General features: G+C 38.1%; 6 protein-coding genes across 9 annotated transcripts in view; 3 read left to right on the top strand and 3 right to left on the bottom strand.

Moving 5' to 3' along the window:
• Positions 1-4,596, bottom strand: part of LOC117399411 (cyclin-dependent kinase 5-like) — a 15,362-nt gene extending 10,766 nt beyond the window's left edge. The window contains exons 1-4 of the mRNA XM_033998538.3: positions 4,420-4,596; positions 2,393-2,481; positions 1,177-1,244; positions 474-534 (exon numbers count right to left, since the gene is read on the bottom strand). Coding sequence (XP_033854429.1) covers positions 474-534; positions 1,177-1,244; positions 2,393-2,481; positions 4,420-4,456 — 255 coding nt within the window. The 5' untranslated portion in view covers positions 4,457-4,596. The remainder of the gene's footprint in view (positions 1-473; positions 535-1,176; positions 1,245-2,392; positions 2,482-4,419) is intronic.
• A 3,609-nt stretch (positions 4,597-8,205) lies between these two features.
• On the top strand, positions 8,206-45,140 carry LOC117400696 (autophagy-related protein 9A-like). Its single transcript, XM_059022989.1, has 15 exons — positions 8,206-8,440; positions 13,071-13,214; positions 16,151-16,196; positions 17,366-17,428; positions 18,202-18,372; positions 30,983-31,124; positions 31,711-32,459; positions 33,426-33,579; positions 34,190-34,369; positions 36,636-36,881; positions 37,276-37,508; positions 38,078-38,171; positions 38,612-38,696; positions 39,723-39,873; positions 40,176-45,140. Exons 2-14 carry the CDS (start codon positions 13,106-13,108, stop codon positions 39,851-39,853), a joined length of 2,403 nt encoding a protein of 800 aa, XP_058878972.1. The 5' UTR covers positions 8,206-8,440; positions 13,071-13,105; the 3' UTR covers positions 39,854-39,873; positions 40,176-45,140.
• Positions 45,141-55,119: 9,979 nt separating this feature from the next.
• On the bottom strand, positions 55,120-58,308 carry LOC117399363 (cathelicidin-2-like). The gene is made up of 4 exons (XM_033998465.3): positions 58,076-58,308; positions 56,184-56,306; positions 55,729-55,833; positions 55,120-55,626 (listed from the first exon to the last, which is right to left on the bottom strand). The coding sequence occupies exons 1-4, from the start codon at positions 58,253-58,255 to the stop codon at positions 55,582-55,584; spliced, it is 453 nt and encodes a 150-aa protein (XP_033854356.1). The 5' UTR covers positions 58,256-58,308; the 3' UTR covers positions 55,120-55,581.
• A 2,481-nt stretch (positions 58,309-60,789) lies between these two features.
• Positions 60,790-63,940, top strand: LOC117399367 (cathelicidin-2-like). The gene is made up of 4 exons (XM_033998469.3): positions 60,790-61,022; positions 62,792-62,914; positions 63,227-63,331; positions 63,434-63,940. The coding sequence occupies exons 1-4, from the start codon at positions 60,843-60,845 to the stop codon at positions 63,476-63,478; spliced, it is 453 nt and encodes a 150-aa protein (XP_033854360.1). The 5' UTR covers positions 60,790-60,842; the 3' UTR covers positions 63,479-63,940.
• A 10,981-nt stretch (positions 63,941-74,921) lies between these two features.
• jmjd4 (jumonji domain containing 4) lies at positions 74,922-83,843 on the bottom strand. 2 transcript variants are annotated; one of them, XM_033999429.3, is made up of 7 exons: positions 83,241-83,842; positions 82,776-82,848; positions 82,234-82,399; positions 82,009-82,134; positions 77,564-77,831; positions 75,914-76,060; positions 74,922-75,391 (listed from the first exon to the last, which is right to left on the bottom strand). In XM_033999429.3, the coding sequence occupies exons 1-7, from the start codon at positions 83,352-83,354 to the stop codon at positions 75,080-75,082; spliced, it is 1,206 nt and encodes a 401-aa protein (XP_033855320.3). In that variant the 5' UTR covers positions 83,355-83,842; the 3' UTR covers positions 74,922-75,079. The 2 variants fall into 2 exon arrangements, with proteins under 2 accessions (XP_033855320.3, XP_033855319.2); XM_033999428.3 differs by having other exon boundaries at positions 82,776-83,843.
• Positions 83,844-84,058: 215 nt separating this feature from the next.
• Positions 84,059-118,596, top strand: snap47 (synaptosome associated protein 47). 3 transcript variants are annotated; one of them, XM_033999081.3, is made up of 6 exons: positions 84,059-84,346; positions 84,883-84,924; positions 85,582-86,133; positions 86,681-87,207; positions 89,371-89,486; positions 113,338-118,596. In XM_033999081.3, the coding sequence occupies exons 3-6, from the start codon at positions 85,634-85,636 to the stop codon at positions 113,482-113,484; spliced, it is 1,290 nt and encodes a 429-aa protein (XP_033854972.3). In that variant the 5' UTR covers positions 84,059-84,346; positions 84,883-84,924; positions 85,582-85,633; the 3' UTR covers positions 113,485-118,596. The 3 variants fall into 3 exon arrangements, with proteins under 3 accessions (XP_033854972.3, XP_033854971.3, XP_033854970.3); XM_033999080.3 differs by having other exon boundaries at positions 84,862-84,924; XM_033999079.3 differs by lacking the exon at positions 84,883-84,924.
• The last annotated feature ends 25,583 nt before the right edge of the window (positions 118,597-144,179 follow it).

The raw sequence follows: 144,179 nt of genomic DNA, 5'->3' as shown, positions 1-144,179 counted from the left end.
TTCTATACTATTATATACTGCTGATATGTGCAGCCAAAACATGGTTCTACTTAAAATGGTGGGTAAACAGGTTTTTTTTACATGGAAACATGCCCCACAGCCGTACCTTATGTTCATGAGACTTCAGCAGTGATGATCTTGTTTGTGACGTAACCTGTCGCAACTTTGTACTATAACTAAAGGTTGTGTACAGCAATTCTTTATTAACAACAGAGATCTGATGGAAGTAGCCCTGGCAAGCTTCTTTGTCCAAATAGGAAAAAAATAAGCATACAGTATGAAGGGTTTAGAGACCTCTTCATTCATTTTTTTTTTAATGCGACACCATTTATTCAATGTTTCAAATTATTGCCATTTGACTTGCCAAGATAACTAGGGTTAAGATATGCCAGATGCACAGACGTGCTATGAAGACCAGCAGCATCCACCTAGTGTATACATTTCAAATGTGAAAAATCTTGTATGGGGCTTACCTGATCACAGTATTCAAACACTAAGGTTAACTTCTTTTCACTGTGGAGTACATCATGCAATCTAGATAGGAAAAATAGATAGGTAGGTTTGAGTCACTATAAAAACAGAAACATAGTTTGATCATACCAAAGGCAGCTTCTTTTAGGTACAAACATCTCTGTTTAATTTATTACTAGCGGTTTAGAAAATCTATAAACTATAGACAAACACTGAGCTGCTGACAAGTCTGAGTGATAGTACATCTGCAGTGCAGAATTGTTTAAAGTAAAAGGAGACAGTTGTGTGTGCAAAATATTTAAACATGATAAATGGTTTAGTCTGGTAATTCTTATGTTACTTAGCATGAGTTGACCATGACTAATGCTGTTCAGGTATATTGCAAGTACTTTTCACTTTTACAAAAAAGTCACAAATGGAGATCAGGGGTCACAAATGGAGATTAGATAAAGGGGCATTCAGAACAGAAAATAGGAGACACTTTTTTACACAGCTGACATCCTGTTGAAGCTGACACCCTGGGATCCTTCAAGAAGCTGCTTGATGAGATTCTGGGATCAATGAGCTACTAACAACCAAAGATGGGCAAGATGGGCTGAATGGCCTCCTCTCATTTGTAAACTTTCTTATGTTATATCTTTGAATACAACAAATTAACTGAACAAACAAATAAATAAATACATCCAGGAATAAATAAACACCTACCTAACTATATTTTTATGTTTTAGTTCTTTCAAAAGACAGATTTCTCGCAGTGCAGAGCTTGGTACTCCCTAGGAAACAAGAAAGATGAATTTCTTGATTACCTCTCTTTCAGAGAATTGAATGCACACTGTACCAGACTAAATGATTGTTTAGGTTCAATAAACTGCATTGTGTGATTCCTGAAAGAATATCAGACAACCTGTTTCATTGAACAATTCCTAAAATGCATAAATTATGTAAGGCTCCGGCATAATACTATAATCTCACGTGCTGTAATTGTGTTCATTTCATTTTTCCTTTTGCTCATACATTGAACTTCACATGATATGACCTTTGATCTAGGATTTTTACCCTCAATTAAAATATATTTTGAAAACAGTTTCATACAGGGAAGGCTGAAAGGACAACAAAATCAAAAACTTGGTAAATAAGGTAAAATTAAATGTCAATGGACAGCACTTTCCAATGCATCCAGCCAACAACATTGTGCAAAACATTGGTCAGGGCTCGGCTACCCTGTTTCATCCTGGTATTGTATTATTTAAGTACTATTTAAGTAGAGATGATCCAAATCAAACACCATAATCCTTTAATGCAAATTCCACTTTCAATATGGACATCCTTTTTCTTGCAACACACTCATCTGGGCAGTATGTTCCTCCTCATAATTATGCAATCACATGTGAAAGTGTGTGTTAGGATAAGAGATGCATCTCCACCCATACATTTCTCAAATTATGAGGTACAACTAAACTGCCCTGGTGAGGCAAAATGTTCCTATGTACAGTAGGTATCTACAGTATGTATCTAAGTATTTAGGTAAGCGTGAGAGTACCCATTGAGACATTAGCAGACAAACTACCTAATACAACAAATATTCAGTACAGCTTATGGTGAAGCAATTAAAATAATCCACAATTTTTGTGCAAAACCATTTATCCGATAATGCCTCCATTACAAACATTTGTCAACTTCAGTTTCATTTTTATCATATACGGTACCTCATAAATCATTTACATTTATGAATGAACTAAAATTATAAAGTAACGGTTGGTGTGTAAACCACTTATCCAACAAGTAAATCTTTAGACAGGTTTGTGTAGATTGCTCGGTTTACCCTGTTTCATTGAATTCAGAATATCATATTAGCTATACTGGTCTAGTCTAGACCACTAAAGAACCATACCGTACTCTACGTAAAAACAGTAGCTGATACCTCATCATCATCGTCTAGACGAACTCTTTTGAGGGCTACAATTTCATGGGTCTCTCTGTTTTTGGCTTTGAAGACTGTTCCGTAGGTACCTGTGAACAGAGAGACAAACAGCTGGTTAACTAAAGGCTAGACAATCAGAAATATATTATTATACATAAAAAAAAAGAAAGATTTACACCAAGGCGCCAGCAGCATATCCTCCTAATTTAACCTTGTGGAAATATGGAGAACCATATGATTTTTGTTATTCAAAATGAAGGCTTAATTATTTATTATGAATGTTTAAATGTTTAACTTATTAATATTTGTTACAGTAAGGTGGAAACAATTATTCAAGAACACATCTCAGCATGATAACATTGGTAGAGCTTTAGATACCAGCATACTCCAGCCCCTTAACTTGAGCATACAGTAGTGTCGTGGGGAGGCCCGTTGAGAGAAATTTGGGTCCCTGGTACATGATTTATGTTGGCTGGGGGCCACTACCACATCACACCCCCTCCACCCCCGTCACCATCGCCCAATGGTTATATTAAATGATTATATTGATTATATTACAATAACATCACAATTCAAATAAAAAAGTGAAACGTGTAGGAGTCATTTTAAATGGGTAATGTTTTGTTAACATATCAAAATATGATTAAATGCTTATGTTAAAGTTAATTGATTTGTAATAAGTGCAACACTATAAATATTTTTGCTAATATGTATTTGGAGGTTACAGAGACACAAGAGTTCAATTGTTACTTTTTTTCCCTCCTCGATTTGTTAGACATTACAAAGTTTATGCATATTGAACTGAAGTCTACATATATTTATCATTATTTATTCTAAGATTTAAAAAATATATATTATAAAACAAGTCAAATATGAAATGTTGACCCGTTTGACATCTTTCCGTTTACTTAATACTCATTTATGTATTATAATTTATATTTATATATATATATATATATATATATATATATATATATATATATATATATATATATATATATAAACAGAGCACTGGAAACCTATACAAAATATTGCAGTACAGAACAATTTGACAGTCTCATACCTACATACTATATGTTACTGGTCTGTACATACAGTGGATGTCTCATTCTTATGATTGCCATTAAAAATATATATTTAAAATATTTAAAATGAAGGCATGAAAGCAAGGTTTTAATAAAATAAATAAATAAATAACAAGCCCAAGATTGTTATGTTGTTTGGTTTATAATAGTAATTTAGTAAAAAGCAGTTTGTTTGAGTCGTCATCTTCGCCTAAGCTTTGACACATACAGACAACAACATGGTATAGATAGCCTACAACAATTCGAACAGAAATTAAGGTACATAACATAAGCATAGCCGTGCACAGATCATGTGGATCAAATAAACAGACCACATTTATCCTGAACTGTACCCTTTACAATCGACGAAAAGGTACCTGTTGTCAATACAGCTAACCTAACCCAACCTTTGTTTTCAGAGATCACAGGGGCATACTGATTTAATAATGCATGACGATCATGCACAAATAAATAACACATGGAAGATTTAAGCTATTTTAAATGATAGTTTTAACTCGAGGAAATTCAGATTTCGTTTTTGCTTAAAAGCACACACATCATAAACTGCACGCTCATGCAAAGAGTAAAATATAGGCGAATTCAAATCGAATCGCTGATCACATAAATAAATACCAAAATGAAGTGCTAACACTTCATGCAAGTGAACGATAAAGAAGAGCCACAATTAAACCCATTCAGTGGCGTCGTGGTATTTATTAACATCAGTATTGCCACACAATATAAAACCCCGTTAATTCATTCACATAAATAAATAAGCTTCGTAGCACCATCTCCGCCCAATAGAGTTTTCCAAGCCAGAACCCGCAGTAACTCGAGAACCGAGGCTACATGGGAAGAGTAGGCCGCGGCAGTATAAAGTCAGTGAATGAAATGCATTCCATGTTGTGATACAGCTAGAACAAACATAAAAAGGTAATCAGTCAAATAACTTATTGCATTTACCTTCACCGATCTTCTCCAGTTTCTCATATTTCTGCATTTTTTTTTATTGAAAATAATATATTACGGTTTTTTTCTCTGGATTAATTTTAAGGGAGGTTCTCCAACAAATTCTGAACACCACTGTATCACAGATTGAGACATCTAGTGGCAGAAAAATGAACTGCAGTTTGTCGCCACCCTCGGGTAAATCTCAGTTCATATTTATAAATCGCTACATAGTGTATGAATGATGTGGTGGGAATATAGGCAGATGCTACTACCAATAGGATTTTACTGGCACTAAGGTATCCAATTTTGCTGCTGCCAGAAGCTGCAAAAATCACACTATTAATTGAACTACCCATTTATATTTCTATAAACAAGTCTAATAAATATAAATATGTATCTTTCTTCTGTCCTGGTGTTAATATTGGCAGCAGTGTATTTGGAGTTTATTACTGGCAGTATAATTTGTACTGGTCCAGTACTGTCCTATAAAGGTGAATATATTTATATTGGAAGCCAGAACAGTCTCAATTAACCGTTTTAAACAGTGTCACTAAGATTTGCTCTTTCAGAGTTGATGGCAAATAGACATGCACAGTGGTAAGAAGACTTCAGGGAGACAAGTTATGTGTTAAGTTAAGTTATGTGTGCCTGCAACTGAAACTACCTTTTGATTCTGAAGGCTTGGTTTCTGATGAAACAGAGTGCAGTACTCTCAAGAATCTACCGCTTTCTTTTTTATTGTAAAATTGAACATGATTGTGGGACACAGCAACCGTAAGATTTTTTTTTTTTAATCACTTTGGAATGAAACATTCTTAGCTGCACGATTAACTCATCATTTCCTATTCACACTACCTAACAATGTGTTATCATAAAAAAAAACAAAAAAAACATTTGAGTTCAAATGTAGTGTGGATAGGTCTTTGTTACATTTACATATTCAAGTTACACTTATTAGGGGAATGATTGCTCAAATTCTGGCACCTGTTCATTTCAATACTATGCCTGAACAAGGGGAGCAGTGAAACCTGGGACTGGGTTCATGACTCACGTGAGTTTCAAATACTCAACATCCAGCACATAAACACCATAGTGTTTTAGGAGTGCTTGCTGTGTGGCACGTTATCTGGCATTGGCAACAAAGATAACTCACATCAGGCAAATGTCTTAAATGTAACCATTTTAATGTTTTGTTTTATTTAAAGTATTTTAATACATACAACTTCTAATAAAACACACCCAAGTGTTCCAAAATTAATTGCATGAGATACATAGTACTGATCAACATCTGCAACAGCTACAACTGCATTAAATGATGATGTGAATTCGCTGCAGACGGTATTATAATAATGCTTACAGACTGGTATACAGAACAGGTTAAAGAAGGGCTGGACAAGGGACATAGTGTGTCAAATATCAAAGTGGATATGAGAATGGCAGTGATGAAGCCAATTTACTTGAAAACATTAAAAGTAGACTGGACATTTCCATCAAAGGATTTAAAAAATCTGGAATTGATCTGATGAGATCAGAAACCCAGAGGCAGTGTAAACTACGCCTGCTACTGTAGTAGGACTTTCTTTTTATGTTAAGCATTTTTTTTTTTACAAGGTTTTAATTAAGTAACATCCAAAAAACAAAAAAATGTCACCTAATTTGGCACAAACTAATAGTGCATTTGTCTGTGCTTTTTTGAAGCCCAAGACTGAGAAGAAGGGTGGTTCTTTCGGTCAGGATTATTGAGGTGCCCTGGCAGTGTATTTGACTGTAACCATGCTGTTGTTCAAATTCAAAAGCACAAGAAGAACAAGTACATGTCTGATATGAACTACCTGGTTAATGAATTCAGTGACATTCCTTCTGAGCCAGGACGGGTCCAGTGTCCGAATGTCATGTCCGTCCAGAGTGACAACACCACAGCATGGGTCATAAAACCGCTCAAGCAGGGCTGCTACTGTGGATTTACCTGAAGAGAGAGGGGACAATGGGGGAAAGATTTTTTTTTTTATTTCCCTCCAAGTACCATGGTCACTCGCAGCCAGGTTAAAAAAAAATATTAGTAAAAATATATATGTCTATCCAAACTATAATGTGGAATAAACTGATATCTTATATACTGTATGTAAACCATTCCTAAACTTTTGTATTTTGACAACTTTGTCATTTGCCTACAGGACAAACAATTGTAAATTGGGGACAGAGGGTAGGAGACACGTTTTTTCAGTGGCGAGTGTATGAAATGGGTTACCAAGCCATGTTACTGATCTGTTTAAGACCCAACTCAACATAGTTTTGGGATCAATCATCTACTAGGCACTGATGAGATGAATGGTCTCCACTCGTTTGTAAATGTTCTTATGTTTTTTTATAATGGCTGGTTTGCCTACTGTGGTTAATTCACTTCTGTAATTCTGTGCATGAAAATAACAATTTAAATCAACATAATTACTGTTCTACTGTGGAATCCCTGTTACAACCATCAGTAGTACAACATGGTCTTAAGAAAGAGTTGATTCATACTGTACCTGAAGGAGATGTCTTTGAACTGGACATGGCCAATCACCAACTGGTAGGGGATCTTGCCTCCCCCTTTCAGTGGAATGGTAGATTCCAGGGTCATGTACTCGAATATTGGTGAAAATACCATTTTTGTGATAACTTTCGATACTGTATGGAATTACTGAACTAGGAATGTTTTTAAAAAAAAAAGTAGATGAAAGTTTAAAGACTGTATGGGGGAAAAAAAGCATTTTGGGGGGATCTGTAGTTTTAAATGTGTGTATAACATTTTCAGTTTGTTTGTTTTTATTGTTTTAATCAACTGTCAACATGGAAATGTCAAAATGAGCCTACATTATATAAGAGACCAACAAAAAAACTATTAATTGACAATTCATTCATTTGTACCAGTGTAAGTATAGTAAAAACAATTGAATATGAGGTGCCTTAACGCCACCATTATTTACATCACTGAATATCACTAAAAACAACTGCATACAGAGTAAAGAGAGCAGCGTTAAAATCCCAGTGTAAATAACCACCTAACAACACAGACGTTAGTAAGATTAATTGAATAGGGTCCAATGTGTGCACCTTTTTATAGGAAATATCAGATATATGAAGTGATACTAGTGGTATTAAGATTTACTGGAAATGTTTTGTTAGCTATGTGTACTTTCAGTTTTTTTTGTTTTTGTTTTTTTTTTTACATTTTGTATTAACACAAATAAAAACTCAAACTCCCAGGGTGCATTATTATATTATCCTACCTGCTGCAATTCCAATAACCTCTTGTTTTATTAAATCGATAATATATTACACGCAAAGTGGAAACTCCTCTGGCTTTCAAATGACTGCTTAACAAATAATAAAACATGTTTAAACTAATTAATTCGTTTACATTGTAAATAAAATGCAAAACATATCTGTCTCATAAAACTATTCAAAACAGCAAAGACGCGGCCATTTTGCTTTTCACCCACAATCCCACTTTACGGAGATGGACTATTATTGTTATTAATATTTAAATTCCAATTTTATTATTGCTATTGTAACATTTTAAAACCTTCATATTCAAATGTAAGTTTAATTTTGCTTCTAATTCACAATAAACACATTATTTGACAACAAAATATATTGTGGAGGTCATATAATATATTAGCATTTTGCGATTTTATATATATATATATATATATATATATATATATATATATATATATATATATATATATATAAGAACCACTAAAAAAATATTCAAATGAGATGCAGACGCAGTCGGTTCAAAGTTAGTCAGGTGACGTTTTGTGACGTCAGTCAGTGTTTTGTTGACACTTGTGTTGCAGCAGAAAGTGACATACAGTAATCAAGCAGCTGTGTGTACAAAGACAAAATAGAGCACCGCTCATCGCAAGGACTGCACTTTAATATTCTCATCGTGTAATAGCACTTCACAACACAGCCTTTACGAATGGAGTGAGAAAGGAATAAAAAAAAGACCTATACAACACAGGGGAGGGCAATATCTGGAGAAGAGGTAAGAACAAACCCTTGCTATTAATTATTATGTGCACCTACCGTGCTGCAAATAATGTAGGTGTATTTATTGAGACAAAGTCTGTGTACCACAGCTGTTCCACAACTGTACTATCAATATTACGTCTTAAATGCATTAGACAGAAGATAGCCCGTGATTACAAACCACATACATTATTACAGTACCATGGGTAGTGCTGTCATTATTTATTTTGATAATGTATTATGCAAAAAAATAAATCGCTTCACATACCGTACAGCAGTACCTAACTTAGGACAAAGCAAAGAGAAGAAGCGTGTGGATTGTACAGACACGAGGCTTTCTTTGTGAAATTGTGGAAAGAAACAGGGGTACAACATAGACAGTAACGGAAAAATGAAAGCACAATCGATAGGGGAAAGTAACAACAGGGGACTCTAATAATAATAATAATAATAATAATAATAATAATAATAATAATAATAATAATAGTCGTAGTCGTAGTAATTGAGGTATTCGTTTTTTATCGAATATTAGAATGCGAGCAATATTAAGACACGATGAGTGGGTGGTAAAGAAAAGATAGCTTAGTGGTAGTACGGTACATAGCTGAGTGAAAAGAGTGAATTCTCGGTCAAAGCAAAACCAGGCGGCACATTGCGTAGTGCAAACACGACGAGGACAAACTACACTGTCAGCGAGTGTTCACGTGATAAAATAAACCCGTTAACCAGCATAGGTCACGGAATTGTAACAAAGTAACCCGAGGCGTATGAGGACGTTTTTTTTTTTTTCTTTTTCTGTGCTTCTTCGCATTATGCTCTTAAAACAATTCTCCTTTCAGTTTAAAATAATCCTCTATATGGTTCTACAGTACTGTAAGTGAAATGTTTTAATTACTGTAACACATGTGCTTTTTCTATATGCTCATACTAGGGCATGGAAGCCAAATAATAATATGATACTTTATAAACATAATGTTCAATGTTGCAACACATATTTGGGAACATACAAACATCACCTGACTGGTTGGTAACCACATCAGTTGGGTTTAGGGGCAGAGTCATTCTGACACTAGAACACCACATTATTACAAATGACATGATGCTGTCTGTGTCAATGGGCTAAGGTGCCTTCTTCTTAGAAGCGGTTGCACCTGGACCAGCTCCATCATTCTGGTTTTGAATCGCTGCCCAACAGTTGGTCACACTCTGCTAGCAATTCAGTGTTTAACATGGCTGTAGATTTGCTATAATAGATTGCACTAATACAGTGGGATCTACCAAGGGAACGGAACAAAATGGTCTTAACGGTATAAATGTGGTCCTAATATTGTTAATGAACCCACTTAAATGACCTTGTTTCAGTTCTGCTACAGTGACATTCAGAAAATGATTGTGGATTACTGTGTTCTAGCAATGAACCCGCTTGGTTGTGACTTGGATCTTAACTGTTTCTGTTGTCATTTATTTATTGTAAACCTGTTTCTGCTGTGCAACTGCTTCCCTGGGGCAGGTCTGAAAGCTAGGTGTCAGGGGATACAGTAGGAAAAACATAGTCATTCCCTCAGTACAGAGAAGATACTCCACAAACGTTTATACAGTACGCTGTTAATTTACAAAAGTAAGTGGCTGAACAAGACCCCGAAGGCCACCAACAAAGTGTACTGTGTTTATTTGCACTCGTGAACAGTCGTGGAGTATTCTTTTTATGCCATAGGTTTGTATTTTTTACTTGTTTAGTTTCAAATTAATTTTCCGTATACATTTTTGCTGTTGACAGTTGGGACTTGTTGTTTGATGCTTAGAGGAGGTGCAGTAATATGCTGTGATGTCACAGTGAGGCGCCTCAGTGAATTCTTCGCAGTTACTGTAGTTCTCAAGTTACTTAGTCACATGTGTGGTGTAAAAAGAAACCTGTTTCTTTATCCAAATTCAACATCTAATGACTATTATCCTGATTCCTGAGATTTGGGACAGACTGTCTCCAACTTTCACCCTCACTGTCAGGAACAGAACTTGGAATCCAGGTACTACAGTACTGTACCCCAAACGACTTACTCCGATTGGATAGAAGAGTCCTTGAAGACAAATTACAAGACAGAATCTCTAACTGTGCATTACACTTGTCTAGATCTACAGTGCCTTGCAAAAGTATTCAGACCCCTGACCAATTCTCTGATATTACTGAATTACAAATGGTACATTGAAATTTCGTTCTGTTTGATATTTTATTTTAAAACACTGAAACTCAAAATCAATTATTGTAAGGTGACATTGGTTTTATGTTGGGAAATATTTTTAAGAAAAATAAAAAACTGAAATATCTTGCTTGCATAAGTATTCAACCCCCACACATTAATATTTGGTAGAGCCACCTTTCGCTGCAATAACAGCTTTAAGTCTTTTGGGGTAAGTATGTACCAGCTTTGCACACAGTGTCAGAGTGATTTTGGCCCATTCTTCTTGGCAGATTTGCTCCAGGTTGTTCAGGTTGGTTGGACGATGCTTGTGGACTGCAATTTTCAAATAGTGCCACAGATTCTCAATGGGATTGAGATCAGGACTTTGACTGGGCCACTGTAGGACAGTCACCTTTTTGTTCTTGAGCCACTCCAATGCTGCTTTGGCCTTGTGCTTGGGATCATTGTCTTGCTGAAAGGTGAATTTCCTCCCAAGCTTCAGTTTTTTAGCGGATTGAAGCAGGTTCTCTTGCAGTATTTCCCTGTATTTTGCTCCATCCATTCTTCCTTCAATTTTAACAAGATGCCCAGTCCCTGCTGATGAGAAGCATCCCCACAGCATGATGCTGCCACCACCATACTTCACTGTAGGGATGGTGTGTCTTGAGGCATGGGCAGTGTTAGGTTTGCGCCACACATAGCGCTTTGAGTTTTGGCCAAAAAGCTCTATCTTGGTCTCATCTGACCACAAAACCTTTTCCCACATCGCAGCAGGGTCACTCTCATGCTTTCTGGCAAACTCCAGACGTGCTTTCAGATGGTACTTTTTGAGTAACGGCTTCTTTCTTGCCACCCTCCCATACAGGCCAGTGTTATGCAGAGCTCTTGATATGGTTGACTGGTGCACCATTACTCCACTCCCAGCCACTGAACTCTGTAGCTCCTTCAAAGTGATTGTTGGCCTCTCTGGGGCTTCTCTCACAAGTCTCCTTCTTGTTTGAGCGCTGAGTTTTGAGGGATGGCCTTTTCTTGGCAGTGCCTGGGTGGTGTGATGCAGCTTCCACTTCCTGATTATTGATCCAACTGTGCTCACTGGGATATCCAAACACTTGGATATTATTTTGTACCCTTTCCCTAATCTATGCATTTGTATTACTTTATCTCTAACTTCTGTAGAATGCTCTTTGGTCTTCATTTTCCTTCAGATTCACAGCCTGACCAATGATCCTTCAACAGTGGGGTTTTTATCCAGAAAATGTGACAGTAACTTTAATGGTTCACAGGTGGAGGCCAATGGTAAGGTAATTGTGTCCTCGTTAGGGCAATTTCTTTCATCAGTGTAAACTGGGAGCTTTCACAGTACAGGAGTTGAATACTTATGCAAGCAAGATATTTCAGTTTTATATTTTTCTTAAAAATATTTCCCAGCATAAAACCAATGTCACCTTACAATAATTGATTTTGAGTTTCAGTGTTTTAAAATAAAATATCAAACAGAATTAAATTTCAATGTACCATTTGTAATTCAGTAATATGAGAGAATTGGTCAGGGGTCTGAATACTTTTGCAAGGCACTGCATTTCTTATAAACATTTAGCTTTAAGGTACATTGTAAAAAAATATATTGCCCTATGGCAGGGGTGGGAAACTCAAGTAATCAGGTAGCATGTTTCACCTTGAAAAATCTCACAATGTAGGAAGCTGCATATATTGGAAGCTCACATTAATCATTGGCACAAGGTTCCTGCTATATTACTGTTTAATGAATCAAGATATTAAAATGGTGCTGCTGAAATTTGTATCAATATACTGTACTGACCTCTGTGACTAAATTATTTAGTGTGCCAGACTAGACTGAGCCTAAAACTAAAGTCGTTCTCGACCTCTCCTTTCCGTGTTTCTGCAGTAAGTCTGTGTAATGTTTGTACTATCCACAATGGAGATGGTTGTAGGAGTATTTTTTTCTGTATTGTCATTAGTTATCAGCACGCAAATGTGTTAATAAATAATCAAAACCTATTGACATGTTAAAAAAGAAAAACAGCACTAGGTAGGGAACACATGAAGCAACGACATAGTAATATTGTCCAAACTTTACTACCTGTATCTGGTGTCCATTAATGAAATACTGAGTCTTTCATTCTAACCCTCATTCATTCTTTCAGGTGAAAGAACGAATGAGGGTTAGAATGTAATTTAGTGCACAGGCAGAACTGTATTCTTTTCACTAACTAGAAGACACCCTATCAATAGTTTTTACTTTTTTATAGAAAATAACTTGGTTCTTTTTAGTATTTAATACAGGCTTTACTGTATTTTCTTATCAATATAGCCTAATCAATCCCAATCTGTTTTAACAGAGCAGAATTAGTGGTGCCCAAGATGGTGGCACCGCAGTTAACCTGTGACAGGGTCCATTGACTGTTATCTTCCTCTTACAGTATGTTGCTTTTTGCTTTTCTTTACTAGTCTGGGAGGGAGTACTAGAGAGAATGTGAAGCACAATGGCGGATTTTGAAACATATCAGGAGTACCAGCGGATAGAGGACTTTGAGGAAGATTCCCCCCCCGGAGAAGAGGACCTACTAGTGCATGTCCCTGAAGGCTTGAAAGGTAAGCTACGTGTATCACTATAGCTTCCAAAGATATGGGTGTAGAACACTACCCTTTCAAGGAGTGATTTTAATATCTATTATTCTTACCTATTATTGGGCCTTAATTGCAAAGCTTCAAGGACTGTTTTGTTAAAGACAGTTTTTTACTAAACCAAGCTTTCAGTTGCTTATGAGAGGGAGCATTTTTCAAAGCATCGTTCAACCATATACTTTAACTTCAATGAAAAACTCTCATGTAAACATCACTTGAAGCTTTGTTGATAGGCCCCATTAGCTCCACTGTAACAATATCCTTACTCAGGGTTCTAAATTGGCAAAAAAAAGGGCAAGGCCAAAATGGCCTTTAGTTCAATACATTTGTAGAGGGCTTCAAGGCCACTAAACTTAAGTCAAGGCCAAAGTGTAGGATGTTGTTTAATTTTGCTTAGGATTCATATATAAAGGTAATTCTTAGCAACAGAAAGAAACAACACAGTTTAACTTAATAATATTTTGCTGACAGCTATAAGAAAACTATGTTAGAATTCATGTAGGTTGTGACTTACAGTATGATACACTTGATTAACTGCAGTCAGGTATACCGCACACCTTGTACATACGTGTCGTGCATACTGTGTGTAGCGTGCCGTAAGAATATTCTAACATTTGTATAAGGGTGCACGTTATATTCTTAAATATTATGGCAATACACCAGCTGGAATTCATTTAGTGGTTTTGCAGGTGTAAATCTGAATTTCAGAACTATTTATTGGATTCAGCCTTAGAAAATAAGCTTGATCAAATACAGTATGCAACAAACTAAACCACGGCACTACTGCAGCTGTTGGAGTACAAATCAATGTTGCAGTCAAGCCTGAGGTATTAGCAGTCAGCTGATGTTGTCAGAACCTGAGACACAATTGGAAATGGATGATTTTAATACCGTAAAACTTCAAATAATTGCCAGGTCTCAAATAATCGCCTGTCTCTAATACGCACTGGGTCTGCTGGCAAATATTGTAAGTAAACGCCGGGTATCTGCCATTGGAGGAGCTTGAGCGTAATGAAGTGACAGCGATGAAAGTGACTCTCAGGATTAATAAATAATAATCACAGAAAATGAAATTTAAGGTAGGCCTACATGTAATGCATATTTGTTTAATGCAGTTATTAAAAGTTTTGATAATTTTATGCTTGCTGCAAGTAGGCCAGATACAGGCCTCTTGGTGTATTTTAATGTGTTTTGTTGTATTAACAATGTACAAGTTTGACATTAAACAATAAATTATTTTTGATAATGATACTTATTGCTTTTATTGTTCATTTTTAAAAACATTTTAGAAGTTATTATTATTATTATTATTATTATTATTATTATTATTATTATTATTATTATTATTATTTATTGTTGTTGTTGTGCTGCAAACATAGCCTACACACCTGTGTTCTGATATCTACAAGGCTGCCTTTTAGTGGATTTAACTGTTGTTGTTATTATTATTATTATTATTATTATTATTATTATTATCAATGGTAGATCTAATTCCATTTTTAAATACAAATTCATACTTCTGCTTGTTCATTTTCCAACATTTTGCATACCGTATCCTTGTTAACCAGTGTATATAAAAATACCATAATAATACTTTCGCTTTATACTTGAGGGTGTACAATACAGTGTAATTTTGTTATAAAACAAAAGTGTTAGTTCCCACTGACACACAACCTTTTAGCAAAGTTGTTGGAATGTTTAAATTGAGTTACGATGTTGCTACAAGACTGTGTGTTAGCTGTTTCTCAATGAACGCATGAAACATGTACAAATATTATAAATAAACGCCAGAGAGTGATTATATTCAAATATTCTTTTTTGCACAATAAAACAGTCCTATAAAAGAAGATTTAACGTCAAACTAAGGCTGCAACTGTTTCCATTTGCAGTCTGCAACAGTACATAGACCAGTAGATCGTCCATACGTACTGTAGGCAGATATATATTGCTCCTCTTGAAATAGTCTGATTACCATTTACTTGCTACATAAGACTTTTCTTGTATTGTTTTTGTCTTTTTTTCTGGTACGGGCTTGTATGCGTCATTTTACGATTTTTGCTGGTTCCCCCTTTCTCCATTAAAGCAGTTCCGACAGACTAGAGTCACATAAGAACATAAGAAAGTTTACAAACGAGAGGAGGCCATTCAGCACATCTTGCTCGTTTGGTTGGTAGTAGCTTATTGATCCCAGAATCTCATCAAGCAGTTTCTTGAAAGATCCCAGGGTGTCAGCTTCAACAACATTACTGGGGAGTTGGTTCCAGACCAATTTAAACTGGTTTGATCTTGTTCAGTAGAAAACAAGGCAAGTTTGTTATTATTTATATTCATATTCACACTGCCTTGTGAGTATATACACCATAGTCCTTCCCTAGAGAGACCTCAGTTACCATTACCATCATATACTCTAATATTGAGACAGCCTGCAATGGCTCCTAGCCCTTAATCTTTATTTGATTGTAATTACTATTCAGTTGATCTTAACTGTGGTGGATCTAAACACAGCCTTCATTAGAAGGGGACTTTGCAAAAACCAATATACAGTACAGTAAAATAGTGTTTGTAAGTCTGTTTAGAGTATTTTAGTCTTTAAAGGTAAGAGCAATGCCAGGATTAAATCCTATTTTTGATATGTATACTGTGGCTGTATTAAGAGCCAACACTTTTTAGATCAATTGAATAGACCCCAGGACTGTACGTGTTTGCAAACACTAGCCACTAGAGCGGCTTAATTTAGTTCTAACATTGAAATAATGGTGCAACAGCAGTCAGTGTATTAAAACAACTAAAAATGATAAAAAACTGATACATTTAAATGGATATGATGTTTCAGTTTTTACAGCACAGGAGCCAGAAATGATTACTTAAAAAGTAAACTCAAACATTGTTATGTTTTTTCACAGATTCATGGCATCATATCAAGAACCTGGATAATTTCTTCACAAGAATATCCTTTCACTCCAAATCAAATCGCTCATGCACTGGGTTCTTTTTGGCAGCGCATGGTGTCTTCATACTATATTACAAAGTGACTTTTTCTGGGTAGGGGAGGGCTTGCAATAGCCATACCTAATCAGGTTTTCCAGACCAGCAGTGCCTTCTTAAATGGTAAAAATATAGTATAGTCAAGCAAAGTTCAGTTTTAAATGTACTGTGTGCTTTCATGTGACTGCTGCATGGGGGGTCACTGCAATTACTGTGTGACATTCGACAGTAGGTTTTGAAGTGAAAAAAGGCCTTTTTGATGAATTAATAATCACAATTGTTTTATTCTTGTGCCAGTCTTGGCTCATAACTGACGTATCAGGACACTGCTGTCTGTTTTTAAATTGAATTAAGAATCAGATAATCAGGCTGATACTCTGCAGTGGATGTCAAAGAAGCTCTTTTATCTTAGTAAGATGTAAATATACCCAGGTAAATGGACCTGCATCTGATATACGGTGCAATGCAGTCTCTACATTTATTGCTGAAGGCACCTGTGGCAGGATGACTTGTGCAGTGACGTCAGACCAGGAAGTAAAAGCACTCAGGCACTGGATCACGGGGTTAAACTGAGCCGCTGCTGCACTCAGTGTTTATTCACAAATAATAATACTTTTAAATAACAACACACAAAACAAAAGAAAGAGCACAATGGCCAAACAAACAAACAAACAACCAAATTTCCTAACTGTATCGTGCACTGGTTACAGCTCCCAGCACACATAGCCTTTACTGTGGATTCATTTAGTCTAGAGTTGTCTTTGGAGTTTTATTTAGACAGTTTTATGGAAGGGAGGAAATTAACACTAAGGGGTTAATTTGATCAACTAAAGCTGGATTTGTAGAGCATTTTATAGCACTTGGGAATCCCTGATGATTGCATCACCCACCTACTTGTAGTTATCCTAAGATTACCCCTTAAATGAGTGATGCAATCCAGGTGAATTTCCTGCTACTTTTAACTTCAAAATCAGCTTTGGTATATCCTGGCAGGGTTTGGTAGATCAAATCAACCCCATGTACCAATAACTACACATTAACCACATGCTTGTATCAACAGTGTGCTGTGAGAATGGTGCAGTGTTCCGTGACACTAAAAACAATTAAGTTTTCTTTAACCTTCCTCTCCACATTTATCATTTTCACCAGAAGAATGGCTTTGCCTGCATGATGCTGTCAGAGTTCTTTGAACTGGTGTAAGTATTTTTGAAAATATAAGAATTACATGATCCAGATAGCTAAAAGGTTTAAGTAACAAGGGTAAGTAATGTGAGTTTAGGTATCAAAAGTCTGAATATAAAGACACATATAAAGACACATTTTGTCCAAACCTGTACAATGAAGCAGTGGTTTTACGGCAGTGTAAATCCATAATACAAGTTAAGTGAGAACACTGCGTGGATTATAAAATTCAACAGCGTAATACATACTGTATGTGGTGGAGTGAAGACACTGCAGACTACTTTAAATCATTATTGATGCCATACAAAGCCACAAAGCGAACCTCGATAATTAAAACAATTAAATAAAATAATAATAAAAAAAGGTTTAATTTATTTAAAGAGTTGTATTTTTTCTAAAGAATAATGTGTGTAAATTAAGTTAAAACGATTGTTTTTTACCCTTATTACTAGTCAAGCCATCTAGCAGACTGACTTATTTACAATACTGTGATCCTACAGTTATCGCGTGAATATCTTTTGCTACGGTATTAATACCGTGTGGTATACCGTCATACCGTGACATCCCTAATTTCAGTACAGCTGCCTGGACCAACATGGAGGGGCTGCTCTATGATGTTACACCTTCAAAGTACGCTGAAAGTGAGCATGCATTTTGAAAGGAGGTATAGACGCTGAAGAAAGCCACATCAGAAAGGAGCATATAATTTAATTTCAAATTCTCTCCAATGGAGACTGTTTTGTTCAGGTGGTGCCATCACCCACTGTATTCTTTTTTAACATTGCAGACAATTCCTGTTCGTTGTCACCTTTACCACTTTCCTTTGCAATTGTGTGGAGTATGACGTTCTCTTTGCCAACAAGGCAGTGAATCACACCACCCACAGCGGATCCTCCCTGGAGAGGAACAAGGTCACCCTGACTGACGCCATCCTGCCCAGCCAGAAATGCACTGAGAGGTGAGTCCAGAGACAAGGGAGAATATGTACACTGACTGTTGGCTTACCACACTGCAGTTCCCCCTACTGGCCAGGTGCCCAGTAAGCAACCTGCAGGGCTGCCTTTGTCAGGGGACAAGGGATCACTTGGGTACCTTTACAATTCTTTACTGTAAAGCAATTGCATTAGAGAACCAGATATGAAACCACCATGGGATTGTTGTTTGAAATCATTTTAATTCTAAGATTGCATCAACAAGCCTAAGGCAGTGCTCAAAGGGAAATATTACAGAAAACAAAGTTAGAGTTGCTGTGGGGAATTGCAGTGGTGGGGGAAATTCATGGGAGACAAAAACAGGGTTTTTTGCAAAACTCCAAAAATGCTAATTCAGACGTATTCATGCCCTCTGATGCTATGATAGTATTGTCTATAAGGAGCTAGAAATTTCAATATGATAATGCATAACCTAATTCTAGAAAAGTCTAGAAAATACTGGATTGTAGGTGAACATTCTTAGAGAGTATAAAAGGGTTAGTACTATCACAACACTACCTCGGTCTGGAAGAAAGAGGGTTCTTTCACCAAGAACAAGTAGAAGAATTGTGATGAAGGTTAATAACAATCCGAGATTGACTGCCAAAGGTATTCAATGTGAATTGGCTGCAAGTTGGACTGGGGTTTCCATTTCAACCATAGGTCGAGTATTGCATGGTGAAGATCTCAATGGCCGCAGGTGAAGGAAAAAGCCACTCTTAGGAAAACATCACAAGGACAATCGCTTAAAGTTTCCAAAAAACATTTGAATGATGGATAGGGGTTCTGGTCTAAGGTTTTGTGGAGTGATGAAACAAAAATCGAGCTACTTGGTCACGCTGATAGTCATTACATTTGATGAAAATCTAGTGGGGCGTACAAAGAAAAGAACACCATACCTACCATCAAGCATGGAGGTGGTAATATCCTTCTATGGGGCTGTTTTTCCTCTAATGGCACAGGAAATGTAGTTCCAATACATTGTAAAATTGATTCCCTAGCATGCCAAAAGATATTGGCCAATCATCTGAAACCCTCTGCTACAAAACTTGGTTTAAAGCGCAACTGGACGTTCCAACACAACAACGATCCAAAGCACACATCAAAACCTACTTCAGAATGGTTAAAGAAGAATAAAATCAAGGTTCTAGAATGGCCTAGTCAAAGTCCCGAACTAAATCCTATTGAGAATCATTCGTATGAGTTGCACAAGAGAAATCCTCTGAATTTGAATGAACTGGAACAATTTTGCGTTAAAGAATGGTCAAAAATCACTAGAATCATGCCAAAAGCTCATTGACAATATCCTAATCGTTTTAAAGAGGTTATTATTGCTAAAGATGCCTCAATTAGCTATTAATTTAATTTTTCCTTGTCAGGGTATGAATACTTTTGAATTAGTATTTTTGGAGTTTTGCAAAAAAAAATTGCTGAAATGAATAATTGTAGACATCTATTTCTTGTAACTTTTTTTCCTCAAAAACTTTTGCTACAAAAGATGTTACCTGTAATTTTTTGTTTTCGAGAAATGTCTAGAAATTATAAATTTCCATTGGGGTATGTCAGTCCCACTCCTTTTCAAAGGAACGCCCTTCTCCTGCACTCCTCACAACAAGAGAAAATGACTAAATGTGAAAAAACTGCTGAATAGCAATTCTGTGACTTTACAGAAAATTAATTACAAAACATACTACAAAAGAAAGATACTCCAAACAGTAAAATGGTGATTAAATCATTACTGTCACTGTTTTCTGACTTTCTGAAATTCAAACAAATTCAACTCGACGATGTGAACAAATATGACGGCTGGGATATAAACTGAATTATGCAGCAGTCAGCAAACCAGACGGATAGCTGTACACCCAAAAAACTTGCTGATAACTATGCGGTATGAACTTCAAAAAACAATTTCTGTTATTTACTTACGTTATTTATTTATTTACTTATGCTGTATCAGCTATATTTAAACAAAATATCTAAGTCAGTGTTTATTTTCATTCATTTCATTTTCTTGACTGATTCATATTAAATATGTACTGCAGACTCAGCTCATAGTGGAAAATTAAATGCCCCTCAGGAAGACTATTGTCAGACTGCGGCTTCGGGCATTATATCCCCCTGTCGGTAACAGTAGTCTTCCCTCGGGCCAATCATTTTCCACTATAGCCCTCCTCGCCAGTCCATATTTAGTATCTATATATATTTTACACCCCTATTTTTCTCTCCCATGATGTAACCGCTGTAATTCCTCACAGCAACTCCTTTGTTTTCTGTAATATTCCTGTAAAATGATTTTAAACAATGTGTGTGTGTATATATGTATATATATATATATATATATATATATATATATATATATATATATTAGGGCTGTCACTCCATTACAATTTGATCAGTTAATTTTTGGGCATTAGTTGATTAATCGGTAGATTCATCCGTGCGCATTTTTAATAAAGGTAACGGTCTTATAGTGGCTGTCCTGCATATTAATTTGGAATTTGGTCATTTTAAAAGTGTTTTTATTTCAGTAAATCAATCAATCAATGAATCTTTATTTTATATAGCACCTCTCATAGTGGACCACTATAACAAAGCGCTTTACAAGATGAAGTAACACCAAAATCGATAATACTTTAAATACAGAGAAGTGTATACAGTAAAAAAACAATGCCTAATACAATACAGTGAAAAATGCATAATACATGAAATAGTTACAACAACACAGCAGCTAATAGCAGATATCAGGTTTAAAGAGCATGGAAAGCAAGACAGAACAAGTGGGTCTTGAGAGTTGATTTAAAGCGAGCGAAGGTGGAAACATCACGCACCAAAGCTGGGAGAGAGTTCCAAAGAGTCAGAGCCATGAAGCTAAACGAGCGTTCTCCAAGTGTGGTGCACTTTTGCTTGGGGATAACAAGCAGGCCAGAGTCAGAGGACCTCAGCTTGCGGGCAGGGACATAGTGGGTCAGCAGGTTGAGGAGGTACTCAGGACCTGTGTGATGAAGGGCATTGTAGGTGAGCAGGAGAGTTTTGAAAGTAATCCTGAACTTTACAGGTAGCCAGTGCAGCTGGGCAAGACGGGGGGGTGATGCGATCACGTTTTTTACATCTGGTAAGGATCCTGGCTTCTGCAGTCGGTTTATGGTACGTGCCGGTAGACCACCATATAGAGAGTTGCAGTGGTCGAGTCGAGAGGAGACAAATGCATGACAAAGTATCTCTGCATCCGGTAGTGAAAGCTAGGGACGGACTTTGGAGATGTTTCGAAGATGGTAAAAGGAAGATTTGACCACGGAGGAGATGTGGGCATCAAAGGAGAGGTTGCTGTCAAGAAGTACACCAAGGCTTCATACAGTGGGGGAAGGCAGCAGCAGACAGTTTCCGATGTTCAGGGTAGCTATATTGAGATTCTTAAGTTGAGTTTTAGATCCTACTAGAAGGAGTTCAGATTTGCTAGTGTTCAGCTGAAGAAAAATGGCAGACATCCAGGTCTCGATGTCTTGAAGACAAGCCGAGAGCCGGACCATGGCAGAAGGGCTTCCAGGGTCAAGTTTTAAGTAGAGCATAGGAGTGAAACATAAGGCTGTGTTGGCGGATGAGGTGAACCAAGGGAAGCATGTAGATATTGAAGAGAAGGGGCCCAAGAACAGATCCTTGGGGGACATCACAAGTGACTGGGTTTGCGACACCACTGCATCCAGCATAGACAACAGACTGCATGCGTCTGGATAGATAAGAGGACATCCAGGAGAGACTGGTTCCAGAGATCCCAGCATATTTCTGAAGGTGGTCAAGAAGAATGCCATGATCGATGGTGTCAAAAGCAGCTGTTAGGTCAAGGCTGTTTTAAATATAACACATTTTCACAGAACAACATCAATCCATGAAAGAGTTTAATAGCAAAATATAATGCACAAGAACTGGTGATGGATTTTTTTTTGTCTTTGATGCAAACATACCATATATAACACTCATGGTTCCTTATGAACAATCTTTATTTATTTTTTACATTATATTTAGGGCGTCTAGATTTTCGGCATTAAAAAATCAACAAAAAACAAATTCAGGACCATGAAACAGGTAAACATCGGTTAAAACAACTCTCCTACCCATGTTCCACAATATAAACTAGTAAAAATCGGTATACATAAATAATTTAAACAGTAATGTAATATTAACAGTACTAACATCAATAAAACAAAACGTTATAGCCACAGCTTGTAACACTAGTAAAAGACATTTACTCGCTGAAACCATGCCAGGCCAAATGAATCATGAAAGATAAATGCTGCACTGCACAGTCAACTCTGTTGAAATTAACTTTGTACATCCATCTTAAACTTAAAAACTCCCTTTTCACCAACACAGTTTTAAAATGAATAAAGTCTGCTTTGATTGTAGTAAATGCAGATGTATTTTTCCAAGCTGGCAGCAGACATTGAGGATCGCTCTGGACGTTGTAGAAAATGTAAGAGGTGTGTATGTGTAGCAACAACAAACAAGATACGAACTGATGAGGGAAGCCTTCTTGCGCGCATTCTTTCTCAGCAGGGGATGTTGGGAAATAGAGTTCAAAATGCCCAGCCAAAACCTGCCCGATCAAAATGTAAAAAAAATTAATCTGCGATCAACTATTTAGTTGATTAATCAGTCCGATTAATCTGTTAATTGGAGCAGCCCTTTTATATTTATATATACAGTACTGTGCAAAAGTTTTAGGCAGGTGTGAAAAAATGCCGTAAAGTAAGAATGCTTTAAAAAATAGACATGTTAATAGATTATATTTATCAATTAACTAAATGCAAAGTGAGTGAACAGAAGAAAAATCTAAATCAAATCCATATTTGGTGTGACCACCCTTTGCCTTCAAAACAGCATCAATTCTTCTAGGTACACTTGCACAAAGTCAGGGATTTTGTAGGCATATAGTCAGGTGTATGATTAAACAATTATACCAAAACAGGTGCTAATGATCATCAATTCAATATGTAGGTTGAAACACAATCATTAACTGAAACAGAAACAGCTGTGTAGGAGGAATAAAACTGGGTGAGGAACAGCCAAACTCAGCTAACAAGGTGAGGTTGCTGAAGACAGTTTACTGTCAAAAGTCATACACCATGGCAAGACTGAGCACAGCAACAAGACACAAGGTAGTTATACTGCATCAGCAAGGTCTCTCCCAGGCAGAAATTTCAAGGCAGACAGGGGTTTCCAGATGTGCTGTCCAAGCTCTTTTGAAGAAGCACAAAGAAACGGGCAACGTTGAGGACCGTAGACGCAATGGTCGGACAAGGAAACTTACTGCAGCAGATGAAAGACACATCATGCTTACTTCCCTTCGCAATCGGAAGATGTCCAGCAGTGCCATCAGCCCAGAATTGGCAGAAAACAGTGGGACCCTGGTACACCCATCTACTGTCCAGAGAAGTCTGGTCAGAAGTGGCCTTCATGGAAGACTTGTGGCCAAAAAGCCATACCTCCGACGTGGAAACAAGGCCAAGCGACTCAACTATGCACGAAAACACAGGAACTGGGGTGCAGAAAAATGGCTGATGAGTTAAAATTTGAAATATTTGGCTGTAGCAGAAGGCAGTTTGTTCGCCGAAGGGCTGGAGAGCGGTACACGAATGAGTGTCTGCTGGCAACAGTGAAGCATGGTGGAGGTTCCTTGCAAGTTTGGGGCTGCATTTCTGCAAATGGAGTTGGGGATTTGGTCAGAATTAATGGTCTCCTCAATGCTGAGAAGTACAGGCAGATACTTATCCATCATGCAATACCATCAGGGATGCATCTGATTGGCCCCAAATTTATTCTGCAGCATGACAACGACCCCAAACATACAGCGAAAGTCATTAAGAACTATCTTCAGCGTAAAGAAGAACAAGGAGTCCTGGAAGTGATGGTATAGCCCCCACAGAGCCCTGATCTCAACATCATCGAGTCTGTCTGGGATTACATGAAGAGAGAGAAGCAACTGAGGCTGCCTAAATCCACAGAAGAACTGTGGTTAGTTCTCCAAGATGTTTGGGCCAACCTACCTGCCGAGTTCCTTCAAAAACTGTGTGCAAGTGTACCTAGAAGAATTGATGCTGTTTTGAAGGGAAAGGGTGGTCACACCAAATATTGATTTGATGTAGATTTTTCTTCTGTTCACTCACTTTGCATTTTGTTAATTGATAAATATAAACTATTAACATGTCTATTTTTGAAAGCATTCTTACTTTACAGCATTTTTTCACACCTGCCTAAAACTTTTGCACAGTACTGTATATATTTGTGTGTATATATATATATATATATATATATATATATATATATATATATATATATATATATATATATATATATATGTATGTGTATGTGTATGTGCAAATGAGGAAGTACTTCTAGGTAAACAAGGATGGTATCCTCAAAATATCAAGTGAAGTCAGACAGTGTTTATTATTGACCAGTACTTCATGTGTCAGTAATAAAGCGTTTTAGTCATTCCTATAGAAAAGCCAGTTTAACCACTGTGTAGTGTTTATCATGCAGAGCTCACTGTAGCATAAAATATCAAGAAAGGTGCTGTGAAGCAAAAGATAATAGAACATTAATTTAATGCTAAAGCATTACTGTATATTAAGAGTGGGCAGATGTATATTGTAATTAGGAGAGAGCAGCTCAGACCTGTTTAAGGTGTGGAGGTTTAACAAAACTGAGCTTTAATATTCACAGATTTACTTTTCGTTAGTGCAACCCTCATCAGCAAAATGTAAACATAGAATTTGTAATATTATGTGTAGGGTAATCAAGTTGTCTGTGTATTCTGTCTGTTTGAATTAGTGGTTTATACTTGTACAAATAAACTGTATATAAATAAAAAATGGTGTTTTAGAAATCAAGAAAAAGAAGTTGGCCGACATGCATAGTAACCTCAGCTACTATAGACTTTATAGTTAACTTCTGCCAGTGTACAGCATCACAATACAGAAGTACATGCAGTAGACTGCTGAGAGGCTGGCTGGGAGATTGACTAGCCACCTTGCCATAGTCATTACTTGTGCTCTGTGCAGAATCCAGGTATAAAGGTAAACTATTAAACATGAATAATTAACTCTTCCTATATTTATGTAGGCGAAAGAAAATATTTACAGAAATACATTGCATCACAAATGTGACTCATAATATTATTGAAAAATGCTAAATTATAAAATACAAAGCATGTGCTTTCACCTCAGTTATAGTACAGTTCTGTGGACGTTGAACTTCATTGAACTTCATCACACAGACACTACGAGAATAGAAACTGACACTGAAACATGAAATAAGAATCTGTCCCTTGCTGAAAGTGGAAAGTTACTGATGCTTAAAATGTTTATGATTGCTGTCCAAACCCTGTAAACCTCACTTGCACCATATGGCACTTGTTTTTACTACACTCTGTCTAAATCCTCTCTGTCTTTAAGTAGCTGGGATTGTGCAATCAGTGGCTGTTGGCAGCTGCTTCTTGAGACATGTCAGAACATTGTGGATAGGGAACGGAGAACCTGGGCAAGAGTCCCAGCTCTGCTACTGGGTTATTGTTCAACCCTCATGAGATACATTATATATCAGTCCCATGTCTCATGATCTAGTCAAACTGTGTACAAGACAAAACCAAGATGCTGCTTAGAGGATCGATTTCTTGGTGTTACAGCAGGCTAAAATTGTACCACAAATAAGTAGATACCCACTATACAGCTGGGAGGTTCAAAGTGATTTCAGACATAACAGCATCTGTAACCATGCCAGTGTTCAGCCTTCTGGTTAGGTCTCAAGTAAATTAAAAGTTCATGAGGTCTGTTTTAAAGGGTTGAGTAACTTCAAATTACTATAGTTTTTTATTTAGTTTTTTAAATTTGTGTTCAGGTCTTTTGACGGGAGTTTCTCTTAGTTATCGATGCCTGTCATAGACATAAGTAGTGTAGGCTAGATCAGCCAAAGAGTTTTATACCTACCCCAACACCATCTAGTGCACCTAAGTGTATTGCTTAGTACTGGATCTTACTTCTATAAAGACACTGGCTGATTTAACTTAATCCAAGAGCAGCGATTGAACTCAAGTGAGCACCTTAACACAGACATTAAAAAAACAGAATTTCAGGAATTGCAATAATGATCATAAAAATGTAAGAGGGCATTAAAAAAAAAAAAAAGAAAAAAAAAGAAAATGAAATGAAATTTGAGCCTAGAAAGCATCTTGGTGTGGTCATCATCCCATTGTATTTTTTTGTGCTTTTTGATGCTACTGTAATAAAGTTGTCAATACATCACTCTGGCTAGGGAGAAAGCACCAACAGGATTAAGGAGAGGGAAAACAAAGTTTATACATGCTATAAAACTAGCAAGAAACAACTGGCTAAGGCATATGATGCAAAATTCATTTTGTGTCTTGTTTCGTGCTAGTTTTATAACATTTCTGATTGTCTATTAATCCTATGTACTGCATTTTGCATGAATGCTGCACTGTAGGAAAGGCCCAACACTAGAGGCTTGACCTTTCTATTGAAGAGTCTTCTGAGAACTGCCCATTATAAACACAGCAACCCTGAGTGACTTCTGAGGAGTACAGGGTCTCAGTTTTTCCATGTACCGGTATTGCCGTGGTTCCTATGATTTGAAACCCAATAATGAGTTGTTTATGTAGAAGTCTGACTGAAAGTTACAAAGAATATATCTGCTGTAAACATAAAGTCAAGTATCAGGCTATGTGGATGCTTGAAGTGCAGATGGCCGGCCATTATTTATACTGATACCTGCATTATATATAGACACATAGGCAGATGAACACCAGGCCTGACTATAGCACAAAAGTTCTTATATTTACCTAGCATAATCTGACCTGTATACTTTTGACACTGGTCAAACATTGAGGCTAAATTGATAACATTTTTTTAAATGTGGGTAATGTTTCAATGTATTATCTACTAGAAGCATTTTCTTGTTTATAAGCAGCTTGTTGATCATGTGCGTAATTAGTGAACCTTAATTAAACAATTAATATAAGACCCAAAGGATGCAATTCAGTCTGGATTAACATATTTAAATATGGGTTACAAGACTGGTCTCTGCTTCCATATGGTACCTAATGCAACTATGGTAGGTTAATTAATAATACTATACTAAATAACACTAAAGGTATTGGATAGAGTGGCTTGACATGCTGTTTTATTTGATATGACCATATGGCTCCGTTCACCGGAAAAATCCAGTGTGTGTGTGTAAGCGATAAGGCACGACAGGGTGTGGGATATACTCTAATATCACCACACCCCGGGTGCGTTCTAAGCAGGGATCCTAGTTTTCCGCAATAAAAAAAAAAAGAAATTCTCTGATAAAAAAGAGAAAAATGTGCGTTTTTCCCACAAGTAAAATAAAAGGGCTAAAATTAGTTGTCCCTGCCACATTATAAGACACACAAACAGTACTATTGGGTAACAGTTAACACAGGAAGTATTTATTGTTGTTCTTGTTACACTTGTTGTGTCTCTTTGTGTTGTATTTTAGTTTATAACTTTAATTATTCTTGAACTGTAACCTTGTATTACAGTGTGTCGTGTGTAAGTCGCTTGGATAAATGTGTCTGCAAAATAAATAAATAAAACAAAAATGGTTACACTTTCAAATTCTAAACAAGTTGCAAGCTTACCAGCACCATTAATCAATAAAACAAACAAACAAACAAACATACTTTTTTATTTTTTTACTTCAAATAAAATAGTTCCCTGTGTTGTAATAAAAAAAAAAAAAAAAATATTCATGTTAGTTCAACTGCTGTTTCGGCATTGTCTGGTTTACGTTTCCTTTCATATAATTTATGTTTAGCGTTTCCATGTGTTCTACAATGGTCTGCCTACGAGTGTAATCTACAGCCTTCCTGCATGAAGTACAAAAGAAGCACATTACCATCGCCTTTTCCAAACTCATTGATCTGATCTTAGGGGTGATTTTTTTTTTTATTGTTTTCGACATCTTTGAACAGCTCTGAATACTGAAGTAAACTGAACTTGAATACCGGAAGCAGTTTTATTTGATAGGTATGTTTACGTAAATTTAAAGCAAAGTTGCCTGTGGTAATGTTTATATATTATACATGTTTTGATTTGGTTATTATCAAACAAACAAAAAAAGACTTGCATGTTTTTTGCCCCTTCCCCAAGTGTAAAACTAAAAAATCTCAGGAAATGTACAAAATCCGTGTTTTTCCGTGTTGTCATAGAAAGTCCATGTTTTTCTGTGTTATTCCGCAGCAAACAGATTCCTAGGATCCCTGGTTATGTCACGAGGCAACCGCCCGGGGCGTGGTGATATTCCAGTATATTCCACACCCTGAAGTGCTTTATTGCGCTTATAAAATTGGTTAACTAACTAAATAGAAAAAACTTGGGGCACAGGCTTCAGGGATTTTACTAATGTATTTTTTCAAACTTATTACGGGGCAGAGTGGATTTCCGGGGGTGGAGTAAATGAAACCTCTGAGTTTTTCTTTAATTGATTCATTATAATTCTTGTGATTCTTGGTTTGTTCATTACATTTTAAAGTGAAATATTCCTGGCTGTTTTCATCATGGCAAAGCACAAACGAGTCTGCTTTTAAATCACGCAGGCCTTCTTTGCCATGTCTGGCCATATTTAGTTGCACATCAAACCAAACCTTTCTCACAAGACCTGCGGCAGTGTCAGGTGACAGTGCTGGGGAGATTTTAAATTTGTTCTAAATCGTCCTTTGTGATCCGTGGTTAGTGACAGGAGGTAGCCATGCCAGATTTGCAGTACCACTTCACAGTTTGCATTTTGAAATACTTGGTCACTTATCAAATTCACTTTGTGGTTCATCGCTGGACTGTTTAAAAACTGGTTAAGACAGGCTCATAGGGTCATATAGCCTGAGATTGAATACTTCTGTCCCTATGAGCTAAGGACAGTGGCATAAAACTGTAGCCAATTATTTAGATCAGGCAGTGGAAATTAATATTTAACGATTTTTGTTTTAACCAGTCAAATAGGACACCTGATGCCAAGGCAGTGGTCTTCTGTATATTGTTTTCTTCCTTTTATTTTTCTTGTCCAGAAGCTGCACTACAGTAAGTTCAAGATGCCTAGTAGTAGTACTTTTTTTTTCTTTTTTTTTTCCCACTACTTGAATTAGCGTTGGTGTCCAATCTCTAGAGTTTGGTTTCTCAACATTTTTTTATGTTCAACAATTCTGTATTAATTGTGGTTAGTTTAAATATCGCCCCTTTTTGAAAAGAAGTTCCAACCCATGGAGATATGCTGTAATAGTCACACCCCCAGGTGACCTGTTTTGACCAGTCAGGATAGAGTATTTAAAAGACCCATTTTATAATTGTGTTTATTATACTCTGTGTGTACAGTACGTGTGATATGTGCCCCCCCCCCCCCCTTACAGACCGACGTCATAGCGCATTCATAAATATTGACATATGCTTTTAAAGCGAGAGGCAGCATTTTTGTATTACAGGCGCCTAACCCCGAAAAAAAACTGTTTACAGTTATTTATTTATTTTGTCGCATTTGCAACCATTTTAGTCCCAGTCTAGAGCCCTGCAAATTCGATCCTTACACATTGTACACACAGTGTGACTCTTATAGAACACAAGGCGAGTCCACTCTGGATTTTAAACCGCCCAGAGCAGGTCGAATCTCACCCTGATGAGATTATCAACATTAATAACCCGCCTCCGCTCAGCTTCCGTTTCGCTCAGCTGCTGGCGGATTTGACAAAAAAAAACTTCAACACAGTGAATGGTAGGTGAGGCTGCTAGAGTACATGGCAATAAATAATATTCTCTAAATTATCACTGTAGACACTAATTAAAGCATGCTCAAGTTTATTTAAGCAGACAACATTTTACTGGGGGGGGGGGGGGGGGGTCAACAGTGTATCGATAATCGTGTCATCAAGAAAAATATCACGGTTCACCACGGGAATCGATGAATCGGCATACCCCTACTTTTAAGTAGGCCTATTTTCTTTTCAGAATGTCTGGAATGGTTTGCCTTGTGATCTTGAACTCTTACCTTTTTTTGTGGTGGTTTTGGTAAATGTTGAGCTTTTTTGAGAAGCGCACATTTTCTTTCAAGAGATGACTCGTTGTGTGGACATTTAGACGTCTGATTTGCTGTTCAACAGTTACACAATTCACTATTCCAGCCGGTGGGACTTGTGAGTATATACACAGTATCTTGCTTATGTTTTTGTTTAGTTTTTTTTTATACTAGTTTTAAACTTAGAAAAGAAAAATTGCATGATCCAGTGCCGGATTGCACAGACAGATTTACATTGATATTAGACAGAAGAGACTTAAAAATCAAGAATAGACAGGTTCTGGATTGTAGAGTGTATCACACCATTCATTTCAATAGGGATTTGGTCAGGACCCAAAAATTGTGCCAAATTATTCAGAATGCAGGTCTGTAGAGGGTGTGGATTAGACAGGTTTTACTGTATTACTGAATACATGTCAGGGATTCAATTTCCATAACCAGTCATATGAGGGACAGCTGATCTACACTTTTTTTATACAATACAATATTATTTATTTATTTCAGAATCCAAGGAAATGGTTGGATCATCTTCCTTCTTATTATGGCTGCTATATTCTGGGTCTATCGACTGGTCAAAGTGTTCTGCAACATCCTGAGCTACTGGGAGATCCGACAATTTTATATCAAAGCACTGAAAATAACCATGGTAAGGTTCCTGCATCCACCATCTACTACTAGGCATCATGAACTTACTGAAACACATGTATAGATAACCATCTGTCTATAGTGGGCACTATGATATATATATATATATATATATATATATATATATATATATATATATATATATATATATATATATATATATATATATATATATATTATGTTTAACTGTAATGTCTAATGGGGAATGGCTGCATCCTGTCCTTTTACTAATTCGTTGAGCTTCGGATTATTCATCATCAATATGTTTAGATGTATCACCATGGTTTAGTGTTTATTGTAAGATGAAATGACAAAAAGTCAAAAACAAAACTTGGCAACAGTACTGCACCACACTGTCCCTCTACTAAGTACAAATTGTTCCCCTTATAGCTGCATGAGCAATCCTAATTGCAAACCTACAAATTCCAATTCAGGCTATTCATGATGTGATAAGTGTATTCCGATCAAATTTTAGCAGGGGCTCGGTTATCAAATTCCTGGAACCTGTTCATTTAAATATTATAATAAGCAAGCAGATTAGAGGCTTGAGTTTTTAACCCTGTGTAATATTTCATGCTTCTTTCCAGGACGAGCTTTGCAACTACACGTGGCAGGAGGTCCAGGGCCGGCTGACCAACCTGCAGCGGGAGCAGCAGATGTGTATCCACAAGAAGGAGCTGACTGAGCTGGACATCTACCACCGCATCCTGCGCTTCAAGAACTACATGGTGGCCATGGTCAATAAGTCCCTGCTGCCCGTCCAGCTGCACCTGCCCCTGCTGGGCGACGTGGTCTTCCTCACGCAGGGCCTCAAGTACAACTTTGAGCTCATCTTCTTTTGGGGGCCTGGCTCCCTTTTCCAGAACAAATGGAACCTCCACCCCAAGTACAAACGGGCCGGCAATCGTCTAGAGCTGGCCACCCAGCTGAGCCGCGTCATTCTGCTGGCGGGCCTGGCCAACTTGCTGCTGTGCCCCTTCATCCTGGTCTGGCAGGTGCTCTACGCTTTCTTCAGCTACACAGAGACCATCAAGCGGGAGCCCGGAAGCCTTGGTGCTCGCCGCTGGTCACTATATGGCCGTCTCTACCTGCGGCACTTCAACGAGCTGGATCACGAGCTGCACGGGCGCCTGGGACGCGGATACAAGCCCGTCTCCAAGTACATGAACTCCTTCACCTCACCGCTGTTCACGGTCATCGCCAAGAACGTGGCCTTCTTCTCGGGCTCCATTCTGGCCGTGCTGATCGCGCTAACTGTCTACGATGAGGACGTTCTCACCGTCCAGCACATCTTGACCGCCATCACCATGCTGGGCGTGGTCGTAACCGTCACAAGGTCAGTGGGTGAAATTTCGGGTGTCTCTGTGTCTGTTAATCCAGCCATCTGTATGTCACAACTACATTTTTGTATTAATCTGGAAAATTGCTTATCTAATTGTTATTTAAACATTTAATTGCTAATTCTTACTCTAATATTCTGTACATACTGTTGAGACATATCATGGTCATCAACTTTTTCATCATACTGATAGCTCTAGTTCTGAATTTACAGCTACAGTGTGGTGGGGGATGTACTGTATGCTACTGACATGTTTGGAACATTAACGGTGAAAGTCTGTGCTTGTGTCTATTAGCATGGCCCCTAGCAGGACACTCAACATCACACTTATTTTTTGTCAAATGTGTGTAAAGAGCCAGCAATTTGTCATGAGTGCTACATTAGGTAATATTAAGTAAGGAAGTGGGAGGTCTATGAGTGATGGCTAAATCCATAAATAGAATAAAGAAATACTTTAAAAAGTGAAAGCCTTGCTTTATCTTGCTTCAGATCTGCAAGCTGTTCCCTGTTTATGTACTAGGCTGCCATCTAATGGTGTGTACTGTACATAAAATGAAAGCATAGGCACTGTAATAACTTTTCAAATAGTTTCTGAATGCATCTTTGTTGAAAATGTTATGCCTCCTGAGTTATACAAGAACTTGAAGAAATAAAGTTTATTTCATAACTCCTTACTGCTATAATAGCGTATTTCAACTGAGTTGGGATATATGTATTCTGATAATGAGTCGTGCACAGAAAATTTAACCATAAAGGTGCTAAACAGACACAAATATAATATTACTGTGTAATTGAACATGATTGTAGGTCACTGCAACTTTAAAAAAAGGAAGAGGGGATTCTAATTCTCATTAACATTGGTGGTGACTGGTGATGTACTTGCTAGTTCTTATGCATTCTTAGGGGGGTTGTGCCATAGCTAAACTGCATGTAAGAATCCATCCCCCCCTTGTGTGTTCACAGGTCTTTCATCCCAGATGAGCACATGGTCTGGTGTCCAGAGCAGCTCCTGCAGTGTGTGCTGGCCCACATTCACTACATGCCTGATCACTGGAAGGGAAATGCCAACAAATCTGAGACCAGGGATGAAATGGCACAGCTCTTTCAGTACAAAGCGGTAAGTGGGCGAAAGCTGCTAATAACAAAGAAAAGCTGCAACAAACTTAAATGTAACACATAAAGCGTACTGCATACTGCTTTGCAGACTTGTCTACATTTCATTTCAGAATGTTTTTTTTTTTGTAATTGAAACAATAATGACATGGACAAATTACCACTTACTTTTTTTAACTGTATATCATGTATTATGCATTTGTCTGTTTTTAAAGTATTATGGATTTTCTTGTTACTGCATCTTGTAAAGCGCTTTGTGATGGTGGTCCACTATGACAGGCGCTATATAAAATAAAGATTGATTGATTGATTGATTGATAATAACCCAGCCTCTTCCATGAGTGTTCTGTCCCTGTACTGTTTTAAAGGTTAAAGTCCAGATTTTAAAGGGTTCAGTGCTGGTTATTCAGTTATACACATTTTTCAGTTTTTCCACACTGGCCTCCCCAATTAGCGACAAAAATTCTTAAGTCTTACTGTATTGGTAATACAAGTGCAGGGGTTGGTAGAGGGATATTGTTATTGGTGTGGGAGTTGTTATTAGGACCATTATGTAACTGATCTCTTCTGTGAAATCAAGCAGTCAATAACATGAGTCATTTTTAACCCTTCAGGTATTTATTCTGGAGGAGCTGCTCAGCCCCATCGTCACTCCGTTTATTTTAATTTTCTTCTTGAGGCACAAGTCCCTGGAGATCATCGACTTCTTTCGCAACTTCACGGTGGAGGTGGTTGGGGTCGGGGACATCTGTTCCTTTGCCCAGATGGACATCCGCAAACACGGGAACCCACAGGTAACTAGCACTGCTGCTTTCCCATCAGGTTTAAGTGTGATGCCAAAATGAATCTCTCTCTCTCTAGAGCTACAACTTAATATGGAAATTCTTCAGACCCTGTTATAGACATTACAAGAGTGTTGGGGTATATGGAGGCATCTGGCTGTCTGCCATTTTAACATAGTCATGCAGTGGATGTAGGTCATTCAGATTTTTTCGTGTTACCGATGGCTCTAATTTTGTGTTTACATCTGTGGCAGGGGATGAATGCAACTGACATTTTTTTTTATTTTTTTTTATAAGAAACAGCATTTTGCAAATGGCAGATGCAGGAAGTACTAGTGTGTCAGGATAAGAGAAGGTCACTATGATGCTGATGATGCAGATACAAAGATATAATCATATTGCATCACCATATCAGCTTTATTTTCTGTCATAACTGATGTGTTGGCTTTCATAACCACATCATGACAGCATTTAAAAAATAAATAAAAATAAGTAAATACCCTGTCATGTAAGGCAGGGGTTCCCAAATTGTGGTCCGTGGCCCAAAGGTGGGCCGCGACACAGTCCCGGGTGGGCCGCGGGAGCAATGACATTCTATGTATTTTTTTTTCTATTAATAGAGAAAAGCAGGCACTGGCGGCAGCTGTAACTGTAGAAAAATAAAGTGTAGCAAGGGAGTATTGGCGGACTGTCAATCAAAGCAGAAATTCAGAAATCAGAGCTAACAGATGGCCTACCTGTAGGTAGGATGTAAACCAAGAGCTCTGACAATAGGGCAGTGTTAAGGTTATGTGATCGCCCTACTGGCAGATGTAAACAGTGTGTGTTCAGTATTTTATAAAATTACAATATGTCGAATCCACTACCAAAGAATAAGTTTTGCAAAGTATAAAGAACAATAGGAGTTTGAATGCATTTGTACCATGAGCTCAGTTTTGAGGTGCTGGAATGGGTTTTTTCTTTTGTAGAAACGTTTTCATACTAACTTTTGTACTTGATAACATTCATTTAAAAATTCAATTGATGCCTATGATGAATACGTTTTAGTGACTAATTAGCTATTAACATTTAAAATATTGAGCACTTTGATATATGTTTCAATATTAACTAAATCAAGTTATTAATCAAACTCATAAATCTTGTTACATAACGGTAATTGATTTATTAAAATGTTTGATTACTGGCTCGTTCACAGTCATCTTAAAATAAAGCTAGAATATGTTTTGTTGGAAAATAATAATAAAAAAGTTTTTTGACTTTCAAATTTTGCTGCAGATGGATTTATTTTCATAAGTTTTTTTTTTGGTTAAGTGGCACAGCTGCGCTCCGATTTTTTTTATTTTTATTTTTTTGGGGGGGAAGGGGTGTTGCAAGCCAACTGAATGTCATTTTGCAAGTTGTATTTGGTTGCACAGAGTAAAGCGAAAAAAGTAACTTCTGCAAGGCTCTTGTTTCCTTCTGTATTTCATCTTTATTGTGCATGACAGTTCAGAGTGAGAGGTAACGGCTGGACGTTTTAGTTACAGTGTTCAGAAATTAGGATTTAAGTTATGTTTTTGTGCACATTGTACTGGTTTTACTCAAAGCGATTCCTGTTCGGTTATTTATGAATGGAAATAATAAGACATATGCACTTCTTTTGTGTTTTGATGAGCAAGAAAAATAACTGCATTTCCAAAATGTTCAGTTATACAAAGGTGCCTAATTTAAAGGTTTGATAAAAACATCTGTTTAGTTTTTGCAATTTTATTTTATTTACTAAAATTAAAGTGTGTCATTTTTTAATTTTCACTCAGTGCATATTCTATGTGATTTCCATCTTTCACAATATTTATTCAAATGAATAAAGGACAGTTTAGATTCGGTTTATTTATAATGTTACAGGTTTAAACATATGAAATGTTTTTAATTTGACATTTTCCCAAAGAGTGCTAATAGTGGGCTGCATTGCCTAATGCAACAGTTGGGCCTCGGGTAAAAAACTTTGGGAACCCCTGATGTAAGGCACAAATCACAATACATAAAAAGTGGAGGTAGATGTTTAAATATGTGTCGCTACAATATGCAACCTCTACATTTCCTTAAAAAAACAAGCTACATATCTCAGTAGTTGCTACAATCACATTTCCCTAGTGTTTTTGCTCAAAACAAGTTAAATGACAAGAAAATACATATATAGAGAAGTGAACAAATAAATATGTTATTTGATGCTTCTTGCACTTTAACATAATGTTTTGATCCTGTGGTTTAATTGAACTATATCTGTTGTTTCCCACAGTGGCTGTCGGAGGGGCAGACAGAAGCCTCAGTGTATCAGCAGGCTGAGAATGGCAAGACAGAGCTGTCGCTGATGCACTTCACCATCAAGAACCCACGCTGGCATCCCCCCCAAGAAAGCTCCTTCTTTATCAGTCACCTGAAGGAGAAGGTGCATCATGATGCCGCTGGCGCCCCTCCTGCCCAGCACATCCTGTCGGAGGCCCCACTTTTCTCCTCACTACTCTCCAATGAGTCTGGAACCGCAGTGAGTGCCTTGCATGGCTGCTAATGGAGATAGGACTGCCTGCTTGTGAATTTAGTGCTCATGACAGATGAGGGACAATTTCAATGGCTAGTCAGACACTGTGTTGACCTGACCCAAACACCTCCTCACTCATGTGCCTCTCTCAAGCAGAAACTGTGTAAATACATTTTTAGTATGGACTCATGTCCATTTGGGGCTCCAGAGGTGAAAGGAACCTCTAGCCCCAAATGTTATTTAGCCAACATTGCAAAATATTCTTTCACAACAGGTAGGTGAATAGCAGTGCATATCAGAATTGCTGACAAAATATGTTTTATTTATGATTTAAAACTACCAAGAAAGAACCTGTATGTGGAAAGTCAATGTGTGTTCCTGTGTTTCTCTGTTTCTCCAGCCTGATAACCTGCTGGCCAGTGTCATTGCCCACCCAGTCCTCACTGCCTCAGGGCTGCCAGGGAGGGACCGGCGCTTCGTCCAGCCCAGCACCACTGCTTCTGCCGCGGCCAGTGTCCTGGCATCTCTCTCCACCTCCCAGCAACCCAGCCGGACCCGTTCCCACATCCTGCTGCCTTCCACCTACCCTGAGAACCCCATGTACCGCAGTGACAGGACCGTCATAGAGGAGAGGTACCCCATACAGTTTTTTACACTGTGAAAACATCAGCCATGTAGAAAATACAAGCTCCATATGTGTTTCTATTGATCTTGTATATTGTATTCCTGTTTTGAATTGGATACCCCAGTGACTCACCAAGTAAAAGTATTACTAGTTGGAGAGCAAGGCGAGTCATGTAAGTGTGGTGTGAATCCCGCATGCATCAAGTTGCCGATTTATTGGCTGATGACCCACAAAGAGCTCTTTTTCCTTTGTCCTTCTGCACTCCCACTGGGTTAGGAAGAAAAACTGTCTGGGGATAGTTTGCCTCGTTGCACTCTAGTGATACTGGTCAGGAGTCTGATATGTCCAGGTCGAGACTTCCCTACCTGGGCCTCTGCTACTTGATAATATCAATTGTTTTTGTCTAGTGAGTAAAAAAGGACCATTGGCTTGATGACGATAACAGAGTTTGACTATTGATATTTACAATTGATAGTCAACAAATTGGGTTAAACATGTCAGTTGAGAATTAATGCTAATAATTCATGTCTCAGCTGGGCCACTGGCTTACTTTGGTATTGTTGTTTTTATTTGTCAGAAGTGACTCCCGAATCCGGAGTATCAATCGCTCTGCTCTGCTGTCAGAATTTGCATCGGCTGAAATGAGCCTCCACGCCATCTACATGCATGAGGTGAGCAATAGCAGCAAATCTGAGTTGTTAGTATATATAACTTGTGACCTGTCATTTCCATAGAAGCCGTGTACCGTTGCTAAGTTGGGAAATGTATGCTTTTTGGAAGGGAATTGTTTTTTGAGGGTCATAAATTGCACTGCATTGTTTTTTTTTTTTTTAAGCTGCAGTTACCCCATCTGGTTGTACAAATGTGTTCTTACCTCACAAGCCCATGTCAGAAATATATAGGAAACTTTTTGTTTTTTTGTAAAATCATTTTCCAAAACCACAAAAAATGTTTAAGCGTACCGGTGGCATTCGTACACTGCTGCAATCAGTAGCAGAAGGGTGGCTTAGTTCATAGTGGCTAGAAAGCATCTAAGGCAGGTTTAGGTTAGGTGAGGGTATTGCATGTTTGTGTATTGATGCTAATGGTTTCATTGCTTTATTTTCACCAGGTTCACCAACAGAGCTCTCTTCCTCAGCAGGTATCTGGACAGTGGCAGGCTTCAGTCCCACTAGGAGACCTCCAAAGCAACCCAGGTCAGGGAGATACTACACCCAGTAGACCCCAATAAACGTATATATATAACATACCCATGTTCTATTTCCTAATAAATCCCTGCACTTTACCCCTTTGTATTCCTCTATTACTCCATTAAATGTCTTCAGTTCCAAAATAGCCTGTTACCTTTTCTGTTTGCTCAAGTTCTACAATATCAGAATCAATATGTTTCAAACTGACTTATCTTCAAAGCAATTCCTCCAGTCTTTTAATTAACTATTTTTTTTTGTTCAAAGAAAAAAAAATTACAAAACTGAGGAAAACAAACAACTCAAAAGAGCTTAAGAGACTTTGAATAATATGGCTTAATTGTTTGGTTCTAGTTTTGTCAAAATGAACAGATATTCCCCTTTCAAGAAATACAAATATATTAAAGACTGGACTAGTCAACACTAAAAGTCTTGCTACATGGTGAGAATCCTGCAGTGAGCGGAAGTCTTTTATACTATTATTACTGAAGAGAAAAAATAATGCTGGGTAGTAATCTAATTTCTGATCAAAAGGAGGCACTGTGAGCTACCAAAATGCATAAACTCATAATTGGTGTTCATATTGTTTAAAAAAAATTGTAAAAAAAAATTAAATACAATGAAAATAGAAGATACAGTTTGCTTTTACCTTGCATTGTCAATATTTAACACAAAGGAGAGAGGGAGAGAGAGATTATATGGTTGATTTTCAGGTGAGTTAGAAGGGAAAACCTTTTATGCGATGAGCTAAAAAGATATTTCAAAATGTTTCTTTTTTATTATTATTAAACTCATATTAAATTAAAAAAGAGGAGCTTATTTGCTTTTGCTTTGACAGTGAGATAGAGCTAAGAAGGTATTTTAATACAGAAGAGGGAAAGAAAGCCAGAATAATGTAGGTAAATTAGATTTTTTTTTAATCTGGGAAGATATCGAATGTGGATCTGATGTTTGTTGAGATACAGAGAGAAGCATTATGTTACGTTAAGTTTTTTGAAAGAAAATGTTGTCAACTCTTCTCTTTTTTATGCACAGGGTTTTTGTCACAATCTAGCCAACCTGAGAGCCTCTCTGGTCTCTCCCAGCTCCGTCTCGGGGGGTGGACAGAAGAGGAGGAGATTGTCAATGAAACGCCTGCACTCTCAGGGTCTGGAGTTGGGAGTTAAAGTGCCTTTAAACACAAGAGGTAAATCTGTTTAAAAGAATAGTCACAGGTAGAGCAAATCACACAGTATTCTGAGAGAATCAACCAGTTGCTTTGCTTGGTTCTCAATTCTTAAAAGCATTGGCCATGCCGGATGGATTTACACCAAGTAATTAGTGTGTAGCCACTTTATTAGTTTAAAACATTAACAAGGTGGTATTGCATTATTCCTGCATAGCACTTCCCACTTTCTGAATTCATGACACACAAGTAAAGAAAAATTAAGCAATTCATATATATTCACCATCATTGCTTATGCTTCTTGTTTTTTCCCTCATCTGCAGGTTATACCACTTGGATTTCGAAGAATGGTGTGGCCTTAGATCACCTGTGTAAACACAATCAGTGTTCAGTGTTTCAGCCTGCTGTGTATTGTGGGGTAAAGGAGCTACTCCCCACAGTCTTCCAGTTACACAAGCAGAAGCAAAATGTCTTCCAGAATTATTTTTTTTAGCTCATTTTTTAAAACACAAACCTTGTTACAAACTTCGGGTGTGTCGCCCAAGCCAAGGTGTTGTATTTTACAAAATACAAAAAGTATAAGCTAGACTTTTCTGAGGGGGGAAAGGAGTAGCAAACTTGAAAACCTAAGAGTAAGGTAACAACATGTTTTACATTTTTAATACAATATTAAATCTGATAAGATGAAGAAAAGGTGTTTACGTTTATAATAGCAGCGATCACAAGTCTGTAATTCTGTTTGCTTGAAGTGACGGACTAGTCACCTTAGGATCTGCCTAGTTCCCTTCTTGAACTTTTAAGCTAATATTTCTGTCAATCTTTATATCATGTCTAGCAGAAATCCATAGGCCTGATTTTTTTTATTTAAAAAAAAAAACATTGTACAACCATCTTTTGTTTAATTTTGTTTCAACCAAGTCCTACTAGTCAACCAATCGCTTTTTGTTTTATATAAGATTTCAACAGACTCAAACAGCTGTCATGCCACCAGAGACCTGTAAATATACAACCTGCTACTTTTAAGACACACGCTTTGTAAAGAAAAGAGAGTTAATGCTGGCTCTTCAATAGAAATTATAATTTTGTAGAATGTTGTTTTGTTTAATACACACAGAATAATTTTACTAGCACTGTAAAGTTATATAGGCTTAAATATACATAGCTAGGTCCTGGTTGGCACAAAAAGCTGTGGACTGTTACACTGTTTCACAGTATGTTTTAATACATAGCAAGATCATACTTGAGCTCTCTCTCTACTGTTTGCCATCAATTACATGCCGATATTATCTATCCACACAGAAATGAAATGACAGTAAAGGTGTGTCCATACTAGCTTCCTATAATAATAATCTGACTAGCAGCATGAATTCTGATTGTTTACTGTGTTGACTGGTGTTTTTGATATATCAAGTTTGGGGAATTTGGGGTCTTGCGGTTGTTTTTATTTTAGATGAAGGGAGTTTGTTATGAACGATACCTTGTAAGGACATCTGTATTTGTGTGTGTGTGTGTGTGTAGGTTTTATTGTGCTTGATGGGTCAAAAAAGTCTCCACAAGGAAGGCAAGTCTGACAAAACCTACCTTATGAGGACACAGGCCAAGTTCTTGTAGTGTTTAAACAGATATTAAACAGTCATTATTGAGTTTTAAAACAAACTAATAGTGCCCAAATATTTTGTTTGTTGTTGACTTTCACCCTGTGTGGAGTTTAGTTTGACTGGAGTTAGGAATAGTAAATTAAAATATAGTGAGAGTCAATGAGAAGTCCTCATAAACACTATAAACAAACGTGTGTGTGTGTGTGAAAATAAATCACATTTGTGTGGCTTTTAAACAGTGTTTCTTCTCATTTGGAATGTTTTCAACAAGCCAAAAAGATTATTTGTATTATTATTATGTTTGTTGTTTCACACAAAACAGTACTAAATAAATCATTTAAAAAAAAGATTGTGACTGCTTATAAACGTCATAAAGAGGTAAGTTTATTGTTGCACTGTTTAGAAACCATACAAAAAACCTGTCAGCTTGCACATTGTATAAAAATGGGTTAAATTATAAAAGTATTTTTTTCTCATTCTCATCTGTTCTGTCAATTTCCAGTCATCACAGTAACACCATTGCTTGTTGCCCCCTAGATGCAATGACCACTATAGGAAAAAAAAAACTGTGCCACCACCTAGACCCATTTGAGACTTGCATCAGGTTTACAGCACACCCATGTGGTTACAGCTTTAATTAATAGTGTAAAGCATCACTGATTTACTTTATACAGCTAACATTTTTTCCACTCTTGAATATACATACACCGTATATGAGGGGCTGTAACAGCATAGGAATTAAAAAAATGTATTACTTAGAACAAATACTTTTTTGTCATAGAATATTCATGTATATTATGTATTCAAATAGCATTTGTAAATACTGTAATATTATTACATATGTAATGTATCACTGTACATTGCATATATTAAAATAACTATAAAGACATATACAGATACTTTACAGCTATGTCCAAAAGTTTTGCATCACCTAGAATTTTAGGATTGAGACATAAAATACATACATTTATGTGTGTGTGAACATAATTTAGATATTTTATTTAACATCATGTAATCAAAAAAAAAAAAACTACAAATTCTACCGGAAGCCATAATAGTAGTACAGTATTTCATGTTAGAATTCGAATGCCACATTTTTCAATTTGTCAGTTTTCCGCAAAGTATATGGAAAACTACAAAGTGGTATGTAATTCAATATGTTAACATAACATCATTCAGCTGGTTTCATTCGACTTTATGATGCAAACTTCTATAGGGTGTTGCAAAACGTTTGGCCATAGCTGTAAACATAGCTTTTAACTGTTGACCAACTGAGCATTTTGCACTGTACAAAGAAATTATTTAAAAAAAATATGCTTGGGTGGGATCTTTGATAATTTTTTGCCTTGCTGTTTCGTGGACAGTCCATTTGTTTTGTTTTTTAGTGCAAACAGTTTTGTTCATCAGGTGCCATAGATCATATCTGTAGGAGTCAGTTTTAATCATGACCACTGCTGGCTGGCAATGAAGTGGTAAACCCATGAGTATTACTGGGGAAACTTGACTCTGAAGTCAATAATTACTACTCTCTACTTCTGTGTTTATACACCAAGCTCTAGCCACTAACTAACCTCCCATCCCCAAATAGATTACCAGCAGGAATGTACAGTATTTATAACCTGTAGTGGATTAGAAAGGAGACTGCATCCTTTGACATAGGGATCAGTGAAACAGATTGTCTTTAAAGTGGTTAGGTGTGAATCTCATCTTGTTGTAAACTTTGGCCACCTGCTACCGTTTCCGTTATGCAGTGTTCAATTCAATCTACAACCTAACGCTACACATAGGTCAGAGATTGCCTATGTCTATCATGTTTTGTATAATTTGCTATTTTTACATTAATTCACTTTACCTCCAGTGTTTCCCTGATAGTGTAACTAATTGACAGCCCTGAATTCCCTTATAATAGTTTACCATAGTAAACGCATAGCACAGTGTAATAAAGCATGGCAAAGCATATCATTGTAAAGAAAGGTGACAATGACCATGGGAAAAACTGCAAAGGACTACTGCAAAATCTTTCTGTTTTTAATCTTTGAATACCTTAAACACTGCTGCCAAGTCACTAGTGCTAAAATGACGAATGTAGCTGGATGTCTTATTTGCCTGGTGATAACTGTTTCTGGTTGATTTTACCTTCCCATAGTCATTATTCCTGCAAGCAATAAAGGCAACATGCAGTCTTCTATTGCATGTATTGATCCACAGCTGCACTGGTCTTGACAAACAAATTAAACCAAACATAAAAAAAGGATGCTGTCTCTGTATCACTTTCTATTATTTTTTTTTTTTTTTGGCAAATGTCAAGAAATATACTACACTCAAAAAGAGTATATAAGTTATCTTTGTAATGTATATGTACTATTAAATATTAAAAGAATGGGTAAAGGCAGCTAAACCTACAGTAGTATCAAACTATAACACTCTCTATTTTTTTATATCATTAATTAAAAAAAAATTGTTACATACTGTTTATTTAAGCCTCAGTTTTATACGTGTGTCATACATGCCTGCAGAGAAAGCAAACGTCAGTTTCAGGGCAGAGTACCCCACTGACGCCTAGAGGGAGCCAAATACAGTATATAATGAAACTCAGCAAGACCCCTCCTCTGACTTAAACTATGGATTTAACATAGGCAAAACTACACCGTCTGCCTTTTTATACTAGTATGTATAGTTAGAGCCGGTATTGTTTGAATTCATGATCATTACACATTTATTCAGTTGGGATGACTATACCTATAACTTTGGCTAAAAACTATCACTGAGTACATGACATATCATATAGATATTTTGTTATGTCTTATTAGAAGTTGACCAATGTAGCATATTGTAGATAACCACCTTTTGCACATTTCATAAAGGGTCGATAGATACTAAAGTATTATATCAAGTTGATGGTACACCTCTTAATGTGATTATGTTTGTATCCCTTTATCACATAAAGCAAATGATTTAATGAAGGCTTTGTGTTGTTGAAAATCAAAAGGAATGCAATTTTTGATTACAATATGCAGATGATACTGTTAACCAGTAATTGTATTAAGCGCTTTTTTTTTTACTGCAGCTGATTGTCAGTTTGATTTCAAAGCTGTGTAATAATTTGCAGTTAGTCAAAGAGGTATTTGGTCAGCTGTTTGTCACACAAAAAAAAAAAAAACAGTAATCTTTTTTGTGTATGTATATCAAAAGGGGTAATGTGTGCTATGTTTGTATGTAACCTTTTAGGCCATTTTAAAACCTGACTGCTTTTCAGCTTGTAAAATCTGATTCTAACAGTAAGACAGACTTAACCCACATCAGAAGGACTGAAATCTGCACACTTCCTTCTAGCTGCCTGTGATATATCTGCATCATACTGACATGTAACATGTTTATTCTGCCTATACCCACTCCATTAGGACACTATTTACTGTACTACATGTACAAGCCAGTTGAGACCACTGGTACTGAGGTGCTAACCGAGTTACAGTCCCATATTTCTTCATTATTAGGACATGCTTGCTACAATGATCCCCGAGTCTGCTCAGTTTACACTACTTAAAGATATAAGTGCTTTAGGAATATGTTTTATTTGTTTTCTGTTCTTTGAAAGATAATTCTGTTTTTGTGTGTATTAATGGATATAGTGGTTTGAAAGAATGTATCTGGTTTAAAATAATAAACAAAAATAACTTTATTTGCAAGCCATTTTCAATGTTTCTGTGTGTGTGTGTGTATATATATATATATATATATATATATATATATATATATATATATATATAATTATTATTATTATTATTATTATTATTATTATTATTATTATTACATATGGCTACATGTTTACTGAAATCAAGAAACAGGCCTAGTTTAGTGATGGTTACACATTTTGTAAGCCCCTCCCCCTGACTCGAACAGATGATGCACTTGACCTCATGAACCACAAGCAGTGAAGGGTTGTCAAGTGAAAAGTGGAAGATATCTCCTACAGTAAAATCAAAATCATAGCAAATGGCAATTCATCAGTTGAATCAATAGATTTATGTAAATTGCACCCGACTTGTGATGAGCTTATGCAAAACAGTGGATTGACTTCATACAGCATTAAGATAGCAGGACGCAAAAAGAAATTAATGCCAAAACCCTGCAGTTTGGGCATCTTGGTGTAAAGGCGTTAATTATGTAGGTACTGTTTTTGTTTGCTCTTAAATGACCCAGATATTATCACTAAGAGGTGCATGGCCTTATACTTGGATATTATGCTTTATGCTATTAATGTTCATACATGGTTGAAGTTCCATACGCCTCTGTCCAAGTATAACAGCCCCCATTGATAAGATATATGTACATTACATTACAACAGTATGGTAACTACTAAAATGCATATAAACACATGCACATCTAAGCATACTACTCAAACATTTGAGCATTGACCTATTTAAATGGTACAAAAATAAGAAACATTCAGCAACCCTAAATGAGTATGTTCATTTTGTTTCATTTTCAAATGTACCTCCTACATAATAATTGCTTCAACTGCAAAGAAGGAAAGATTGGTTATGGGAACACATATACTTACTGTACTGTATCTATTCAAGCAGGGTAGTCCATACAGATGAAAATTGTTTGGTATTGAAGCCATTGATAATATACAAAATATAGAAATTAATGTCAGGTCATTTTAGGTAGAATGAACTACCTTAGGTTAATATTGAATGTAAACTTGTTTGAGTTTCCTAAGGATTTGTCTAGATATGTTCACTGAAGCTCTTAGATAACTGCCAATGTATTACTGATATGTCTGCTTGTTGTCTTTCTTTTTTGTATGTCGTTTGGAGCTATTGAAATGTGCCGCCTCCTAACTGGGAACTCACTGAAAAAGTGACCTTGGTTTCAGTGAGTACTGTTATTATTAACAGTTCTAAATAAAACATTAAAATAATTATTTAATATAAATTGAATATAGTAATGATTTAGACAAACCAGAAATGCTTCTAGACCAAGTTGTTTTGTATTTTGAAACCAAGGATTTAGAAACATTATCATTGCACCCTGTTTGAAGTCGCATGTCTTGATTGTATGTAGACAATTGGAATAAAATGAAATGGCATAATTTGAATGCAAATAGTAACATTAACAGGAATTTATATCAATTAAGAAAAAAAAGTGACCACAAAAGCTTTTATTACACAGCAAAACCTGGAAAGATTACTTTCATCTAGTGTTCGGTTATGTCAAGAAATCATCAAAACACCCTTTTCTGCCAACATGGTGTAGGGCCACAATGAGCAATCAGAAAACAAAACAAAACATAAAATGCTGTGGGTTGTAATAAATTGGCATCTCATCTGATTGAATTCAGTGGAAAGGCAAGGGCAAACATCTTCCCAATCAACAAAAAAACATGTTCTCCAGTCAAGAGGCGAGTTCTGTACGTGCCTTATGTGGATGTCAGTACTGTATTATTAAATCATCAGCTGCTAGGAGGAGATCCATTACAGGGTTTACTTTAATTATAAGAAAATGAACCTGCATCTAAAATTAAATGACCTTGCCAGAAATAAAAACAAAGAAATCAAAACTACTGTACAATGTTGTACAGCACAGATGTTCATCTAAATAAGTGAGTTTTTCAATTTTGAGATAAGCAACTACAATTAAAATCCATTGTCTTGCTATCTTTTAGGAGTGAGGCAGTAAAAACTGAGAGCCAACATTTCTTAAATGAAGAGAGACCTGGCAGGTCTGGCTAGACAGTGCACTGTACACTAAACTGCTACATTCATTCATGTTGTAAAACAAAACTGATTATTTTAGCACCACATGAATAATATACATTTTTATAAATCAGTATGAATATGTTTTTGTGTCACTGGGACTATATAAACAAAAACAAAAAATAGTGCCAGCAAAACAAGTAAATTAATCAAACTTAGGGAATTCCCAAGATACTAGCAGACATGCACCAGCAGAGAAGATAATGTGCCTGGGTTATTTGCCAGAGGCCTTTCTCTCATGCTTACTGACACTTCACACTCACTATGTACAACTATGTGTATAACTGATTTGGGCCCTGGAACCTCACCACTTGTGCAGTGTCTAACAAAATACCGAGTCCAAGACCAAGGCAGAGCCTGGATATGTTGAGACCGAGACCGAGACCAGATATGCTGAGACAGAGACCAAGACTAGATATGTTGAGACTGAGACCGAGACCAGATATGTTGAGACCAAGACCAAGGCCGAGACCAGAATATATTAGAATATAAGATAATCGAGAGTATTGTCAAGACCGGAAGTGCCGAGACCAAGATCAAGACCAAGACTAGACGTGCCAAGACCGAGCTCAAGACCAAGACCGGACGTGCCGAGACTGAGATCAAGACCTCAAAATTTGGTTCAGGTCTCGAGACCATCTCTGGTATCTACTTGACCTTGCTAAGTTTGCTGACTACATCCCTGTCTCTTATCACCCTTTCTCATCATTGGTAAAATGGAGTCTCTGTGGTGATGGTACTACATACATTTGTTTTTCCAACCTAACCCCTAGTCCAAATTTACTGGAATATTGATAAGATTGACTCTACCATATTTCCCAGCAGTCAGCAGTGTCACATGAAATTCCTGGTAGTAAACAGCCAAAGCTAGTAAACATTAACCTCTTGGTCAATATGAAAGACATTATAAATCACTTATCAGAAACCAACCAATCATTGTAAAAGATTTGTCAAAATTCAAGTACATCTTATCCTGTGTATTAATGTCATCCAGTGCATAGAACATTTTATGTTTAATAATAGTTCCTGAGTACAATCTTATTTTTTGTAATTTATAATAAGTTCATATGTAGTGTATAGAACACTTTGCCAAACTGCAGAGAGACCCTACACATGACGTATTCAATTCTATTTAACTTTCAAGTAAAGGAACGCTTGCCTTTTATTGGCACTGCTTGACATGAAAACATGCATGTGATTGCATAATAACACTGTTATAGACACAGTCAGAGCATGTATTATCCTACAAAGTAATTTGGCATTTCATTATGTCTTCCAAGCTAATTTTTCTTTTCTTTTTTAACCAAATGGCAACTAGTTGTGATTCTCATAACTATAAAGGTCAGGGTTCGAAATAGCCTTGGTCCTGATCACTTAGCCAGTTTTGCTCCTGGTTGCCTATTGACGTCTATTGACACCTACTGCCCCAAGATATTACCTGCAAGAGTCTTGTAGTGGCTGGGCATCCAGCTGCTCTGCTCTAGGATGTTGAATCTACTGGATAAGTAAAAGTTTGTTATATAGGGTTAGATTTTTAAATCTAGGCTTAAAACTTATTTTACAGGGCTCTGTAGTAGTTTGCAACCTGTTTGTAAAATTACCTTGAGATGCTTGCAAATTAAAGGTGCTGTAGATCAATGTATTGTATTGTATTTCATTGAATTGTTAAATAGCAGCGTGACTGAGCATGGGCTTTGCACATGGATGCATGTGTGGGTGTGTGTGGGTGGCTGCGAGTTTGGTGACTGTAGACCATCTTGGTGAAGGGACAGCCTGGAACCAAGATGGCCACCGTTGTGCACAGCAGCCTAGTTTAATTGAGTAATTGACTGATTAATTGTGTAATTGATTGAGTGATTGGACAAGTGTTGTGTGGCCAGGTGGTGATTGAATGATTAATTGATGATCAACCCCTGGTCACATGGTATAAAAGGCAGAAGAAATGTTTCTCTCAATTAATCTCCGTCTTCTCTCTCCACGTACTGCCCACAAACACATATTTAATTGTCTTTTATAGGGTGTGGCCTGGGGTAATTGACTTCAATAATTCTATCACCACCTGTCTACATTCCACACTTTTTCAATCACTCATTCAATTACACAATGAATCAATCAATCACTCAATTAAACTAGGTGGCTGTGCAAACGGTGGCCATCTTGGTTCCAGGCTGTCGCCCTTCTCCAAGATGGCCGACAGCTCTCAAACTCACACCCATGTGCAGAGCCTACAAGCAGTTACTAAATGTTTTAACAAATTGGCAGGATATGTGTGTGCACCATATGAAATGTATACCCTAAAATACAATAAATAAATGTGTTGAAAATGTGTGTTAAATAGTGGTGGGCAATGATATGAAAGTTACTGTATATATTGATATCAATAATGTCAAAGTCTTCCAAAACACAGAAAAACTATAATAACACAATTGCAATATCAAACATATATACATATATTTTAACAGATATTTACATATGAAAAACAATAACTTACTTTAACTTAGTGGTGCTTTGCTTCACAATATCTGTGGAGAAAAAAAAGGTCTTGTTATATTGTTTTACTATTCCATTATCAGCCTCCTCAAAACCGAAATATTTCTATTCTTCCCTGCACACACACTTCTGTAATTTTCTAGACAAACTGGAAGTAATTGAATCTTCAGCTGCTCTGCGTATAAATGCTGACTCACAACACCTCTAAAAGCATTAAGTACAGTGTGTTTTGACATGCCGAATTTTGCATTATTTTGGATGTGTTTTGATGTTTTATAATACCTGAAAGTTCACATTTTAAAATTACATTAATATAATAGCTAGGGTGACCAGATTTTCAAAGCTCAAAACCGGGACACACTGTTAAACAGAGCCATAGCTAGGGGTGGGCAGCCGCCCAGGGCGCAAAGCAGTGGGTGGCAGAAAAATGACTTAAATGCATTGCCACTCGAGTAATAATTTTGTTCTGTGGTTCTTAATGTTTTCACTTGTCAGCAGCACTGCCAGATTTTTTTGCAATGCCCCGCCAAATTTTGGAAGTAACCACCCAAAAAGTAGCCAAAAACCTGTACTTAAATTTAAGACTTAAGTATATATTACAAAAGCACACATAAGTGATTTATTTAAAATAAAAAAGAACACCGGTAAGCAATGTTATAAATGATTTATTTATTTATATATGGGCTTTGCTTGTTTTTTTTCTCACAGTTTACAGCACAAGCACTGCTGTTTTTTATGTGATGAGATCAAATGCGATCCACGATTTATTTTAAATTGTCCTGAACTGTCGGTGTATAGTCTATAAAACAATAAATAAAACAATAAATTATAATTATATTTGTACTGATACAGTTCTTAATTTGTTAGAAAGAAAAAAAAATGCTTTTTATTTCTCCCTATTTTACAATTAAACAAGAACCCTGGTCAAATACATATGAGTGTCAATCATCTGTAAGAATCCCCATATTAACCAGTCCTGAGGAAACAAGTAGGCGGGTTCACCATGTTCTTCAGCCGGATTTGCTGAATGCAAGTGTGGGCATTTGTGTGATTTGTCATTTTATTGGATGCTAAGCTTCAGAACAAAGTCATACCCCCAAAAATAGCCAAACAATACCCAAACCGCCAAAGACAATATTTACCCGCTAGATTTTTGAAAAACAAGCCAGATTTGGCTGGAAAACCGCTAATATGGTACCAGTATTTATTTATTGGAATAAAATTCAGAACAAATGACCCCCGCCCCACCTTTATGTATAAAGAAACACTAAATCTAGTTATTATTTTGCCTAGTTACAGCTTTGTTGTTAAATAATTGATAAGACTAATTAAACCATTTAAATATAGGCTATTTTAATAATAGTCATTAAAATACATTTACGTTTTGTCATTTTTCTTTCTTTTTTTTTACTCACAATTGTAGATTCATATTGAATATATGAAAACGCATGGTGCACTCAGGAATAAGCATGCATTCATGTGTCAATCACTTTACAAAAATAATGTTCTCGATTACTCGATTTCACTGCAGGTGCCATAAACTAAAAGCGCAGGTGTTCACGTTATTTTGACAAACGGTATTTGGAGTGTGTCGCGATACATGAAGTGGCTGAAAACCGGGAATTTTTAAAGATTTTTAACAAAATGTCAGTACACCGGGACCTTTGATGAAAAACCGGTATTGTCACGGCTAAACCAGGACGTCTGGTCACCCTACTAATAGCGTAAGTAATCACACGGGCAAAATGCAATGAACCGCTGACGCAAGCGCATATCAAAAATAATGCAAAACAGATGGCCAGTAGTGCTTAATGCAGCATGCAAATTGCGTTTTGTACTTAAACGCCAATCAGTGGAATAAAAGGGTTAAATAATACTTTAGCGTGTGTGTTGTGTCTTAACCTTATATCTAAAAAGGACTATAGCGGCATCTACTGGATATTTTACATATACAGGAACACGGGACTACATCAAAGGAGGAGTTGGATGAAATGGCTGCCTTACAGTGAGCCTATTATAGTACTTTGTTTTCTTTTAATAAAGTGTTTGGTTCATCGAATTACTTGCTGCTTTCTTTTATGGGAATACACCAGAGTGTTTGCCTACGAGACTGACAGTGATTGCTATGTATAGGGTTTTTTTGTATCTTAATATAAAATAAACTTATACTGCGTTTTTTTATTAGCAGTAATATGTCTCTGCGAGCATATATGATTTTTTTAAATCCCATAATACCACAATATGGAAATTATTATCGATATCTAACAATATCATATCAAAATATCGATATTGGTGCCCATCACTAGTGTTAAATGTATGTTTAAAGCATGCATACAAAATAAAATTAGCCAAAACAAAACATTTAGATATCATTTGTCACGGGTGGGGTGACCAGAGTTAACCTGCTTTTAGAAACAACTACGCCACCTTGGGTTTGGCAAGGACAAGGATCTTGATGACCGAGTAGATAATTTTCCCTATGCAGGTTCTTTTTATCCCCAGGTTCCAATATACACACAGTGGATGCTTGGATAGGTAAAAACAATTTTTATTGTTTCTCAACAGGGTTAAAATAGAATACTAAAAACCACACAGCAACAAGTTTAAAACCAAAAATAGGGAAAGCCACAAAAATAAAAACCACACCAGGCAGTCCCCTCCTGTTGGTAGTTCTCTAAAAAAAAAAAAAAAAAATTGGCGGATAAGCTAAAAAGAAGGAATCAGTCTCCGATAGCTCCGGGGAGTCCCAAGAGACCCCTCTCCCCGACATCTGCTTCCCTCGCAGCCCAAGCACGCCGCGGACCTCCAACCACCGACTGGCCAACACCTTCGATGAACCTGGAAAGGAGCGGGGCAAAGAAAATGCCCATCAGGAAACATACACTCAGGGAAGTAGAATTACCACCTCTACCCAGGGGTTCTGGTTACTTCCCATTAGCCTATCTTTAAACCCTGCGTGTCTCCTTTCTCTCTCGCCGCCGTTACTGGAACCCCAACGTGGCACGCTGGAGACCAGCGCTGGACCTTGACCGTCTGCGCTGGCTGGTAAGTATCTCCGGACCTGGATGCTGGACCTCGAACCTTGGGACAACGGTAAGTGGAACGCTGGCGGACCTTGAGCATGTCCTGGCATGACTACAAAAGAGATCGCTCAGCATAGGTAAGTGCAAAGTACAAAAATATTTTAAAATTAGAGCAGTTCTGAAGATTATTAAAGTACAAATAAAATAATGTTATCTCTTCTTGCCCTCAGACCCTTGGCCGTCTCCAGGGACCACGACCTTGACTCTACTGGTGAATGGATTGTCCAAGGAATGCCGACCAGACACAGCAAGGCATTCCCCCATCCCCCCGCCCCTCAAAAATAAGTAAATAATATCTTCAGTGTCAATAATTCCCTACACCAACCCATTAACACAAAAAAAGTAGTTCAAACACAGTCCAGCAGTGGCAGGTGATAATGAAACAAAATCCCCCCCAAAAAAACACAAAATCCAAGAAACAAAAATCCATACAAAAATCCTAACCAAATCCCATTGCAACAAAGTGCCAAATAGAAAAAACAAAAAAAACTCCAAACCCGTTCCTTTGTTCCTGCAGTCAACCTTAGACTGCTCTCAAAAGTGTTCTCCGCGCTGCTGTTTCTTTCCAATATTGCTGTCTCCTCACTATTCTTCCAGAAACATTGTATGCTTCATCCCAAAACACTTGTCTTGCTCACTGGTCCCTGTTCCTCCCTTTTTATAGTCAGCCCACAACTATCATTGGCTGGACTGGAAGGTAAGGCAGGACTTCCTATTAACTGTGGGGAAAGTGCTTAACCCAAACGTCAGGTCACAGTGCACAGGAGAACTAGCAGCAGTTTAAAAACAACAGATTCATTAATAAAAACACAACAAAAATACAGACATTAAAAACCGTCACTTGTGACACATTCATATATCACATATATAAAGTTATACTCAAAGTCAAAAGTTTCTAGTAACCCTGTACAGGATCCATTTGAAGAGAGTACAGAGAGACAGATGTTGTTACAATTGATACACCTTACAATTGATACACCTTACAGGCAGATTAATTTACAAATATTAACAGGTTTTGTTACATTAGCCATTGCTAGGGTACCTGCACCAGGAACATTACACTAAGTTACTAAACCCTGTACATTTATTGGGCTTGACAACCTGATAAGTCCTTGGTGGTCCCTTCGCCACAGGTTCCTTTTTATACTCAATCATTTTTTCAATTTAACATTCGATCAAGCCTATCTGCCAGGCTGTGTTAACAGGCTAGATTAAAATCCAAGAATCAAACCCTGCAATCTTCACATTTACATGTAGCTTGTCAACCATGGCTCTACCAGAAATCACTCAGCTGAGTTAAAATACTCCTCAGATAGTTAGCTCCATACTCCCCTGTGTAAACCCCCATTCTAATGTATTTATTTAAATTTATTTACGTAATTAGTTTCAAATCTTACTTTCTGAAAAAGTCATTTCTGATGGTTGTTCAACTAAAAATGTATTCCAGGGAAGAGAATTAGCCCTGTGGTGGTAGTGGAGGTTCAATGACTTGTGGACTTGTCCCTGAACCACAGCCAAGCACCTAATTTCAGTTGCTGTCATTCGCTGGGTTTCAGGTATATCTGCAGATGTGATGCGTTAGCCGGAAGTACCGAAATGTGTGGGCTATCTTCACCTAATAATGATTTGCACCCCTTATGTCCTGTACATTTGACCAGTGTTGACAACGACTTTGCAAATTTTAGAATAGTATTACAAGAACATCCCAATTTTACTAGCTAATTGTGGTCACTGGGATTTACAACAGATGTATCAGGAGCTTTCCACCTACTTGTTATCCTTTATTAATGTGCTGTGCCAATTCAACTAATTTCATTAATGTGTTTTGTTTTACAGCTACAAAACACATCTTATAATTATGTGTACCATCAACCTTTTTACTTCACTGTATTATGTAAAACAAAATGTGCTTGATAAAAGATTAACTACAAACTAATACAAGTTTTAAAGAATTGTTGTAAACATAGCTATAGTAGTTCTTATTGCAGTAACTCAAATATTGTGATTTTTCTTTTGCGGATCTAGCCTAGGTTACATACAGAAGAGTCAAGCTTGTCTGCAGGTGTGCTTTTAGAGCTTCTGACCTCATTTCAGAACCCATAACAGCAGTGCATCACACAACACAGCCTGTTACAGACATACCAGCCATATCCAGCTGAAAATCCCTGCAACTGCTGCTAAGCTGCTGACCAGATGCAGTTGGAAACTGGAACACACAATTGCTGGTTTCTTGCTGGATACCCCTAGCCAATAATACTTTAAATAGAGTTATTTTATATTTTTGTCCAACTTGCAAAATCAAGCACATTACATTCAAAAATATGCCCAGGAACTATATTTATGCAACATATTGTTATTATTATTTATTTCTTAGCAGACGCCCTTATCCAGTGTGACTTACAATTGTTACAAGATATCACATTATTTTTACATACAATTACATTTTTTTATACATTATTTTTACATACAATTACCCATTTATACAGTTGGGTTTTTTACTGGAGCAATCTAAGTAAAGTACCTTGCTCAAAGGTACAGCAGCAGTGTTCCCTACCTGGGATTGAACCTACAACCCTCTGGTCAAGAGTCCAGAGCCCTAACCACTACTCCACACTGCTGCCCATTGTTCTACTGTACTGTACATGCTGCACACCTACGCCCAAAAAGAAAGACTATTAAAACAGAACCAAAGATGTACAATTAACAAATGTATTATTAAGAGTGTTCATATGTTTTTCAGAAACGTGAATTTGCAATATAGTAGTGGAGTTGATTTGGGAATGCAGGTGTTCTTTTTCATTAGCGTCTGAAAGGCCACCACGGGTTTTTTGGCTTTTCCAGTTCCTGAAAAACAAAAACAGTCAAAGTAAAAACGAAATCTGAAAATATCACAAGACTACTGGAAAAAAAGAACATCCATGGCTCAAAACATATTTAAAAATGTACCTTCCGCTCCTCTGGACCAACATGTTCACAGGTCACTTCAACACTGTTTGCTTCAGATGGGCGTTTCTTCACAACAGTAACGGTTGACGAACACTTTTTCATCAGCTGCAGAGGAAAAGAGCCCATTAGTTAATGCTACAAATGTGTAGTACTTCTTGCAATTATGAATGCAGGGTAGTCTATATAGCCTAATATTGTTCACCATTGAAGCTATTGTACACACACTTGCCAATCACTCTTAATAAGTTTTGCTAAAGAATGTCCACTTCAAGTTTTATTACAAATCTCTCTCTCTCTCTCTCTCTCTCTCTCTCTCTCTCTCTCTCTCTCTCTCTCTCTCTCTCTCTCTCTCTCTCTCTCTCTCTCTCTCTCTCTCTCTCTCTCTCTCTCTCTCTCCATTCTACTTCGGAGGGTCTCAGTTAGGGGATAGTGAAACAGAAAAGATGTGCACTCACTCCATTCTCCTTATAAACACACTCAGCCTTCTTGTAGTCCTCTGTTTTGGGACAAACTGTCTCCTTCAGGGTGAACTTTATCTTCATTTCAGTAGGAGAGCCATCGCCAGGGATCACGATGTCCTGTATTGAAGCAAACAGGACAAGTTCTACATTCTGCTGAACCAATGGTGCCAAATACATTTTAGAGGAATTTAATACAGTGTAAGCTATAACTAGAGTAATAGGTATCTCCAACAAATTACTGCAGTGTTCTTTTAGAAATCCATTGCCCCTGCACTTCCTTTGATCTCCTCCCTCATTAACACCTCTGCTCTCTGGTTCCTTTCCCTCAGCCTTCAAAACTGCACGCGTCAGCCCTATTTTGAAGAAATCTTCTCTTGACCCTTCCTCCACCCAGAATTATCACCCTCTCTCTCCTCCTGTTCCTCTCTAAAACTCTTGAGTGAGCTGTCCACCGCTAACCGGCATCCTTCCTCACCGAGCACACTCTGCTTGACCCTCTTCAATCCGGGTTATGTCCTACACAGTCGACAGAAACCGCCCTCCTCTCTGTAACTGACTCCCTCCTCTCTGCTCAGGCTGCCTCCCTCTCCATTCTAATTCTCCTTGACCTCTCCTCTGCCTTTGACACTGTTGATCATGCTCTTCTCCTCTCTCTCTCTGACCTGGGGGATCTCAGGCACTGCTCTTGCCTCGTTTTACTCCTATCTTTCTAACTGCAACTTCCAGGTTTCTTGGCGTGGCTCTCCCTCTCTTCTCCTCGCCCCTTCTCTCCAGGTGTACCTCAAGGACCTGTCCGTGGCTCTTCCTCCTCTTCTCACTCTACACCCACCAGCTAGGCACCCTCATTTTCTCCTCCTTCTCCTACATCCTTTACGCTGATGATGCTCAGATTCCTCTCCTCAGCTATCTCAACTTGGACACATTCTCACAACCTGAAACCCAGCCTCGCTAACTAAACTGGACCTCCTCTACTATCTTCTACTATATCTCCTCTGACCTCTCGATCTCTTGACTATCACTCACTCCATCTCCTTCTGCTAAAAACCTAGGTGTTATTCTTAACCCCTCCCTCTCAACACGTCCTCTCGGCACGCACTTGTCTCTTTCTTAGCAACATCTACCGAATCTGTCCTTTTCTCACTACTTATTCCACTCAACTCCTGGTCCAAGCTCTTGTACTCTCCAGTTTGGACTACTGTAACTCTCTGCTTCATGGTCTCCCTGCTTCGGCTATCCGCCCCCTTCATCACATTCAAAATTCTGCTGCTCATTTTGTATTCTCCCAGCCTTGCTACTCTCATGCTACCCCCCTGCTTCGCACCCTCCACTGGCTACCTTTTTGCTCGCATTCAATTCAAGACCCTTGTTCTTGCCTACCACTCTCTTCACCACACGGCCCCTTTCTACCTCCAATCCCTCGTGTCTCCCTACACCCCCTATCGCCCTCTCCTCTACAGGCAGACTGGTCATGCCTTACCTCCACACTCCATCCTCCTGTACCTGCTCCTTCTCTTCCCTCGCCCCTCTGTGGTGGAACCAGCTACAGGAGAACCTCAGAACAGTCTCTCATCGCCTTCTGCCACCTCCTCAAGACCTACCTGTTTAGACTGCACTTATAGATCTCTTGATCTACCCCAATTACAATGCACTGGACTTGCCTGACCTAAGCACCATGTTCCGGACCCCGCATCTAATGCACTACTATTGTCATTTTAGATATAACTTGTTGTAATCCTATCTTGTTGCGTCCCTGTTCATATTGTATTTTAGTCTTACTATTGCACTTACTGTAAACTACTGTATGTAAATATTAATCTTGCATTTTAACCCTGTAAGTCACCTTGGATACATAAATAATAATACTACAAGGCAAGAGTAAGACATACCATTCCTCGGAGAGGATTATTTTCAGGTGGTTTAAATGCGTTTTTCTCCTCACTTCCCCTGTTGTAATGGACTGTGGAAACAGAGAGGGCATCCATGAAGTTAAATGACTTCTTGGCCAGAGCTGCAGTGAGCAGGCAGGCCAGTCCGGCCAGCAGCAGGGCTTTCAAGCAGGTCCTCATCTTCTCAGTGAATCCTTGACTCTGAGCTGGGATTGCTGATCTAGTCCTGCAGGGAGGCTGTCTATTTAACCTCTGCTTCTGGAATTTCCAATGTTGACCAACAGCATATTTGTTACATAGATTTGATTGCTTATCAGTTACCTGGAAGGATTTCTTAATTGTGACAGTACTGACTGCCGGTAAATTCAAGGTTGGAAATCTATTGAAACTTCCAGTAAATTTGGACAACTACATTTGTTTGTGAACGGAAAGTTCCACAACTAAAAAACAAACTTCCACAACGTTTGTTGGACACTCAAAAATCTAGCTGAGCAAAAAGCTGGTCCCCTAATTCAATGAACTAAACATGTCAGGGTTATAAACAGGGCTTCTGTTTTTCTGTGCTTATTATTTCATTTATCTGTGTTTATTGTAAGAATATGTATGTATAGTAACTCAAACAGTACTTGCACACTTGTACCTTCTTTCCTTTGCGGTCTTCCACAAGGACATTTTCTTCTGGGGTTTTTGTGTGTCTAGGCTTTTTATTTTTACATTGCAATTCTGTTTTAGATCCCATGAGCATGTACTGTAAATCTGGGTTTAAAGTATTTAGAACAAATCAATACTTCCCCACTGGGAAGGGGCAAAGTCAACATGAATTGAGTAAATATTATCCAGTGTTTATAGATATACACTCTTTCTGCTGTTTAACGTCCAGTCGGTTTTCAGTAAAACTGAAATTAAAGTTTAAAATCAGCTATGGGAATGGGACATGTCATTATTACATGCATGTCAATTTTTTTAAATTATTAAATTGTATTCAATTATTAAATTGAATTACATTTTTAAATTGGATTCATGAAACGGAAGCCATGTGCACTATATATATCATACTAGTTAAATGTAACCGGCCCAGTTAGGCCTGTGGTGCTACATAACTATAGGCCAAACTGTGATCTCTACCGGCCCCAGGCCGCTGGGCCATGGTTAATGTTGAATGTGACAGAGTAGCCATCTGCTCTGTGAGTGCGTGCATTCACCGCTGAGTGACAGGCAGGAGATCGAGACGGAGGTTGAAATTGATACGCCCCACAGGCGAACAGGATTTATTTACATATCAACACACTGAACCGCTCACATAACACAACGGTTAGGGCAGACATGTGACCGGCGGACATGCAATGGATTGCTGTAATAAATAAAGTTTAATGTCTCTTGCATTGTATTACTATTTCTACATTGTGTTTAATTTGTATAATATATTGGTAGAAGTGATGCAGTAACACTGTATAGGGCTTATTTGTTGCAGTTAAAAAATAATTAAAAAATTGACATGCATGTAATAATGGCATGTCCTGTTCCCATAGCTGGTTTTAAACTTTAATTTCAGTTTTACTGAAACCCGACTAGACTTTAAACAGCTGAAAGAGAGGGGCTCCTGAGTGGCGCATCCAGTAAAGGTGCTCCGCACGGAGTGCAGGATGTGCCCTATAGCCTGGAGATCCCGGGTTCGAATCCAGGCTATGTCAAAGCCGACTGTGACCGGGAGTTCCTAGGGGGCAGCGCACAATTGGATGAGCACTGCCCGGGTAGGGAGGGCTTAGGTCGGCAGGGGAATCAGCGACCCCTGTGGCCGATAGGGCGCCTGTGGTTCTGCAGTGGAGCCGCCAGATCTGTGTTGTCCTCCGGCACTATAGGTCTGGTGGCATCACTGTGGATCCACAGTGCGAAAAATGACGGCTTGGCAGGAGCACGTTTCGGAGGACGCGTGTTCCAGCTTCCGTTTCCCGAGTCGGCGGGGGGGTTGCGAGCGGTGAGCCGAGGATACAGTTAATAATTGGGCATGCTAAATTGGGGAGAAAAACCGGGGTAAAAAAAAATTGGCAACAACTAAATTTATTAAAAAAAAAAAAAAAACAGCTGAAAGAGTGTATATCTATAAACACTGGATAATATTTACTCAATTCATGTTGACTTTGCCCCTTCCCAGTGGGGAAGCATTGATTTGTTCTAAATACTTTAAACCCAGATTTACAGTACACGCTCATGGGATCTAAAACAGAATTGCAATGTAAAAATAAAAAGCCAAGACACACAAAAACCCCAGAAGAAAATGTCCTTGTGGAAGACCGCAAAGGAAAGAAGGTACAAGTGTGCAAGTACTGTTTGAGTTACTATACATACATATTCTTACAATAAACACAGATAAATGAAATAATAAGCACAGAAAAACAGAAGCCCTGTTTATAACCCTGACATGTTTAGTTAATTGAATTAGGGGACCAGCTTTTTGCTCAGCTAGATTTTTGAGTGTCCAACAAACGTTGTGGAAGTTTGTTTTTTAGTTGTGGAACTTTCCGTTCACAAACAAATGTAGTTGTCCAAATTTACTGGAAGTTTCAATAGATTTCCAACCTTGAATTTACCGGCAGTCAGTACTGTCACAATTAAGAAATCCTTCCAGGTAACTGATAAGCAATCAAATCTATGTAACAAATATGCTGTTGGTCAACATTGGAAATTCCAGAAGCAGAGGTTAAATAGACAGCCTCCCTGCAGGACTAGATCAGCAATCCCAGCTCAGAGTCAAGGATTCACTGAGAAGATGAGGACCTGCTTGAAAGCCCTGCTGCTGGCCGGACTGGCCTGCCTGCTCACTGCAGCTCTGGCCAAGAAGTCATTTAACTTCATGGATGCCCTCTCTGTTTCCACAGTCCATTACAACAGGGGAAGTGAGGAGAAAAACGCATTTAAACCACCTGAAAATAATCCTCTCCGAGGAATGGTATGTCTTACTCTTGCCTTGTAGTATTATTATTTATGTATCCAAGGTGACTTACAGGGTTAAAATGCAAGATTAATATTTACATACAGTAGTTTACAGTAAGTGCAATAGTAAGACTAAAATACAATATGAACAGGGACGCAACAAGATAGGATTACAACAAGTTATATCTAAAATGACAATAGTAGTGCATTAGATGCGGGGTCCGGAACATGGTGCTTAGGTCAGGCAAGTCCAGTGCATTGTAATTGGGGTAGATCAAGAGATCTATAAGTGCAGTCTAAACAGGTAGGTCTTGAGGAGGTGGCAGAAGGCGATGAGAGACTGTTCTGAGGTTCTCCTGTAGCTGGTTCCACCACAGAGGGGCGAGGGAAGAGAAGGAGCAGGTACAGGAGGATGGAGTGTGGAGGTAAGGCATGACCAGTCTGCCTGTAGAGGAGAGGGCGATAGGGGGTGTAGGGAGACACGAGGGATTGGAGGTAGAAAGGGGCCGTGTGGTGAAGAGAGTGGTAGGCAAGAACAAGGGTCTTGAATTGAATGCGAGCAAAAAGGTAGCCAGTGGAGGGTGCGAAGCAGGGGGGTAGCATGAGAGTAGCAAGGCTGGGAGAATACAAAATGAGCAGCAGAATTTTGAATGTGATGAAGGGGGCGGATAGCCGAAGCAGGGAGACCATGAAGCAGAGAGTTACAGTAGTCCAAACTGGAGAGTACAAGAGCTTGGACCAGGAGTTGAGTGGAATAAGTAGTGAGAAAAGGACAGATTCGGTAGATGTTGCTAAGAAAGAGACAAGTGCGTGCCGAGAGGACGTGTTGAGAGGGAGGGGTTAAGAATAACACCTAGGTTTTTAGCAGAAGGAGATGGAGTGAGTGATAGTCAAGAGATCGAGAGGTCAGAGGAGATATAGTAGAAGATAGTAGAGGAGGTCCAGTTTAGTTAGCGAGGCTGGGTTTCAGGTTGTGAGAATGTGTCCAAGTTGAGATAGCTGAGGAGAGGAATCTGAGCATCATCAGCGTAAAGGATGTAGGAGAAGGAGGAGAAAATGAGGGTGCCTAGCTGGTGGGTGTAGAGTGAGAAGAGGAGGAAGAGCCACGGACAGGTCCTTGAGGTACACCTGGAGAGAAGGGGCGAGGAGAAGAGAGGGAGAGCCACGCCAAGAAACCTGGAAGTTGCAGTTAGAAAGATAGGAGTAAAACGAGGCAAGAGCAGTGCCTGAGATCCCCCAGGTCAGAGAGAGAGAGGAGAAGAGCATGATCAACAGTGTCAAAGGCAGAGGAGAGGTCAAGGAGAATTAGAATGGAGAGGGAGGCAGCCTGAGCAGAGAGGAGGGAGTCAGTTACAGAGAGGAGGGCGGTTTCTGTCGACTGTGTAGGACATAACCCGGATTGAAGAGGGTCAAGCAGAGTGTGCTCGGTGAGGAAGGATGCCGGTTAGCGGTGGACAGCTCACTCAAGAGTTTTAGAGAGGAACAGGAGGAGAGAGAGGGTGATAATTCTGGGTGGAGGAAGGGTCAAGAGAAGATTTCTTCAAAATAGGGCTGACGCGTGCAGTTTTGAAGGCTGAGGGAAAGGAACCAGAGAGCAGAGGTGTTAATGAGGGAGGAGATCAAAGGAAGTGCAGGGGCAATGGATTTCTAAAAGAACACTGCAGTAATTTGTTGGAGATACCTATTACTCTAGTTATAGCTTACACTGTATTAAATTCCTCTAAAATGTATTTGGCACCATTGGTTCAGCAGAATGTAGAACTTGTCCTGTTTGCTTCAATACAGGACATCGTGATCCCTGGCGATGGCTCTCCTACTGAAATGAAGATAAAGTTCACCCTGAAGGAGACAGTTTGCCCCAAAACAGAGGACTACAAGAAGGCTGAGTGTGTTTATAAGGAGAATGGAGTGAGTGCACATCTTTTCTGTTTCACTATCCCCTAACTGAGACCCTCCGAAGTAGAATGGAGAGAGAGAGAGAGAGAGAGAGAGAGAGAGAGAGAGAGAGAGAGAGAGAGAGAGAGAGAGAGAGAGAGAGAGATTTGTAATAAAACTTGAAGTGGACATTCTTTAGCAAAACTTATTAAGAGTGATTGGCAAGTGTGTGTACAATAGCTTCAATGGTGAACAATATTAGGCTATATAGACTACCCTGCATTCATAATTGCAAGAAGTACTACACATTTGTAGCATTAACTAATGGGCTCTTTTCCTCTGCAGCTGATGAAAAAGTGTTCGTCAACCGTTACTGTTGTGAAGAAACGCCCATCTGAAGCAAACAGTGTTGAAGTGACCTGTGAACATGTTGGTCCAGAGGAGCGGAAGGTACATTTTTAAATATGTTTTGAGCCATGGATGTTCTTTTTTTCCAGTAGTCTTGTGATATTTTCAGATTTCGTTTTTACTTTGACTGTTTTTGTTTTTCAGGAACTGGAAAAGCCAAAAAACCCGTGGTGGCCTTTCAGACGCTAATGAAAAAGAACACCTGCATTCCCAAATCAACTCCACTACTATATTGCAAATTCACGTTTCTGAAAAACATATGAACACTCTTAATAATACATTTGTTAATTGTACATCTTTGGTTCTGTTTTAATAGTCTTTCTTTTTGGGCGTAGGTGTGCAGCATGTACAGTACAGTAGAACAATGGGCAGCAGTGTGGAGTAGTGGTTAGGGCTCTGGACTCTTGACCAGAGGGTTGTAGGTTCAATCCCAGGTAGGGAACACTGCTGCTGTACCTTTGAGCAAGGTACTTTACTTAGATTGCTCCAGTAAAAAACCCAACTGTATAAATGGGTAATTGTATGTAAAAATAATGTATAAAAAAATGTAATTGTATGTAAAAATAATGTGATATCTTGTAACAATTGTAAGTCACACTGGATAAGGGCGTCTGCTAAGAAATAAATAATAATAACAATATGTTGCATAAATATAGTTCCTGGGCATATTTTTGAATGTAATGTGCTTGATTTTGCAAGTTGGACAAAAATATAAAATAACTCTATTTAAAGTATTATTGGCTAGGGGTATCCAGCAAGAAACCAGCAATTGTGTGTTCCAGTTTCCAACTGCATCTGGTCAGCAGCTTAGCAGCAGTTGCAGGGATTTTCAGCTGGATATGGCTGGTATGTCTGTAACAGGCTGTGTTGTGTGATGCACTGCTGTTATGGGTTCTGAAATGAGGTCAGAAGCTCTAAAAGCACACCTGCAGACAAGCTTGACTCTTCTGTATGTAACCTAGGCTAGATCCGCAAAAGAAAAATCACAATATTTGAGTTACTGCAATAAGAACTACTATAGCTATGTTTACAACAATTCTTTAAAACTTGTATTAGTTTGTAGTTAATCTTTTATCAAGCACATTTTGTTTTACATAATACAGTGAAGTAAAAAGGTTGATGGTACACATAATTATAAGATGTGTTTTGTAGCTGTAAAACAAAACACATTAATGAAATTAGTTGAATTGGCACAGCACATTAATAAAGGATAACAAGTAGGTGGAAAGCTCCTGATACATCTGTTGTAAATCCCAGTGACCACAATTAGCTAGTAAAATTGGGATGTTCTTGTAATACTATTCTAAAATTTGCAAAGTCGTTGTCAACACTGGTCAAATGTACAGGACATAAGGGGTGCAAATCATTATTAGGTGAAGATAGCCCACACATTTCGGTACTTCCGGCTAACGCATCACATCTGCAGATATACCTGAAACCCAGCGAATGACAGCAACTGAAATTAGGTGCCTGCAATGTAGTTATTATTTTGCTTTATCAGAAGTGGAGGCGTCCTTATGCGTTCTTTCTGAACCAACCCTTCCAATATTCCTAGGCATCATACATGAGAGCGTTAAAGGAATTCATTACGTCTGATTGCCAGCACATTCATATTAGTGATTACCACAGTACCATTTGTTTCCCTTACTGTTCTTATTTGTGTCTTTCATTTCCTGCATCCATCTCCATAATGGATGGATGTAGTTTCTTAACTAGAGAATAGGGAATTGGCAGAGTACAACTTAGATTCCTTGTCTGACTGATATTTGTTTGATGCATTTTAAAATATTCAATCGTTGCCTCTTAAATAAATTTCCCATCCAATATATTACTTCATTTTTTTCAATTTAGTTTCATCAATAAGCCCTTTTTTAAACTTTCTCCACAAAATATATTTTACTAAACAGTTATAAGTTCCTCATGCGCTATTGTTCACAAATTCCATATCTGAAGTGCACAATTTAATATTATGTTTTAAAACTATCAATATCTGCTATAAATCCACGACCCCTTGTAGTTTATTTGCGCTCTTAAAAGGTTTGTCTGTGAAGACAAAGTTCATTGGAGACAGTTTTGTGATATTGCAGAAACTTGTGGGTTATTGTAGTATTGCAGTTTGCAGATTCTTTTACAGATATTCAGCATGGGTGTGATGTGAAGGTATTTCATCACGAGTTTGCTTAAATTGCTTTTCTGTATAGCATTTGCTAGATCCTTCACAGTTTAGCTTCATGAAATGATCTGTAATAGCATTTATATTTCCTACAATCAATATCTCTTATATGTCTAACTCTTAATTGGTAGGAGCCTGTCCCAATTTTCCATTCAATGACACAAATGTATTTCAATATGCCTGTTTCTTTTTTCCACCAGCCCTAAGGATTGTGGGTGGTATAGAATGCTAAACATTTTGTTCCACCTATTAAAAAAAAAAAAAAAAAAAATGAGTATGTATTTGTTTCCTTTGCTAGCTTTAGGTAAAGGTCCTGCTAAATCTATTTGGGTCTTTTTGAGCCTCAGATATAAGCGTTTTCCTGGAACACTGATCCTGGAAATATGAGTTATTTCCTTTTTCCGTATGGAATAAGGAATAAGGAATAAGGAAAAAGAAAACAACTTTATGGTGCAAAATCTATCAATGCTATCTCAGTCGTGGAATGGGTTGTTTAGATCACAGAGTGCTTGTCTGTTGCTCAGAGGTTCTGGGGTCAAGCAACGTTTTGCAATAATGTGAAATGACAGTAAACACATAAGAAATAAGCCTATGAGTAATCGTGATAATTCTCCTGGGTTATCTAAAGGTTTACTTGGCTGCAGCTGTTTTGGTGTCTGAAGCTTGGCTGTGGTTCAGGGACAAGTCCACAAGTCATTGAACCTCCACTACCACCACAGGGCTAATTCTCTTACCTGAAATACATTTTTAGTTGAACAACCATCAGAAATGACTTTTTCAGAAAGTAAGATTTGAAACTAATTACAAAAATAAATTTAAATAAATATATTAGAATGGGGGTTTGCACAGGGGTGTATGGAGCTAACTAGCTGAGGTGTGTTTACATGTAAATGTGAAGATTGCAGGGTTTGATTCTTGGATTTTAACCTAGCCTGTTAACACAGTCTGGCAGATAGGCTTGCTCGAATGTTAAATTCAAAAAACCATTGAGTATAAAAAGGAACCTGTGGCGAAGGGACCACCAAGCTCATAAGAGCCGAGCAACATTGATTCTCATTCTGCATTAATAAAAGCTGAATCTCAAAACAATAATTGTGTGAATATAGTAATTGTTACAGCTGTGTATAATGGTATTTAAAACAGGATTCATTCATCCAGCTTTTTACATATCCACCCTTACTTTGGTCCCACCGCAGTCAGATTGTATTTTGGTATGCCAATTGTCACCACGGTCAGGTCAGGTGTAAGTGGCAAATCATGTCTGAGCAAAACTGCAGCTCAGTATTTGATAGAACTCAGGCCTGCAGTCAGGGTCCCCAAACATTAGCAAAGTTCTCAGTTAGTATGCTTTTTTTCTGTTACGAGTACCAGCACCTTTCAGTAACAAACCTGGACACAGACAAACTAGTATGAAGCTGTGGTTATCCCTACTGAGGGCATGAAGCCCCTTGGCCCAGGGCTCTATCACCTCTTTTGTGTGGGTGTGCCAAGAAAGTCTCAGTAAGTCAGTGTTTATATTTTAGGGCAGTTTGCACACTTTTATTATTTACAATGAAACAACAAACTAAATCCTAGCTCCCTTGGAGCACTAACACACTTTTTTCTTTTGTACAAACCTAAACCTAAGGCATGGAAGGCTAATTCCTTTTACTCTGTAAAACCAAACACATATCTTGCATATACCTTTCTTTTGTCTTTAAGTTTCTGTTCTTTAAAACCCACACCATGCATCCTTTTCCTGGTAGTGTCTATTACTTTACAAACCTCTTCCATTCAGGCTGGGCCTACTGCCTTCACAAGAAGAAGAAGAAGAAGAAAAAGTATTTACCTACACGCTCTGTCATATACACCTGTGATTGCAGCTTAACCAGCTGCAGCTGTCCAATTGTTTGGAAACAGGCGTCCATTTGACTCCTGACCTCCCATGTTGGTTCGAAAATGGCTGCCAGCAACCACTCACCATGGTCCTAACACCCCTCAATTATGGTAGTGCAGGTACACCCCATCACAGTTACCATATTAAAACTATTAAGGGATGCTAACATGAACCGTCGGCATGCAGAGAATGCCTAAGTTTTTTCATTGTACAAAAAAAAAAACTTTTCGGTTTGTTTTTATCTTTTGTCGGTATAGTTCAGTGTAATTTTATACATATGGTAGTTTTGGTAAAGGGAAAATCATAACCATTGCATCCCTAATAAGAATGGAATGCACTGCATTGCCAGAAGTAATTTTGTCACACTACCAAGCACCATAGAAACTTATCAAGCATAGTATCGTTAAGCAGATTTTCTTGGACATTTTAGAAAATTATAAAATATTTCGGAACCTTTTTTCCTTTTTTTTTTAATTGTATAAAGAAAGATTTTTATTTATACTTTTAAAATCTTTCAAAAAGTAGAAATAGAACAAGACGATTGACTAAATCAAGAGCTCCTCTCACTACACATTCAAACCCCACCAGTTTAGGCCTACATTACAGTACATGTGCTTGTACATTGTATAGTCTACATCTACATGAAGCCATTTTTATCCCCACCGTTAGCAAGACTGTGTAGCAGGTGAGGTCACTTAATTGCTACTAATAATTTAATTGCCGTAACATTCCTGACAATCTGCCACACCCTATATAACACCTGGTGGTTTCAATCAGTAAAGTAAGATGATTGGTGCTGGTGCGAACACACGCTCGTTATCGCGCTTTTGTTTCTGTGTGTGCTGGTTTCCCCTCATCTAAAATGCTTTTATTTGTTTTATGGGTATTTAGTAAGGTGAACAAGTGGGAAGAAAATTGTTTGACTGTTTTGGTTCACCTGAGGTAATGTATTTTTATTTTATTTTTTTTCTATTTTAGATAGTTTACTTGTTTTAATGTATTAAACTTAGTAATTAAGTAAACTGTCAAATATGTTTAGTGGTCACGCATACTTTTTGTTTCTCTTTCTATAGGAGATGTGTTGGCCACTGTTTTGTTTCTATTATATATATATATATATATATATATATATATATATATATATATATATATAAAATGTAGCTTGCTCTGGTGTGTTTACTAAAACAAATGGAAAGATGACTATACTTTACTAGTGTTTAAATGTGTCTGTTTACCAACAAATCTAAGTGCAAACTATTGTGATAAAGAAAGAAACAAATGTTACATATTAAGAACTATGGGTAGAAATCTGAACTAAGGCGTGGGCGCCGGTATTCAGCCCTTTCCTCCCCAGGTCACACTGCCTCCTGGTGTTTTTGCTGAGTTATGATTTGCGCACACTTAAGATTTGTTGGCACTTTGTTATATTTTGTTGATTTGTAATTCATTTTGTTTGGTTATTTATCTTAAGTACTTATTTGGTATTTGTTCTTTTTTTGAGCACCTTTTTCTTCCCAGGCGCAGTGCCATTTGAGAGGGGCTGATGTCGTGGCTTGTCCATTTTATTCTCGCCTTTTATGAGACTTACTTTGTAGCATAGACATTGTTGTTGGTTAGAAAAGAAGACACTTGTATTACCAAGCAAATATTTATTTTAATTTGTTTCTTTAATAAATGTGCTTGCCCTGCCTACTGTGGCTGTGTAAGTGATGAAAACTGAGTTGTGTCTGACATGGAACAAGGGGGTTCAGAACGCAGTGTACTTTTCTGCTGCTCAGAGGTTCTGGGCATAAAACCAAACAAGTTTAACAGTTTAATTGAAATACTTATTTGTATAAATATTAAAATAAGCACATTAATAAAGAACCAGGTGTATTTCCAGAGCTTTATTGGCAATATGGTGCTGATAACAATGTTGAATGCTGACATGGGAACATACTGCATAGTGGATTTAAATCATAGATGAAAGTATATTATGCTGTTTCTGCACAATTTCAGATTAACTTTCAGAAGTTATTTGGCATTTACAATAGAGCAAATGAAGAGAAAGCAATTTTTTGGGGGAGTTTTAAAAATTCATGGTACTGTAATCTGTTTCACAGAAAATGCATTCAACAAAAAATAACAGAAATTGACTGACTACAGCACTAAGGACTATTAGTATTTGTTTTGCAAAACAAACGTTATGTTTCACTTTCATTGCATTTGCACTTAAGTCTAATACAATGATGCATTTATGAGAGTGTGCTTAAGTTCATTTGACTTCAGATAATGTACTTTTTTTTATCTTCTCAGAAAAAAACATTGTATTTATGTATTTCCCCTTGTGTGTAGGTTCATAATGGACAGAGATTTCTAGGTTGATGCTGCACAGCGTACTGTTAATGTGTTTTTCTCTCATCCACAATAAATTATTTTAATTTTGGTAAATTAAGTTAAGCTTTTTTTTGTGTGTTTTGTTATCAATAGTCCTTCCTGTCATCAGTCTGATATCTGCCTGTTTGACAGTAGGTAACTTTAAATTTGAGACTTAGTGGCTAGTTCTACACTCAATTTGCCAGGTGAATTAATTGACGTTGCGTGCAAACAGTGATGGTGTGTGGAGATTATAAGCAAATCCCAGAATATTTAATCACACGGCGACTTTCTGATATGAATTAGAAGCTCTAAAAGTGTAATTATAACTCTTTTCATTAATTTGTTTTCAGTAAACTCCATTATTAAGGTAACCAATGTTCTATTTTCAGTGCAGGGAGTTCAGCAAAATCAAATTCTGTATTTTTCAAGAATTCAGTTATAGAAATGTATTTCTATAGTGCTTTAAGAATTTAGAACACAGTTTAGAGTAGTAAAGAGAAAGGCTCATTAAAAGCCAAATAAATACTTACTTGTTTACCATGCTGACATTAGTTATTATTCCTAATAAAACTTAATGCAAGAGAGAGATAACAAACTCGGTGTGCGATGGTTGCAGTTGCATCCTTGTCACACAAGGACCAGTCTGAGTCTTTTGCCGCTGTGAATCGACTCGGTCACGAAAAATGCCACTCAGAGTTCTCAAATACTATCTGAAAGTGAACATGAAAATATCAGTCATATGATTTTGATTTTTTTTTTTTATACAGTCCTTAAAACAGGTGAGTCAAGCTTCATTACAAGTGGCACATTTTGTTTAATAACATTTAACGACCAGCTTACTAATGTAACAAATATTCTTCATGTTATGTTAACGATTAGATTGTATAAAAGTAGTAACCCATTTAAAAACAAATACATTCAACATTTGTCTACCAGATTAAAGATAATTTGTTTTACTCAGATTTTATTACTGAATGTCTGAGTTATGGATGAGCTGTAGATAGACAGGTGGACTGAAAGACACACCTCTTGCTTGTTAGGGATGGTTGTGTCGCAGGTCACTGCAGTGTTGGCAAAAGCTGAGGATTCCTTCAGAACAGAAACTAATGCGGAACACTAACAGCAGCTACAATGGGTGAAAAACACATAACAAATCAATATGAAGTTTACATCCCAAAACATCAGTAAGTTTATGAAAACAAGGCTACTGATCACCTGCTTCTTTTACATAGCAGGGTTAATTTTAGTAACGTAGGGCTGAATTCAATAAAGAAAACACACACACAGCACCCTCATTATTGCTATTAACGTGATTTATGAGTTTTAAATGAAAAGCTCAGCAATTGCAAAAAATGTATTGGACTAAACATTTTATTGTACTGTATGTCAAGATTTAATTATAGTGCCACAGAAGTGTGTGTGTATATAAAATAATGGATGAAGGCTATATTTGCATCCTGAGCCATTTGGGGAAAAAAAGGCATAATACTGCAGTAGTGACTTCAAAATGGCATATTTTGTCTAGATTATACTTGACCTTTGACCCATATTTGACTCCTCTGCACCCCAAGATCACTTTCAAACACAAAATGTAAAATGTCTTGTTTTCAATCACTTTGCAACAGCCACAACTCATGGTTTTTAGGCACTTTTAACAAATCTGTCTCTGTGAAGATTTAAAATCATCCTACACAGTACTCTCTCCATTCTCCATGAAGGTGCATTTAGGCTTTTCATAGTTCTCTGATTTTAGGCAGACTGTCTCCTGAAGGTTGAATTTCAACTTGTAATGCTCACTGGAACCTCTATGGTTTTCTAAGGAAGAATAAATGTTTAGAATGTATTTTGTCTTTGGATGTCATTTAGTCTTGGTTAACATACACTGTTAAATTTGTATCTGCTGTCTTTGTCTTAAGATTCACACTGGGCAGCAGTGTGGAGTAGTGGTTAGGGCTCTTGACCGGAGGGTTGTGGGTTCAATCCCCAGTGGGGGACACTGCTGTTGTACCCTTGAGCAAGGTACTTTACCTAGATTGCTCCAGTAAAAACCCAACTGTATAAATGGGTAATTGTATGTAAAAATAATGTGATATCTATATAATGTGAAATAATGTATAATGTGATATCTTATAACAATTGTAAGTCGCCCTGGATAAGGGCATCTGCTAAGAAATAAATAATAATAATGCAATTCAGTTTTATGTTTTTTTTCAGGTTCTCCATATTTATCCCATTACTTAAATACACATTTACCTGTTTTATAAGAAATCAAATTGTACCCTCATGGCCAGGTTGTCACCAATGTATAAATACATTCTGGCTCTGGTTTTAGTTTTCACTGAGGCAGAAAATGGGACCAGGCTTAGATAAACTTATTAACTCATGTGGGTATTTACATTGCTTAACCATTCCTCAATAATACATAAAACACCAAAAATAACTTAAGTAATAAAAAGATAATTAATTTATTGGCTGAGGTCTCTATACCCCGTTTACACTTGCCACTTTTAGGATGGCTTTAAGGAGATTTAGGACGTTGTGTTTTTGGTATTGTGAACCCACCAATACAATTAGAATGTTTAGCTCATATATACTACAACATGTACAATCGACATGCGTTTATCTGTGTGTTTACATATCCTGAATACACATGACAAACATACGGTGGCCCTGAAGTGCAAAACACAAAAAGAAAACATTAAGGAAAACGCTGCAATATTAAGGAAAACACAACAACATTAAGGAAAATGCTGCAACATTAACTTCAAACCAGAATGGGTAGGTACATAGGAAAAGGGATTCCACATCACTGATAGGAGGAACAACCTGTCAATTACTGTGCCACAGAACTGTTATTACTACAATACAGTATTTAATTTCCCAGCAAAAAATGCACATTTCTAAAATTAGCATTGAAAAACATGAGCCCTGAATCTTACTCACCAGGCTCTGCAGCAGACTTGCTTGTTTGAATGCATTGTCATGCTCAGAAGCCCTGTTGTAGAACTCTATGGCAGCAGAGAGGGCATCCATTGAGGTCAAAGCTCTTTCTACCTGGGCTACTAAGACCAGGGATGCCAGTCTGGCCAGCAACATAGTTTTCAAGTAGGTCCTCATACTGTCAGTGAATCGTTGACTGAGCTGAGACTGTGGATGTTGCCCTGGAGAAGCTGCATTTTAAACTACAGCGACGGAATTCCCAAGCTGGCAGAAGAATGTTATTTACTTTGAGTAACTCATTACATGCGCTTTTCCAGGAAGGTTTGACAGATTTCCACTAAAAACTCATATGCGCACCTTGAAGGGTTATAAAGAAAGCTTTTCTTTTTATCCAAGTTGTGAATTTTGAAAAATTATTAAATCATAATAAATAAAGGACACTTAAATATCTTATATTGCACATTTTATATCCTAAATATTGTATTCTCAATGTAACAAACTGGGCTACTGTATAATGTTATGGTTTAATATTTTATACAATGATGTTGATGTGCTGAGAATTACACCATTGAATCAGGGGCCTTTTATTTTTTAATTATCAGCAATTTGTGAAAGGATACAAACTGTTTGCGAGCGGGGGTGTGTGTGCGCGGTGTCTGTTCTAGTCAAAAATAATGACAATTTATTTTTTATATCAATAATTGTATTTTGTCAAATTATTTACATAAAAATGCCACCCGCTTCACAATCCTGCATATTGTGAAACCCCGTACCTGGGTTGTACCCAGGTTGACCCGGGTCACAGCGACCTACCTCAGGATGTGGGTCGAGACGCTTTGACTTGGGCTGAACGAGACAAAATGCATGATGGCCGTTTGTGAGTCGATGCAATAACACAGCCACGCCTGTGTGAAGGTTTCACCTCTGCAAGGAACATTTCTGTTTCTCTTTAACCATATTTTTGTTGAGACACAAAATCAGCGCTTGTTTTGAAACCTGACAAGATTCACATTACTGATTTTTTTTTTTTTTTTTTGGGGGGGGATGGGTGGAGTTACAAATCATGTATCAGACATATCACACTAGGACACCACAGTGTTTTACTAAGGGAGCACAGTAGTGGTCAATGTACTGTATTTATTTTAGCCTTGATTGTAATATATTAAAACAAATATTCAGCTTTAAATGTGTCATATGTTCAAAACATAAACTTCATCAATGCATGTCATACAAAATGGTGACCTTGACTCTACTGTATTAAAAACTGTTCTTCCCCATCTAGATATCCTTTACTATGAAAAATGTAAACTTCATTATAAAGTGTGACCCATTTTCTTTGTGACTAAACTGGTAGAGTCTAAAAGAAAGTAACACACTTGTTTTTATAGTATGTTAATAAATCACTCAAACTATTCTCATAATGATGTGTTTTCTGGACATTTATGGTATCTGCTCATTTCAATTACTGAAATCCTCATTAGTATTCTGCATGTGTACCTTTAAATTAAGGGGCTTAATTAATGTATTGTCGACACATTTACAAAAAAAAAAAAAAAAAGAATTCAAAAAGCTTTGGCTAAGTTTTTGGTACTCACTATATCTTAGCAATGCTTATACTTCAGCTAGTGTGTGGTCCTATTACAGACTGTAATGGTTCCAGTCTTAAAGCAATAATGTCAGATTTGGGACAGCAGTGTGGAGTAGTGGTTAGGGCTCTGGACTCTTGACCGGAGGGTCGTGGGTTCAATCCCAGGTGGGGGCCACTGCTGCTGTACCCTTGAGCAAGGTACTTTACCTAGATTGGTCCAGTAAAAACCCAACTGTATAAATGGGTAATTGTATGTAAAATAATGTGATATCTTGTAACAAAATTGTAAGTGGACCAGGATAAGGGCGTCTGCTAAGAAATAAATAATGTTTTGTGACTCACTGGATAATAAAGTAAAAAAAAACAAATGAAGTGGAACATTTCACAATACAATTTACAGTAATTTCTTGTTTTCAAATAATGACATTTCAATGATAGACTGATTATTCAATACCAGATAAAAAGGCTGGACTGCCAGTTTTATTGTAACACAAATACAATATCTCGAAGTTGTATTAAATGATAGCTTTACCAACGATCAAGACTTAAGTTACCATTATGGATTAAACCACTTTCAAAATCACTGCAGTGCTTCTGTAATTTTATTTTATTTTAAAATTATATATATATATATATATATATATATATATATATATATATATATATATATATATATATATATATAATAAAACTGTAGGTATCCCTTTAAGTTTTTTTTGTTTTTGCTTTTTTTGAAAGGAAAAAAAATCTCAATTGAAGATTAAAGTGATTTCCCCCAATAAGTACTAAAATACTGAACCCAGAATTAGACTTAGTTTCTATTACAGTATGTAATTATCAAAGTAACGGGAGCAGTCACAATGGTGTTTTTTCTGTAGCTTCTTTAATTTTCTGCAGCAGGTCTTCGGGTCGCGGAGACAGTGAATCTGGGTCTAGTTTTTTAAATTCCTCATTACTGAGCACACACTCTAGCACCTGGGCCACCTTGTTTAAATCAAAGACTGCGTGGTGAGGACCCAGGGTGGACAGATCATGAGGGCGCTGGATCCTGCTCGAACCAGTATCACCTCCGAAGGAGTGCAGGAAAGAGATGCGATTCTTGGAGACGATGTTCAAGAACATGTAGAACTCCTTGTAATCAATGCCGGTGCAAGACTTCATCATAATCTGTGATTCACAAAAATAAGTATTTGAAAAACACTCAAATACAATTTTGCTTTTTATTAAGTCCAAAACACTTGATACGACAATACCTGCATGTTCAGTTCACCACATCAATCATACAATGATCACTATTAAAATAAAACATGAATTAGGACCAATATACAACAGCTGCGGTAGGCCTATACAAATACAATATTTTAGATTTTGGGCTATATGGTTTAAGAAATTGAAGTAAACTTCTCTTAACTGGACCGGGTGCATTTTTAACTCATAAGATCAGGTAAAATTGTAAACACAGTTCCCTGAATCCAAAGGTGTTTCACTGTGTTTGTAATCGATACCATATAAAAAGGGGTAGACTGTCAGAAAACTTATTTTAGAGTAACAATAGATTAACCTGTTTTTTTTGTTTTTTTTCCCCAAAGCCTTCCCAAGATAGTGACACCATTTGATGTTTATTAAGGTATATTTCTGTTTGATATATAGCATGATAAACATCACTCTCCAAGCTTGGTGGCACCTTACCTGACAGTGTTGGTGCCAGTTGTCCATGGAGTCTCTCCACTCACTAATCTCACTCTGTACTGCAGCCAGTTCCCTCTGCAGGTATTGCCACATAGTGTCCACGTTACAGCTGTTAACCCAGTTATGGTTAATAGAGATGGTATCCTCCTAAACAATAATCAAAAAGCAGTATCAGAGTGTTTTTCCCTTTAAAGGTGTACCCAAACAGTTCCTTATTGGTACGCGATTTCGGCCGACAAGTGTGACCGGTGTTCTGGAAAAGTTTGGCCCATTTCCATAGAAAATGCAAAACTTGTAGTTACGTCAAGCACAATATCTGTCAATACTACCTACTATGCCTCTGACAGAATTATGTTTCATAGGAATCTTTCTTATGGACACACTGTATAAAATTGGCCAGGATTGGGTCTAGCTCCACTGGGGAAATCTGATAAATTTGCTGAGTATCGACAATGGTAGTTAGGTATTGTTTAATGATTTGAAAGTCTGCGAAGGGTTTCCATGCTATGGTCCTTGTTGGATTTTTTTGTCCTCATTTGACAATGGTATACATCTTTCAGGTTTGTTTTCTTTTTTTTCATTTTGTTTGCAGTTTATTTAAAAAATATATATATATACGGTTTGTGTTAGAGGCTACCTCCTTTCCATGTGAATCCATCTGATACATATATTTGCAGTTTGACTAAGAGGAAGGTAAGGGGACTTGTGTGGCTAGACTGAATCAACCATATGCGCTACAGATTTATACGGCAAAATGAAACCTTATTGTGCAACTGTGTGGTTTGAGGGCACACTCTGATTGGCTAGTGACATTCTAGAAAGAGGGGGATCACCGGCTGCTGCCTCATCACACAAACTTAATACATCAGTCCACACTAAAATTCTATGTACTAAAAATAAACTTAATTTAAAACAATACTTCTATACTATGTGTGGCTGTAAATCAAGAGTACCACTCACCAACTACTGCAATATAATTTCTATATTGCGGAGGACTCATGTATAGTATAATAGTATAACAATTATTTAGTATCTGGTAGCCATGATATAAAAGAGTATGAGACATCATTCAAAAAGATGAATCCATCAAGATTAATTGAAAGTAAATGGTCAAATTTCTCTTTACAGTAGTTTCTCCACCACATTGCTAGTAACAGTATTATGTCATTCTTTCTAAATGAACTGCTTTCTCAACCGGATTGAGGCAGTTTCACACATTGAGAAAATAAAATAAAACAATAAAATAAAATAATATTTTTAAAAATATTTTTGGGGTTTTGAATGTTGTTTTAATGCATTTATGCAACTCCAGGGAGTGTAATTTATACAATATAAATCACACCCATTAAGGGTAATGCCTGATTCATTTGACCTAGACTGTTTAGTGGCCAAGAACAACAACCTAGACATGCAGATAGTGAACTACATTTGAACACCCTGTCTGTGTGGCTTTCTGAGTGAATGAAAGCCGTATGACTGAGTGAAGAACATAAATATGAAAGAAAAAGGAAAATCAAAATTGAGTTTGTCAAGTGCAAGTTGCAAGACTGAATGTTGGAAAGTGCTACACCTAAACAGCAATGCTGTTACACTTTGCTATGTACACGTCAAGTGAAGTCATATACAGTGTACCCATGATTTGGTCCTTACCAGATTATAAACCTGATGGTGCCATCCACTGGGCACAAAGATGACTTCCCCTGCCTCCTGTATGATCTCCAGGGGCTGGCAGCTCTTGTCGTATCTGGGGAACTGCCTCTTGTCTTGGAGGATGGGTTCTGTGACATCATAAACCAGGTTTCCGTGGCAGTCTCTTAGGTTATCCTCCTGGCCGGGGGGGTACAGTAGCCACTTCTTTCTCCCACAGACGTTGGCTGACCAGCTGTATGAGTGGAAGACATCAGCATGGAAGGGAGTCCTGTATTTATTAATATAGGAGCAGAGATGGTGTGAGATTAAATTCCAGTTCTCTTTATTTTTAAAAAAGTGGTATAGACAGCATGAAGAATACCAGGTCTGTGATAGAATAACACTAATAAAAAAATTAAGCAGAACAAGTTTAAATTGTATATATATATATATATATATATATATATACAGTGCTCCCTCACTATTAGGCTCTCGATTACAACGTGCCTCGGATATAATGCTCCTACCACAGATTCCCTATACTAATGATTCATGCAATATTTCAACAGTAAATACAGTTCTTTTTCTGTTATCAATGAAAAACGTACTTTGTGTTCTTTTTTCAGTGTTTTTCAGCTGGTAACACCTTAGCTGTCCGGTTTATTAGAGTAGGTTCTGGTGTGTGTTTAGTTAGTGCTTGAAAAGAGCTAGGTTTTGTTTTAATTTTTGTTTATTTTGTATTATTAAAAGTGGGCGAAAGCGCTAAAACTTCAAGTTCCTGTGTTGGGTCTATCATTTGTAGTGGCAAAACGAACGACCGTGAGTACGGCCGTGTTACAATATATACAGTGCCTATAGTAAGTATTCACCCCCCTTGGATGTTTTCACATTTTCAGTTTGTTGTGTTACAACCTGAAATCTTGATGCATTTAAATGGGATTATTTTTTCCTTTGATTTACACAACCTACTCAACACTTTGAAGAGGCAAGAGCATTTGTATTGTGAAACAACAGTTAATGAAAAATAAAAAAACTGAAATGTCTTGGTTAGATAAGTATTCACACCCCTGGGCCAATACTTGATAAAACCACCTTTGCCAGCAATTACAGCAAGTCTTTTGGGGTAAGTCTCTACCAGGTTTGCACATCTGGATCGTGCAATATTCGCCCATTCTTCTTGGCAAAATTGTTCAAGCTCTGTGAAGTTGGATGGGGATCGTTGGTGGACAGCAATCAGCAAGTCTTGCCACAGATTCTCAATCGGATTCAAGTCCGGGCTTTGACTGGTCCACTTTAGGACATTCACTTTCTTGTTTTTAAGCCACTCCAGTGTCGCTTTGGCTATGTGCTTGGGGTCATTGTCCTGCTGAAAGGTGAATCTCCATCCCAGTCTTAGGTCTTTTGCAGACTGAAGCAGGTTTTCCTCATGGATTAGCCTATATTTAGCTCCATCCATTTTGCCCTCTACCCTGACAAGCTTCACAGTCCCTGCTAATGAAAAGCATCCCCATAGCATGATGCTGCCACCACCATGCTTCACAGTAGGGATGGTGTTATCTGGGTGATGTGCTGTGTTGGGTTTGTACCAGACATAACACTTTGCATTTAGGCCAAATAGTTCAATTTTTGTTTCATCGAACCACAGAATCTTTTGCCACATCTTTTCAGCGTCCCACATGCCTTTTTGCAAATTCCAAGCAGGATTTTACATGGGCTTTTTTCAGAAATGGCTTCCTTCTTGCCACTCTTCCATACAGGCCAGATTTGTGGAGTACCTGAGCTATTGTTGACACATGAACAGTTTATCCCATCACAGTCATGGAACACTGTAGGTCTTTCAGAGTTGTCATTGGCCTCTTGCTGGCTTCTCTGACCAATGCCCTTCTTACCCGGCTGCTCAGTTTGGAAGGACGGCCTGCTCTAAGCAGATTCTGCTCTGTATACACACAGTAAATAATTCCAGTAAATCTTACCCAATATACTGTAGCGAGCACGAGAGTAATAGCTGCACACACCAAACCTATTTAATAGAATGCATTTTTTATTGGCAGCTAAGAGCTAGCACCATCCACACACTCACTCTCTCACACACACACAAAGCAATCAATTCCCAACCCCAACAAGCAGGCATCGTACATTTAACGTAAAATAAAACTGTACAACAATTAACTAAAAAGACAAGAACACTTTTCCCTAAAACATTTACCAATTCCAGCATCCTCTGTACTTTATTTGTACGCCAGCCCCGACCCCCCCCCTTTCCACTGCCACAGTTCTCTCACCGCATCTGGTGTTCCTGGAACAGCCGGTGATGCCATGCAGTCCTGCGCTATGATTGTAATTGGAGCTTTGTGTGGTGAAAGCGCTGCAGGGGCCGGAGCAGAGGAGGTTGCAGCCCTCGTTGGCTCCATTGCTGATGCACCATCATCTGCACCATCATCCTTCTTCTGACCTGGGGCCAGTCGCAGTTGGTTCCAGCCGACACACAGGGTTCCCCCAGCCAAGTCAAGGGTAGCTCCCACTTTTGCAAGGAGGTCCAGGCCCAGGAGGCAACAATCCTGTATCTCCACCAGCCAGAACTCGTGCTGTATCGTGCAGTTCCCGAACCATCGGCCCCAGCATGGATGCGATCAGGCCGGTGACAGTGCGAAGGCAGACCTGGGTTGGTGCCCAGTCTTCCAGACGGCAGCCACATCTTTTAGGAAGGACTCCAGGTCGGAGGATGGAAATGGTGGAACCAGTATCATCCAGGGCTTTGCACTGGACTCCACTGAGGAGGCAGGGTGCGTGCAGGCTGTTACCCTGGCCGAGACGGCCCACCATCACCACCGTGTCGCTCTCATTGTTTTGGAGGGGGGAGAGAAGGAAGGTGGTGGAGTGGTAGTCCCTCATTTATGCTGCCCTGCTGTCATTACCCGCTGGCTGGACGCTTTGATGCTGACAGTACTGGGCGGCGGCATCGGGTGTGCAGGTGACCAGGACTCCAGCAGCATCTCTCCCCTCTCTCTGGCATGGTTTGCCTGACAGCGGCGGCACACTCATCTCCGTCGCAGTTGTCCTTTACCATCGCCACACAGGCCATCTTGGGTGCCCGGTTTCGCTTGCCCTCCTCGAGCACGGCCTTGACCCTTGCTCTAGGGAGGTTGGGACGGCAAGCGCAACAGCGGTCAGACTGCAGATGAATGCCTCCATCACTAGGTTTTCTTGTACAGCTGGAGTGGGTAACCTGGATACCCCCGGCGCGCTAAGTACACTCACTCACACACACAGCAATTACTTCCTAACCCCAAAAACAGGCATCGCACAACGCGTAATTAACTACAAACAATAAATGAACACATCTTTATAAACGAGGACATAAGGGTAACACATGTAACGTAACACGAAACTGAACAACAATTAATTAACAAAACAAGAACACTTTTCCCCAAAATATTTCCCAATCCCAGCGTCCTCTGTACCTTATTGCATGGCAGCTCCCACCCCACTCCCTTCCAGGAGAGGCTGACTCCAATTGCAACATATTGCAATCTTAGATTTTCCTACATAAAAAACTCACATTATGATAAAGGTGAATTCGATTTTTTAAGGGCAATTTAACGCTCCTTCCAGATTCTTCAATGCAACACTTCCGGGTTACTTCGTAAGGTTGCAAGAAGGAACTATGTTGACTTTGAAAACACGTTAGCCATAGTAAAATGCAGTGACTGATACTCAAATGTGAGTCAATGCATCTAGCTTCTGGGAGTTTGGGTGCTTTTACAGAAAATAAATGGCAAATATTTTGATTTTTTTTCCTGAAGAAATATGTTTAAAAGAAATGCGCTCATTAAGAGAGACAAAAAAACTAAAAGTTCTGAATTGTTTTTCCTACAAGGACTCAATCTCCCAGAAGCAACGCACCTGTTGGATATTTCCCTTCCACGTACAGCATGGAAAAGAATGCATGAGTTGGTTACCAGTTTTACTGATTACAAATGGTGTGTATATATATATATATATATATATATATATATATATATATATATATAAACTATTAAAATCAAGACATCTATGAAGTGATAGGGATAGATATAAGGTGAGATTTCCTGGAATCATTTTGTTAGCTCTGTGTACTTTACCAGACAATGGTGAAGAATGATTTTCTCAAACTAAGCAATTGTCTTGTAAAACACTCGTTTTTCTAATTTTAAAAAAGGCAAAAGCATGTGGGATCAGCATGGAAGAATGGGTAAATCTACAGTGTTGTACCTTCATAAGATTTTTTTAAATTAACAAAACTGTTAGAAAACAACAGTTCAACTGTACAAAATAAGAAAAGTACTGGAGTAGACAATAACAGTTCAACAGTAAAATTAAAATAAAGGGAGTAGTGAAAATAGTGCTGATGTGTGAAACCAGTTGGGAAGGATTATTTCACTTTTATCCTCACTTTTCTGCAGCATTCACTTAAGTGAAAGACCTACCAGGAGCCTTTAGGTCCCATGTAGACAAATCGATAATCATCAACCTCAATGGCATCCCAATATTCATTCAGCCAGTCAGATGTGAAAAACACAGGAGTGCTGTAAACATTGTGCTTTGGGAACTCCCTGTATGAAAAAGACAGACGATTATTCTCCTTTTGAGCCAAAGACAAGGTCTTTAGCAGAGCGGGGTGTGATGCAGGAGTTTGTTAACACATGCTTTACCTGTGCAGGTGCCAGTCCTTCAGGTACAAACAACCCTTGGGAGACGAGTGCCCGTTCTGGATGTAATCTTTCCAATAAGCAACGTATTCCTTAAAAGGGATAATCTTCTTTGGATTGGCATTGTACTCCTTCGCATTGCAGTTTGCCACAGGAACTAATGCATCTCCTAATATATACATATAAAGAAATACATTATGTTTAAAATAACTGTTTTACAGTCTGTATGTTTTGTGTTCAATTTGGATAGGTTTGTGTCTTGCTGCCTGACAAATTATTCAGCACCAGGTAATGGCACTGGGTGGATGGCCTGCTCCTTGGAAATTTAGCCAGCAGTGGTTGGATGCCAACCTGGCCACCACAAATTCCTGACATTAAGCTTTAACAATGGCAGTCATCATAACGGCCGGTGAGGCACAGTAGAAGATCAAAGTATATTTGCCTCAGCCATGCTCCGTGTGCACGACGTGTTTGAACACTCTTAGGGAGTTAAACTGTTGTTAAACTGTAGCTAAATATAACACGGATAACAAAGAACGTCTTACCAAAATCCTGGAGCAATCGTTGAAAATTTGGTTTTCCGTCTTGTGTGACCCATTGCTTCCTACTGTTCCAATCCTCCGTGAAGCGTCCCGAAAACACACAAGGGTAATTTGGAAGCACATATTTTTCAAAAAATTTGGAATAACTGAAATCTTTTTTCTCTATATAGTTAATAAGATGAGAGGAACATAATTTCTCATAGCATGGTCTATGGCTCTTGACAAGACTGCAGCACGTTTGAAAAGTCTCTCTATCCATGTCACATGTGCATCTGTTTTGTAGTTCAGCAGCAGTGAATGAAAATCTATAGATTTAACATTGAAATACAGTACCGTGTTTGGTGTTTATTTCCCTCCGCTCTTATGATTGTTCTATTATTGCTAGCAAATGCACAATACCACCATGTGACGTAATCAAAAATTATCTTTACGTTTAATGTTATTTAAGTTTTTCATTTTAATGCATACCTGATAATGTTGGCAGAATACGTCGCACTTGTTCACGTTTATTCTTAGCACACACCGCATGAAGTCTGCTGTTGCATCAAATTTATTTTTACTGCTTGCTTGAACACTTGCCATAAAAAATAAATAAATTAAATAAAAAAAAAAATACTAGGACGCTAATTTAGACGAACTTGCTCCCAAACATGTTGTAGACACTCTTCTAAATGTGCTGTACATTTTAAGTAAATTAACTATAACAAGCTAATATATTGTTTTTTTTATAGTTTTCACTATTTATACACAGTACTGTATTCATGTGCTGTACATTTTAAGTAAATTAACTATAACAAGCTAATAGTATATTGGTTTTTATAGTTTTTACTATTTATACACACTACTGTATTTAGGAAGGACGCTCTTCACCTTCCACAATATATGGGGGACACAAATGAATGGTGCACCATATCTCTTAAAGGGGCAGAGGCATTTTAACGCCAGTAGAGCTTTTGCAGCTCTTTAATTACCCATCCTGTAATGTTTTTATTTTATTTTATTTTATTTTATTTTCAATCAATCAATCAATCTTTATTTTATATAGCGCCTTTCATAGTGGCCCACCATCACAATGCACTTTACTAGATGCAGTAACAACAAGAACATCCATAATATTTTATTTTTTTTTTATAAATTTTAATTTTTGTATTATATCCCTGTAGTTTCTTCCCTTGTATTTAATACAGGACAATTTAAAGGGGAATACTTTTTAATCCTTAATTATTATTATTTTTTTATTTATTTAAAAGTAAGAAATAAGAACACATACAATACTGTCACAGCGGAAGTGAAACACCTGCAAGGCCGGATTGTAAATATTGTGACACAACATAGTGACCCATTGGTGTCGGTGTCGTAGAAGCAAAACAATTAAACACAAGACAAGAAGAACGCAATTTAAATAATTAATCATTTGTACTGTACATTCGAAATACTGTCAAATTCGGGTCAGTAACATCTGCAGGGTGTTGGACAAAAAAAGAAAAAAGAACACAAACACGATCAAATGGATAGAAGAAAGAAAATGTATCATGCAAGATCTCACTGACTGATCAAAAACACAATTGTTTACGGTGGGTAAAATAATACAATCATCACCTCTTACATGATTTTACAACAGAAAATAGCGATATGTTTTTCATACTTACATGATGATAACATTGTAGACAAATATAGCAGCTGCAGCTAATTATAATACAAAATATAGTCAGAAACGAGAAAGAGGTGGACGGACTAGGGCTAGGCTAAACAGATTTGCAAACTGGGATTACCAGACTGGCCAGCAGTTTATTGTTGCGTTCATAGGGTCGAAACAAGCAAACTGTGCAGAGATTAGCCGTTACTGTAAGCAGCTAAAAGCAAACATAGCAAATCCAGTGATGATTATTGACGGTATTGATCAAATCACCAATAGAAATGCTATTGCCAAGGGAACTAATTTCTGGTTTGGACTGATTGAGAAGTCAGATGCAGATTACCTCATCAGATTCATACACCCAAGTGGAATACCAACCCAGTATCAATGACTACAGCATGATAGATGCTGTGTTTCTTCTAATAATTTGCACTGTGAAATTCTGATTTTCAGTATGACGTGTTTCTCTACCAGGAAATACAATATCAGTCAAGCAGACATGGAGAAAATAGTGAGGTAATTCAGCATGCGTACATATTCTGAGATGGGAACACCGTTGTCATTTTCTGCCAAAGTAATACAGCAAATTATGTCTCTGAGCAAGGTACTTTACCTAGATTGCTCCAGTAAAAACCCAACTGTATAAATGGGTAATTGTATGTAAAAATAATGTGATATCTGTATAATGTGAAATCATGTATAATGTGATATCTTGTAACAATTGTAAGTCGCCCTGGATAAGGGCGTCTGCTAATAAATAAATAAATAATAATAATAATAATAATCATCTGATCTGTGTAATTCAAGTACAGTAACTTGTATTGGTCAAAGTTAAAATCCTAAAAATTGTGCAGTATGTTGCATGGATTGGCTTTTACCATAAAATAGGTAGAAGTTAGGATATCCTTTGTTATTCTGTATTAAACTATGATGAGACCTCCCCACTCATTTTCTGTTCTCATATAGATATTGCCGTGTCCCAGAATCATGTAGACTTTGTGCCTGTGTTCAGAAATACCACATATTTGTACTAGATGCATGTGGAAACCACAGGGGAGCTTTAAACTCTGAATTTCAAAACTGTCACTAGAAACAGAAAATGATATAGCGAGTCTGAACAACAAGAACAACACATTAGTTAAGTTGCTTTTTAAGTTTATTTTTAATCTGCAGGATAGCCATTAGGCAGTAAATCTGGTAAAGCGGAAATCCCCAGTCATCGGAGATGAGCAAGGATATCTCCATTCACAGTTGGCCATGCTCGTACTACGTAAGCAACGAAAAGCGATGGGTCTGCGGCACCTTGTCCTTGACTCCGAAGTCTCTAAGGTTTACATCCAGCAAGGATGGAGAGAACCTGGCCAGCTTCAGGCTCTTCAGAATCAGTGAGATAAAGAAGGAGTCTTCCAGCTTCATATTCAGCTCTCTCACTATCACGGAAGGGAACGTCAAGCACTGGTTCAGCTCCCTGCAGCCCAGCCGGGCGGTGGTGTTCAATGTGCTCGAGCACTTCTGGAGGGAGCAGCTGCTGGGCTCTGGAGCTGCTGCTGGGGTGGAGGCCTCTGAGAGCCAGACTAGCAAAGGGAAGGAACTGATCAGGCTGGTGTCTGGCTCTCAGAAGAGACTGGAGGACACTGGGAAAGTGCTGCACCACCAGGGGGAGCAGTTTGACAACATCATGGTGGGGCTGAACAAAATTGAATCTGATTCAGATGTGGCGGACAAGTATGTAAAGCTATATTTATATGCTACTTTCCCATTGTACCTTATGGTCAAAGACAGTAGTTCTACAATTTTGGCTTTTTAAAATACAAACCTTGCCTTACTGGAGTTGGAACTCCCAAGTGTGTTTACCTGAAAAGCAGTCTAATTATTTTTCACATTGCAGACCTGAAATTGATATAATCATATTGGAGATGAGAGTGTGTTCTTTATTTTTAAATATCAAGTCTGTTTTCCTCCAGTCTTATTTTATTATGCTCTTTTTCCGAAATGGCCTTAATAATGTTTCACTCTGGCATTTTTATTGCCTTTTTTGTCTCTCAGATTCCAAAGAAACAGTCCACAGGGTTTAAATCTGGTTATGCCACTTGCTTCTATAGAATATAAGATTAATTTTAAATATAGTAGCTGCTAAATTCACTTACATTGTGTTTAGTAGAAAATAATGTGGCGTATTGGTCTTTTAACTTGGAGTAAGGGGCAACACAAAGCAATAACATGGCTTTAGAAGCTATTTAGTCTTTAATGTTCTTTTGCCCTTCTATGCCAGGTTGCTCTCCGAGTTGGAGTCCCCCCCTTGGTGGCCCTTTGGTAAACTTCCTTGGAGAAGCCAGCAGGAAGCGAAAATCCAGCATGAGGCCTCTGCCTCTGCCTCTGCCTCTGCCTCTGCCTCTGCTTCTGCCTCTGCTAAAAAGGGCCCTGGGAAAGAAGGTGTCATTACTAAAGTTCCAGTGATCTTCTCTAAAGGCGAGGACTTAAACCTCAAACCAGGGAAACTAACAGTGCTGGTTTCAGCCTTGGAGATCAGTGACTCTAGCTCTCAGCACGTGCACAGATACCACAGGGAGGAGGTGGACGATATCCGGGTTCACACCCCTTTTGAGCTCAGCATCAGGCAGAGGTTCATTGGGAAGCCAGACATCAGTTACAGGCTGATGTCAGCTAAAATGCCTGAAGTGCTTTCCATTCTGGAAATGCAGTACAAGAAGAAAATCGAGTTTATGCCAGATTATTCAGCTTTCAAAAGCAACCCTGAACAATCTCCCTCTAATCCAGAAACTTCAATATGGAATTCAGGTAACTAGTGTACGTACAACTGTGACCAAAAGTTTTGATCACGGTATAGAATTAACATATTTTGCTTCATAATAATCTACTGCCTAATGGATCATTGTAGTCTTGTTTGTGTCTTTAAGTATAATATTATACTGTTTACATAACATGTTATTTGATTTTTAATGGCACAGTTTATTCTGAAACCAAAGAGATTTGCCAAAATAAAAATGTTGAGTCCTATTGTGGTCCAACAGATGGCACTATTGGACAAGTAACTTATCACATCTATTATATTTGATAGACCAACCCAAAGTTTTCCAAACAAATAGAACATCAGCGCATTATAAAGCAACGCAGTTAGAACATATGATTCACTATCAACAACATGGCTAGGTAACCCATTCCATGCCCTCACTACTCTCTGTGTCTACTACCCACTGTCCTGAGTCTGTCTCCACTTAATTTGCGACTGTGTCATCTGGTTCTTAAGTGTTGTGTTGTGTTTAAAATATTTGCTAGGGTTAGCTTTCTTAACTAGTTAGGGAATATAATATCCATAAATAGAAAACGACATACTTGTTGCCTTATTTTAAAACAAATGATATGCAATAGTCTGGCCCCAGTCCAATGCTGAAAACTATAAAGAAACAATTAAGGTGCAATCCTCAGTACTTTCAGCTACAAGTACCAAACCTTACCCCTCCTTTGCCTTTTATGGTATTTGCTATCGTTATGACTTGCATGCGTTCAAGGTGATGCTCTTCAGTTCTAGTTTCCTGCCATAGATATATGTAATAAAGGCTACATTAGTGTCTTTATGGAAGTAAGAGACAGAATCATATAGTCAGCCGTATAAACTAAATCTTAAGAAAATTTAATTTAAAGCCACTTACTCTTTAATGTAATTTTACAAACTCACCACTTGGTGGCACTGTGTAAGCATGTCTGTGTTTCGGTTATCTTGTGGGAATGCCCAAGCACTGATTGATTGCCTCTGCAGCTGCTGTTTATCCATGTTGACGTCATACACCTTAACCAGGCAGGGCACAGTTATTAAAGATTTATAAACAAGATAGCTCTACAGTGATAAAACATGATCATTTAACCCTCTAAGGCCTGCTATGGTGGATACACATTTAGTTTGGAGTGTATTTCATGGGGCTGATAAAGAATGTCCTTCAAAAGTCGGGGCATTTCTCGCCAGTCTTTCTTAGGGTAGTGGATTTGAAGACTTATTTTACATATTACTCAGGCCAGAAATGTTACCTTTAATATCCTCACGCCAGGCTATAGCTTGAGTTTTGATCCAGATGGTAGTGTGCCTTCTATTGAGCCACCAACACTAACATCTGCTTCTTGCTGCATCCTGATGTCCATTAGGAAGTTAATCTCACAGGTACAATGTAGAATCTGAAAAATAATACAATTCATACTTTAATAGATTTTTCTTTATAAGGGCCTGTTATTAACTATTTGTTCCATAGTTATATACAAAAAGGACAACAATAAAATCTCCCAATTATGCATTTAATTTTGGTATCCTAAAATAAAGGTTACTCATGGGACAAAGAGCATGATTACAATTTACAGTTACCCTGCAACAGAGCCTCTACTTGTACAGTTGAGTTAACTCATGGGCAGATCCAGGGGGTGGGGGGGTTGTCTTGGTAAAATATTGTTTACTTTAGTAAAATATTGTTTACTTTAACGGTATGTTTCGTATCAGGTATCCCCCCTTCATGACACCCCCCCCCCCCCCCCACCTTCATGAAAGTCTGGATCCGCCCCTGTTAACGCGTTACATTCTCATTGTCGAATGAAGCCAATTCAAGTTCTGAAACAGAATATAGTGGTGAAGTTTGTTGTCGCATATTAAAATATATCTACATAGCTATTTATAGTTATAAAGCACTTCTGATTTCTGCAGTGCAGTGACATCAAAACAGTTGAGTACATATGATTACAAAAAATGACAGAACAACTTGTTTTCCAGTATTAGCATTGTTCATACTCCTTGGACCTGGTTATTTCAATAATGTACTTAAACCAGGGAAGTTCTGAAACCCTGGACTTGGTGCAGTGTTAGTGTTAAGTTTAAAGCTGTGAAAAGGACAAAGAAGAAACAAGAAGATCATCAGTGGGATCAGCAGCAATATCATGTGCCCCCAAATTTTTCTTTTACAGCCAGTGGCTTCATTGACTGTATTAGACTGTCCGAGGCTCAATCTGGAGAGCAACAAGCCCAGCTGCAGGTTCTACAGCCTCCTGTGTCCGACTCAGAAGCCCAGGAACTGAAACAGGTACAGTGGTTATTGTTCTGAAAAAGGGTGTGTGTGGTTAAATTCCAGATGGTCAAAAAATCATACTTAAAAAAATAACAACATTAAAATTACTATTTATGTGAATACAAAGAAACCTGTTTTCTAAGCAAAATTTTGTATAAACACCCCCTGTCTAGAAAGACCACCTTTCCTGTTCCCAGGCACTTCCTTTATTAACGTCAGCACAATCTAGACATAAAGATTTCTTGTGAACAATTTAAGGCAACGTAATGCATGTCTCTCAGTGGTAGTTGGTACACTAAGATTATGCTGCTCTGGTTTAACCCTTGACACAATATGAATTATTTTTTGTGTACCCAGGTAACACCAGATAATACCATACCAGGTTCAAAACATGCATTCAAAAGTGAAATTGTATAAGAAACTAAGTAAAGTAGAATTTTCTTTTGGCTGTTACATTTACATGATGATGAGGAGAGCACTACTGAGACAAAACGTCTCCCTTGTGAAATAGCCCCAGACTCTTAACCATCAGTCTGCTGGGGCATCCTCTGTTGGTTAATGACTGTAAACAGGTGGGTTTTTTAAAGGAAAAGGATTCCTATTTTGTTGCAGCACCAGCAGTTTTACAGGCAAGGGGAAAAAGAAAATGTTACTTGACATTTTTGCCATGTCTCCTGAGTTCTTTTTCGGCACAAAAATTGAACTGTCTTCTGGCACCCAGACTGAATTAAGAACCGTCCTAAGCAATTTGGCCAAGCTTTGATTAATAACATTTTTCTGTACTGAAAAAAATAAAATCTGTTAGATGCATCAGAGATCTGTAAGCTGGCAGCACAAACACTGTACAAATGGGCATTGCGAGTCCCAGCTAATTCCACATCATCTGTATATTTTGTTACCATGGAAAGGAAAACTATATTGAAAAAAATATATCCTTGTATTTTACACAGTTATGCCAAGGAACATGAAAAACTATATATTTCAGTAATGTATTAATATATTCAAGAATATATGCTACTGCGTTACCATGGATATGACTATATATATTTTTTACAATATGTGTACCTGCAAGTGGGTTTTTCATTCTTTTTAAAATCAAGAACAAAACCGTCTTCATCAGTGCGCACATGTAAATTAAACAGTTAAATCCAGTTTTCAAATTACAAGACAATATTTTAACCAGCAGCATCCATCTCTCACGGGATACTAGTGCAAGTATAATGATCATAGATCATAGATGGCAATAGTGTCCTCAATAGTGTTTGCAAAATGTTTACTTCTAGTAAGATTGAATAAGAGCAAGTAGCAGTTTATAAATATTTAGGTATTTGGCTGGACAGTACTTTGTCTTTTATTGATAAAGTTCAACCTAAAATTAAAGTTCAATCGAAGGTTTTCTCTTTCGCAATAAATCATGTTTTACACATTCCACTGGGTATACTCTGGTCCAGATGTCTGTTCTTCCAATACTGGATTATGGTGACGTTGTCTACAAAATGGCCTCGAAAGCTGCTTTGGGGAAGCTTGATGCTTTATACCATTCTGCTATAGGATTTATAACTGGTGCTTCTTATCTCACTCATCACTGCGATCTTTATGTTATGGCCTTCATTGCACACTAGGTGATTGGATTGGCTTAGGTTCGTTTATAGGACCCTGATTGGGAAAACCCAGCTATATCTGCACAACCTATTACAGTTCTGTGCTTCAGTTTACAATTTAAGATCAGATTCTTTTATTAGATTGGTTCTTCCCAGAGTGTCCACTGTTTGTGGGTGTAATTAATTTCAGTTTGCGGCTGCTTATGACTGGAATGAATTTCAAATCAAATTAAAACAACAGAGTTTTGTTTCGGAGGATGTTTTTAATCAGAATCTGAATTTACTATTGTCTGATGCATGTACATATACTTGTTAATGTGTTATTTATTTCTTTATTTTATGTTGCATTTGTTTGCTTTGAGCTGCCTCTTGACCAGATCGTCGTTGTAAATGAGAATTTGTTCTCAATCTTCTTGTCTGGTAAAATAAAGGTTAAATTATGAAAAAAAAATGACTTTTACTGTATCATCAAAAATAACCCCTGTTCTCTACAGTCAGTGCGTTTACATGAACATAAGAATTCCAATATTTTTCGGAATATATAGTTTTCCAAAAAAGTTATTTCTATATCAGAAGTCATGTAAACACAGTTTTCCAAAAAAAACAAAAACAAAACACAGCAGCAATAATAAATATTGTTTTTGGACACACAGAGATGATACTTAGTACCTGAACAATAGGAGCTGGGAGAACAACGGTTTTGTTTTGTCACGTTCCCGTTTATCTCCATAGATCAAAATGTTGGGGACTTTGCTTATACACACACTGGTACATATTTATTAAACCCTTGCTAGGTTGACACTCCCATCCCATTTGGCTAATACTGGGTCACATGAGCAACAATACAGTAGTACTTTTTGAAAATATTGCAGCCCAAGAACTTCATTTTTTTTATCACAAAAGCAGAAATGCATGAGAAGAAAGGAAAGCATGATAACTGGTTTTTATCAGTTTTACGTCACAAGTTATAGAATTGTGTCTTGTGTAAGGGTGGAAAAAAGCAGGCTAGTGATGTATATAATGGGAACCGCTTAATGATTTTAGATAATATGCAGTCCAAGGAATGCTTTTCCTTTTTTTGTTGTATTTATTTTTCAAAAACAAAAATCTATAACATAATTATAAATGAATATCAGATTTATGTCACTGATCAGTTAACATGGATCCATTTGTCTAGTTACAAATAAAATTATATTATTAATTTAAATAAAGTAATAGTATTACACACGTGTGGATTTCACTGTAAGAATATGCAAACAGTACATGGTAAACTAATTATCTTTATTGAATAAACATGGCATTAATTACAGCTGTTCTTACAAAGTAGGTGGCCCCATTTCATTCCCAGAATTGGAACTTGGGATTCCCACAAACTATTTAAATATCATTAGAGTTCTGGCACTGATTCTGTATTCAGGATGATTCCATTAGCTGGTGGTTTTCCTAAGTGGGTTGGGCTATATTGCTGAGAAATAAGAAGAAAACAAACAAACAAACAAAAACACTAGATTGTTCTTCCAGTACATTAAGATCAGGTAAGCTGATCTGAACTTCAATTTTAAGAATGCACTTCATCAGAGCAACTCTTCCCCTTTTGTCATAGAACATTTTCAAAACAGCCCCTCTGCCACTGGTATGTACAGTCAGTACAGCATCGTGGTGTTTAAATTTAAAGAAAAAGGGCTTGTAGTTTAATTCTTTTTGCAGGTTTCTTGATTGGGATTGTGTTATTAATAATTTAATGATTTAACAAATAGTTTCACTACTAACTACATCCCCATGTCCCAATAAGTTTGGAAAAGTGTCACTGTCTGTCTAAAACCAAGCAACAATGAAGAATGTACAAATTCTCTGCACCAGCTTTTGGACAGGCTAACTACAGTGATATTATAGGGAAATCGGAAATGAACAATTCCACAGGTAAAGAGGGTTATACATAAAATGTATCTTCTGGTAGGGGTTGCTACTGGAACATTTTAATTTTTTTCTAATTTTTTTTTCTAACGTGTGTATGTGTAATATATATATATATATATATATATATAATATACAGTATATATGTGTGTGTGTGTGTGTGTGTGTATATATATATATATATAATATACAGTATATATGTGTGTGTGTGTTTTGTTTGGCAAATGTATTATTATTTTTAATGTGCATTTTTGCACATTTTTCACATTGTATTTGGTCAGATTTTTTTTGTGGGTTGTAGTAGTATATAGAGGGAGTGTGAGAGAAAAAAATGACACCAAAGTTTGATGCTTCTTTCATTTGTTTGGTGTGCAAGTTAATTAAACATGCAATCTTCAGGTGTGAAAAAGTTATTGCCCCCCCCCTAGTTAACTCAACCCAATTAAAGGGTAATTGGGGTCAGCTGTTTGAGTACTTTGGTTAACAACCAGGCCTGATTTGGGTCAGCCCTGTCCAATATAAATCTGACTAACTTTGGCCCTTACCATCAGAGTGAAGTTGTCAGCACACAGGTTCTAGAGGCACATCATGCCACGAACAAAAGAAATTCCTGTAGACCTCCGTAAAAAAAGTTGTTGATGCCTATCAGTCTGGAAAGGGTTACAAAGCCATTTCTAAGGCTCTGGCGCTCCACTGAACCACAGTCAGAGCTATAATGTCCAAATGGAGAAAGTTTGGAACAGGAGTGAATCTTCCCAGGAGTGGCCATCCTGCCAAAATCTCTCCAAGAGCAAGGTGTAAAATCGTCCAGGAAGTCACAAAGAATCCTAGAACAACATCCAGGGATCTGCAGTCCTCTCTTGCCTCGGCTAAGGTCAGTGTTCTTGACTCCACCATCAGAAAGACATTGGGCAAAAATGGGATTCATGGCAGAGTAGCAAGGTGGAGACCATTGCACACTAAGAAGAACATAAATACTCGTCTCAAGTTTGCCAAAAAGCACCTGGATGATCCTCAAGAGTTCTGGAACAATGTTCTATGGACAGATGAGTCAAAAGTGGAACTTTTTGGCTGACATGGGCCCCGTTATGTCTGGCGAAAACCAAACACTGCATTCCACAGTAAGAACCTCATACCAATGGTCAAGCATGGTGGTGGTAGTGTCATGGTTTGGGGATGCTTTACTGCATCAGGACCTGGACGCCTTGCCATCATTGAAGGAACCATGAATTCTGCTCTGTATCAGAGAATTCTACAGGAGAATGTCAGGCCAACCGTCCATGAAGCTGAAGCGCAGCTGGGTCATGCAGCAAAACAGTGATCCCAAACACACAAGCAAGTCTACATCAGAATGGTTGAACAAGAAATTTAAAGTTTTGGAATGGCCTAGTCAAAGTCCAGACCTAAACCCCATTGAGATGTTGTGGCAGGATCTGAAACGAGCAGTTCATGCTTGAAAAACCCACAAATGTCACTGAGTTGAAGCAGTTCTGCATGGAGGAGTGGGCCAAAATTCCTCTACGGCGCTGTGAGAGACTAATCAATAACTACAGGAAGTGTTTGGTTGCAGTTATTGCTGCTAATGGTGGCGTAACCAGTTATTGAGTCTAAGGGGGTGATTACTTTTTCACACGGGGGCACTGGGTGTTGCATAACTTTCTTTAATAAATAAATGAACTATGTATCAAATTTTTGTGTTATTTGTTCACTCAGGGTCTCTTTTATCGAATATTAGGTTTTGGTTGAAGAGCTGATAACATTCAGTGTCAAAACTATGCAAAAATGCAGAAAATCAGACGGGGCAAATACCTTTTCACGGCACTGTGTATATATATATATATATATATATATATATATATATATATATATATATATATATATATATATATATATATATTGGGAGTGATTACAGGATTTTTCTGGAAATGTATTATTTATTGTAGTATTTCTTTGGACATGTGAAACTATAGGGGCCTATTCTTCCTGACATTGGTTTTATAATTCAGACAGAAAATCTGTCACAGTAAATTGCAGGAACAATCTGGAACACTCTGTTTTTATGTAGAACCCCTAAAGTGTTTCGGACATCCATCGGATACATGATTAGCTGTTACCTGTTTTCTAATGTAACTACTGTACAGCCAAGGCAAATTGATTCCATGCATTTCAATATGTTGGCCAGGGGTTGTCTTTCATCCCACATCCTCCATCCTTTTCTGTAGTTAACCTCTGTGGCCTGCTAGACTGTTATTGAATTAGCAACAGTGCGAAGAACCACGTCTGGCAGAGTTCCTGTTGTCTGTAGCTGTGCCCATGTCTACAGGCTGGTGAAGACTGACATAATGTCATTGGGTGTGTGTGTCAGGATATCAAAATATTAGTTTAGTAACTGTGGTCACGTGGTGGGATTTGGGGTGAGTGTTTATTAGAATTGGCTTGGCATATCACTGGTTTGTTTAAATTGTTCCATTAACTGTATCATACACTGATTACAAGACCTGCACTTTTGGGGATCCGGATGGAGTTGGATAAATAACTAGACTTGAGGAAATTAATACAAAAACATAGACCATCAAACCTTATTTAACGACTACCTTTACAGACCTAGACTACCACATTTTAATGGTCCTGTGGGATTTCATATGCTTATTTATATTTAAACAGTGACCACCGGCCTAACATGATCAGCATCGATCATTGAGTTGCTTTTAAGTCAACCCACCGTGTACTCTGCAAGAGAGTTTCCTTCTACTTTTCAACAATCCTGATTGCTATTAAAATCAAAACATGTTCATACAGTAGTTGTATTTATTTACACAACTGGATGCGTATGCAATAAGGCCCAACAGGGTGTCCGTATACGTCCAGTGTACGGAAGCTTCAGGGCATTGTGCGGCACGAGACGAAGTCAAGTGCCTCCAGCCCCCGAGAAGTCTGTATATTGGATGTATATGGACACCCTGAAGGGCCGTATTGAAAATGATTTGTTTTTTATTGACTATCCTTACGCCAATAAAGTAGTCCCATTTATAACTTTGAAGTACACACTAAGTTAAGCTGAGTAAATTAACTTGATTGATTGATAGTGTGTTGAATTGTGCATTGCCATTGAAATGATCCACCAGGGGGCGAAGTTGAGACAGCACTGAGTTAATTTTCTACAGTTTTGTTTTCATTTAGACAGTGGTTTATTCCGGCTCGGAGACGAACGTAGCTTGAAATGTTATATTCTTCTCCATGGGCATTTCTTACATTTCCGTAGAAATCCTGGATTTATGAGGTGGACTGTTCTCTGTCCGTTGTGTCAAAGCATTCAAAACCACCTGGTTTTTACATGTTGGGAAGAAACCCCTGGTGCCACAAGATTTATTAAACGATGGTGAAGATAAACCACTTGTCCAGTATTTAGTTTACAACTCTCTTTAATTTCATAAGCAGAATGATATTATGACCCACCCTGACCCTACATAATCAACTTCTAACATTCTGTTAAATCAATGGCAAATGGTTTCATGAACTGCAAACTTGATTTACTTAAAAAACTGTCCTTTACAATATGTTCATTAAAGTTTCATGAAAAAGGCCCAGTATCCTAAATAAAATATTGAAGAAATTGTGTTTTGCTGAGAAGATCAACATGATTTACTGGATTCTCCGCTTCTAAAGTGTTTTGTGTCTGACACATTGTCATTGGACTGAGCCGAAGATTCTTCTGCATGACTAGATGGGTGGTAAATATATACAATATTTTCTTTTTTTATAAACAACCCTGTAACGGGTGTACTGTTATAGTGTGGGTATCTGCTGAGAAACGAGAGAGATACAGAGGTTTGACGTTGAAACGCCGCTCAGGCTTCTAGGTGTTATTTATTTTACAGGCAGTTACAGTGTTGGTGGCTGGCACTATGGTACCAGCAATGGCAGCCCTAGTGCGGGAGAATATATACCATGCAGTACATGAATAACAAAAAGACAAACAAAACACGGTACAAAAACTACTAGAAAATAAAAGTTGGCCAAGCACTACTCCCACTAAAAGAGAAGTCCCGCTTCAGGAACCTTCTCCCCACATAAACTAAATAAACTTGGGAGAGAGTAAAATGTGCGTAAAATCTTTGACAAGATATCTGATGAGGAAATAATTGCAAAGTACTGTTTAAAGAGGGAGGACATCCAGGAACTTTTTACCTCGCTTGAGCTGCATGTAAGAAGACAAACAAAGAGACATCATGCCCTGTCTTTAGAAGTGTAAGTGTTGGTTACACTACGCTTTCTTACCAGCGGTTCCTTCCAGAATGTATTGGGCGATACGTTGGCACTGAGCAAGGCATCAGTATGTTGTTCCATTGGTAATGTTACTACTGCTCTGACAAATCACGCTTCGTTTGTTTTTGTTACGTGTTTGTTCTGTCTTGTAGAGGAGGAGTACAGAGCCAGCCCAACTCACTGAGCACTACACTCACCTCACGACACCAGCACTCACCCAACCGCGATGTTTGAAGAGCACAGTTTGGTGCACAGGGATTGTGGATTTATTGTTGTTGTTTTGTTTTGGCCTGCATGCCAGCCGTGTACCCCCCGATACCATCTTTGGTAGAGGGGCAGCCCTTTTTATTTAATAAACACTGATGTTTTAGGAGTACAGTACTGTTTGGACATTCACTCTGTTACCACACCACTCGCACCAGTTCAAAAAGTGCCAACGAAACACCAAGGGTGGAAGGTGCCCACTTGAAGACTCCAGCGAAGTACCCTACTCAGCTCAGTCGAGACGATTGTCATGCTGATGCACTAGGGAGGCTGCACTGAGGCTGATCCCTGGAGTCAGTATTGCAGCCGTTGTGTGTGCTGATGCGCCAGGGAGGCAAAATAGGATGATCCCTGGAGCCAGCATTACACTTCATCCATCAACACCAGGCAGAAGGATATCTACATTGTCAGGTGGAAGGAAATGCAGGTGTATCACATTAGTTTACAGTAAAAGAAGCCATGTCTTAGTTGGTGCTTAAATTGGCGAGAGCTGAGTCCAATATCAGCATGAAGTTTTAACACCTACTCTCTTGTAAAGGAAATCATATTGTGGCAAACATGACATATCGGTACTGTACGTTTAACAGAGAGCCACTTGCGTATAAAAGCTGAACAATTAGCTTGTTGAGGAGGCTTGCTGGAGGTCACTACGGGTGCTGTATGGAGGTTGGCGGTTCCTGTTTGCTATGCAGTCTGGGATGGAAGGCATTGTGTGATGTCATCAGGAAGTTTGGAGCTGAGTGCTGTGACTGATGGCGTGTTCGAACGAAACAATTTTGAAAAGGAAAAAGTTTTCTATATTATCAGCGGCTGCATGAGGAAAACGTTGACTAAACTACTTGCCAAGTATTTGGAACAAACTACATGCCGGAGGCCAGATGAACAAACAAGGTTAACTAACCTGTTTGTTCCAGCGGAACAGGTCGTACAGCTTTGAAATTGGGGAGTTTGGTTTTAGGTCATTGAAAGGATTCCCGCATCGTTGTTTCGATTGCTAAAGGGAAATTGACATTTTTGTGACTGGTTCAATATCCAATTCAGTCGCTGTAAGGAAGAGAAAATAATTCGAATATAACTGACTTGCAGCATATTAAATGAACATTACTCTGTCTATCAGAACTGCTATAGAATTACCGCCAATCCTTGTGTGTTACAGACTCGTGTGTTATTTTCCGTACTTTATTATTTTTCTTCTATTTATTTATTTTGTTTTGACCAGTAAATAATTATAAATATTGCTTTTTAGTATACTGTTGTTTTTTTTGTTTCTGTATTTTATTTTAGTAAATTGTTAATTAACTTTTGCTTTGTTGATTAATTGTTGGGTATGTATATTGCGTTGTGTGTGTTTGCTGAGACTATTGAAACCCGGCTTGCAGTTTAATAGTGTAAATTGGCTCGTGAGGGTATATTCCCGCAACCACTGGTGTTGATTACCAAAGAGGTGTCTTTGGTAACACGATGGTAAAGTTAGTTTGTCTCTTGGAAGGACCGTATTTAAAGCAGGTTTCCAATAGGGATGAAAAGCTTTTCATTGCTGTGTACTGTTTGTTACTACCATAGCAATTAACTGTTATTTTTATGTTTGGTTAATTAATATTTTGTTCTGTACATGTTTTGTTTCTTTGTTCTGTAAAACTTGTTTTTTTATTTTGTTTATAATTTGGTTTCATTATTTTGGGGTAAATGGACTTAAAGCTGGAGCCATCTAAATATATATGTTTTACCTCATAAGCAACTTGTTTGATCATTCAATTAATTACTAGTCCCCTTTTACTCTGGTTGATATAGGACTTGAATAGGATAATGGGTTTTCTGGTCTTCTGGTCCTGGTAATGTGGTTAAGTTAAATAATTTGATAGGACATTTATTACTATCTGGCACCCCAGAGCTTGACGCCGTTACATAAGTGGCACCCCAGATGGGACAGAGCTAATTAGTACTGGACTAATTGGGATATAATTAATTGGAGTTGATAATTGGGTGATTGTTTTAGAGGGGAAAAAATGGCTAATGTTTTTGAATTGAGTGATGATCAGTTAATGCCTACAGCTGATATGTCCTTGCTAGATTTTGAAACTGAGGGTGTTTGTTCGCCTCAAGAATATCCTCCTTTAAGGCCATTGCCTACACCGTTGGGTTTACGATCAGGAGATCTAGATATACGGGTGTTGGCGCAATCAGTGGAAATAAGTAGACAGATGGTAAATGAATTGCAAACCATTGTGCAGGAAAACTCAAGAAAACAACTAGCTATGGAAAAAGAATTGGTTGATCTTAAACAGGAGCAAGGGTTTATTATTGAAAGCATTGAGGGTTTAAAGCGATATATACCATGTGTTATTGAAACATCGGTGAATGAGTTGTCTGATGCTGTCACTAAAAGTGTCAATGGTGTAATTAAGCATTTAAGGGAAGAATGTAGGGTTAACATAGAAGGTGTGAAGGAACTGATTTTAAATTTGCAAACGCAGAATAAGCTTGAGAATCGTGTGGCAGATGAACGGGATTTGTTGGTTTGTCAGACAGTACAGGAAGTGAAGCAATTGGAAGAGTGTTCTGAGATCTTAACAAAACGTGTGAGGGTGTTGGAAGCAAACCATAAGAAAGTGGATGTTGGTTTGTCATTGGAAAGTAGTGCACAAGTGAGAGGAGAAACTGGTGTAACAGCAGCTAAGTTGCCTGTTAAAATTAATTTTCCGTCTTTTGGAAGAGTGCATGATGAAAGTGATCCTGTGAAATATTTAGCCAAATGTAGTGATTTTCTTGCCCTGCGTCCTATGTCTGATTATGAAATACTGGCTACAGTGAGTAATGTTTTACATGGCATAGCTCGTGATTGGTGGGAGATTGCTAGAGAGCAAGTTATTAGTTGGGCAGATTTCAAGGAGAAGTTTATGTCTGCATTTCTTTCAGATGATTATGAAGATGAATTGGAGGAGCGAGTGAAAACTCGAGTGCAAGGATCAACAGAATCGGTACAGAATTATGCATATAGTTTTCGTGCTTTGTGTAGAAGGTGGAAATCTTCAATTCAAGAGACGGAGGTTGTAAAACTCATGTTAAAGAATATGAATCCTAAATATGTTAGTCATTTGAGAGGTAGAGTTAATACAGTAGAGGAGCTTGTGCAGTTAGGAAGACAAATTGAGAAGGATCTGGCTGCTCAATCAGAGTTTGACGGGCGCCAGACCTATGGTGGTAATAAAGAAAGGGTATATAAAGGGCAGCAAGTTACCCCAGTGGCGAGCAAGGATAATGTACTTTGTTGGAGGTGTAAACAGGAACATTTACCAAAACAATGCCCATTGTTAAAAAAAGAAGGCTACAAATCTAAAGTTGGTGTAGTAACAACTGCAAAAGGAGAAGAGGTGACGGATGTCATTAATCCTAAAGGACAGACTAGAAAACCTAACAAAGAAAAGAAAATCCCACCCAATGTCTTGCAACAATTGATAGTTTCTGTTGGCATTAGACAGTGGGAAGGTAAGGGATTGTTAGATACTGGTGCTTCGTGTACTTTATTGCATGAGGATTTGTGGAAAAAAATGTGTGTGTCCAATGAGAAGTTGCAACCTTGGAAAGGAGGTACTTTGTTTTTAGCGAATGGTGACCCAAGTTGTCCATTAGGTTCTGCTAATCTAGAAGTTAATTTTCATGGCGTAACAGTTGCAATGCCAGTAGCAGTGGTGTCTGGGAATGGGTTGGCTTTTGCTCTAATTTTGGGTTTAGATTTTATTACGTCAACTGGAATGTTGATAGATGTAAAAAACCTTTACTATGTTATGCAGAAAGAGAAATTCCCTTTTCAACCAGGTTTTGCACATTTAAATACTTGGCATACATGTGAATCTACCACTAATACTTTTGTGTATACCAAGATTAATCCAGTAGTTGCAGTAGAGTTAAAATCAGAAATGTCTGTGGAAGAAAAGCGTAAACTGTATGTGAAGGAGGCTTTGTCTCGAATGGATACTGTATTTGAGTGTGAAAAAGAAATGGCTGATGTGATGGAAGTGTATTTGGGTGTTTGTACCCCAAAACTTGGAAAGACTGCAGTGTTATCTCATAAGATCCATGTTAGGGAAGGTCCTGCAATCAAACAACGGTCATATCCAATGTCTGCAGGAAAGCAACAAATGGTGAAAGAGCATTTGGATGATATGCTAGATAAGGGAATAATTGAACCTTCATATTCTCCATGGAATTCCCCTGTAGTACTTGTCCCTAAGAAAGATGGCTCCCAAAGATTTTGTGTAGATTATCGTAAATTAAATGCCCAAACAATAACTGATGCTTATCCTATGCCTACAATTAATGATATGTTAACTTCGTTGTCTGGTTCACAAGTGTTTTCTACAATTGACTTGAATAGTGGTTATTGGCAAGTCCAAATGGATGAGACTTGCAAACCATTGACAGCATTTGTAGCAAACTATGGCTTGTATCAATTTAAGGTCATGCCTTTTGGCCTTAAAAATGCTCCAGCATCTTTTCAACGCTTAATGGAGTTGGTGTTAGGAGATTTGCGTGGTAAGGTTTGCTTAGTATATCTAGATGATGTGATCATTTACTCAGCAAACAAAGAACAGCATTTAAGGGATATTCGGTCAGTCTTTGATAAACTTCAAGAGGCTGGCCTTAGTATTAATTTAAAGAAGTGTCAATTTTGCAAAACTGAGATTAAATTTTTGGGACATATTGTTTCTACAGCAGGTGTGTATGCAGATCCTGCAAAGACTGAAGCAATTCAGCATTATCCAGTACCAGCTAATTTAAGGGACTTGCAAAGGTTCTTAGGAATGGCAGGCTGGTATCATCGCTTTGTTCCTGGATTCTCTGTCATTGCTGAGCCTTTGAACACTCTTAAGAAGAAAGGTGTGAAGTGGAGGTGGTCTCCTGAATGTCAGTCAGCATTTGAACAACTGAAAGGACATTTAATGTCACCACCAGTGCTTGCTCACCCGAACAATGAGTTGCCTTTAGTGGTCTATACTGACGCCAGTGGTTTTGGCTTGGGAGCTATATTGGTGCAGCGTTTATCTCCTACTCAAGAAGAGGTGTTAGCGTATGCCAGTCGAGCATTGACTCCTCCGGAGAAGAATTATACTACCACTGAGCAGGAATGCTTAGCAGTTGTGTGGTCTTTAGAGAAATGGAGACAATATTTAGAAGGCAAACCGTTTAAAGTGGTTACAGATCACTCGGCTATTTTGTGGGTTTTTAATACTACAAAGCCTAACTCTAGACTCATTCGATGGGCTCTACGCCTTCAAGAATTTGATTTTACTGTGGAGTTTCGGAAGGGTAAGCTGAATGAAGCCCCAGATGCTTTGTCACGTGCTCCATTAGGGACAACTGGGAAAGTCCTATTAGGAGTACAAGTGGAACAACTAGCAGCTGGGCAAAGTTATACTCCATTTCCTTATACAGATGATGATGTTTGGAGTGCGCAAAGAGAAGATCCGGAAGTACAGAGAATTTATCAAACTCTTCTGGAAAAGATTGAAGATGATACCACCTCTGAACAAAATGAAAAGGCCTATGCTGTTTTAGAGGACAAGATTTATAGAGTGAGTAAAATGTACAATACTACAAAGTACCAACTCTATATACCAAAGAGTTTACGATCGGATGTGTTGCATGCCTATCATAGTAATCCTATGAGTGGGCACATGGGTCGGTATAAAACTCTGCACCGTATCCTGCAAACAGCATATTGGCCAGGGATATGGAAAGATGTTGTTACTTATGTGCGCAACTGTCAAGTTTGTCAGTCTGTAAAACCTGAAAATACTCGCCCTGTGGGTAAATTACAGTCTATTACAGTCACTCGACCATGGGAAATGGTTGGAGTTGACCTTATGGGTCCCCTGCCTAACAGTTCCAACAACAATACGCAATTGCTAGTGGTGGTAGACTATTACACCCGCTGGGTTGAACTTTTTCCATTAAGACAGGCAAAAGCTGTAACCATTGCTAACTGTCTGAGAAAAGACATATTTACACGTTGGGGTACGCCTGCTTATCTTTTATCTGATCGGGGTCCGCAGTTTGTCTCAGAAGTGTTGACTGCTCTTTGTAAGCAGTGGAATGTAGTAAAGAAACAGACAACTGCATATCATCCACAGACGAATTTTTCTGAGCGTATTAACAGAATATTGAAGTCTATGATGGCATCCTATGTGCAGGAACGACATGCTAAATGGGATTGCTATTTAGCAGAGTTCAGATATGCTATTAATTCATCTAAGCAGGAGACTACTGGTTATTCTCCTGCAGAGCTCAACTTAGGCAGATCACTGAAGGGACCTATCGATCAAGCCTTGTCTGGAGCAGGTATATCACCTGACATGCCTGCTTATGACACCCTACAACTGGTTCATGATTTGAAGGAGCATGTGCAAAGCAATGTTGCCAAAGCTAAAGTGCGACAAAAGAGGAATTATGATAAGCATCGAAGAACTGTTAGTTACAAGTCCCAAGATAGAGTGTGGGTGCGTAATCATGTTCTTTCTGATGCTTCCAAGAAGTTTACTTCCAAACTAGCACCTCGCTGGAAAGGCCCTTATCGCATTGTTGAGAAACGGGGTCCAGTGAGTTATCTAGTTTGTTTAGAAGACACCGGACAAGATGTCAGGACTATCCATGTTTGTGATGTTAAACCCTTTTATCCTACAGCCGAAGAGCATGATTTCCAATTTCGTCAAAAGGTGCTTGAAATCTTTAAGGATGATGATGTGGATGAAGAGTCAGAGTTTGCTGGTTATACCAACGAGGATTTAAACACAATGACTTGTGTTTTTTTAAAGGGGGGAGAATGTGGCAAACATGACATATCGGTACTGTACGTTTAACAGAGAGCCACTTGCGTATAAAAGCTGAACAATTAGCTTGTTGAGGAAGGCTTGCTGGAGGTCACTACGGGTGCTGTATGGAGGTTGGCGGTTCCTGTTTGCTATGCAGTCTGGGATGGAAGGCATTGTGTGATGTCATCAGGAAGTTTGGAGCTGAGTGCTGTGACTGATGGCGTGTTCGAACGAAACAATTTTGAAAAGGAAAAAGTTTTCTATATTATCAGCGGCTGCATGAGGAAAACGTTGACTAAACTACTTGCCAAGTATTTGGAACAAACTACGTGCCGGAGGCCAGATGAACAAACAAGGTTAACTAACCTGTTTGTTCCAGCGGAACAGGTCGTACAGCTTTGAAATTGGGGAGTTTGGTTTTAGGTCATTGAAAGGATTCCCGCATCGTTGTTTCGATTGCTAAAGGGAAATTGACATTTTTGTGACTGGTTCAATATCCAATTCAGTCGCTGTAAGGAAGAGAAAATAATTCGAATATAACTGACTTGCAGCATATTAAATGAACATTACTCTGTCTATCAGAACTGCTATAGAATTACCGCCAATCCTTGTGTGTTACAGACTCGTGTGTTATTTTCCGTACTTTATTATTTTTCTTCTATTTATTTATTTTGTTTTGACCAGTAAATAATTATAAATATTGCTTTTTAGTATACTGTTGTTTTTTTTGTTTCTGTATTTTATTTTAGTAAATTGTTAATTAACTTTTGCTTTGTTGATTAATTGTTGGGTATGTATATTGCGTTGTGTGTGTTTGCTGAGACTATTGAAACCCGGCTTGCAGTTTAATAGTGTAAATTGGCTCGTGAGGGTATATTCCCGCAACCACTGGTGTTGATTACCAAAGAGGTGTCTTTGGTAACACGATGGTAAAGTTAGTTTGTCTCTTGGAAGGACCGTATTTAAAGCAGGTTTCCAATAGGGATGAAAAGCTTTTCATTGCTGTGTACTGTTTGTTACTACCATAGCAATTAACTGTTATTTTTATGTTTGGTTAATTAATATTTTGTTCTGTACATGTTTTGTTTCTTTGTTCTGTAAAACTTGTTTTTTTATTTTGTTTATAATTTGGTTTCATTATTTTGGGGTAAATGGACTTAAAGCTGGAGCCATCTAAATATATATGTTTTACCTCATAAGCAACTTGTTTGATCATTCAATTAATTACTAGTCCCCTTTTACTCTGGTTGATATAGGACTTGAATAGGATAATGGGTTTTCTGGTCTTCTGGTCCTGGTAATGTGGTTAAGTTAAATAATTTGATAGGACATTTATTACTATCTGGCACCCCAGAGCTTGACGCCGTTACATAAGTGGCACCCCAGATGGGACAGAGCTAATTAGTACTGGACTAATTGGGATATAATTAATTGGAGTTGATAATTGGGTGATTGTTTTAGAGGGGAAAAAATGGCTAATGTTTTTGAATTGAGTGATGATCAGTTAATGCCTACAGCTGATATGTCCTTGCTAGATTTTGAAACTGAGGGTGTTTGTTCGCCTCAAGAATATCCTCCTTTAAGGCCATTGCCTACACCGTTGGGTTTACGATCAGGAGATCTAGATATACGGGTGTTGGCGCAATCAGTGGAAATAAGTAGACAGATGGTAAATGAATTGCAAACCATTGTGCAGGAAAACTCAAGAAAACAACTAGCTATGGAAAAAGAATTGGTTGATCTTAAACAGGAGCAAGGGTTTATTATTGAAAGCATTGAGGGTTTAAAGCGATATATACCATGTGTTATTGAAACATCGGTGAATGAGTTGTCTGATGCTGTCACTAAAAGTGTCAATGGTGTAATTAAGCATTTAAGGGAAGAATGTAGGGTTAACATAGAAGGTGTGAAGGAACTGATTTTAAATTTGCAAACGCAGAATAAGCTTGAGAATCGTGTGGCAGATGAACGGGATTTGTTGGTTTGTCAGACAGTACAGGAAGTGAAGCAATTGGAAGAGTGTTCTGAGATCTTAACAAAACGTGTGAGGGTGTTGGAAGCAAACCATAAGAAAGTGGATGTTGGTTTGTCATTGGAAAGTAGTGCACAAGTGAGAGGAGAAACTGGTGTAACAGCAGCTAAGTTGCCTGTTAAAATTAATTTTCCGTCTTTTGGAAGAGTGCATGATGAAAGTGATCCTGTGAAATATTTAGCCAAATGTAGTGATTTTCTTGCCCTGCGTCCTATGTCTGATTATGAAATACTGGCTACAGTGAGTAATGTTTTACATGGCATAGCTCGTGATTGGTGGGAGATTGCTAGAGAGCAAGTTATTAGTTGGGCAGATTTCAAGGAGAAGTTTATGTCTGCATTTCTTTCAGATGATTATGAAGATGAATTGGAGGAGCGAGTGAAAACTCGAGTGCAAGGATCAACAGAATCGGTACAGAATTATGCATATAGTTTTCGTGCTTTGTGTAGAAGGTGGAAATCTTCAATTCAAGAGACGGAGGTTGTAAAACTCATGTTAAAGAATATGAATCCTAAATATGTTAGTCATTTGAGAGGTAGAGTTAATACAGTAGAGGAGCTTGTGCAGTTAGGAAGACAAATTGAGAAGGATCTGGCTGCTCAATCAGAGTTTGACGGGCGCCAGACCTATGGTGGTAATAAAGAAAGGGTATATAAAGGGCAGCAAGTTACCCCAGTGGCGAGCAAGGATAATGTACTTTGTTGGAGGTGTAAACAGGAACATTTACCAAAACAATGCCCATTGTTAAAAAAAGAAGGCTACAAATCTAAAGTTGGTGTAGTAACAACTGCAAAAGGAGAAGAGGTGACGGATGTCATTAATCCTAAAGGACAGACTAGAAAACCTAACAAAGAAAAGAAAATCCCACCCAATGTCTTGCAACAATTGATAGTTTCTGTTGGCATTAGACAGTGGGAAGGTAAGGGATTGTTAGATACTGGTGCTTCGTGTACTTTATTGCATGAGGATTTGTGGAAAAAAATGTGTGTGTCCAATGAGAAGTTGCAACCTTGGAAAGGAGGTACTTTGTTTTTAGCGAATGGTGACCCAAGTTGTCCATTAGGTTCTGCTAATCTAGAAGTTAATTTTCATGGCGTAACAGTTGCAATGCCAGTAGCAGTGGTGTCTGGGAATGGGTTGGCTTTTGCTCTAATTTTGGGTTTAGATTTTATTACGTCAACTGGAATGTTGATAGATGTAAAAAACCTTTACTATGTTATGCAGAAAGAGAAATTCCCTTTTCAACCAGGTTTTGCACATTTAAATACTTGGCATACATGTGAATCTACCACTAATACTTTTGTGTATACCAAGATTAATCCAGTAGTTGCAGTAGAGTTAAAATCAGAAATGTCTGTGGAAGAAAAGCGTAAACTGTATGTGAAGGAGGCTTTGTCTCGAATGGATACTGTATTTGAGTGTGAAAAAGAAATGGCTGATGTGATGGAAGTGTATTTGGGTGTTTGTACCCCAAAACTTGGAAAGACTGCAGTGTTATCTCATAAGATCCATGTTAGGGAAGGTCCTGCAATCAAACAACGGTCATATCCAATGTCTGCAGGAAAGCAACAAATGGTGAAAGAGCATTTGGATGATATGCTAGATAAGGGAATAATTGAACCTTCATATTCTCCATGGAATTCCCCTGTAGTACTTGTCCCTAAGAAAGATGGCTCCCAAAGATTTTGTGTAGATTATCGTAAATTAAATGCCCAAACAATAACTGATGCTTATCCTATGCCTACAATTAATGATATGTTAACTTCGTTGTCTGGTTCACAAGTGTTTTCTACAATTGACTTGAATAGTGGTTATTGGCAAGTCCAAATGGATGAGACTTGCAAACCATTGACAGCATTTGTAGCAAACTATGGCTTGTATCAATTTAAGGTCATGCCTTTTGGCCTTAAAAATGCTCCAGCATCTTTTCAACGCTTAATGGAGTTGGTGTTAGGAGATTTGCGTGGTAAGGTTTGCTTAGTATATCTAGATGATGTGATCATTTACTCAGCAAACAAAGAACAGCATTTAAGGGATATTCGGTCAGTCTTTGATAAACTTCAAGAGGCTGGCCTTAGTATTAATTTAAAGAAGTGTCAATTTTGCAAAACTGAGATTAAATTTTTGGGACATATTGTTTCTACAGCAGGTGTGTATGCAGATCCTGCAAAGACTGAAGCAATTCAGCATTATCCAGTACCAGCTAATTTAAGGGACTTGCAAAGGTTCTTAGGAATGGCAGGCTGGTATCATCGCTTTGTTCCTGGATTCTCTGTCATTGCTGAGCCTTTGAACACTCTTAAGAAGAAAGGTGTGAAGTGGAGGTGGTCTCCTGAATGTCAGTCAGCATTTGAACAACTGAAAGGACATTTAATGTCACCACCAGTGCTTGCTCACCCGAACAATGAGTTGCCTTTAGTGGTCTATACTGACGCCAGTGGTTTTGGCTTGGGAGCTATATTGGTGCAGCGTTTATCTCCTACTCAAGAAGAGGTGTTAGCGTATGCCAGTCGAGCATTGACTCCTCCGGAGAAGAATTATACTACCACTGAGCAGGAATGCTTAGCAGTTGTGTGGTCTTTAGAGAAATGGAGACAATATTTAGAAGGCAAACCGTTTAAAGTGGTTACAGATCACTCGGCTATTTTGTGGGTTTTTAATACTACAAAGCCTAACTCTAGACTCATTCGATGGGCTCTACGCCTTCAAGAATTTGATTTTACTGTGGAGTTTCGGAAGGGTAAGCTGAATGAAGCCCCAGATGCTTTGTCACGTGCTCCATTAGGGACAACTGGGAAAGTCCTATTAGGAGTACAAGTGGAACAACTAGCAGCTGGGCAAAGTTATACTCCATTTCCTTATACAGATGATGATGTTTGGAGTGCGCAAAGAGAAGATCCGGAAGTACAGAGAATTTATCAAACTCTTCTGGAAAAGATTGAAGATGATACCACCTCTGAACAAAATGAAAAGGCCTATGCTGTTTTAGAGGACAAGATTTATAGAGTGAGTAAAATGTACAATACTACAAAGTACCAACTCTATATACCAAAGAGTTTACGATCGGATGTGTTGCATGCCTATCATAGTAATCCTATGAGTGGGCACATGGGTCGGTATAAAACTCTGCACCGTATCCTGCAAACAGCATATTGGCCAGGGATATGGAAAGATGTTGTTACTTATGTGCGCAACTGTCAAGTTTGTCAGTCTGTAAAACCTGAAAATACTCGCCCTGTGGGTAAATTACAGTCTATTACAGTCACTCGACCATGGGAAATGGTTGGAGTTGACCTTATGGGTCCCCTGCCTAACAGTTCCAACAACAATACGCAATTGCTAGTGGTGGTAGACTATTACACCCGCTGGGTTGAACTTTTTCCATTAAGACAGGCAAAAGCTGTAACCATTGCTAACTGTCTGAGAAAAGACATATTTACACGTTGGGGTACGCCTGCTTATCTTTTATCTGATCGGGGTCCGCAGTTTGTCTCAGAAGTGTTGACTGCTCTTTGTAAGCAGTGGAATGTAGTAAAGAAACAGACAACTGCATATCATCCACAGACGAATTTTTCTGAGCGTATTAACAGAATATTGAAGTCTATGATGGCATCCTATGTGCAGGAACGACATGCTAAATGGGATTGCTATTTAGCAGAGTTCAGATATGCTATTAATTCATCTAAGCAGGAGACTACTGGTTATTCTCCTGCAGAGCTCAACTTAGGCAGATCACTGAAGGGACCTATCGATCAAGCCTTGTCTGGAGCAGGTATATCACCTGACATGCCTGCTTATGACACCCTACAACTGGTTCATGATTTGAAGGAGCATGTGCAAAGCAATGTTGCCAAAGCTAAAGTGCGACAAAAGAGGAATTATGATAAGCATCGAAGAACTGTTAGTTACAAGTCCCAAGATAGAGTGTGGGTGCGTAATCATGTTCTTTCTGATGCTTCCAAGAAGTTTACTTCCAAACTAGCACCTCGCTGGAAAGGCCCTTATCGCATTGTTGAGAAACGGGGTCCAGTGAGTTATCTAGTTTGTTTAGAAGACACCGGACAAGATGTCAGGACTATCCATGTTTGTGATGTTAAACCCTTTTATCCTACAGCCGAAGAGCATGATTTCCAATTTCGTCAAAAGGTGCTTGAAATCTTTAAGGATGATGATGTGGATGAAGAGTCAGAGTTTGCTGGTTATACCAACGAGGATTTAAACACAATGACTTGTGTTTTTTTAAAGGGGGGAGAATGTGGCAAACATGACATATCGGTACTGTACGTTTAACAGAGAGCCACTTGCGTATAAAAGCTGAACAATTAGCTTGTTGAGGAAGGCTTGCTGGAGGTCACTACGGGTGCTGTATGGAGGTTGGCGGTTCCTGTTTGCTATGCAGTCTGGGATGGAAGGCATTGTGTGATGTCATCAGGAAGTTTGGAGCTGAGTGCTGTGACTGATGGCGTGTTCGAACGAAACAATTTTGAAAAGGAAAAAGTTTTCTATATTATCAGCGGCTGCATGAGGAAAACGTTGACTAAACTACTTGCCAAGTATTTGGAACAAACTACGTGCCGGAGGCCAGATGAACAAACAAGGTTAACTAACCTGTTTGTTCCAGCGGAACAGGTCGTACAGCTTTGAAATTGGGGAGTTTGGTTTTAGGTCATTGAAAGGATTCCCGCATCGTTGTTTCGATTGCTAAAGGGAAATTGACATTTTTGTGACTGGTTCAATATCCAATTCAGTCGCTGTAAGGAAGAGAAAATAATTCGAATATAACTGACTTGCAGCATATTAAATGAACATTACTCTGTCTATCAGAACTGCTATAGAATTACCGCCAATCCTTGTGTGTTACAGACTCGTGTGTTATTTTCCGTACTTTATTATTTTTCTTCTATTTATTTATTTTGTTTTGACCAGTAAATAATTATAAATATTGCTTTTTAGTATACTGTTGTTTTTTTTGTTTCTGTATTTTATTTTAGTAAATTGTTAATTAACTTTTGCTTTGTTGATTAATTGTTGGGTATGTATATTGCGTTGTGTGTGTTTGCTGAGACTATTGAAACCCGGCTTGCAGTTTAATAGTGTAAATTGGCTCGTGAGGGTATATTCCCGCAACCACTGGTGTTGATTACCAAAGAGGTGTCTTTGGTAACACGATGGTAAAGTTAGTTTGTCTCTTGGAAGGACCGTATTTAAAGCAGGTTTCCAATAGGGATGAAAAGCTTTTCATTGCTGTGTACTGTTTGTTACTACCATAGCAATTAACTGTTATTTTTATGTTTGGTTAATTAATATTTTGTTCTGTACATGTTTTGTTTCTTTGTTCTGTAAAACTTGTTTTTTTATTTTGTTTATAATTTGGTTTCATTATTTTGGGGTAAATGGACTTAAAGCTGGAGCCATCTAAATATATATGTTTTACCTCATAAGCAACTTGTTTGATCATTCAATTAATTACTAGTCCCCTTTTACTCTGGTTGATATAGGACTTGAATAGGATAATGGGTTTTCTGGTCTTCTGGTCCTGGTAATGTGGTTAAGTTAAATAATTTGATAGGACATTTATTACTATCTGGCACCCCAGAGCTTGACGCCGTTACAATATTATACCAAAAGATATTGGCCAATCATCTGAAACCCTCTGCTACAAAACTTGGTTTAAAGCGCAACTGGACGTTCCAACCGACAACGATCCAAAACACACATCAAAATCTACTTCAGAATGGTTAAAGAATAATAAAATCAAGGTTCTGGAATGACCTAGTCAAAATCCCGATCTAAATACGATTGTGAATGTTTCGTATGAGTTGAAGAAGGCTGTGCACAAGAGAAGTCCTTGGAATTTGAACTGGAACAATTTTGCGTTGAAGAATGGTCACAAATCACTAAAGAATCATGCCAAAAGCTGATTGACAAATATCCTACTCGTTTTAAAAGAGGTTATTATTGCTAAAGGTGCCTCAACTAGCTATTGAGTCTGAATCAGACACCAATGATTAATTAAAGTAGTGAAAAAGGCAAAAGTATTCAAATCAATTCAAAGCTCGCCATTCTGATCGCTCTGCTGCTTCTCCCTGAATGAACTAACCGTTTCCCTATCCCATTCTGAAAATAAATAGTTTAAAAAATCTGCCTTAAACTTTCAGCTTTTTAAAAATGGATCACTCTTAAAAGAGACATTGAGGGTTAATTGGATGTGCCCTGCATTGTTTTAAATTGTTCCTTAACACTGGCCCAGTAATTCTCCATGTTGTCCAGCCGTAAACTGGAAAGTCAATTTGATAAGTAACCGGGTATTTCATAATGCAAATAACGTGTTTCTCGCCACTGTGAAGCGGTAGTACAAATCTGGTATGGATACCTCCCGTTACTACCCCAGATAACAAAGTATGAAACAAACTGAAAAAACAGCACTCTCACTTGATACTGTTGAAGGTGTTGTGAGGAAGAGTCTGCGTGATTTAAAGGCAGACTCATTTGTGCTGTGTCATGATGAAAATGGGCAGTAATATTTTACTTTAAAAATGTAATGAACAAACCAAGAATTACAAGAAGTATAAGAAATCAAATACAGAAAAACTGCATTTTCTATGGCCATGTTCAATTCAACATCTATAAATCGCTTTTTTATTTTTTTTAATTTATGCATTTTTTTTTTATTTTATTTTTTTTAATTTACTGTAAATATAACTTTTTTCTTACCTCAGCTTTGGGTGGAAGAATTTTTAATAAAAATAACTTTTTTTGTTAATTAAAAAACATTTTTTTATTTTTTTATTTTCAATTTAGTTGGTTAACTCATTTTACAAGCGCAATAAGGCACTTTAGGATGTGTGATATACTCTAATATCACCACTCCCCGAGCAGTTGAAGCCACTCGGCTTTGCCTGGTGTTTGCAACGCACCGTGTCACTCTTTTCTTTCAGTCATCTTGTTCTGATTTGTTTGTGTATTTGTATTCTTTTTAGATGGTTATGAAATTGAAGAACCTGGCCTTGGAAGCAGAGACAGAGTTGGAACGACAAGATGAAGCCTTAGACATCATCACTTCCTCCGTGGACCATGCAACGACACACATTGACAAACACATCCGTCGCATGAGGAAGCTACTGTAGCCCCCCAGCCAATAAATAAGCCCATGGTAAAAAAAATAAATAAATAAAAAATTGTGAACTAGCTAATGTAGGGTACCAAATTGGCTGTTGTTGTTCTGAACTTACTTAGAGCTGTAGTGTCCAATACGGTTTTAAAATAGCTTTCACATATTTAAGAATGGTATTACATTACTGGGCCATTTGAAAAATGTATCAGCTGTGTACCTGTATGGTTTTCCTATAAAATTTATTAGTATAACAAAATATTTTTAAAGTAATGTTTTGATTTCTGAGCTATAGCAGAGATGTTGACGTACTGATGCTAGTTGTAGCAGGAGCAGCATGTATTCCTATGGCAATCGAGCTTAGAAAGGGGAACGAAGCATGTATTCCTACAGCTAAAACTAATTTGATAATGATTGCACAGAAGGATAAACTAAAGGCAGAATGTAGCAAACCAACAGGAGTTTTATTGTATTAGAAATGTGCTTATCAGTAGTATTTAGGAAGTGAGATGGTTTTATGTTGTAGATCAATGGAACTACATTGGGGCTCTGCAGTGCATACCTGCCCATGGCCTGCAGTGTCAAAGAAAACACATTAAGGACCTGATCAGAAATGAGGTAGTAAAAAGTAACTGGAAGAAATGTGTTTGAACAGTTACATGATCTGTTTTTGCTCAACGCTGTATTATTCTGGATTTTTGCACATTGACTAATCAGTCACACTTCTTAATCAAGGGATTTTGCTAAAAGATGGAATCTTTATTTGGTTGGGCGTTTTTTTAAACAATAAAATCATCCTGTAGTGTTAGCTAGTGATATAACTTTAATGAGGTTGATATAGACCAATTTGTATGTTGTGCATTATGTTAGAAATTTAAACTGGTACAGTATATTAGGTTTCAACACAATTGTGATGAAATAATTTAGGAATTCGCTGTCACAAAGCAGCAGCAGCTGTTAACTGGTTTTAAATCTCTTTTTAATGTACAAGGAAGTCTGCACTAAAGGAAAATGAATTAATCTGTATATAGGTCTACTGTACAATTCTGTAGAATTATTTTCCATTCGTATGCCTTCGTCCCTACAGGTACAAACAGTAGGTGAGGTAGTGCTTTCTATTTCTCCTTAACCATGCTCTTTGCTTACCTTCCCTGGTAATTTATGAACACAAACACACAATCCACCATTCACATACTGCAAATTCCCCTGCACATGTAGCACAATCATTTTATTTTACAGTGGTAAGGGATTTAGGGTTAAAAACATTTACATATTAACAGTAAGCTTAAACTGACCTCACACATGTAGTTTTACATGTATAACACTCCTTTGCTAATCCGTACATTTAAACAGATACAGTAATAAATATATAGCCACACTAGGCATGCATCTCTCATATTAGAGCCATATATGCTTGTGTTTATCATATTAGTGTTTGAAGCAACACATGCAATACTAGAAATCTCTACTGTGCAGTAATAAAACCTGCACATTGTTGTACAGTATAGTACTAATATTTTCTGTACATGCACAAACAGATGAACATAATTGTATGTAAAAAAATAAAAAATAATGTGTAAATAATTAATGTAATTGTATGTAAAAATAATGTGATATCTTGTAACAATTGTAAGTCGCCCTGGATAAGGGTGTCTGCTAAGAAATAAATAATAATAATAATAATAATAATAATAATAATAATAATAATAATAATAATCCAAACACACTTTGTTAAAAGAAAGGGCAGCTTGAAAAACACAATTTGTTTGTAACCTAATGTGCAGCCCAACATTCATCAATGAAAATACTACATCGGTCTAACCTGTCTCCTTTATAAAACAATAGGACATCATTTTAGACACTGACTCGCAGACATAGTGAAAAAGAGTCAAATAATAATGACCTTTTTCTACTTTATTTTTTGTAAATATTTCATGCCACTGTTTTCGTTTTTCCTGTGCCTGCGTAAAGCAGGGCTGTCCAACTGATGGCTGTTGGACCGTTTCTGGCCCACTGAGCTCCACAATATGGCTTTTTTGAGAGGAGGTTTCCAATTTAAGGCTGGCAGAAGGTCACATTTATTTTGATGTACATACAGTAAGTTTTGGTGATCTGCTTTTTCATGGTACTGATACAGTAGCTCTAATGTGGTATTCACAGCTGTGGCAAGGAGTTTATCCTTCAAAACCATATTTATCAATAACACATAATAGTAGATGCTTTGTTCTAGAGAATCCGTTCTAGGTAATTTTTGCTTTAGGAACTAGACATTTTAAATGTAATATCTTAGACAAGACAACATTATTTATTTATTTATTTCTTAGCAGACACCCTTATCCAGGGCGACTTACAATTGTTACAAGATATCACATTATTTTTACATATAATTACCCATTTATACAGTTGGGTTTTTACTGGAGCAATCTAGGTAAAGTACCTTGCTCAAGGGTACAACAGCAGTGTCCCTCCAGCTGGGATTGAACCCACAACCCTCCGGTCAAGAGTCCAGAGCCCTAACCACTCCTAACTACTCCACACTGCTAGACTGATGACACAAAAAGGAAAAATGAGAAATTCCTGTTGTCTGGTCCCAAATTGGCGACCACTACCACAAACCCGTACATTAATGTGGGAGAGTCATTTTTTCTTGGGGTGGAATTTACACCAATGAGGTGTGTCCTGTTAGAGCAGTGATGTAATGCTGGATACAATTCATGTGACAACCCTCTATAACATAAGATTTGGATCACAACAGGGTTGCTAAGTTACTGACCAGCACATGTTTCACAAAGAGACATCAATTTACCTGCTTAAAAAACTGAATTGGATAATGTTTACATTACGGCTATTGAGAAAATCGTAAAGTGGTCAAGAGGATTACTTCACTAAATCAAAACCAAATGTAAGCGGTTAAGTGATTATGACCTTTATTTACTTTATATATAATATGCTTCTTCATTGCTTTTTAATGAGTTTCTGTATCTATAAACAAAATTTAAGTCATAGAATCTTTGCCGTAATTTTAACTGAAAACCAGAAGTTGAGTCATGCTGAAAAAGCTGGCATGCTTTTGATAGTGTTGATTTGTTCAATGTGTGTGCTTGTTTTTGATTTAATGTGTTTATATACTGAAAATATGTGTTCAAAATAGGGATTCACTGAATCCAAGTTTTTGGGATTTGGCTGAATATCGAATCCATCTCAAAAGATTCAGCTGAATACCGAACCAAATACCGAATCTACAAAAACTGTCAAGAAAATTGAAGGAAACTGCTGAATGAAAAACAGACTGGCAGCTACTAACAAGGGACGCACACAATCTATAGTTTTGAGCCTTTTAGTTCATAGTATTTTTATTACCAAATGGAAATATATCCCTGACTAAGATTTCAGTTTGAAACTTACACAATTTACCGCTAGCCCCCTCCCCCCACAACAGAAACATCAAAATACAGAACCGTTTACTTCACCTTTACAAGAAAGGAGAGCTGCATCTTTGTCTAACCCTCTATTTTCTTTAATGACGTTTCAACCTGTGTCACCTGATCTGAAAGCTATGAGGAAAAAATTACAGTGATGAGTGACCTGAATCTCCCTGTGAAATAAAACCCATGCTGATTTAAATGCACCGTGTGTGTAACACATATCAAATAGGCTACGAAATAGTTTAAGAAATATTTTAATAAAACACAGCAGTTCCCAAATGGTTCAACTTGTATTGGCACATTACAATAACGTAATTTAATTTACTGAAGCATATTGTTCAACTTCTTGCACATCTGACAGTTGTAAAGTTATAAAAAATAGATATTTCTGTGCACCGATTTTTTTTTTTTTAATCTCAGTTTGATCTCTAGAACACGTTTGACAGACAAAGCAACAATACACAAAAGTCTACAACAGTTTGCCATTACTATATATTCCAGGTTTACTGCATAACTTTACTCCATGAAAAGTGTGATGTGACTGTGCTGTTGCATATGGGGGTTTGTTTGCATTCAGCAGTTGCATGACGTGTTTAGTGCATGTGCCATCAGTAATTTAGGGAGTTGAGAGCTGCGACAGAGTTCATCAAACATGTTCTTGTTATTAAATACAACAGTTACATTCAATACTGGATTTGTGTCTTTTATTTAAAGAACATTGGGGGGATGTATTAAAATGGATGTGCGTCTGGGTGGCTGTAGGATTCAGATTCGGTTCACCGAATCCTAAGTATTCGGAACCGTGCCCAAAAAGTAGGTATTCGGGCTGAATCCAAAACCGAATATTGGATTTGGTGCATCCCTAGTTCAAAATAGTGATGCAGTGTATTTTTCAGGAAAGTGGGTTGCTAATTCGAGCAGGTGCATTAGATTTAAATAGTTTGTGTGTGTGTGTGTGTATACACACACATTACATTATACTGTGAATGGGGTCATGCATTTACATAAACTCTCAAGTATTAGAAATGTAGTACTAAAATAAAACATAAGAAAAGATAAGACTAAAGGCTGCTACCCACCAGACACGATGCGACAAGTGGAACAGAACCTGTGCTTTTAATAAGTATCTTTCACACCACAGGCGATGCGGGAGCGACACCAGGGCAACACTGGAGCGACGCAAAATAAATAGGATTAAATCCTATATTTTGCTATTTGTCGCGTGACAACTAGGGAATTGACCAATCAGAGAACAGCTTCAATGCACGTGGTCCAGCAGGGTGAATCAGTATTCAAAATGACGAAGGAAACAATAATACTTGCCATGGAAAAATACCCAGAGCTTTACAACAGAGGTCATCGCAATTATAAAGATTTGAAAGACAATATATGGGAGTCCACTTCGAAGCAACTGGATAAGCCTGGTATGCATTTATTGCCATATATGTTGAAATATCTTCAGAGAAGAGACACATAATTTCCACATCATGTTGTTGAATTTGTACCTGTCTTGATCAAAGTTTTGTCAATAGCAGTTTTTAATAGTTGTATAGATCTGGCAGTTTTATAAACTTGTCGCATCGCCTCTGTGTTGCTTGGGAAAGTATCATATCTCCCAGTGAAAAATCGCATTGCATCCTTTCAAAAAACAATGATAATAATAAAGTTATGCAAAATGTCAAAACTATATATATATATATATATATATATATATATATATATATATATATATATATATATATATATATATATATATATATATATATGATTATATTAGAAAATAAGAAATGTATAAGACACATTTGCAGATTCTTTGAGATGCAGGTTCTAAAATGTCAGTTCCTCTTCACATATTAGAAACGTTCAGGTATATGCAAAAGAAAGTGCATCGTCATCAGTGTGGGCTTTTAATCATGCTGAATATCAAGTCAAAGGACATCAATCCTGCCGCCCCGGCTATCCCATGTGAAAGCGGTTCAGAGGTAACTGACAGGTATATATATATACACGATTTACATTCTTTCACCTGCTTTCAAAATTCGAGGGGATGTACCACTGGAACCAGTGAATTTCCAACCCAACAAAATAAGCTGTCAACTGTCTGGTTCAGTCGTGTAATGCATTGAAGGGTTTCTTTTGTAGTACTATACTTGTGAGATTCAGAACTCATTAAAAACCTGAATTACCCTATCTGCAAGGCATGGTTTGATTACAATAACATTTTAAATAATAGGCTTAGATTGACTGTAGTTTGACATAATCAGATGAATTTTTTTATAATGAAGTGTTTTGTTTATCTGTTTTTAATGGGGCTGTGTCATCATAAAAATGTATAGTAACAACAAAACAGTGGTAAAAAGAAAAAGAAACTCAGTGACCTCCACTAGATTTGTGTTTTGTGTTACTCCCACTGTCACTACCTGGATCTCGCTCTCACTCTGCCCAAAATGTCCTGTCTCGGCAGGTTATTTCTTTTTTTTTTTAAATAAACTAAATTCAAATAAATCAATTTAATTGCATACATAAATATGTCCCCAACATAAAGAAAGAGGAAACTCTATATCCCAGGGTATCCCTGCACAATATAAGCAGCCTCGGTGATGACAAAGTAAGTCCAGTCAAACCTCAATGGTTTCCAATTATAAATCTGACAGACTTGGAAGTCAAAGAGAGGGTCTGTACTATAACAGAATGAGTCCTGTGAAAGAACTCTGATGTGCAAGGCTTGTTTTCATAGTGCAATAACACTGTGGTTCTGATTGTGCAACATGTTTGCCCTTTAAACTATCTGCGTATTTACCTACAACCATTATTGTAATGTACTGTTATAAGACACAATGTTATGAAAATGTGAATATCAATAAACAATTCCATGAATGCATTACTGGATGATTATATCTGTGTGTGCTGACCTGCTTAGATTTTTGTATTGAAGAGGTATTTATAATGTTAGTCATTTCACCCATTGGCCATCTGACAATTTATACTTAAGTGATTTCGATATTTTGTTTTGAGCATTAGCCCTTGGTGGACACATGTTTCCTTTTCTCAGGTCAAAGTTTCATAATTGCAACATGAAAGAGAGCAGTACTTCACAATAAATATGTAACACGTATGTGGCCTTTGATGTTTTGTTTTGTTGCCTTTTATAACTATAATACAACAAAATAAATTAAACTGAACATATTATATTCCAAGCATATTTCTCTTATAGCCTATAATGGATGCCTCTTTCATTACAGTTAAATACTGTTATGTGTCAAACTCTGTCATACCACAAAAAAGTGATGTTTTGAACAAGATGAAGATCAGAGTGCAGAATTCCCTGGTAGACTACTGCTCTGTAAGATACACACATTTTTACTCGGCCATCAGAACTTGTGTAGTGGCATCAAGTGGCTAGGACTGGAGTAATGCCATTTGGTAGCAAGGAGATTTTTTTTTATTTCTCTGCAAGGACCTTGTGCCACCAAGTCGTTTGCTACCGCTGGCCCTCGCCGTGCTGAACATGTTAATGTAAGTAATGTAATGTCAATGTTTTGCTAACAGCACTGTGCTGAGAAAAATTCTAGTTTTGAAAATGTCATTATACAAAGAACATCGTGTAGACAAAAACAGTCATCACAAAAGGATCATATTGGATTTTGTATCAAAAAAGCAGACTTCATTCCAGTTCCTTTTCATGCATCTGTTAGGCTAATTACCAATGGTGGACTGGCCCACCGGGAAACTGGGGGAAATAAGCACACTGGAAAAAATGATTGTTAGTTGTGCTCAAGTGCAGCCTTTTTGGTTAAGAGAAAGTAAGGTTCTAGTTCTAATGAACATGCATTAGGGCATGGACATTGATGTCAATGATGTTCCAAGATTCATAATATTCTTCTTGTCTGTTGAGAAAAACAAATCCATAATGTGTACAGAATGATTGGTAGAATAATGCTGTGTTGAAGTGTTATTATAGAGTGTAAATATATATATATATATATATCGTTTTCTGAATAAATAAACAAATATAAATAAACAAATTACTACAACCCTGATCAATGCAGATACAAACCCTGACTTGTAAAATTTCTGAAGGCAGTAAGGTATATGAAATACAAAATGTAAACTGATTTTTAATTCACCGTTACAGAGAGGGCAGAAATTACAGTTCCACACCTCTAGTGGTCACTTCTATATGCCATCTGGCTATTAGGAGCCTTTTCCCATATAAAAGTTTACCATGGTAAATTTGAACAGTAATCTTGCATTTCCCATGGTTTTACTATGCATTTACCATGCTGTATCATGATTTACCATGTTTGTTTTATATGCTTTACCATATCTCTCTGGTTTTCCAATGCTTACCTATGCTTTATCATGCTTTCACAATATTTTATTACAATTTGCAGTAATTATACTATAGTTATTAAGCACTAGTTAGAAAGCGTGGTAAGAAGAAAAAGCAATTGTGACTTATACAAAACTCACATAATAGCATATTAAACAGGTAACATATTATATATTCCTAAAACATTGATTGTAAAATGGTGTTGTTATTGAAGAGTTTACAAAAGTGACCCAAATCAACCCTGAACATCTTTACAAATAGGCTAAAAGTTGAAATGTCATCAGAATCTCTTTATATGTTAAATAGCTACCCATCCTTTTCCAAAGAATGAAAATCAGGGTCTTTTTGTAAACAAGAGTGCATACTTGTAGGGGCACCTTGTTATTATAATGTGCAATTGGCACTTTCCCTGCAGCATCTGTTCACCATCCTCCTTGCCATTTTCACAGGGAAGAAGGACCACCATGAGTAGGAAAGCAGTTTCATTTATTTGCGGATTAAAATATGCTCATGATTTTCATGCAAGGAAGTTATAAAGACATGCGTCCAGTGAAGAGCATATTTCATTGTAGATCTGTAATCACAAAAAAAGTTGTTGATAACAATACAAAGGGGTAACAATAAGTACACTACTCTGTAAACAAAACCAGAATTATACAATAGTACTTTTTTTGGAAAACACAGATGTGTTTGTTTACGGCGGATTGTGTGACAGACACACTCCCAAACACAGGAACAACATTATTAATACCATTTGTGTTTAAAGCCACATGTGGTCTGCTGTTGCTGCTGTAGATAATGGTTGCTAAACCACAGGAAAGCTGCTGCGAAGCTGGAATGCCTTTGCCGAACCACAATTTCTTCTCCTCTCCATCCGGCGATAACGCCCTACAGACCACAAAAATGAAGGCCTATGAAAATCTGGAGATGATTTCTCACAGCCACAATGCAGGTGAAAGACCACAATATATGGAGGCCCCTGCCAAAACCCTCTTCAATTACTACAGTTTAATGGCAAATACATATGCAGGATGTGGAAGTCGTGAGGATGCAACCAGGCTGGGATTTTAATTTGAATTGAATCCGTGATATTTAAAATATACAGGAGCAAAAACATGGATTGACATACACTATACTACACTACACTATGCTACTTTTATTATCTCCATAAGAGCCCACACTGTTTATGATATATGTGTAAAAGTTGCTAAGTATGGCCCATCAGTACTTGTCTGGTTCCTAGTAGATGACTGATAGCAGAACTTTGTCTAGTCAGCTCAGGATCACAAGACCCAGACCATTTCATACACTGACCCCCTCTGTAAAAAAATGTCTCTTGCTCTCTTACCCTGAGTGTCTCTACCAAATGTCCAACTCTACCCATTGTCCAGGTCTCGGTGCTGCACTTTAAATAGTTAGCTTAGTTGACTCCTTTTAAGATACTTTTAAGGTAAACCTTCAGTCAAGTCTCCACCTTTGTTCAAGACTAAATACTGTAGACTCAGTTCACTCAACCTATAACTTATACCTTTCCGCCCTGGTATTAGTCTGGTTGCTCCTCGCTGTGTCCTTTTTGTAATTCAGAGACTATTGTATGGAAGGTGGTCTGCTTGGATATTTGTTTGTTTCAATGACAAATTGTGTCATAGAACTTCGTCTCCCTATTTTGTTACGGGGAATGAGCCATTGTTCTGCCCACTGGGAAGGTTATTTGCCTTCCCCATGTTATACACTGTAAGTAACTCCCAGCTGGAGGTCTCTCTTTGCTTGCTGTGAATTATCCTGTGTGCTCTTAAATGCAGTAAATCTCTATTCTACACTGTTGAGTTATACTAAACCGTGAACCTTCCAATGCTCTTTTTCTGCCTGCCTTGATCTGGGTTCAGCAAGCTGATTGTGTGGACTATCCTTATTATAAATTCTAGTCTGACAAGAATTGTGAAGCTGTCCTAGTCTGGACTACAAATATTCATAAAGGTGTGAGGAAAAAAAACAATTACAGATTTTTATAACATTCCCCAATAAAACAAAAAATATTAAATGCAGTATTTGACAAGACAATATACCAGACCTTTGCAAGTTTTAACAGCAGTTCTGGGAATGGAGAGATTTGAAGAAGGATAGGACTTGATCAAAACACTATTCATACCATGGAAGCTTGCTGGAACAATCCAATACTTCCTATTTCAGAGCATACATAGATTATGTGTACTGTATATATATATTAGGGCTGCTCCGATTAACAGATTCATCTGACCGATTAATCAACTAAAGAGTTGATCGCATTCATTTTTTTTACTATTTAATTGGGCAGGACAGCCACTATAACACATTTATTAAAAAAAATGTGCAGGGATGAATCTACTGATTAATCAACTAATGACCATAAATTAACAGATCAAAATACTGAAATACTGACCAACATCAGGAAACAGTGAGAGTGTACTTCCACTGAAACGAATGGAAAAACTTGGAATTAACTGAAATTATTGTACAAGCACTTTATACTTGTACTTGTTTATTTATTCTTGAAATAGAACAACTTTTTGTGCTGTATTGTGGTGATCAGTTAAATATTGATATACAAAACACCTGCTTTCAATCAATACCACAAATTTGCCAGACTCCCTTTTTCTTTTTAATAAGCAATTTATCCTTATTATTTATTATTTAAGATTGGTAAATAAATGTTTTTTATTGGATTTAAAAGGGGTGTTTACACCAATATCATAGAGATTCATTTTTTACTAATCATGGCCACCTGGAATTAAAGCAGATTTAACTACTATGAATTAATTGAAGTTTATTTTGTAACTACATTCAGGTAATGTGTGTTTTGTTTTATGGCCATCCGTCCTCACTCAGTCAATGCAAAAATCAGCATCATTACGTCACTGCAATATGAACTTAAAACAAAATTTGTCTGGTGCTCCCGAGTGGCGCATCCAGTAAAGGCGCTCCACTTGGAGTGCAGGATGCGCTCTATAGTCTAGACGTCGCGGGTTCCAGTTCAGGCTATTCCACAGCCGACCATGGATGGGAGCTCCCAGGGGGCGGCTCACAATTGGACGAGCGTCGCCCGGGGGTGGGGGGGGTTAGGTCGGCCAGGGTGTCCTCGGCTCACCGCGCACCAGCGACCCCTGTAGTCTGGCCGGGCGCCTGCGGGCTTGCCTGTAAGCTGCCCGAGAGCTGCGTTGTCCTCCGACACTGTAGCTCTTGGGTGGCTGCATGGTGAGTCCGCAGTGTGAAAAAAAGCGGTCGGCTAACAGCACACGCTTCGGAGGACAGTGTGTGTTCGTCTTCGCCCTCCCGAGTCAGCGCAGGGGTGGTAGCAGTGAGTTGAGCTTAAAAAATAATTGGCCATTCTCAATTGGGAGAAAATAATAAAAATAAATGTCAACGACTAAATTTATATTAAAAATAAATAAATTGTCTGGTAAAAGATCAAAACAATTTTTAAAGAAAGGCTACTACCACTAATATTTTAAACCGTAAAAGTAGTACATTTGTAAAATACCACCAATAGCTTATAGTATAAGCTTTATTGATTCAGCGACATAGTTCTTCTTGCTCATGAGATTTCAGTGTTTTTATTAGCGACATTCTGCAGGCGTGTAGTGTGTATATGTCGAATATAAAGAATGTCAGTGAATGCACATTTCTCTTGGGGGCCTAGTTATCATACATCCCTTTTCCCTCATAATGTAGAATGTTTCTGGGCACCCTCTGATCGATCCAAAGACAAAGTCAGTTGTTTCTTACATAGCAGCTCCAGAGCGGATGTGTAGGTTACATTCTAGAGCAACCCCAGGAGCACCCCACCTTGTGGAATCATCAGTGAATATAGCCACCTGCGACCAGCAACTGAAAAGCACATTTCAAGAAGTAGACAACATTTTAAGAGAAAAAGGGTTTGTAAGTATACTTAAATAACATGCTGTTTTTCCAAATACAGAAACACTATCTGGAATTTCCTGCCTACAGATATGTTGTCATTTATTGGGAGTGGAAACATCTCAATAATGTAGAGCTGTGGAGAAATTCTGTCTAGAATTGATCTCTCTGCATTTAGATTTACCTCGGATATGGAATTCATCATTTTCCCTTGAAATGAAAAACACCCCTGGCGTGGTTTCCATTTGTCTCTTTTAATTAATGGGGCCTGCAGAGATAAAAATAAGATAAACCATAACACAGTTAATCCAGGCTTTCTCTACTGGCCACACTTGTGGCTGGGGAAATTATGTCTCATAGACCAGTATGTTTTTTGTTTTGTTTAAAAACAAACTCTAAAGAGATTTGTAACATTAAACATGTTTGCATGCCAATTCATGTATCTAGGGCAATTCAGACCTTCATCCTTCAGCTACATCATTTTACAGTACAGGTGTTAATTTTCAACTTGCAGTTTTGCTGTGAATCAAGGAATGTTTTATTCTTAAAGTATCCCCAGTTGATGAGATGTCAAGTGGGAAGATACACTTCTATTCTTTTTGAGACTGCTGGGGTGATTCTTGCTTCAATTATTTCTAGAAGTATAAAACCTGTCTAGCCTCGCTCTGTATATACAGTTTGTGCGGGACTGAGACCAGATGTATTGTCTTGAGTTGGGGTGCAGACATCTTCAAATGTCAACCAGGTCACTGGACTTTAACACTGCAGCCAGCTCTCTGGAGGACTGAGGATGTGGTTCATCATTATTTCTATCAATATTAAAATTAAGAGTACACTTAAAATTTCCTCCCAACACCACCAGATTGTCACTATTAATATTAAAAAGAGCTTGCTTCAATTTCTTAAAAATTAAAATGAATTCCCCCCTCTATTGGGGGCATAAATATTAATAAAAACATACACTGTACTGCCCAGCCTGGCTCTTACTTTTAAAATCCTCCCCTTCTCTATTTCTTCCATCTCTAATAAAACCGTCCCTAGACGGGGTTTAAAAAGCACTGCCACCCATGCACTAGTGCTGGCCCCCTTCACTCCGCTCGCCACGCCTCCTCATTCTCCTGATTAGAGTGTGTTTCCTGAAAAAAAACAAAGTGGTTTGTAGTGCACAGGTTTGTAGTGCACAGGTGTAGAGGTGATGCAATGCATAAACAGATGACAAACAACAAGGTTCACGGCCCAAACAATTCTTTACTTGTTTTTATAATCCCGGTCGTTTGGTAAATAATAATCCCAGGCAATACACAGCAATGTGTATCGCACAGTTTAAACCACAGGGTTCAGTCCCGAAATAATAAGCACGGTATAAACACACACAGAACACAAACATGATCACAAGTCCAGAGTGAGTGCTTTGGTGCAAGTGGTGAAATACAATTTATTAGTGAACAGTAGTGCAGTGCTTTCCGGGTTAGTGCTGGCCTTTAGCAACAGCTCCCGGTTAGTGTTAGCCATCTTATCTCTATACTCCTTTTACAGGTCCATCCGTAACCCTGACAAAGGAACAGATTGCTCGGCCACATCCCCTGATATAGCCTCAGTCACGCCCCCTTCGATAGTGAGTGCAATCATGTATGTTCCAATCCTTGACTGACACATCGCCTACCACATCGATGACTTCTGGTATTGTGGCTTCCTGGATGGCTGACTTCCGACTGACCCTGGAATGAACTGTCAAACCATCCAGTCCGGGGCACACTGTTCCTGTTATACCATACCGTCACAGGGACGGAGGGAGATTGTTGACTTGAATTCATTCGCTCTCTGTCACAAGCGTGTATAATGTATTCTTGTTGGCGGGTTGGCTATTGGGGATGTCTGAGATAAGAGAGGAATCAGAGAGTTCCCCCTCCATTTCCTGGACCTGGACCACACCCGGCTCAAACCCCACTCTGCTCTCCTCTTCCTCCGTAGAGCTTGCAGTTTCCCAGCCAGCACGGGCTCGGAGCTCTGCACCGGCTGCACTCTGCCATCCAGTAGCTCTGCAGCCTTTTGTTTAACTCTTCTTTTCAATTACTTCCTTGAATGGTTCTTCACTATTCTCGGCAGTTGCTGTGTTTTCCTCTGAGCCTATCAGTTACAGGCTGCGATTGGGTCTCTTTGTGTGAGGCCATGGCATTGGCGGCTCTGTTCCAGTCTCCTGCCGTGGCTGGGTCGCCTCCTCCCCGGTCTGCACAGGCTCTGAATGCGGTGCAGGACTTCCTCCCGCTCATCCCCAACACCCCATACTTCCCGTCAGCATCACCCTGCTCCTGCCCTGCCTCAGCTCTAGCCATCCTTCTCAGGCAAGCTTTCCTCTGGTGTCTCTGTCGTAGGGGACACTATTATACAGGTTCCGACTACACCATTGGGGATTTGCACCCCAGAAATATATTTGAATAGCTAAACAGTTCAAACTAAAAAGAGCAACACAGGTTCGATTATATTCTGGAGGGGAGCCACACCACCAACCAACCAACCAACACCCAGGAAATGGACAGCACACCAGAAACTAGACAACAGTTTTATTTCGTTAACAATTGTTAAAAACCCACTAATAACAAAAGAAGCGATTAAACTAATAACAAAAGAAACGATTAATAAACCAGAAAAACAACAAAATAATAAATAAAAGAAACTAAACAAAACAAACTTTTTTCTATTTAAATCAAACACAAAAAACACAACAAGGTTAACACAATAATTAAACACAATATACAGCAAGATCACACAGTCCAAATGACGAAACGTCAGTCACAAGACAAGGTCCATTCGTTAGAAACAGAGTCGGTATGTTGCGTGGTTCTGCAAGCCAGTGATTCCAATCCACTTGAATAACTGCCGGTCACATCAGAATCCAAAGGATCTTCTCAGTGCAAACTTGCAATAAACTAACAAATAAAACAAAACACGCAGTCAATCTTCCTTAAAAGAAATAAAACCCCAGACAGATACTGTTTAAGATAAATAAAAGTAAACAAAAACTAATTTCAGGACAGAATTGTGGTAGTGTATTTATACAAAGCTAAAACACATTCAGACCGAGAAATAACTATAGCAGCAATTTAATACACCTATTGCAACTACAGCAGCAAATCCATACACCTATTACAACTACAGCTGGGGCAGGGCCAGAGTATAAAGTCGGGTACAGGGGTAGGTGCACAGCACACTAAAACCAAATGCAGTGGATATCTAAAATACTAATTCAAGGTGGCTTCCAATTTCAGCGTTCCTTAATGGTGCAAAACAAAGGTTAAAAATCGGAGAGGCACTTAACTCTGCGGAAGGGCTAGTCGACACAACCTTCCTATTGTAGTTTCTCGCCTTCCTCTCGATTCCGCCGTTTCGCCACACCAGCCGAATCCTCCAGTCAGCTCTTCTCCTAAATACTCGTTCCACTCGCTCAGCCACTGTATCCAATTCACCCGATCCACCGCAACTTCTTTTTACTCTTGATTCATGCCTCCGCTCTTAGCTGCGTCCTCCGTCTGTCACTCCTGCTGCCGCTGCTGCCCTCCTGCACTGCCTTCTTTACACTGGGTTTTTCTTTGCATTGTCTCTCCTGTGTTTCTTCCTCTTTTCGTTTCCTTTCCGTTTCTCTTCGTTTCTTTTCCGTTTCTGTTTTTCCTACTGCGTCTGGGTCCACTCAAATAGCTTGGAGGGCGGGACAAACCACTGCCTCGCCCAATCGCCGCTACACTTCCTGTAATCAGGGTTCTGCCATAACTGTCAGTCTGGGTTGGCGGAGAGAGAGTGTACGTCAACAAAACAAACAATCTCGTGCAACACAAACAGTGCATACAAATAAATCCATATATTAAAAAACAATACGTAAAATAAATACAAATCAAATAAAAACGTGCAATTCAAAACTCAAATCGTGAATAACAAAAGATAAAGTGCAATTGGCAATAAATAATATTATAATCAAAAAAAGGGCTTAAACACTTAAGCTTGTCACCCTGTGACACTCTCCCCTGCTTATAGGTTCCAACTACTCCCCATAACATTTAATCACGGTACCTTAACGGGGGTCTCCCAGTATTTTCCCTCTGGGAGCGCCTTATCTCCGGTTCATTCTCCTGGGGGTTCAAAACTGGTCTGTTTGGATTTACTTCATACAAATAACCCCATGCTAATGGAGGCACTTCTACTGGTGCTGTTGGATTCACACCTCCAGCTGGTTGAACTACTTTTGGGTAATGGATACAGGGGCGGAGGGGTTTCGGTGGAGGACTCTCTCAGGTCCCTCGCTAATAAGAATGGATTCAAAGTTGGGACCTTGGTCAGAATGGAATCTTTCGGGGCAGCCAAAAGGCTGAATAATCTGATGCCATAAAACGTGTGCCATCGTAAGGGCGGTCTGGTCTCGCGTAGGCACTGCCCAAGCAAATTTAGTGAACAGGTCGGTGATAACTAAAATGTTTTGGTACTGATCTGAAGGTCTACTTAGTGTAAGAAAATCTACAGCTAAAATTTCTAAAGGAGCTGTCACTTTAATGGAGACTAGAGGAGCCATACTCTCCGGCCTCGCCTTCCGTAGGAGACAACGTGGGCACGCCTCGAGCGAGTCGTGGGCATCTTCCTTCAGTCCAGGCCAGTAAAATGTCCTTTTCAACACAGACAAAGTCTTCTCCAACCCAAGATGGCCGGACCGTTCATGATACTCTTCCCAGAGTTGTCGAGCACTGTTCTGTGGGACGACAATTTGGGTGAACATTTCACTTGTCCCTGGGTCCTGTACCTTGCGACAAATCACATCCTCCTTCAGTTCCAGGCGTTTCCACTGCTGCAGTATCTTCAAGGCACGTGGGGATTCACTCCTCTCAGCAGCTGTAGGGGGGCTAGCTCTCCGCAAATACCTCATCACTGATCGCAGGGTTGGATCCTCACCCTGTAATCCCTTCCACCGACTCGGGTTCCAGCCCCAAGTCTGTCACGTCTGTCCATCCAAAGCCACTCCTACTGCTTCGCTCAGATGGCACATTGGGTCATCTAGTTGCTTGACTGTTGGTAACGCCTCTCTCTCCAGATATTGTCCATTGGTTCGTTCTAAGGGAAGTCTGGAAAGCACATCTGCATTAATATTCTCGCGGCCCGGTCGATGTTTAATTTCATACTCATAATTTGCCAATTGAGCTGCCCATCTCTGTTCTACGGCACCCAACTTGGCAGTTTGTAGATGAACCAAAGGATTATTATCGGTGTATACGATGAACTTCACACCCCACAGATAGTCTTTAAATTTCTCGGCCACAGCCCACTTTAAAGCCAAAAGCTCCAATTTAAAAGAACTGTAGTTTGCATCATTACGTTCGGCTGGGTGCAGGCTACGGCTCGCATAAGCAATAACCCTCTCCAACCCTCCCTGCTGTTGGGCTAACACAGCTCCCAACCCACCACTGCTGGCATCGATGTAAAGTACAAATGGGGATGAAAAATCTGCATACGCAAGAATAGGTGCTTGCAACAGTTCTTGCTTTAAGCATTGAAAAGCTGCTTCACACTCTGGAGTCCAATTTATGGAAGGGGAACTCCGTCCCCGCCGGTGCCCTGTACCCAGCAACAGCTCATTTAGGGGTTGGGCAATCTTCGAGAACCCATTGATAAAGCGCCTATAATATCCTACAAATCCAAGGAATGATCGTACTTGCCGTACAATCGTGGGAGGCTCCCAATCGTGGACTGCCGCCACCTTCTGTGGATCAGGGGCAACTCCTTCTGCGCTGACCAGATGCCCTAGAAATTTTACCTGCCGCTGAAAAAGCTGACATTTTTCCGGGCGTAATTTCAGTCCGTATTTCCATAAAGCCTCAAACACTGCTTCCAGGTGGCTCAAGTGGGTCATAAAATCTACAGAATACACAATAACATCATCGAGATATATTAGCAGGGATTCAGATACCTGACCCCCTAAACAGCGCTGCATCAGTCTCTGGAATGTCGCTGGGGCATTACATAGCCCAAATGGCATTCTTTCAAATTCATACAGGCCGAAAGGAGTAGTAAAGGCGGTCTTTTCGCGGTCCTTGGGGTCAACTTCCACCTGCCAGTAGCCACTGGCCAGATCTAATGTGGAATACCACTCCGCCTGGGTCAAACTGGTCAGGGAAGCCTCAATTCTAGGAAGGGGATAAGCATCTTTATGCGTTACTGCATTCAACTTTCTATAATCAACACAAAAGCGCCATGTTCCATCCTTCTTCTGTACCAACACAATTGGTGCCGCCCATGGACTGCAGCTCTCTCTTACAACCCCTCCATCCAACATACCATGTAACAATGTCCGAATTTCCTTATATAGCGTGGGTGGGACTGGTCGATATCTCTCTCGTATCGGTGCAGCATTGCCCGTAGGGATCTGATGCTGCACAATACCTGTCCGTCCATAATCCTCTTCATGCACTGAAAACACCTGCTGCCACTTCTTCAGGAGTGCATCCAATTGGCTTTGCTGTTCCAAGGTCAAGCCATCTCCCTGTAGGGACAAGCTACATCATCAAAGGGCCCAACGGGACTGACTTGCGTTATCCCCACCTCAACTACTCCAGGGCTAACTTCCGTCAATGCTAAGTCCCGTTCCCCTTTCACATCCCTAGGGTCGATAACAGAAACAATAGCTAGCTTTTGAAACCGGTTCAAACTTACTGAATGAGAGTTCAAATTCCTTACCCTCACTAGAACTCTTCCTTTGTTCACTATACCCAGAGTCCTAGCCACCTCTACAAGTCTGAATGAGACATCTCTGTTGTCCGCTGTAAAAACATCTCATAGTATCAGAACTTAAAAACACCACACAATTCGTCCCTTCTACATTAAAATTCCAGGCTACATTTATTACTTGGTTTGGATCATTTAATAACACAAATGCCTGCCTCCTAAACAACAGGTCGTACTTAATGCTGTTATTTTTGCAGTTCAGCAGGGTTCCTTTAATTGGGGACACAAGTTTACCGTACTGAGACAACTTTTTATCCAATGACTGTTTTTTATTTTTTTAAACGGGGGCACATTAGAAATAATCACTTTCCTTACCGGGGTCACCAGGGGGGAAACCTGAACAAATTCACCTTTCATCGTAAAACCTTCCTCTACCAGCTCATTTACCAGTGTCACCTCCACTAAAAATATTACCAGCGCTTTGTTCATGCTTGAAGCTGACCTAATATTTTCAATCCCCACCACCTCTCCTACTGCCAGCAGGCACTCCTCCTCTGAAACCCCGGGGTCAGGCAGGTAACGGACCCCGTTCTGTGGGTGAGAGCCCCTGGCCCTCCGGAATGAGACCCCATAGCGGGGTCTCCAAACACACACACCACTAACTCATGAACCACAAATAACAACTAAATAAATATCAATAAACATAAATAAAGTGTTTTTTAAATTCCCCGGTCCTACCGCAGCAGTGTTCCACCTCTCTGGTAGCTCCTCCCACAATCCCCTGTGTCCAAAAGAGAGTTTGTGTGGAGAGAGAAAGACAAGAAAAACTTTGAGTCAAAACAAGAAAAGTTTAGTTACAGCTCCTGGGAGGAGTTAGACTTTTTTTTTGTTTATTTTGTTTGTAAATACATAAATAAATACTCAGACACTGTCCTGTTTTCGCATTTCTTGGAGTACTTTATTTCTCACAAGAATACGTGGTTGGAGGGCTGCCACTTTAAAACATTCCAGAGAAGCGGCAACTTCATTACTATATATATATAAAACTGAGATAACCCACCCCCTGTCATACCTTAATGCTTCATTTTATTGTGAATGTCTTATTTTTTACTGTAAAGGTTATGTATTTAATCACATACAGATCAATGTAATGTAAAGCATCCAGAGATAATAAATAACAAAAGCAATAAAAGTATCAACATTATGATTAAATACCAATAAAAAAGCACACTTTTTTTTTGTTTGTTTTTACTCTGTTTGATCTGAAACACGAAACAAAATCGCCATGTGACTCGTTTAAGACTACGTTGTGATTTGCCATGACACCAGCACCCGCGGCAGGTCCGTTATAAACCCCTTATACTCCCTGTCTGCCACCCCAGAAGACCCCGTACTCCCACCACCACCACCACGAGTGCTCTTTTTTTAGAACACTGGGTCTATAATGATACAGAACTCCAGAGCAGATTACATTTGCAGATTGTTGGGCCAATGTTGACCCTTGGTTAGCTTGCCAACAGCAAACACTTGCCAACCAAACCAACCATAAACCAACGTTGGGCCAACCTAGTTTACTGACTGGGATATTCATGAAATAGTTTTAAACTGTTGTTTAATAACAGTCTAGAAAAGTTTCATGAATATCAAACTTTATTTGATCCATAATGAATAGACTGTGAAAAAAAAAAATGCAATTCAGGATTCTTGTACAATATTATTCCGGTGCTTGTTATTTTGGCTATGGATACTATTGCTACCCAGTAGGCCTCACGATTTTTTATTTTATTTTAATTTAGTGTTTTTATTATTTAATCTTCAACTTCTGGCTGGACAGACTAGTACAGAGTGCAGCTGTTGATCGTTTCCCTGAAGCTGAGAGAGGCTTGGGTTACAGACACAGCAGGTTTGCCTGGAGATAATACGGGTAAAGGGTTAGGTTTCCAAGAGTATGTTTAAGGGAAAAGATGATAAAGCTCAAACCCAGGCAAACAAAGGTTTCCCTTTCTCTAACAGGGATTGTGATATCTCATGAGAAAGGACAACAGTCTCAAAACAGTTTTGATCCTACTTGTGACATACACAATTCCAGGAGCATCTACACACAAACCTAAGCCTTACATTACGTCTCAATTGTACCATAATTTTTTAACTTAATCCTAACTCTCATGTTATTCGATTGCAAAATAGTTTTTCAGCCCCCAAGCGAGATGATAAATATAAAAGTGATGTCCAGAAAGGGTTTGTGCCAGTGGAAAGACAGTTTTACTTTCCTCCAGATAAAGACTTTCCAGAGCTACACTATATATACAAATATATTTGAAGCAACAGAACTCACAACCATGCTGACTGGCTGCAAATGTCGTAAAAAGCTAAGGCATTTGAAGCTGTCCTTAAACATATCAAAGTAAACATTCCAAATGCTTAAACTATAGATCATTGCAGTTTCAGAGAGAAACACTTATCTGCAAGTTAAAATAAATATCAATATTCAATGTTATAAGCCAAGTGTGTTTAAAAAAAATAAACAAGTAAATAAAACAAATACACATATAAACTACACATGTGGGTGTCCCAAAGCTACAAAAAAAATCAATATACCCCTTTATCTTAATATATAACTAGTACTTTTGCTGCAACTGTTTTTCAAGGCTTTGTTCCTCAGTCTTTATCATTGATTGATTTTTGTGTTACACACTTTACCCATCACATATCCTTTATGTACAGCATGTATGTTCATATTTTTTTTATATAAGAAAGAGATTCTTAGATACACAACTGATTATCCTTATAGCACTTAAAATGGTTTTCCCCCCTTGTCTACCCCAAAGACAGCTGTACTGTTACAACAGTAACCATAAAAATACACTTTAACATTCCAAAAGGAGATGGAACTAATAAAGCTAATAATATAACAACACCCCTGCTAAAATGCAAACCTTTCAATCGTGGTAGGGGTGCTTGTGAATGAGTGGATGAGAAAGTTGAAGGGTTCATCTTCAGTTTAGATGGGACACAAACCCATTGTATCTACAAACATCTCAGTGTGGTGTGATGGGGAGCTGTGTTGCCGAAGGTATTGGGCATCAGATAAGACACAAAACCGAACTTCTTTGTGATAAAGAAATAAATAACATAGAAGTCCCGGCTTGGCTGTAATGTAGACTGTAGCTCTATGTTTCTCCACAGATCAACAAGAAAGCAAGAAAGCACAGGCAGCGAATGAGAACTTCCCAAAGCATATGACTCCACGACCACGTGCAACTCAGGACTTGCTTGTAAAAGAAGAAGAAAAAGAAGTAACAGACAGAAAGAGAGCCAGAACCTTTTGCAAATGTATTATTTAAAATCTGATGCCAGTATTGTTTTATTTATGGGAAATGCATAAGCAAGTCAACAGAATATTTTGTTGAGCAAAAATACTAGCAGTTATTTTGCCTAACCTGTTTCGCTGCCATGTATACAATAGCAGCTTCTCTGGTTTACTGGTGCTAGAATATGCATCTTATATGCAAATCATTTTACATTGTTTTTCAGTGTTATATGCCAACAATAAATACAGTTTGCACAATGCCTCCAGGCTTAGGTTGACCAGATTTATTCAAAGCTCAAAACCGGGACACATTGTTCAATAATTGATAAGACTAATTAAACCATTTATATATAGGCATTTATATATTTTAATGGTATTGTCCTTTTTTTAGCTACCTAATTTCAGTATATTCCTGGGTGTATAAAATGTTTTAGCATTTTTCTTTCTTTCTCTAAATACATATTTCAAAATTACATGAGTCGTCTGAGGCTAGATATAGCGCATATTTCAAACACATATATCAACAAAAAGTAGGCCTAATAGCAGAACGGAAAGTAATAACCATCCCCATCGCTTTTTGGTTCTGAAAGATTAGCAAGCGTGATCAGAAATTGTGTGTGTGGCTAGGGTTTCGCTTCTTTTGGGCTTGATTTGAAGAACGAAGTCTCTTTTTTTCTGTTAGAAATCTGGCAACCCTGTTTCGGATGCTTGCAACCTCTCGCTGCTCTGTCTGGGCTAAATCCTGCCAGACCTGAACCGCTGAATATGTAGATTCATATTGAATTTAAACTAAATGAAAGCGCATGGTGCCCTCAGGAATAAGCATGTCCACCTGTGTTAATCACTTTATAAAAATAATGTTCTTGATTACCCTAGTACGTTGGTTATTTTATTTTTTATTTGGTTTTCAATGCAGGTGCTATAAACTAAAAGTGGCTGTTTACTTTTTTTGACAGAAGGTGCTTAAAGTATGTCGAGCTACATAAAGTGGCAAAATTTTACGACACTGGAACCTTTGATGGAAAAGCGGGACTGTCCCAGCTAAATCTGGACATCTGGTCACCCTGTCCAGGCTCCACCATACACCCTCTGAGAGCCTGTTGCTGTCCTACAGTCCCACAGTCCCACAGAGGAAGTTCCTGTTTCCACAAAACATGTAGCAGTTCTGTTGTTTATCAGCCCCACAGCAGCCTCCAGCAAATTGAAAATGTTGTTTCTGCAGAATGTCACTAAGTCTGTGACAAGATGACACAGGCTGACTTCATGGCTGACTAAAAAAATGAAGTAAAAACGGATGTGGCATGAATGTCTGCCCACACTGGCTACCATTACCAAAAAATTTCCCTCAATAGAATCCAGCTGGAGACCTCTATAATTAGTTTAGCATCTTCCTACAGGCTGATGTTGTTGATTTTATTTGCAACATTATTAAGCCTGAATGTTAAGACTACTTATCACAATTACTTTTCCTTCCTTTGTCTGTTTTGAACAAACAAAATATACAGTTCCTTGGTGGGTGATTGAGTTTTTATTTCATTTTGGACACTGTGGCTATTAATACTGATTGTTGATATTGTCAATTAATAATAAAAAAGTAGTGATACATATATATGCTTTCCATAGTGACCTGGTCAGTTTTGAGAATGAGACTGTAAGTGTCAACAAAGTACATCCTGATATGTTTTTTTAAGTAAGTAAAATTTTTTATAGTTTTACTCTTCTTCAGTTATAGCTGAATAGAAACAGCAAGGATTGAATGGACAAACCCATCACCCCATGCGTGAAAAAATATGTATATTATGATGCAAAAATATTAACATTCATGCCATAAACACCATCCACCAACAAGTACTGTAGCAAATCAATACCTGCAGAAACGGTTTTCTCCTCTCACTCCCCTTGCTTACTTAATATATTACGAGCACCTCACTTGAAACATATGAGAGAATCAGCTGGATCCTCCCCTGTTACAGGTACCATGTAGTTAATTTTAATATATTCGAATTTACATTCATTATTCTTTTACAAAGAAGTGCAAATAACAGCCCTTTGTTCTATATATGATTCAGTACAGTTTTCCCAGAAGCTGTGAGAAAAAGGGAAGAACATTACATCATTAGCCTGTTGCACATGTTATTGTTATCATTTCTTTGGTCTCTGACATACTTTCTGATTTCTGTTCATTATCCAAAAAAGATGTCTTTAATCTTTTCCCAAAAGGAGGTGCGCCCTCTCATCTGCCAACTCAAACTAAGCACCCCTCACCCCCTGCCAAAGCCCTTCCTTTCAGCTACCCTATCTCACTGTTTCCATCTCTCTCAATGGGATGCACGCTGGAATGGGATAGCTTCCTTGCCTGGAGGAGAGATAACTAAACACAGCCTCCTTAGATCTTCTAAACCATGTGAGTAAAATCGGTTGATCTCAGCAGGTCAGTTTCTTACATAAGATCAACATAGGCATGTTTTCTTAGGCCCCTGACTTACAGCCAGTTTTAAAATTAGCTTGAATGATTCCCAACAATACATTTCTGTTAACAATTAACAATTATGATCCTCAAGGTGACAATGCTATATACTAGAGACATATAACAGAACACAGATTCAGAGCCTGGAACTGACCATCTAGATTTTTTTTCATTTGATATTGTCAACTCAAGGTCCATGAATGGGGTGTGAATAAGTGTATATCAGCATGCCTGATGCTTATAGCATACCTAAAATTCAGAGCTGCAGAGCTGCTTGATATCTGGATGGCCGGTCTGACCTCCTACATACAATTTTGCTGTTTCTTAGTTTTGTAGCAAAAGAACGGTCCAAATTCTGAGTTTGGTTGAGCAGTGAAAGGTTTGCACCCTCCCTACAGACACCCAGTCTCCCCTCAGGTACCTGTCTTTTAATTTTCAGCCTCTTTCTCCTCCCACACCACCTCAAAATATGCAGCTGTTCTCCCCCAGGGATTTTTTCCTTCATTCCCGACTGACCAGAGCAACAATCAGTCAGCAACGTTTGGCATGTGGTTCGCATCCCATTCAGTTCAATGGGCTGAGATGCTAATTCATTACAACAGGTTATCTACCCAACTGCTGCAATAGCTCCTAATATTATACATTTGCTTCTAAAAAAGTCAATAAACGTATTGTTCCTGTGTCTTTTTGAAACACTGATACAGTTAGAAACACTACATACTAACTACAGTCTACAAGTTATTCATGATCACAAGCTGCATACACAGCCCATTAACAGTGCATACAGTATACATTTTCTTTGGCTGTGTAGATGTTTCTATGAAAGTTTGTGAGGCTTATGTATACTGTATAAAGCTTCATAATGGTGAGGAAACAAAGCAGGCACAGTTACAGATTTATTTACCATAACATTGCCCTTCAAGTTATACCTGTTTTAGATTTATAAAAGCATAATGAACTTATCTTAGGCTAATATAGTATATATTTGATAACTGGAACATACTGTAAATTAATTTAAATCACAGCTCTGCACAGCTCCCACAGCAGGTTGCCAAGCAATGAGCCAGCATCCACTGTGCACTTATGGGAAGGCCCCCCCAGAAGCCTGCAACAAAACAGTTTTTAGTGGCTGTTTGAGTGAATGGAAATGCTGAACTCCAACAATAAATTACTCATTGAATGATGCCATACCGTACTGTTTTATTCTTCAGTGACTCATGAGCATTCTTCACAATGGTTTGGGTGTTTCAATGCCTTTATCAGCAGTTACACACAGATACAGTTTTACTGGAGGTTTTATGAGGTTTGGGTGGAGTGGTGTGCAATTGCTCCAACTAGGAAATATAGTTCATATATTTATTTATAATATTTGAACTGCCAAAATCCAATAAGGTGATCATTTCTGATTTAAAGAGTGTCCTAAGACAGATTACAGGTTGTAGCCTATAAGGAACAGCTCAAAGGATAACTGATATGAAATGACCCATTCATTGAAGTCCAGTGAACAAATAGTCAATAGATATGCAATACAGCAATGAATCAGTATTATTAAAAAAGGAATAACCAATAAGATGTCTTTTTACGGCTTACATATTTGTTGTAATGAAAGCTGAGGGACAATAGCACTGGCTACTGTGAAGCATAGTTCTGACAGGTACAAGGGTTTTGTGATATGGACTAATGCCCATTGGAGGCTAAGCTGAGACTTGTGACCACAAAATTACATTTGTTTGTGACCTGAGTCAGATTCAAACTCAGCGCTCCTGAGGTGAAATACATGTAAGCCTAGCCCATGACAGTCATGGTATAAAGGCTTGCACTCAGACTGCATATTAAACAAAAGGGTCTACTTATGATTCTCCCATTTCTTAACAGTCTGATTGCCACTTACTGCAGTTTACACATGTTTCCCCTAGAGGTCATTGTAACACTGTTAAATGAGATAAGCGGCTTCACCAAACTTCGTTGAGATCTTCAGTGTAAGAAACTATTTAACCCTACAAGTGCCCAATCTTTCAAAATGTCTAAATTCTCTTTGGTAAGCCCAGCATTCCAGCCAGCATTTAATATCAGATATCATTACAAGTTCTATTTGTTTGTTTCAATTGGACATCTAAAGAGAAAATAATTAATTGGATACTTAACAGGACTGGCTTCATTCATTCAATTGTGATGCAGCGCTAGTATTATGTTTCAAGTTTTATTTACAGTTACTATGTACTTGCTCTGCAATAACACAGATCCTTAATATTAGATTGTATTAGTTACAGCCTCCATAACTGAGCAGAGGATTTCATTAACTGCAGCGATGTAATGATAACTGGAACAATAACAATACACACGTATTGTACTGAAGTTTACATTTGATTTCTGTGAGAAAGTGAGGCGTGCCAGGGTGTGACTTGGAAAAGCAAGTTAGCCCAGCAGCTTCGTTGGCTGATGTCCTGGATGGTAACCAGAGGTCCTGGAGACGTGATCTACTGTATGAAGTCACAGAAATTTGATCTGAATTTGTGAGAAAAACAGTATGTCAAAATGTTTGAAATGATTGAGTGTTTAAAGTAGTGGATGAAGCCTTAAAACAGGTTTACATAATATGAACTCAACGGCTAGGGCATCCAAAGTAAGGACAAGGAAATGAGTTGGGAACTGTGGAAAGTCATTTGACCTGACGATGTTGTACAATCAAAATATACAATAAACCTGGGTCCAGTTCCTTAGTCAAGACAATACCAAAAGTTATAGTAAACATAGTAGCCCAAAAATATTGAAGTGTTCTGATTGTGCCTGCAGATGTGGGGATCAAGAGCAAAGCAACCAGATACACAAACCCAGTAGTCTAACCACTGCTTCAATTATTGGTCAGATCCACTTGTGCAAATTACCCAGGAGTCAGTCTACCCTACTACACTAACAACACTAACAGCCCTGCCCACACTATAAATAACTCTCATTTACTGCCATGTGTTCACCATGGTGGCCTTTTGATAGACCACTTAACATAACAAGAAGATCATGTTTTGAAACTCTAGATATTTACTTTCTGTTAACATAAATGTGGAAAGTTAAAACAGAGTCCTATCATGGGGTGTGTTCAATAGGCAGAGCACTCCAGAGTTATGTGGCGCTTTCTATTGAACTACTTGCACGCCGAGAGCGCTTCGTAACGTTAGCTAACATGCTGAGGAGCTTACTCTGTGGGGGTTTCAAAATGACAGAGGTTTCCCCACATATTGGACTTTTTTGCCCAACATATCTGTGTGCATTATTTTTTTTTTAAATATGATAGTTTATTTAAATTAACAGGTTAATTATTTGACTGTTTTTCTTTTTGAACAAAGTGAATCTGCAGCATCGCATACAGTATTTGAAACACCCAGCTTGTTATTGTTTGTTCGGTCAGCCTTACATTAAGGAATATTTTCTTAACTGAATTTAAAAAGAAAAATAATGGACGAATAGCGCTGTGTTAAAGGTGAACTATATGTAATGCTGTTTTTTTGTTTTATAGTTTTGATATTTCTGCATGATTAGGCTTCACAGTGTATCTCGGCTGAAAAAGCACAGCAATATAGGCTACACCAAAAACTTTAAACCTTTTTTTTTCATGGCATAAAGTGGACGTTAGAATAAGAGGACTTCACTAAAATTAGGTACTTTTGCAGTATTACATTACTATCGAATCAAGAGCACATTAAAAACAAAATGATATATGCACTATAAGACTTAAATCATATTGGAGAGAAAAAAAACAAACAGTACTACTTAAATTGTAAGATTTTGCAGAGGAACAGAAAAGGCAGATGCAGGAGCTCATGGAAATACAGAAGTTTGCAAAACAAAGAAACTAACTGCTAAAGTAGTTCACAGATGTATTTAAAGAATCGTTGAAGAAATAATTTATTTGGAAAGCTTTTATTTATTCGATTTGCTGTATAAAAATGTTACTGGGTTGAATAATTGCTGAGAAAATAAATTGTTCTATTTTTGGAAAGTACAACAACACTTACATAAAATAGAAACATCTTAATTGCAAGCGTACTGTAGTCACCTGTAAATAAAGCATGCGATATGCAACAATCACAGTACTGAGGAACAATGCTCTCAATGTAGTTTTCAATCCGTACAGGACTCTTGCATGTGTTTGAATTCACTGCTGCTAAAGCATGGTGTTGGCTCTCAATGCAAGTGCAATAGATGCATTAAACAGCAGATTTTCTGCACAATCTTCCATAAATTCATCCAAAAACAATGCTAGTGCTGTATTTTCCGCCATCTTGAAAGTTCTCTCTCTGTAATACACTTATGTTACATAGCGCATGGCAGAGTACTCTCTGATAGATGTGCAATTAGCAAACTTTGTGCTTCTTGAGGTAAACAGGGACCTTGCATTTTTTAATAAAGGTGTTTGGGTAGCCTACCATTATGATGTAGCTGTGGCTTAGGGTCTCATTGAGACAGTTCTCGTGAAATGTAGGGGACAATGGCAACAACTACAATCATGACTTGAACACCCCCTGACAATCAGCCTCGGATTTTCTCTGACCTGAATCAGATTTAGACACCCAGAGGTGAAAGACCCCCAGATCTTTTTTTGGCCCATAATTTGGGGGACAAATCATCCTTTGAGATGAGATTGGAATATGTCCTCAGTAGATAAAACATTGTATTATCCAAGGGATATGGTGGGGGCTGGCATTATACGTATGTGTGTCACACTTTAGAGACTGGCATATGGTTAGAGAATCGGCTCATCCTTTTGTGAAACTTGCAAAGAACCTTTTGTTTTTGAGTGTTGCATAATCTCAGGGCATGGCCACTGTCTGTCCATCCATCTGTTCAATTTCACTTATGGACAGCAGTGTGGAGTAGTGGTTAGGGCTCTGGACTCTTGACCAGAGGGTCATGGGTTCAATCCCCGGTCGGGGACCCTGCTGTTGTACCCTTGGGCAAGGTACTTTACCTAGATTGCTCCAGTAAAAACCCAACTGTATAAATGGGTAATTGTATGTAAAAATAATGTGATATCTTGTAACAATTGTAAGTCGCCCTGGATAAGGGCGTCTGCTAAGAAATAAATAATAATAAAAAAAAAACTTACATTATTATATACTGTATAGCTGGAGAACCTCTTCTCCACCGGTTATTGAGTATATCAGAATACAGGGGCAAATGGAGGTTGGCTGTCTGCCCATCCGACTGTCTGTCTGTACATCAGACTGACATTTTAACGTATATGTCAAGAACCGATGGTCTAATTGTGATGAAACATGATAAGGACCTTCTTTAGAAGAAGTTATTGAATATTATAAGCTGGGGGTGTATGGAGGCTCTCTCTGTCTGTCTGATTGTTGGTATGTTACACCTATATTTTTACATATACAGTACATTGAGAACTGTTTATCCATTTGTAATGAAACTTGGTCAGAATATACTTTAGCACAAGATACTGAGAGTATCAGAATCTAGGATATTAAACCATATATCTGTCAAACAAACATTGTTTGTACATACAATGTACATACAGCTTATACATGTCACTGTGATCTAGTTTTTCATGTTACTGATCTAATTTTGAATTTAGAATCATGGCGGGTAATATATTATAAGATAGTTATAATAACATCTTCCATCTCCTTCTTCAAGAAAGAACTTTAACTTAGTCCAGATGCTCGATCCACATTTTAAAATAAACCAAATACAGTTGTTGCAACATCCCTCATGTTTGCTATCAGTATTTTCACAGATGGCTTAACAACTGAACATTTAACTTCATAAATGATAGCTTTACGTTCCTCCTGCTAGTCCCTTTTAGTTTCTAATATTTCAAAAAAGCCTTGGAACAGGAATTTCTAAGATTTGGCACGAACTCAAGAATTATATACAGTGGTGCCTATAGTATAAGACCTGAGCTGATGTGCTTTCATTTAAGCTGTCTCTACTGCTACCTAATACATAAACTACAATAATGGGTTTAATAAAGAAACGTCTTGACACCTAATCAAATTTCTTTATTACAATTGTATTCATCACAAATTGTGGACAACATGTCAAAGCATGTACAAGCTGTCAAATATATGCTGTCACTCATCTCAATAGATCAGTTTCAACATCTCAATACTTGAACATGTAATATGCTTAAAGTAATACAGGCCTGAATTTGATGATGGGGGAAACCTCTAGTGGAAAACACGTTTGCACCTGATTTCGATGAACAAACTCAAAGCAAACGTGAGGAAATGCGATTTTGGGGGGATGTTTTGCCCCGTATTTTTTCGACTAGCGCCAGTGGTCAGCATATCTTTCAAGGTGTGTGTGGCAGTGTGAAAGCCCTGCTGGTGCACAGGTGTGGGGAATATTGGGTGGTAGGGAGGGGGTTAAATTCCTCCCTGCATGTGGGAATGTGGCTGGGGCCGAAAGTTGAATACATGATTAAATTATTAATTAAGCTCCAGCCACAGGTGTATAAAAAGGGTGATCATGGGTGTTAGTTTGGAATTAGTGTTGAGAATTAATGTCAGTGTTAGTTGGTGAAGGTATATAGATAATTATCATTGGAGTGTAGGGGACTTATTTATGTGGT

The sequence above is a fragment of the Acipenser ruthenus genome, chromosome 4 (genome assembly GCF_902713425.1).
Source record: "Acipenser ruthenus chromosome 4, fAciRut3.2 maternal haplotype, whole genome shotgun sequence".
Lineage (NCBI taxonomy): Eukaryota > Metazoa > Chordata > Actinopteri > Acipenseriformes > Acipenseridae > Acipenser > Acipenser ruthenus.
Note: the sequence above shows the minus strand (reverse complement) of the source record. Positions and strands in the feature narration are given on the sequence as shown.

Coding starts and splice junctions, on each gene's coding strand:
- LOC117399367 (XM_033998469.3), top strand. CDS start 60,843: ATGAGGACCTGCTTGAAAGCCCTGCTGCTGGCCGGACTGGCCTGCCTG. Junction 61,023..62,791: donor ATAATCCTCTCCGAGGAATG/GTATGTCTTACT, acceptor GCTTCAATACAG/GACATCGTGATCCCTGGCGA. Junction 63,332..63,433: donor TTGGTCCAGAGGAGCGGAAG/GTACATTTTTAA, acceptor TTTGTTTTTCAG/GAACTGGAAAAGCCAAAAAA.
- LOC117400696 (XM_059022989.1), top strand. CDS start 13,106: ATGGCGGATTTTGAAACATATCAGGAGTACCAGCGGATAGAGGACTTT. Junction 32,460..33,425: donor GTGGTCGTAACCGTCACAAG/GTCAGTGGGTGA, acceptor GTGTGTTCACAG/GTCTTTCATCCCAGATGAGC. Junction 38,697..39,722: donor AGACCTCCAAAGCAACCCAG/GTCAGGGAGATA, acceptor TTTTATGCACAG/GGTTTTTGTCACAATCTAGC.
- LOC117399363 (XM_033998465.3), bottom strand. CDS start 58,255: ATGAGGACCTGCTTGAAAGCCCTGCTGCTGGCCGGACTGGCCTGCCTG. Junction 56,307..58,075: donor ATAATCCTCTCCGAGGAATG/GTATGTCTTACT, acceptor GCTTCAATACAG/GACATCGTGATCCCTGGCGA. Junction 55,627..55,728: donor TTGGTCCAGAGGAGCGGAAG/GTACATTTTTAA, acceptor TTTGTTTTTCAG/GAACTGGAAAAGCCAAAAAA.
- jmjd4 (XM_033999428.3), bottom strand. CDS start 83,031: ATGGATAGAGAGACTTTTCAAACGTGCTGCAGTCTTGTCAAGAGCCAT. Junction 77,832..82,008: donor ATGGGACCTAAAGGCTCCTG/GTAGGTCTTTCA, acceptor TAATAAATACAG/GACTCCCTTCCATGCTGATG. Junction 75,392..75,913: donor ACTGGCACCAACACTGTCAG/GTAAGGTGCCAC, acceptor TGTGAATCACAG/ATTATGATGAAGTCTTGCAC.
- snap47 (XM_033999079.3), top strand. CDS start 85,634: ATGAGCAAGGATATCTCCATTCACAGTTGGCCATGCTCGTACTACGTA. Junction 86,134..86,680: donor GATTCAGATGTGGCGGACAA/GTATGTAAAGCT, acceptor CTTCTATGCCAG/GTTGCTCTCCGAGTTGGAGT. Junction 89,487..113,337: donor AAGCCCAGGAACTGAAACAG/GTACAGTGGTTA, acceptor TATTCTTTTTAG/ATGGTTATGAAATTGAAGAA.